This window comes from Polypterus senegalus, chromosome 3 (genome assembly GCF_016835505.1).
Source record: "Polypterus senegalus isolate Bchr_013 chromosome 3, ASM1683550v1, whole genome shotgun sequence".
Lineage (NCBI taxonomy): Eukaryota > Metazoa > Chordata > Cladistia > Polypteriformes > Polypteridae > Polypterus > Polypterus senegalus.
The window spans coordinates 129,334,594-129,461,504 of NC_053156.1; the positions used below are offsets into that span (position 1 = coordinate 129,334,594).

At 39.4% G+C, this 126,911-nt stretch overlaps 1 protein-coding gene across 5 annotated transcripts; it reads left to right on the forward strand.

The window, feature by feature from the left end:
* The first annotated feature begins 35,386 nt into the window (after positions 1-35,386).
* Positions 35,387-98,457, forward strand: ddo (D-aspartate oxidase). 5 transcript variants are annotated; one of them, XM_039747930.1, is made up of 8 exons: positions 35,387-35,512; positions 44,939-45,112; positions 53,006-53,114; positions 59,915-60,091; positions 71,750-72,048; positions 75,276-75,351; positions 76,465-76,597; positions 96,606-98,457. In XM_039747930.1, exons 1-7 carry the CDS (start codon positions 35,479-35,481, stop codon positions 76,469-76,471), a joined length of 876 nt encoding a protein of 291 aa, XP_039603864.1. In that variant the 5' UTR covers positions 35,387-35,478; the 3' UTR covers positions 76,472-76,597; positions 96,606-98,457. The 5 variants fall into 5 exon arrangements, with proteins under 5 accessions (XP_039603864.1, XP_039603861.1, XP_039603865.1 ...); XM_039747927.1 differs by lacking the exons at positions 75,276-75,351; positions 76,465-76,597; positions 96,606-98,457 and having other exon boundaries at positions 71,750-72,661; XM_039747931.1 differs by lacking the exons at positions 35,387-35,512; positions 53,006-53,114; positions 75,276-75,351; positions 76,465-76,597; positions 96,606-98,457 and having other exon boundaries at positions 45,041-45,112; positions 71,750-72,661.
* Positions 98,458-126,911: the final 28,454 nt, after the last annotated feature.

Genomic DNA, 126,911 nt, shown 5'->3' on the forward strand with positions numbered 1-126,911 from the left:
TACAATGCTAAAGAGCAGCTATTTTAGTGTTTATGTTATTAGTAAATATCGACTTAAATTACAGAAACATTGAAAAGAACATAATATTACAAAACAAAAAAGAGTCCTTATCTATCTAACACACAAAAAGCCTTGTGTTCTTCAGTAAAAAATTAGCATAACCAGTTTATGATTTCTGGATTGTAACAAAGTATGCAGAAACTGGAAAATAACAGCTTGATTAATTAAGGTACAAGTCCAAATAAAAGAAGAAGTCAGTTGCAAACAAAACTGCAACCACAAAGGTGTCTCAGTATTGAACTTCAGAACCATGGATTTTGCAGTTTTTGATAGGCTAAAATGTATCAACTGCGAAAGCGGAGACAGTGAAGTCAGCTAGCCCCCACAATGCTGAATTGGATTAGGAGGCTTTGGAAATGTAATATTTAGCAGTGATAAATCAATACCAACATCCAAAACCATCCTTGCAGGACATTTTCTTGCTATAATAAAATCTCGAATTGTCTCACTGCATGATCATCGAAAAAAAAGGATGAAGACAATGGTGGTCAAGCAGTTTGAATGGAAGGTCTGAATGAGTGGAATTAACGTTGACAGTCTGAAAGAGGATGTGTGGTGCAAGAAAGATAAATTAGAGGACACCTAACAAAACCTGATACAAGGAATGAATCATATCAAGTTCAAGTCAGTGTTCAAAGGAAGAAAATAAGCTGGTATCCATTTATCCTACACAGTAATGAAATAAGAATTATAATTGTATTGTTACTCCATATTTTATTGTACAGTGGCAGCAATCTGGCTTTTTGAAATTATAATCATAGACTAGCATGTTTTCCAGGCCAAGCTGTCTTCTTGAACATGAACAGAATAGAGCTCAAAAAGTATAAAAATGTTTTTTAGCAATCCTGAAATAGACTTATTTATGGATATCTGAGTGTAAACTTCAGTTGCCATATAATTAATTATCTGAACCATTTTATAAAACTACAATAGGCCAAAACTATGTAAAAGTAGATAAGTTGGTTACTGCTATGGAACAACGCTTTAACAAAAATTTCTTGGGCCTTAATTAATAAAACTTAACAAAGCACCAATGATACTATTTAGAATAAGGGCTACCTATATTTGCATGTCACCAGTCACTTACTATAAGTAAACAGCAAGACTTTGTGTTACATAGCAATAAGTGTCTAATAGGTGCACTAAAGCAAGACCTTGAAGCTTGTATTTCAAAATGTTAGGCCACTTCCTTGGAAAAGAAGTGCTTAGAAGGTGGATTTTTGCCTCTGAGGCTAAGGATCTGTGCTGGTTATCTGGAAGGTTGTTGGGTTAAGTCCCCATTACTTCCAGAAGGGATCCTACTTCATTAGGCCCTTGGGCAAGACACTTAACCTAAATATTGCTCCAGATAATTGTGCTGACCACGCACTGTGACCCCCAAAGGTCATGCGAAAAAACAATTTCCCCTGGGATGGATTAATACAGTATACCAACATACCAAAGTATACCAATAGCAAAATTAAAAAGCAAAGGACAAAATTGCGTATTACTGATTGTGACCACAAGGGGTCAGCACACACCCGCTCATGAGACCTCTCTTAGTGAACACATTAAGTAACAAACTTTCTTAAACTCTGCGGTGGGCTGGCACCCTGCCCAGGGTTTGTTTCCTGCCTTGCACCCTGTGTTGGCTGGGATTGGCTCCAGCAGACCCCCGTGACCCCGTAGTTTGGATATAGCAGGTTGGATAATGGATGGATGGATGGACTTTCTTCAACTACATGGTCCTCAAGCAGAGCATTTAGCACCTTATTTGTTACTCCTGTAAATTCTGATACACTATTTTTCTGTAGTACATATAATAAATAAAAATTGTTTATTTTTTTTGTATATGCCTAAAAAAATATTTATCTCTTTTGGATGTTATCACATTTGATTATAACACAACATTGAATCACAGTGGATGTAATATGGCTTTTTTGACAATGATTAATAGAAAAAGACTTTTTAATGTCAAAATGAAAACAGATTTCTGAAAAGTGACCTAAATTAATTATAAATATAAAACACAAAATAATTGACCACATACGTATTCACCTCTTCAAGTTAATATTTAGGAGAATCATCTTCGTCAGCCACGACAGCCTTGTGTACAGGTCTCTATCTGCTTTGCACATCTGGACACTGCAAATTTTTCTCCATTCTTCTTTTCGGAAGTTCTCAAGCTCTGTCAGGTTGCATGGGGATTGTGAGTGAACAATCTTTCTCAAGTAGAGCCACAAATTCTCAGATTGAGATCTGGACCCTAAATCAGCCTCTGCAAGACATTAATGTTGCTGTTTTTAAGCTATTCATGTGCAGCTTTGGGCTTTATGCTTAGTGTCACCCTTGACCCTGACTTCATGATTTTATTCTTAATCTATGCTTAACTTTGCTTTGAGCACATTACACTTTTTTGAGCATATTGTTTATGCATTTTTTTATTATTGTTTTACCTAATTCTAATCACAGTTTGTCTCCGACATTATCAGCTACATGGTATTTCAAGGTTCCTTGAAGCAAGTTAGTGATTTCATTTGCTCTTGCTTTGAGGGACTATAATATTTGTATAGCACAAAGGTATTGCACATGACACTTCAGATGAAGTCTCCCTTTGACTGATTAGAATTAGAATTAGAATTAGAACAATCTAGACGAGAACAGGCCATTCAGCCCAACAAAGCTCGCCAGTCCTATCCACTTGCTTCCTCCAAGAAAACATCAAGTCGAGTTTTGAAAGTCCCTAACGTCTTACTGTCTACCACACTACTTGGTAGCTTATTCCAAGTGTCTATCGTTCTTTGTGTAAAGAAAAACTTCCTAATGTTTGTGCGAAATTTACCCTTAACAAGTTTCCAACTGTGTCCCCGTGTTCTTGATGAGCTCATTTTAAAATACAAGTCTCGATCCACTGTACTAATTCCCTTCATAATTTTAAACACTTCAATCATGTCACCTCTTAATCTTCTTTTGCTTAAACTGTAAAGGCTCAGCTCTTTTAATCTTTCCTCATAATTCAACCCCTGTAGACCTGGAATCAGCCTGGTCGCTCTTCTCTGGACCTTTTCTAGTGCTGCTATGTCCTTTTTGTAGCCTGGAGACCAAAACTGCACACAGTGCTCAAGATGAGGCCTCACCAGTGCATTATAAAGGATGAGCATAACCTCCTTGGATTTGTACTCCACAGATCGTGCTATATAACCTAACATTCTGTTAGCCTTCTTAATGGCTTCTGAACACTGTTTGGAAGTTGATAGCTTGGAGTCCACTATGACTCCTAAATCCTTCTCATAAGGTGTACTCTCGATTTTCCGACCACCCATTGTGTATTCAAACCTAATATTTTTACTTCCTATGTGTAATACTTTACATTTACTGACATTAAATTTCATCTGCCACAAATCTGCCCAAGCCTGTATGCTATCCAAGTCCTTCTGTAATGATATAACGGATTCCAAATTATCTGCTAATCCACCTATCTTGGTATCATCTACAAACTTAACAAGCTTGTTACTTATATTCCTAAATATAGTTTGTAAATCGTTTATATATATTAATATATTAAAAATAGCAGTGGCCAGTTCTGATGAGGTTCCTCGCACCATCACCCTCTGCTTCCTGTGTCTAAGCCAATTCTGCACCCATCTAAAAACATCACCCTGAACTCCCACTTCTTTTAACTTGATGCCCAACCTCTCATGTGGCACCTTATCAAATGCTTTCTGAAAGTCCAGATAAATAATATCATAAGCTCCACTTTGATCGTATCCTTTTGTTGCCTCCTCATAGAATTCCAACATGTTAGTAAAACACGACCTCCCTCTTCTGAACCCATGCTGACTGTTCAGAATAACTCCTGTCCTTGTCATGTGTTGCTCAATCTTATCCTTAATAATTCCTTCCATTAATTTTCCTGTGATGCTTCTTAAGCTTACTGGCCTATAGTTGCTTGGATCTGCCCTGTCACCCTTTTTATATAATGGGATGATATTTTCCATTTTCCAGTCCTTTGGAATCTCTCCAGTGCACAGTGACTTCCTAAAATATGTGTCAAGGGTTTATATATGTACTCACTAGCCTCCTTAAGAACACAAGGATAAATATTATCTGGGCCTGGTGATTTGTTTGATTTCATCTTATTTAATCTGAGCAGCACTTCTCCCTCTACAATTTCCAAATCCCTCAGTACCTCCTTAGTAGTTGTGTTTACCTCTGGCAGGTTATCCACTTGCTCACTTGTAAACACCTCAGAAAAATGTAAGTTTAGGGCATCTGCTGTTTCATTGTCTGTATCTTTTAATTCCCCTTTACTATTCCTGATGAATTTGACCTCCTCCTTAACTGTTCTTTTACTACTAAAATACTGAAAGAATCTCTTGGGGTCTTCTTTCGCCTTATCTGCTATATTCCTCTCCAACTGTCTTTTAGCCTCTCTGATATCCTTCTTAATGGTTGCCCTCATTTTCTCATACGCCTACGGTTCTCTTTGCAGTCATTAGTCTTATACTTATACAGCAGTTTTTCCTTTGCAACTTCTTTTTAAATCTTTATTAATCCATCGTGGAGATTTTTTAGTTTCCTATTACTTCCAAATTTAGGTATGTATCTGTCCTGCATTACATGTAAAACATTTTTAAACCTGTTCCACTGCTCCTCGACTGTCTCCACATTTAAAAGCTTATCCCAGTCTATCCTACTTAGACTTTGTCGCATCTGCTCAAAATTAGCCCTACTAAAGTTCAACTTAACAATTTTAGTCTTTGCATCTGTACTCTTACAAAATACTGAGAATTGTATTACATTATGGTCACTTGACCCTAGTGGTTCAATCACCTCTACACCCTCAATTCTATCCTGATTATTACAGAATACTAAATCCAGATAGGCTTCACCCCTTGTTGGTGCTTTAACATGCTGTGTTAAAAACAGTCGCTGATTACTTCTAAAAACTCCTGCTCTTGTGCTCCTCCATCTGTAAGGTTATCCCAGTTAATATTTGGATAATTAAAGTCCCCCATGACTATAATATCCCCCTGTAAACTTGCCTTTTGATATTACTAAAAGATGTGTGTTGAAATTACTGTCTGAATTGGGTGGTCTATAACACACTCCTAAAATGAGACCTTTTTCCCTAATATTTTCCAGGCGAAGCCACATGTCCTCACTAAGATGGGGCTCATCATCCAACTGAAGATGACTTACATTTAATTCCTGTTTGGCATAAACAGCAACCCCACCTCCTTTTCTGTTCTGTCTATCCTTCCTAAAAAATGTGTATCCCTCTATGTTACACTCATCCCCATCTTTGTTATTTAACATCTAATCCCCATCTCCACCATAGTTTGAAATTTTGTGTGGAACTGCTGGAGCAGCCTCTCTTTGGTATACAGCTTCTTGACCTTTATCTGATACAAGTACAATTGAACGTGCTGGTGTATGTAAGCTCAAAGATGTCTTGGCCTTGAGATGTTTATCATCTTGATTAAAGAAAAATATAACCATATCAATCTTTGTCAGTCGTGATAGATAAATCCATCCATCCATCCATTATCCAACCCACTATATCCTAACTACAGGGTCACGGGGGTCAATCCCAACCAACACAGGGCACAAGGCAGGAAACAAACCCTGGGCAGGGTGCCAGCCCACTGCAGGGAGCGCACACACACACATCCACACACCAAGCACACACTAGTGATAACTTAGAGTCTCCAATGCACCTAACCTGCATGTCTTTGGACTGTGGGAGGAAACCGGAATACCCAGAGGAAACCCACACAGAACCCAGGTTTCCTAACTGCGAGGTAGCAGCGCTACCCACTGCACCACCCGATAGATAAATCATTTCACAAATTATTAACCAATAAGTTGGGTTTATGAGTAATCAAGTGAAAAAGAAGCCAAGTGTTTACTCCTTCCTTTATTGCCCAATATCAGCACTAGCTAACAGCTTACTGTATCAGCAAAGACCGAGTTCAACTTTTGTTCAATAGCAGAAACTCTGTTAACTAGGGCAGGGATGGCAAACTCCAGTCCTGGGGCCTCATGTATAACGCCGTGTGTAGAACTCGCACTATAACATGGCGTAATAACAAAAGCCGAAATGTGCTAACGCACAGAAAAATCCAGATGCAGGAATCTGTGCGTACTCCAACTTCCACGTTCTTCCGCTACATAAATCCCGATCAGCGTGAAAAGTAACACTCGTGCATGCGCTTTATGTAACGCCCCAAATCCTTCAGAATTACGCCTATTTGAATATGCAAATCAATATAAATCGCCCTTAAGCTCAGCCTTCTGTGAAAAGACAATGGGAAAAGCACGGGGGAAAATATAAGAATTTCAGCAAATACCAAGTGGAGGCAAAGGAAAAACATACTATTTGTTCAAATAAACCGTGGTATAATCAACAAAAGGAAGTTGATCGAGTGACATAGTGTGTTGGAGAAACTTGAAAGCTCACATTCACAAATCACACAGTGCCGGAAATAAAAAAGAAGTCACATATCAAAGTCGCTGTGAAAAGCCGAGTTGTAGCCCACTGTCTGAGTGTCATATGAAAGCGTACAGAGAAAAAAAGGCACACAGTGAGAAAAAGCACGAAATGTCAACTTCAATCTCGACATTTCCACTTTAATCACGTAGTTTATTTTGTCATTTAGTAGAACATCATAAACTTCATCTTAAAATCGTTTAATTAACCAGTTTCTCAAATCACACCATAATTAAAGTAGCACGTTAAATGCTTTGTTTTGTATTTGATCTTCTATGTGCTCTATGTGTGTGAATCACTACTTGCTTCTTAAACCGGCTCTCTTCCTCCAACTGGACACAGAATCCATTACATTCGTGATATTGCAGCTCTCTGAATAACTAAAATACTGAGATGTATACGTGATATCATTTTTATGATGATAGGAGTTAAAGCACAATATTAAACATGGCTTTCACGGCGCAGTGATTGTCTACGACCTTCGATGAAATAATTTATTGCAGAAGTACTCAGGGGTGGCTCTAGGCTTGTGGTGGCACTGGGCAGAGGAAGAATCGGTGGCTCCTTCGCCCACCAATGTCAGTAAGGTAGCTTATGCACGGTGGATGGCCACGTCCGTTGCAGACACTGCATAGCCGCCTCGTGCTCATGACACAAGCATTTAACTTTTGCCGAAATTTGTCGCTGCGTTTTTTAGCTGGGTTGTTATTTTCTCTTTCTTTTTTATTTTCAATATATATTGGCGTAGCCGCCACTGCAGTCCTTGCTTTTCTTTTCCCAAATACCCAATCAGAATTGGGGATGCCGATTCTTCAAAACGTTTAAGGAACATTGAAATATCTTCGTAGTACATGTTTAATTATTCTATCCTTCACGACACTCCCAGTGAAGAATATAGATTATTTAAATGAAGTTAAAGTTTTATCTGTATAATATAATAAACATATTTTTCTGCATTTCACCTTAAAAATGATATCGTCATCATATGTAAATACGCGCTTTATAAAGTGACTCAGGTTGTGTGATATTATAACTGCAGTGCAAGTTTACAGTGGGGTGATTGTACTTATAAGTACAAACCGTTCTACAAGGAGCAATTGATTGAGTGAGTTTATAGTTCTTGGGATGAAACTGTTTCTGAACCGCGAGGTCCGTACAAGAAAGGCTTTGAAACGTTTTGCCGTGGCTGAGACAGCGTGTACTTGAAGCTGTATACCGATAATTCTCTTTCCGATCAGCTGCTGCTGTGATTCACACTCAGATACAGTGATATAAATACTCCGAGTGGTGCAGTGAGAGTAATATGGAAAAAGATGATCCACTGTGGCAACTCCTAACGGGAGGAGCTGAAAGAAGAAGGTGCAGTGAGAGTAACAACACTAAAGCAGTTATGGTATTTGGAATACTATGGCTATTCCCTGGACCATTATATTGTTACAAGTTAATTACAATCAGTTGCGTTACACTAATAAACAATATGCGGTTAGTTTCAGTGTATTTATAATATATTATATGTTAGGAAAATAAAGAGTAACCACACAGGAACAGTAGCACTGCTTTGACGCTGGGTGGCGCCAGTCTGCAAAACCAAGTGGAGAACTTGCGTACGACAAGGTATGAGGTACCGTGGAAAATTGCGTGGCTTTACGCCAAGTGTAGGTTTTATACATCACGATTTGAATGTGGAAAAGTTCTTACGCAACATTTCTGTGCGTACGCACCGTTTATACATGAGGCCCCTGGACTGCTGCAGTGGCTGCAGGTTTTCATTCTAACCATCTTCTTCATTAATTTCTGCTGCTAATTACTCCTTAAAGAAGTATAATTCTTTTGCCTTAATTTTAATTAAATTGATTCAGGCCCCATCCATGATCCAACCCGCTATATCCTAACTACAGGGTCACAGGGGTCTGCTGGCGCCAATCTCAGCCAACACAGGGCACAAGGCAGGAAACAAACTCTGGACAGGGAGCCAGCCCACCGCAGAGCCTTAGTTGTTTCTTTTTCTTTAATTAACTGCCAAAAAATAATGAGACACAAAACAAGGTACCACATGACCAGCTCACCCGTGCCCATCACACAATATCTGAAAATAAAGAAAGGCATAGGTCTCAGTAAGGTTGATCTCTCAGGTCCCCAAAACATTTTGACAGTGTTCTTAGAAAAACAGAAAATCGACAGTTATGGAAATGTCTGCTGTGTCAGAATGAGAGCAGCAACAAGCCATAGAATTAAATAACAAGTTTAATTAACAGCAAGAATTGGCTTCTCATTAAGAAACTGGATGGAGTGAAATCAGTTGGAGTTTGAAGCCGCAATTTAGCTGGTCAACTGTTGACGTGTTTCACATTTGATTTCTGTTTGGCTGTCATTTAATGAAGAAAATAATTAATTCAGAGTACTGAATCCTTAAAAACAGGGCTATTAAAATGAAGGGAAAATCACTGATTAGGAAAAGGGTTAGAATGAAAACCTGTAGCCACTGTGGCACTCCAGGCCTGGAGTTTGACACCCCGGAACTAGGGTGTGGCCCACAACAAAAGGATGGAGTGACGCTTCATTGCCAAAGAGTAATTTGCTGCCAGACTTTAACAGCAGGAGACACCCCTTATTGCACTGAATTTTGCTGCATTGAATAGACTCACTTAAGGACAACAGAAGTGCACAAGTAGGATAGTCCATACCAGAGGCAATGGGTTTTCACAGCGAGGCATTGCGTAAATGTAAAATGCATGAACCCCACTGTATTTTTGTCCCTAAGAGTGCATATGAAACAGAATAGAACAATGAGAACCTCATCTTATAAAATGCAATGCCACAAGCTATGACTGTTACTTAAAAAAGCCCAACCCCAAGCAGAAGGTTTTATGTATCTGTAGCCACAGAAGCATAAGGCGAAGTCAAGCACAGGTAAAACACTTGTCGAAAGAAATCTCTCAGTCCAAAAGATTGACTCTTGCAGGGGAATCTGTAATTCTTGTTTTAACATTTTCTCCATTTTGACTGCCACAACTGCTGCTGTAAATTTTAACCTTCGTATTATAACAGGTTTTAGTGGTGCCACTCTTGATTTCCCCGTTAGAAATGAACAATGTCTCTCATTTTCTTTGTTAGTCAGAAGGAGGTAGGAAACAGTGCCATACCCATTTTCAGAGTCATCTCCAAAATTATCCATTTGTGCGGTCATTATTTGACCAAATCCAGGCGGTTTAATGCACCTGTCTACATTGTAATCTACAAATAGCTGTAAATCGTCCATCCATTTTTTCCATTGCCGGACATACTTAACTTCCACTTCTTGATCCCAAGCATATTTCTCTTTACACAGTTCTCTTAGAATAAGCTTGGCAGGCAGTATAACTGGTGCTAAAAATCCAAGTGGGTCACATAATGAACGGACCACTGACAGAATACCACGAAATCATGACTTAAGTCTAAGTCCTTCGGGAATGGACAACAAGAGTGCTCTACTATTACTTATCTATTTTGTAAGATAAAATCCTCCCTTTAAGCACAGGGCTTGAAGATCTTTGGCCAATTTTATGGCTTGTTCTTCTGTAGCAACTGACTTTAAACAATCATCAACATAGAGGTTATGCAGCACAGTGTTAATTGCTTCCTCTGGAGCTGTGCCTCTTACATCCTCTACTGTTCTTCTTAAGGCATAAGAAGCACAACTCGGTGACGAAGTTGCACCAAAAAGATGCACTGTCATTTTGTATTCCTCGAGTTCATTGTTTAGATTACCTTCAGGCCACCACAGAAAAAATGAAGAAGATCCATATCTTTTCTGGAACTTTCACTTGATGGAACATTGATTTAATGTCTGCCATGGCAGCAACTGGTTCCTCTCTGAATCTTGTAAGAAATCCGATGAGTGTATTAGTTAAATCAGGTCCTTTGAGTAACTGTTCATTTAGGGAAAAGCCTTCATAAGTGGCTGTACAGTCAAAAACCACTCTGATCTTATTTTTCTTTGGATGATGTACTCCATGATGAGGAATGTACCACTCTCTCTCCCTTTCAAGGGTCCGATGTTCAGTGGGTACCTTGATGGCATATCCTTTGTCTAAAATGTCTTTCATGAAAGTTTTGTAATCCTCATGGAATGTTGGATACTTTTTAAGTTTCCTTTTAAGTTCAATAGCATGTTGTTCTGCAACACAGCAATTGTTTGGCACTTTAAGTGTTTCATCTTTAAAAGGCAGATTAATACAATAGAGTCTGTCTACTAGCCTTGCAGTATCAGAGGCTATACACATGAATTTAATGTCCTCCTGTGACATTTCTTCCTTTTCCTCGCAACTGTGCTCTGGAAAGCCTGTATTGTATTGCTCGAGTAACATTTGTTCTACCTCCATTATTGTTACATGATTGACTGAATAACTTTGCAGTTTTTCTTTGTCTGTGCCCTTTATCAATCCATTAACAACCCACCCATGGAATGTTTTCACAGCATAAAGTCCTTCACTTTCATTATGTATGATTTGCCATGGTTCCATGACTTTACAGGCATTTGTACTTAACAACAACAAGATTAATAATAGAATTGTAATAACAATATTATTGCTTTGGTCAGCATTTATCTGGGCTAGATGCACGTCTTTTAGATATGACTGTTTCTTGACATCTTTTTCTTTATGCATGTTCTCCCTTTTCACTGATACAAAGTTCACTGTGTACACTTCTGTTAAATCAAAAAATGTATTTTGCTATATCCAACTGACTTGTAACTTCTTTAAGACTGTACACCTTACTAATTTCTGTCTATTTACTTTGTCCTTTTCTACAGTGCTGATGTACAGTGGTGCTTGAAAGTTTGTGAACCCTTTAGAATTTTCTATATTTCTGGCTAAATATGACCTAAAACATCATCAGATTTTCACGCAAGTCCTAAAAGTAGATAAAGAGAAACCAGTTAAACAAATGAGACAAAAATATTTTACTTGGTCATTTATTTATTGAGGAAAATGATCGAATATTACATATTTGTGAGTGGCAAAAGTATGTGAACCTCTAGGATTAGCAGTTAGTTTGAAGGTGAAATTCGAGTCAGGTGTTTTCAATCAATGGGAAGACAATCAGATGTGAGTGGGCACACATTGTTATTTAAAGAACAGGGAACTATCAAAGTCTGCCCTTCACAACACATGTTTAAGGAAGTGTATCATGGCACGAAGAAAGGAGATATCTGAGGACCTCAGAAAAAGAGTTGTTGATGCTCATCATGCTGGAAAAGGTTACAAAACCATCTCTAAAGAGTTTGGACCCTACCAATCCACAGTCAAACAGATTGTGTACAAATGGAGGAAATTCAAGACCATTGTTACCCTCCCCAGGAGTGGTCGACCAACAAAGATCACTCCAACAGCAAGGCGTGTAATAGTCGGCGAGGTCACAAAGGACCTCAGGGTAACTTCTAAGAAACTGAAGGCCTCTCTGACATTGGCTAATGTTCATGTTCATGAGTCCACCATCAGGAGAACACTGAACAAAAATGGTGTGCTGGCAGGGTTGCAAAGAGAAAGCCACTGCTCTCCAAAAGAAAAATTGCTACTCGTCTGCAGTTTGCTAAAGATCGCGTGGACAAACCAGAAGGCTACTGGAAGAATGTTTTGTGGACGGATGAGACCAAAATAGAACTTTTTGGTTTAAATGAAAAGCGTTATGTATGGAGAAAGGAAAACACTGCATTCCAGCATAAGAACCTCATCCCATCTGTGAAACATAGTGGTGGTAGTATCATGGTTTGGGCCTTTTTTGCTGCATCTGGGCCAGGACGGCTTGCTTTCATTGTTGGAACAATGAATTCTGAATTATATTAGACAATTCTAAAGGAAAATGTCAGGACATCTGATTGTCATCCCATTGATTGAAAACACCTGACTCTAACTTCACCTTTAAACTAACTGCTAATCCTAGAGGTTCACATACTTTTGCCACTCACAAATATGTAATATTTGATCATTTTCCTTAATAAATAAATGACCAAGTATAACATTTTTGTTTCATTTGTTTAACTGGTTTCTCTTTATCTACTTTTAGGACTTGAGTGAAAATCTGATGATGTTTTAGGTCATATTGATGCAGAAATATAGAAATTTCTAAAGGGTTCACAAACTTTCAAGCACCACTGTAGATGTGAGACTTTCTTCCAGAAAGATTTAACTGCTCTTGCAAACTTTCTGTGCAAAACGTAGCTGAGCTGCCAGAGTCGTTTAGAGCATACATTTCTACACATTTTTCACTCGTTTCAGACTTAACTTTAACTGGAGTCACAGCTAAGACACCCTCTTTACCGTCCCCGGTATCAGAACAAGTCTCTATCAGTTCCACAGAAATATGAGTAGAAGAAATATTCTTTTCTTCTGACTTAACGTTCTCCTCTTTAGGAGGTATGGCTTTATTCTTGGTGCCTTTTTCCTCATTCATATGCAGAATTAATGGATGTAACTGAGTGCACATTTGGCATTGAATCTTTTCTTCACAGTCTTTACTAAAATGTCCTTGTTTAAGGCACCTAAAGCATAAGTCTTTAGATTTCAAAAAGTCAATTTTACTTTCATAAGTTGATGTTTGAATTGCACTGCATTTATTAAGGTCGTGATTTTCATTGCAAAAAAGACATTGCTTACCACTTGTAAGCCCAGTCATCTCCGGCTTTTCGACTGAGGTGTCTGTATCCATTGTTTCGCCTGCAGCAGAAAAGTTTGTAGCAAAACTGCTTTCTCTCAGGACGCCCTTCAAAGGATACTTCTGTTGAGCAGTTTTGTCCTTTTTCTTCTTGAAGGTATGGCTTTGTGGGGCTTAACCGTACATGGGATCCAAAGCTGATGTTGTCTGTTTGTCCATAAAGTTCACTGGATCGGCGAGAAGGGCTCGCCTGCTTTCTGTACTTTCAATACTTTGCATTGCCACAATGCTGGTAGGTCTTGAGGAAGTTTGGAGACTTTAGTACGAAGGTTATCATTACTTTCAAATTGTTGTCTGTTTTGTAAGTTGGGCATAATGTTTGTACATCCACCAAGAAAGTTTGCATAACCGCTCTGACCTTCTCCATCGTTTGGCTTTATTTGCGGCTACCCTTTGTCTTTTCTCATATATACATCTGCTTTCTGTAGCTGGTTTCCATAAAGACTTTCGAGCTTCATTCTGGCTTTTTGATAGCCTTCTAACGGTGACAAGTATTTACAGTTTTAAACAAGCTTGTGAGGTGAACCTTTAGTAAACTGTGCCAATAAGTCCAATTTATCTCACGGATTCTCTGTCACCATCGATATCGCAGTCAAATGCTCTAATAAAATCCACATATTTCAAAGGATCAAATATTGGGATTTTACTGTATGGCACATAAGGCACTTGAGTCTTATACTGTTGTTCTTTCTTTTGATCGTAACACTTATCATAAAGCGGTTGTTGAAGCGGTGCAGGTGCTTTATTCTGTTGATCATAAAGTGTTGCTGAGGATTGTTTTTATTTCTGTTGTTACGTCGAGAGTCACGAATACTTGCTTCTCACATCTGGTTTCGGAGGCACATTATAAGGATCCAGTCTATTTGTGCTGCGATTGCGCGTTTTAAGTGCTCTAATTTTGCGATAGCTACTTCCAATGCCAATTGTTCTCTTTTAGCCTTTCACTGTATTTCTTCAAGCTCTCTTTCGGCTTTCAACTATATTTCTTCAAATTCTCTTTTAGCTTTCATTTGTATTTCCTCAGCTTTTTGCTGTGCTTCCCACTGTGCTGCTTCTGTTTCTTGAGCCTGTTGCTTTCTTTTCTTTCTTCCAGGCAAGGTCAGGTATGTAAGCACAAGCACGGTTTAAAACCTTATGCCTCTACACCTTACTCATGGCAAGGCTGTCACTAACTGAAGAATAATGTTTACTCAAAGCTGTTAGAAAATGGCAAGAATATACCAATACAATTCTACTTATTAGGGGTTATAGGAACCTCCCATAGATTAAAATATAAATAGTAAAATATTCATGAATCTTCTAGAACTAGGAAAATGGCTCTTATAGTATCAAACAAGCATAAGGTGTAAGCACACGAACTTATACATACAAAAAAAAACACACAGCACTGAGCATAAAATAAAACAAAATGTAAAATAAAAAATAAACGCAGGCAAAAAATTCAAGATTGGCTCTCCTGTAGATTAGCTTACCACTGCATGTAGCTAATAAAGGTACTAAAATAAAGTTGTGGAATGCACTGTAAAACTGCACCAAGGCTGACAACTGATAATAAAAACTTAAAACACACACATTGGCTTTGGCAGATTTTAAACCACTGAACACACCATTAGAAGAGTCAACAAAAGTTTATAACTGATCACAACTTATCAGATCCCTGGAGGTTTTTAAACCCAAATTCAAGAACATATTCTTTCTACTCACCAGTACATCATTGCTACTCAAGGATTGATTACTTCTTTATAGACAATAACTTCTTGCCTAAGATTAAATCTTGCAAATACGATGCTATTGTTATTTCTGACCATGCACCTATGATCTTGGAGCTGAAATTACTAAGCCCCACACACTCACCACGCAGATGGCGCCTGCTTCTATTAGCTGACGAGAATTGTACGGAATTTATAACCAAACAAATCAAATTCTTTCTAGAGACAAATACATCCCCCGAGATCTCTGCAGGAATTCTCTGGGAAACTCTTAAGGCCTTCTTAAGAGGACAGATTATCTCATATCTTTCCCACAGAAATAAATCCGAAGCCAAGAAAGTAGCAGAGATAAAAAGCGAAATTACTAAAATAGATGAAGAACACGCCAGACTACCAAGCGAGACTCTACATAGGAGGAGGCAGGCTCTGCATTCAGAATTAAACCTCTTGACAACTAAAGAAACTGAACAACTAATTTACAAATCCAGACATCATTATTATGAACATGGAGAGAAAGCTAATAAGCTTTTAGCTCAACAAATTCACAAGCAAGAAGTGCAACGCAATCTCGTAATTACTAACACGAATGGAGATAAAATCATCGAACACAAAAATATAATGCACACTTTCAGAGACTACTATAAATCCCTATATACTACTGAGTTTAAAGAAGACAATACACAATCTAATGCATTTCTGGATACATTACAGATACCACAAATAGACGCTATTAGTGTGGAGGAACTTGATAAACCTCTGCCTTATCAGAATTACTAGATGCTATAAAGTCACTCCAAGGTGGAAAAGCAGCAGGCCCTGATGGCTACCCTGCAGAGTTTTACAAGAAATTCTCCGCTCAGCTAGCTCCCTCCTATTAGCAACATTTACAGAAGCCAGAGATAACCAATCTCTTCCACAAACCTTTCGCCAAGCACTAATCACTGTCTTTCCAAAACAAAATAAGGACTTATTACAATGTGCATCATACAGACCAATTTCACTTCTGAATAACGACGTTAAAATACTCTCTAAAATCATAGCTAGAAGGATGGAGAAAGTGCTCCCTCGTAATATCACAAGACCAAACTGGATTTATTAGGGGCCGACACTTATCTTCAAATCTTCGACGCCTGTTTAATGTAATATACTCACCAACTAAATCAAACACCCCAGAAATATTATTATCATTGGATGCAGAAAAGCATTCGACATGATTGAATGGAAATACCTTTTACTACATTGGAGAAGTTTGGGTTTGGCCCAACATTTGTGCATGGATTAAATTACTGTATACTAACCCAGAAGCTTCAGTTTGCATCAACAACATTTGCTCAGACTACTTTAAACTAGAACGTGGCACTAGACAAGGATGCCCTTGTCACCACTGCTGTTTGCATTGCCATTGAACCACTGGCAATACATTGTCGAAATACTGATCAGATAAAGGGGATTAGCAGAGAAGGACTGGAACAGAAAATCTCATTATATGCAGATGACATGGTACTGTATATATCGGACCCAGAAAATTCTGTGCCTGCAGTCTTAGCAGCACTCACAGAATTTCAAAAGATCTCTGGTCTCAGAATTAATCTGAATAAAAGTGTACTCTTTCCAGTGAATTCTCAAGCATATAATATTAGATTAGACACCCTACCTTTTATCATTGCAGAACAGTTTAAATACCTCGGGGTAAACATCACAAGTAAACATAAAGCTCTTTATCAACAAAATTTCGCGTCTGCATGGAAAAAATTAAACAAGACTTGCATAGATGGTCAACCCTTCATCTCACACTAGCTGGAAGAATTAACACTGTTAAGATGAATATTCTTCCTAAGCTCCTTTTTTTATTTCAAAACATCCCAATATACATTAATAAATCATTCTTTAAGCAATTAGATTCAACAATAACCTCATTTATTTGGAATTCAAAACATCCACGCATCAAAAGAGCGACCCTACAAAGACAAAAGGCAGAAGGTGGCATGGCTCTACCTAACTTCCAGTTTTATTACTGGGCAGCAAATATACAGGCGATAAGAACCTGGACACAAATAGAAGAACATACACAGGCTTGGACCGCAATAGAAGTAAAATCCTGCAGTACTTCTTTGTATTCCTTGCTCTGTGCTCCAATAAACACACGCTATCGGCAATACACTAATAACCCAATTGTGCTCCACTCACTTAGAATCTGGAACCAATGTAGAAAGCATTTTAAGACGGAGAAGCTTCTATCTGTGGCACCTCTGCAAGAGAACCACCTCTTTCAACCTTCACAAACATATGCAGTTTTTAATATCTGGAAAAATTTGGAATTAACTTGCTTAGAGATCTTTATATAGACAACGTCTTTGCATCCTATGAACAATTACATTCCAAATTTAACATTCCAGCTACACATTTCTTTCACTATCTTCAAATCAGGAACTTTGTTAAACAGAACCTTCCAGATTTTCCTCATCTTGCACCCTCATCCATGCTGGAAAAATTATTGCTCAATTTCAAGGAGTTAGACTCCATCTCTACAATATATAAAATCCTTTTACAATCCCTTCCTTTCAAAGATCCAAGAGGACACTGGGAAAAGATCTCTCAATTAATATATCAGAAAAGGAGTGGAAAGTAGCAATGCAGAGAATTCACTCAAGCTCCATATGCAAAGCATACAATTATACAACTCAAAATTATATATCGAGCACATCTGTCTCGACTAAAACTCTCCAAAATGTTTCCAGGGCATGATCCAACCTGCGAACGTTGCAACCAAGTCCCAGCCTCACTAGGTCACATGTTCTGGGCCTGCACCAAATTAACATTATTCTGGACAAAAATTTTAATTACCTCTCAGACAGCCTTGGACTCACAATCCCTCCTAACCCATTAACAGCTGTGTTTGGGGTTCTTCCAGAGGGTCTTAAAGTGGAGAAAGACAAACAAATTGTGATTGCATTCACTACACTGTTGGCACGCAGACTTATTCTGATAAACTGGAAGAATCCAAACTCTCCTCTTTAAGTCAGTGGGAAACTGATGTGTTATATTATTTGAAATTGGAAAAATCAAATACTCAGTTAGAGGATCTGTACAGACCTTTTTCAAAACATGGCAGGATCTAATCAGTAATATTTTAAAATAAGTTCATAAAGCACAGAGAATTTTTAATTTAGGTATGTTTACAAGCCTTAAATTTAACGTTATTTGGCTTGCTCTCTCTCAAGGGTGGGGATCGATCTGTTCTTAACTAATTTTTCTTTTGTAAAATCTTGATTGCTTTGTATGGATTGTAATAAAATTAATAAAAAAAAAAAAAAAAAAAGAAGAGTCAACAAAAGCTACGTAATCAAAATCACAACGGACTGAAAAAATGATGAGCAGAATTTTCCCACAAAGAACTTGTAACGGCCGACCCCTTTACCCAGCCGGCAGCTACACCTCCAAGACCTGTGGCCTGGATAATTTACTGAGAAACCTAACTATCAAGCCGTACTTCTACACAATTAAACTTTTCCCCACAATCGACGGTATAAATGCAAGTACACAAAAGCAGGATGTAAAATTAAACGGATTAAATGTATTAAATGAAACAAGACATGCCACAAAACAGATATAAATATAAATATCCCTCCACCCCAGCAACAACAAGACAGCACCAAATATAAATACAAAAACCCTCCCTTGTCCCTGTAACATATAACACACAACACGAACAACAAAATGACTGATAAACAGAATGATTGTGAACTTGAGTCCGAATATAAAAAATGTCCTGAATACGGATGACTGAACTAGCGGCAATTGTGGTGTTTGATTTTCCCGGCGATTGGAGCAACCTCACCGTGATTCCTCGGCGTATGGTGGATGGTGAATCGACCCCGGGGTCTCAGCAGATGCAGGTTGAAAAACAGTCCGGAAAATGAAAAGCAAACTGGTGAAAAGGCGCGATGTGAAGAAACAGCAAGCAAGTTGAAGTGGTTGAAACAAAACCACCGCACTCAGAACTGACATTTAAACACTAACTATGTGGCCCCGCTACAAACTAAGCACATGGTGAGAAATAATGTGCAATAATGTTTACACATTTAAGGTAGGGTAAAACCTTTGATAATAATTTCTCAATTACATATACAGTACAGTCTAAATATAATTTCAAGTATGATACAAAAGCCTACTGTGAATTGCAATTTTACCACTGAATTATATACTCTTACTTTTATACAAATAATAAAAATGAAAAAAGAAAAATTGGCAAAATAAAACTGGTAAAGCAAAACATACTGTGTGATACAGGGATAAACACCATATGCAAAAGGAGAGAAAATATAAAATTATGTAACTAAAAGGGTCACTGTATACTGTGCAATTTATAGCACCGCATTATGTGTAATCCATCACAAAAAGTCTAATAGCAGAACCCATCAATACGTTACCATTAACTGTTCTAGGCAGTCAACACCAAACTGCCCCACATTCTCATTACTAAGCTTCATGACCTGGGATTCAACACTTTCCTCTTCTGCTGGATCCTGGATTTTCTCATCGGGAGACCACAGGTGGCGAGGGTGGGCAGTATCATTTCAAACAACCTCATTCTCAACATAGAAGCACCAGAGGGGTGTGTCCTTTGTCATTTTCTGTATATACTGCTTTAACTCCATTGTGAAGTTTGTGGACAACACATTGGTGATGGGCTGCATATCAACGGAGGACATCTACTACTACCTGGATGAAGTGGATGAAGTTATTTAAACCTGTCAGCAAAACCAAGGAGATTATTGTGGACTTTGGAAGGGCTTGACAGAGAAATTACACCCCCCTCAACATCACCTGTAGAGAGGATAAGCAGTATTAAGTACCTCAGGGTTCATATTTCTGAGGACTTGACACAGATCACACAAACAAACAGATACTTTACCATCTTAGTTAACTGAGGACGTTTAGATCTCACCTCCTACCAACATTCAAAAGGCTTTTTACCGTGAAGCCATTGAGAACATCCTCAGTAGGCGCATTACTGCCTGGTATGAGATCTACACTCACCAGGTCCAGAAATCTCTATAGAGGATTGTGCGCCTAGCTGAACACACCATTGGGACTTGATCTCCTGCTCTACAGATTATCTTCATCAAGGTGTGTTTGGCCAGGGCTCTCAGGACATCCAGGGATGTCAGTCATCCTTCACATAAACTGTTTAAGCTGTTGAAGACAGAAAGATGACTCTGCAGCCTAAATACTTAGACTGAAACATTTTGTAGGAGCTTCTACCCACATGCCATCAGACTGTTAAACAGAGAAACCATTATTAGATTTTTCTTATTTCTTCTATCGATTTACTCTATTTTTGTATGGGTTAGTATTAGCTTTTTCTTTTAGGCATGGTCTGGGATCGACCAGAAAAATCATTTCATTGCATCTTACACTACTGTATGATTTTGTGTGTGAGTACATTTTGAATTTAACTGAATTGAATTGCATTGAAATTAAGCTGGATATTTCTGGATTTGTAAACTTCTAACTCTGGAGGGGATGTATCCCGAAGCTCTTCAAAATCAGCAAGCACATCATAATAATGCACAAAACATAAAGCTAATAACATTTTAACATGAACTTAAACATTTTCCTATTTTTTGAAATGTAGACCAAAGTAAATTCTTGTTTTTTCCCTCCATAGTAACTGTTTGAGATACAAAAAGCAGCCTCCTAACTGTGCCACTGGGAAGGTGGTTGGTTTTGCATTCTGGAAAGTCTGTATCTATACTAATAAAAGGCAAAGCCCTCACTCACTCACTCACTCACTCACTCACTCATTCACTCACTCACTCACTCACTCACTCACTCACTCACTCACTCACTCACTCACTCATCACTAATTCTCCAACTTCCCGTGTAGGTAGAAGGCTGAAATTTGTCAGGCTCATTCCTTACAGCTTACTTACAAAAGTTGAGCATGTTTCGTTTCGAAATTCTATGAGTAATGGTCATAACTGGAAGGTATTTTTCTCCATTAACTGTAATGGAGTTGAGCTGGAAAGACGTGGGGGGCCGGAGTTTCGTGTGACATCATCATGCCTCCCACGTAATCACGTGAACTGACTGTCAACGCAGTGCGTAGAAAACCAGGAAGACCTCCAAAAAGCGCTTAAGAAAACATGCATTATATAATTGAGAAGGCAGCGAAACAATAAGAAGCGAGCGAGTGACATATACTACCATATTCATGAGTGCTGCTACCTCAGAAAGAAAGCAAGGTGTAAACCTAAACTTTAAATTAAGTTCATAGACAGGCTACCGCTGGTGTTTCACATGCCCACAGGTAATGCGGGATACAAGTTTAATGAGAGGATGCAGGATATAAACGAGAGTTTTGATCACTTTGTAACTAAGTTAAAATTGTAGGTGAAGGGGTGTGCTTATGCAAATTCGAGACTGTGTTTGTGGGGATTGACAGTTAAGGGGTGGGGAGTCACGTCATCATCTCCCCTCCCATTCATCTCATTTCGCTCTGAGCTGAGCTCCGCGGCTAACGCCGTCTTCCGAAGCAACTTCATCACACTGCCACCAAATACTCACAGAAAAATCCACAAGTTAATACACATGCTGTCTCTAGAGTTTCTCCACACTGAATCCTCCAGGCACTACTTACAAAAGGTTACATTGACAATCGTGTTACGTTATTTTTAAAATCTTTCCTTTTCTTAGCACAAGCACAGCTGAGAAGCTTCGATGCATGTGCTCCATAACGCGTTAAAAAATAATGCATTTAATCACACTTTGCATTACAAGCAAGGGAGCTTTGTCAATGCATGATTTCCTGGTACACCGATTACATTGATCAGCGCATCCCGATTCATTTTACCCTCGCACCACCTTAGTTTGAGAAGAAGTATAAAAAAATATGAGGTTAACACAGAAAAACAGATCAGATCACCAATTGAAGCTTTATGAATAATAGATTCGCCATCAATAATTGTTTTGGTAAAGCCATCCTCCTTCCATTTTATAATTTTTCCGCCACTAGCCATGATTAAATGAGCGGTAAAAAGTAAGAGCAAAGCGAGGGTGACTTATTTAGGCAGGCATATATATGACAGCAACACTCATGACAATGTCAATCATGTTACGTTATTATAAAAATGTTTCCTTTTCTTTTTCATTACTTCTTTAACACACTACTTCTCCGCTGCGAGGCGCGGGTATTTTGCTATATATATATATGAATGACCTCCAAAGAGCGCTGAGACTTTTGATCACGTGAACGAGTCTGCAAAAACTGTGATCTCCTGCCCTGCAAAAGTCGAGCAGCCAGCGCACGTGCATAGCTGTGCCGGCCTTTGAGACGCTGACTGCGCTTCTGCCTTAAGTCAAAGTGAGCACTTTTAATTTTTTTCATCCTCCCCCTGCGCTATAGCCCAGACAAGTGCAAACACAGGACCCCTTTTCTACACCACGGCAAAATAATATTAAGGCGATTCACACTTTCTTTTGCACATATACGATTATGAGGTCCTCAGCTCGGATTATGAAGATACGCACAGGAGTGGAGGACTGACAGTGCCATCACAGCCGATTAATGGCAGGGACGTCTCACCAGTCTACACAAGACCCACCGCGACTGTCCCCAAAAGGCGATCATAACGTCAGCGAACACATCTCTCTATACTATATAAAAGAAAAAGGCAACTTTCCTTTCTTTACACCTTTTTTCCTTTTATCCCAAACCAAAGCCTTTCTCTCTTAACACTGCAGAGGACACAAAACTAATTTTCTTTAAATGCACATTACCAGAGGCACAAATTTGAACGTTCACATAGAAAATGTAATTTCTATACCACAGCCGTCGTGTAGCGCCTTTCAAAAGGGATCTACTACCGAGAGATGATCCATATACATTTTAGCTGCTGTTAGTTACTTACCTGTTGTGTTGTCTTTAAAATGTAGTTTACCCGCAACCACTCCAGTAGTGCTCAATGTACCTGCACTTCTTAAAACGTTAATGTTTTACTGTTTAATAACTTATAGACTATATTTTATTATTTTTCCCTTGCACTCAGTGACCAAAGCTATACACACACATATAGACACATACAAACATACACACAAGTATATGTATGTGTATATATATGTATGTATGTGTATATATATATATATACACACACACACCCCTATCTACATTATATATATATATACACACACACACACACACACACACACACATACATACATACATACATACACACATATATATAATTTGTGTGTGTGTATGTATGTATGTGTGTGTATATATGATGTAGATAGGTATGTATATATATATATATATATGTGTATATGTAGATATGTATATAGATATGTAGATATGAAGATATGTATGTGTACGGTATATATATGTATATATATATGTATGTATGTGTGTATGTGTATGTGTGTGTGTGTGTGTGTGTGTGTGTGTGTGTGTGTGTGTATATATATATGACAGCAGCAATCCAAGCTGTGAGAAAACAGTAAAAAGGAGGCGTGTCAGGCGTCGTGGTACATTTTCTGATGCAGCTGCCGAAAACAACTTCGTGACGCTGCCGCCAAATACACAATTACTTTGACAATCATGTTACATTATTTTTAAAATGTTTCCTTTTCTTTTTCATAACTTCTTTAACACATGACATCGCTGCGAAGCGCGGGTATTTTGCTATATATATATATATATCACAGCGACACTCATAACAGTGACAAAACAATTACATTGACAATCATGTTACGTTATTTTCAAAATGTTTCCTTTTCTTTCTCTTTCCTTCTTTAACACACCACTTCTCCTCTGCCAAGCGCGGGTATATATATAGATAGATAGATAGATATATATATATAGATAGATATGAGAACAACATAAATATATATATATATAGATAGATAGATAGAGATATATATATATGTAGATATATATGTATATATATATATGTAGATATGTATATGCATATATATGTATATATATGTGTGTGTGTCTGTGTGTATATATATATATATATATATATATGTATCTATATACAGTATATGTGTGTGTGTGTATATATATATATTATATATATATATTATGACAACAGCAATCCAGGCTGTGAGATTTGAAACAGGATTACTGTTCACATGGCCAACTGTACGTTGCATGCTCAAGAGTAAGCTCAGTGCACAGCTTGGTCAGATTATAACCAGAGGGCCGAACTCACAATGTGGTATACAAAGAGATCCTTAACAAATAATTATTGGTGTATTTTCCCTCAGTTTAAAAAGGTTTAATTTTCTTCTTAATAAAACTTTTAAGGCAGTACTTTGCCGCTGCGAAGCGTGGGCATTTTTCTGTATAGATATAGATATAGATATAGATATAATGTGTTTGTATGTATGTGTATATATATATATATAGAGAGAGAGATAGATATATATAGATATATATATATATAGATATATATACTGTATATATAATGTGTGTGTGTATGTATGTATGTATATATATATATATATATATATATATATATATATGATAGCAACACTCATAACAGTGACAAAACAATTACATTGACGATCATGTTACGTTATTTTCAAGATGTTTTGTTTTCTTTTTCATTACTTCTTTAACACACTTCTTCTCCGCTGCGAAGCGCGGGTATTTTGCTAGTTGTTAATAAATGGCATTAAAGTCAAGGTGGCACGTTGAATGTCAATGAATTTGTTGTAGCTTCTTTTCCCTGTGTGCAATTGTTACTTTGTGCTTCCTTAGCATCCTTAGTTACATCACCCAAAATCTCAGTCCACTGCTGTGCAGGAAAGCCAACACATTTTACCTTTTTCACCTAACCATAATTTGTGCTCATTTAATTTGTAATACATAAAACTTGTGCATAAATGATGCATATATATAAAATAAAGGTGTTTTATAGAGGGACAGCCATGTCAGGATTGAGAGGCCTAGGTGTCAATTGTGGACCGTAAGTAAAAGCATATTTGTTTTACTCAAGACAAGAATTGACTTTTTAAAAAACGCTTAGCAGACATATTTTATTCTAGCAAAATAGCACCACCATGAGAAACTGCAAAGATTGTAACTGCAGGAGACAATACTCCACCACACAGTGCGACTGAAGACAAGACACAGATTAAATCATCTTGATCAAGAAACAGGAAATGCACTCATCTTTTTTTCCATGTGTGCCAGTGAAATCTCCATGGGACCTGAAGAGTGAAAACTTCAGAACAAGACAGCATCACAGCCTGGGATTTGACAGGAATTGGAGAAATCTGTGTATCATTGCTGTTTATATTTTTGATTTTGAGATTAATATTGCTTGCCTCATAGCTAGGGTAAATGCAGTTAATGACTATACTTTCTGTTTGTTTGTATTACCTGAACTGAAACTAGTAACCTTTGTGAGGGGTAAGCCTTTGGCTTGTATAAGTTTCTCCTCCTAAATATAATAGTAAAAACTAAAGTTGTTAAAGAGCCTTCCATTAATTGACAGCAGGGGAGCTTTGTGCAAATAAGCTGCAAAGACAACCATGACACTCTGCCAAAGTACACAGACGCTGAGAAAGTCTTTTCCATGTAACTGACTAAAAAACTAGAACTCATATAAAAGCATTTAAAATTTGATCAGTTGGACAATTATATAGATAACAATTAAGAAGAGAAAACATGTTAATTCCCCCCTTTTACAGGGAGTGGAGAAAGAAAGCTAACTTAGAGTTATGTTTTGTGTTGTATGTTTATTGTCCTGCTTCTGGATATACATTCATACATCCCATCTTCTATTATCCTTATGTTATGAATAAACTATAGCATTCATTTATGTGCTGCCAATACAAGGAACTAATTTCTGATTGTGTGGGATTTCAAATGAATTGGTTCTCATATTCTGCCTGTACACATGATTTACATAGGGACAGACCAAGGTAACAGGGATCTGTTTTTTTCCATATCTCCCATTTAATTTCTATCAGAATCCCAAAATATGCTTCATGTCTGGTCTTTAGAGCCTCCATGATTAAGTGTCTAGATCCCCTCACACATTCATACCGATATACGCCTGAACAGCTTACTTGATAAATCTAGTAGGCAAAGACATTGCTTTTGACTCTCAGAAATACCACAGAACATATGGTTTTCATGTATAAAAGCTCAATTTGACACAGAGAACAATGTATGTTATGTATCATAAGATCTGCATCTGTTCCAGATAACACAAACGTACCGCACACTGGGCATATCCAGCTCATGTTTGTACTCTTCATTCATCAGTTAGCATTTGTTCTGTTTGGGAGAGACACTGAAATGTATACAACAGGGTGGATAAATACATAAGAGAGAAAAGCAAATGGAAAAAACTCAACATCAGAAGTTCTGCTATCTAATTTGCCTTACTTGGCAGTGACTAGTTCTGTTAATTATTACTTATTAATGTTTTGTTAAATATTACTAACGTGTATTCTTTTATTCTTTTAATGACATCATTGCAGTGCATTTTCTTTGCTGTTTTTCAAGTTGAGCTGCTCTTTAGCAGATTCTTTTTCCATTGTTGCTACCATATTCTAGATTTTTTTACAGGTTTGACAACGGTCTCAGTTTAATGTTTTGGTAAAAAGACTCTAAAGGCAAAAGAAATAAAGGTTTTGATTGTCTTAGAATGTTGCCTAAGAATTTTGGACTACATGTCCATTTTGGTGACCACAAATTGATCGACTGCATGATGTGCATGACGTGTACTTATATCACTGACTACTATTTTGATCAGTCCATGAAAAGAAATCACATATATCTCCATCTCCTAAAGCCACCTTATACATTTTTATTGAATGTGCCATCTCCAAATGTTTTGCAACAGCCTAACTGATTGGCTGAGATGGTTCTACATTTTTACACCTTGCAAGTACCCTGAAAAACACATCTTCTCTTGCCTCCCATTTCTGTTCCTTTCTTTATCTCTGTCAATAAGCCTTTTGATCCACTAAATTATAAATCAAGCTCTTAGGGCATTTAGCCTACAGTGCCTTATGGTGGCCCTTTTATACGAATGCACCCTAAGTTATGCCCTGCCCTGCTCAAAAATGTCTAATTCCCAAAGACATCCTCCAGCAGAGTCCTAGGTGCTCCATGAGACATGGATCTGCAACCACCTGCATTGTCTAAAGGAGTTTCTATTGCTTTTGACTAGTTCATGTATCCATATGTTTCTGGAACACCCTATACACAAAGAGTACTTATTGCTACTCACAAAATTGACACTTCTTATAATTAATTTTTTCCCAAAGCAATATGAAAAAAATCAGACCATCACGCAAGGCACAGTATCAATTCTTCATGAATGCAAATTACCTAAGTAAAGTATGTCACTAAGAATGGAAGAGTAAAAAAGAAAATAAATAATAATTTAGATCTACAAAGTCTACCTAATGCAGATATTGCAAGAAATTATTAACTACAGTTTAAGGTAGTACTCATAGACTGCACTTACAATTTGCAAAAAAGCAGTCGTATCCAGCACAGAGCAACATGTTGAACAATGGCTGAAGAAGATCAACAAATCCAGCCTGCCTGGAAAGTGAAAGCGTTGGATTTAAAAATATAGTTTGCTTTCAAGGCTGTCTGATGTTGCTGAGTTCACCAGTGTGTTCCTTTTTTTAAGAATGTACTAAATGGTTGATTTGACCACTCCTCATGTTTCTGCTATCTCTCTAAAGGGTTTGTTTTGTTTTCTCATTCTAATGATGGACTGTTTTTACTTGCATGGGCAGCTCTTTGGATCTCATATTGAGAGTTCACAGTGACAAATTCCCAATACAAATTCCACACTTGGAATCAATTCCAGAAATTGTATCTGCTTAATAGTTAATGAAATAATGAGGGAAATGCTCCCACCTGGCTATGGAATAGCTTATAAGTCAAATGTCCAATTGAGCCACTGAAAATAGGGGGACCATGTATAAAAATGTCTGTCATTCCTAAACGGCTCATATAATATTTTTGATAAACCCTTTAAATTAAAGCTAAAAGTCTACACTTGATTGCTTAATTTCAGATCCTTTGTGGTGGCATACAGAGCCAAAAGTATGAAAATTGTGTCACTGTCCAAATACTTAAGGACTTGACTGAACAGTAGGTGGCATCCTGACAAGGTGACCGGAAAGAAGCGCACAGGAAAAAAGAGCACAGTTATATAAGTGCACGGGAAATAACCGTACACGGAAAAATGCACACACGGGAAAAACCGCACGTGGATAAATGCGCACATGGAAAAATGTGGAAACGGCAAAGGTGTATATGCAAAGAAGAAACAAATTTTATATTATACATCGCAATAAATGAAATTGTATAATTGTTCACTAAATGTATTTATAAGCTTGTATGTTTTAATTTGTGCTAATTGGGGTGGAGTATATAGGTGGAGTATATTTTATATTTGTAATAGTTATATGTCGCTGCTGTGTGCTTTTTTCCGCGTGCGCACTTTACCGTATGCGTATTCTTCCACGTGCGGATTTTCCTGTGTGCGGTTTTTTCTGTGTTCACATTTTTCCGTGTGCGGTTACTTCCCGTGCGCTTATATAACTGTGTGCTTTTTTCTGTGCGGATATTTCCTGTGTGCTTCTTTCCAGGATTCTCCTGACAAGGTGCTGGCAATGCTTGCAGACACCTTGAAACAGGAAAGGAGAAAGAAATATCCAGCCAAAATAAAGCCACTTCTGAGCACCATCACTTGTATAAAAGAGGGTCAATGGCCGGTCGCTGAGGCTTAAGCAAAGCAGAACCTGTGGCAGTTGACCCACGGATGGAAAATGAAGACTGAACTGGAGAAAAAAACACAATGTTACCAGAAAAGTTACTGTCAATAACACTGAAACCAGTGGTCTACTGAGGGAAAGAAAAACATCCTGGTGGAATGGGGGGCCAATATATACTTCACTTTCAAAACATGTACAGGCACGCTTCATGGCTGCCATGTGTTCCCAGAATTCATTTAATGTGTCCTCTGAGCATGTCCTCAAAAATTAATGTGAGTAAGTTGCAGTACCAGGAAAAAACCAGGGGGTGGATTGTGTTCAAGTTTGAAAATGATGTTCAGAGTCTCTGTTTACTGTCAATATGTGACAGAAAGCCACTTTGCAGATCCTACAGGATCAATGTACCTGCTTCGATGTTTGATGAATGGTTTGATGTGATGACGCAAATCATCAAAATTAAATGCTGACATACCAATGTATTTGTGGTGCTTTTCTTCATCTCTTTCTCGCATAGGCAATACAAGCGTTACATATTCCCCATCGTAATGAGGTAATACATTTTAAAGGTCTCACATACCATCCAATTGTATTGTCTGTTGCACCTTTGCAACAGTAACAAAATGTATTTGAGCCACAGTAAAAAAAAAAAATAGGGACACATTGAATTAAAAAAAGGCCTATTTCATGATTAATATGGAAAATTCGACTTTAATCTTGCAGCTTATTTTGTAATTAGAGTAGAACATCATAAACATCATCTTAAAACTGACCCAGGTGTTAATTGCTATATGCCTCTCGGGTTTCCTCTTGTGCTGGCAGCAGCAGCAGGCAGTGGTTGCCATACAGAACACATTAAATATATGATATTCCAGCTCACTAAACATTTAGAATCCTTAGATTTATACTTGATATCACTATCATGATGAAATGTGTTAAAGCACGTATGTTACATTTTACAGATAAATTGTTAACTTCATTTAAATAATTGACACTGTTAATAATTACATATGTAGGGGTGGCAAGGTGACAGAGCAGCAGCACTGCTGCCTCGCAGTAGGGAGTCATGTCCTTGATGTTCCCCGACTGGAGTTTGCATCTCATCATCAAGCCCTTCCGTGAGGACCCTAAATCCAAAGAGGACTGTTTCATTCATGTTAGGTAGAATGCCCAGAGGAGACTGGGCAGTCTAATGGTCTGGAATCCATACTGATTTTATTTTTTCCTCCAGCCATTTTTTTTGACAACCCTGGCCATTGGACCTTACTCTTATTCTATGTTAATTAATATTGACTTATTTTATTTTTCTTACTGTGTGTTTTATTTTTCTATTATTCATTATGTAAAGCACTTTGAGCTACTTTTTGTATGAAAATGTGCTATATAAATGAATGTTGTTGTTGTTATTGTTTTCATTGTGGGTTTCCACAGTGTGCTCCGGGATCCTTCCAAGGACATGCAGGTTTGGGGATTTCTTGATGCTAGTGTATGTGAGTGCTTATGTTCACTTTGCGAAGAGCTGATGCCCCATCCAGGGATTGTTTCTGCCTCATGCCCAATGCTAGCTAGAATGGGCACATCCCTGGATTGATGGATGTAATCATTAAACATCTATCCTTTTCAGAGATATTGTGGCAAGGTGTTCAACCCAAAAATGTTGCGTACGGCCGTTTCCTTGCGTACGCAAGTTCTACATTTGGTTTTGCAAACTGCCGGCACCCAGCGTCAAAGCACTGCTATTGCTCCTGTGTGGTTTCCCTTTATTTTTTTTAGATTCACATCCCTGATTCGGCTTTATCAAATACCTTTAAGTTAACTGCATATTGTTTTTGAGTTCAAGGCATCTGATTTTAATCAACCCGTAACCATATAATTGTGCACTGAATGGCCAAACTATTCCAAATGCCATAGCCACTTTAGCATTGTTACTATCAGTGCACCACTCAGAGTATTTTTAACCCAGTGTATATGTGTGGAATCACAGCTCTATAGCAGGTAGCCTAATCGTAAAGCTCTACAGCAGATTGTTCAAGAGCGGGAGAAATATCGGGATACAGCTTCTAGCACAGACATGTGCACAATCTATTTGAACTTCTCCCCTTTGGCAAATGCTTCAGAGCCTTTCCTGTATGGACCTCGTGGTACAAGAACAATTTCATCCCAAGAGCTCTAAACGCACTCAACCAGTCCATCAAGTGCTCCTGGTAGAACTGTTTGTACTTATAAGTATAATTATCTCACTCTAAATTTGCATTACAGATGTAATATTGCACAACCTGAGCAACTTATGCTTTCATATTGGATATTTTTCACTGTTTTTTAACCTATTATTAATTTTGTTGTTGTTATTTTACCATTTTATAGGAAAATAAGTTTATGGAAGATTTGCATATTGAATCTTATTGTATCACACAATAACAGTAAAGGAATTCAATTCAACTGAGAGTGTGTATTTACAAATGATGATGGCTGGCTTCTAAGTCGATTAAATTTCCAGGCACTATCTTCTTGCATCTCTTGTTATCATTTTTAAGATAAAATGAAGTAAAGTATATATAATACATTATCCATCCATCTCAGGGCGCGCACACACACACACACACACACACACACAAACACACCAGGGACAATTTAGAATCGCCAATGCACCTAACCTGCATGTCTATGGACTGTGGGTGGAAACCGGAGCACCCGGAGGAAGCCCACGCAGACACAGAGAGACCATGCAAACTCCAAGCGAACCCGGGTCTCCTAACTGCGAGGCAGCAGCGCTACCTACTGCGCCACCGCGCTGCCCCTATATTACATTATACAGATACATTTTTTTTCAGGATTCTGAAAGTACGTGTTCAATGCGCTTGAGCTTCTGAAAGTTACGCTTGCTTCTGGAAATTACGAGCACAATGCTCAGGCGTGAACAAACTGTCAAAAATAAGTCATTGGACGCACAAGACATTCGCTATCGAGTAAGAAGAAACAGTCTATTTTTGCTACTACGCATTAACCACAAAGGTAGAATGCTGGAGTTATTTTTGATATTGATTATCTTACTTCATACTTAGCCCACTTACAGTGACTCCAAAGGGCAAAACGCAAACAACAAAATAAAACCGACACAAGGAAAATAATCAAAAAATGACAAGAAGCAATTAATAATAGAAAGTGAGAACATGAAATGAACAAATTAACGCGGTGCGTTTTAAACTTTAAATAACGTCTTAGCTGAGTGTCCAGATGTTTGTTATACGTGTATACGAAAGTGAGATGTTGCGGAAGGCTCCCAAACCTTCGGATTTCGGCACCCTTGGTCATAAATTTAGGGTAGGGGTGGAAGGCAAGGAATAATTATACCACCACCACAAGCCCCCCTGGAGGCTATGAATGTATACAAAACAGACGTAAAGATCGGGGGCTTTGCACAATATAAACATCTGAGGCAGGCTGCTTGTGAAGGCACTGTTTTTAAGTGAGTTTTTTTTTTTTATTAACACTCACGGTTTTGAGTCAGATTAACGACTGAGTGCGGAGAATGTTACGCCCTTATACAGTAATGGACCATGTTCAGGACTAAGTGGGTTTAAAAATGACTGACTGACATAAAGGAATAAGGAACAAAAATCATATTTCGTGACCCATTTAATTATTTATACTTGCATTTCATGTTGTTATTTATTTTTGCCACATTTCACAAAACTTTTATTATTATTTTTTTGCGCATTTATCCATGCATCAGTCCAATTTATAAACCCACTTTATCCTGAGCAGATGCAGAGTAACAGGGAAGCTGGAGACTGTCCCAGAAGCATAAATATCTTTTCTTTTGTCTGTGCCAATTAAATATCACATAAATCTCATTCATCAGATTACAGTGTGCCAACTTTACCAGTCATGTATGACCCATGTAACCATGTTCGGACAAGAAAAACTCAACTGAAACGGCATCCATCGTGTCACAAAGTTATTAACATTTGAGTGGTTCAATGCCATTTAACCCTTTACAAAAGCAGATGAGCATCATAGTAAAACATATTCATTGGATATGGCATGTTTGCCAGCCAATGTGAACCATGAACTCACTTTGGGCCAGGCAAATCTGAACTGCAACATAAAAAAGGAATCTTGTCACAAAGCCTTGAAAATAAGTGTGAAAAAATACTGCATAACCCTCTATAGCGCCTGCTAAACATCAAAGTTAATCCTAATCATTGAAAACGTGAATGTGACAAATTTGCCAGTCAATTTGATACAGGTAGTCACATTGGTCTGTGCAAAGCTCAAATTCAACTTAACAAAAGCCATCTGTATTTTCTCAAAACTAATGTAGCCCAATGCCATCTAACCCTCTGTAGTGCCCATTAAACATCTAATTCCATTCACTAGATATGGGAATGTGCCAACTTCATCCATCCAGCCATTTTCTAACCCGCTGAATCCAAATACAGGGTCACGGGGGTCTGCTGGAGCCAATCCCAGCCAACACAGGGCACAAGGCAGGAACCAATCCTGGGCAGGGTGCCAACCCACCGAAGGACACACACAAACACACCCACACACCAAGCACACACTAGGGCCAATTTAGAATCGCCAATCCACCTAACCTGCATGTCTTTGGATTGTGGGAGGAAACCCACGCAGACACGGGGAGAACATGCAAACTCCACGCAGGGAGGAGCCGGGAAGCGAACCCGGGTCTCCTTTACCTGTCAATTTGACCCATGTACCCAACTCAGACAAAGGCATGACAATGACAACAGACTTGTCATCTGTCTTGTAACAAAGCCGTGAAAATGAGGTCTGCCCAATATCACCAAACGCTTTACTGTAAACATCAGAGTACATCTAAGTCATTAGATATGACAGTGTGCCAAGTTTGTCATTGAGCTGGGCAAAACTGAACTGCCATTTACCAAAGGCACCTGTCTTGCCGCAAAACTTTAAAAATCCAATCCATAGTCCAATATGAATCAACTCCTTTGTATCCGATCAGGTATAAAATGTGGAAAACTGATTTCTTTTTTTCAAATTAAAGGGTCCATTTTAGTGACGCACGTTAGTATCTTTTTATGCTGCAGAATATTTTCTGTTAACGTTGAACAAGTAACTGCTTTGCAGAAGTTGTGTAAATAACAAAGTGGCTGGAAGCGAATAACTTAAGGCTCATGTGAAACGGTCACGTTCTCACCAGTCACCATATCTCCGTGGGCTTTACGGCAGACCTCCTGGAGACTCGCAGGTGAAATAAATAGAGGGTTCGATGGTGCACCCCCGTGATGGAATAAACGTCACAGCCAGAGCTGATTGGCCATGGCTGTCCACTAAATGCTGCTAGACGGCAATTGAACCGACAACCAAAGCCTTAGCTCGTATATATGGAGTAGAATCACTGTCAAAAATAACTCTATCGTTCCACCCTTATGGCATATGCGTACCGTAACTAAAATCGTTTATTTCTTCTTCATTTTTGACAGTTTGTTCACGCCTCAGAATTGTACTCTTAATTTTCAAGAGCAAGCGTACTTTTCAGAAGCGCAAGCGCAATTGACCGTGTGAAATGTAAATTTGACTTAAATTCCTACGAGTTATTTTTCATCGAAAAATACGGAATTCTCTTAAATTTCACGACCTTGTCCTGAAGAGTTTCGCTGTTTTCTACGGTGGCCCATCACCGTTCACTTTAAACATCTACAAGTGCAGTTATACAAAAGACTGTTTCATCGCGAAAAAGGTTCGTACTGCAAGAAAGCACGCACATCCCATTTGCGCTATGTTCAGCATGCAATCTTAATAGTACAGTATCTATGTTGAAAGGACGGATAAAAACACCGATTTAGCGTGCAAGGTAAATAATTATAAGCGAGGTGGCTAACATAATAAGCATTTGCGTGGACCTTTGCCTGCCAATAGCCCAGTTTTTGGCGGGTATGGATCGCGTGCCAAATTCTTTTGAAATCAAATTAAAATCGAATATGAACTAAACATTTGAGTCTCATTCGACTGTAGCAGGTGCCATGTATGCAAATGCAGATAATACAGATGATCGTGGTGCCTATAATATGTAGTTATAAGGGAGCGTTTGAGGTATTGTATTTTCCTTACATACTGGTGCACGGAAGACAATGGCCCCCTACGACGACTTTTGATAGTACAAAGGTAACATGATGCTCTCTGTGTGTGTGGCTGTGCTATACAAATTGGATTAATTTAGGTTTGGCACTGCACCTTGCTATCAGGCCTGCTGTTTTGGGGCAAGCGAAGTTGTAAACGTTGCAATAATGAGTAGCGGAGCTGTATATTTTCATCTTGCTTAGCAGAGATACTTCGGTTTTTGTCTATATTGTTTTGTTGTATTACTTCACGTGGAAAGTAGGTCACTTTATTTTTCACACTTGGGATTACCACGGGGCTGCTGAAATTGTTATCTTGCACTGTTTGCGCACTTCATGACGCACAGACCAATCAGATGCCTTTACGCACAGACTTTTTAGCGTGCCTAGCCTTTGTCCGTTGTGCCCCCAGAATCCATACATCATGGTCAATGTCTGGTAAAACAGTAAAAAAGACTAGACTGCCACGAAGCTACCTGTGTTCTGACAGTTCATGTAAGTTGCCGGTCGGCCGGCATTGATGACGTGCCAAGCTGCGCGCGCAGACGTGACGGTTATAATTACAAATAAGGGGGGGTTACAACAATTCTCTTATTTAGACCCAGAAACAAAATTTGAGTTGCTGAAGTAGGCTTTTCTCCGATTGAAGCTTCTGCCTACTCAGTCAAAGGTCCTGCCTTTAATGATCTCAATGAGGTACCCAGCTGCAGCAGAAGGTATGTACAGTAAGAAAGCCCAAGATGCAAGTTATATGACCGGTTTTTTTTTTAAATGAGGTTTAGTAATTTGCGAATTAATTTTAAAACGATTTGGGATTCCATAGTGTCATAAAGGTTAGTTACACATGTGTAAGAAGATATAATGTAGACGCAGCTAGGTCGTGTACAGCAGCGTTCCCCCTACATCCCGAAACCCAGGGTCTCATAAATTTGTAAGCATTTAGAGCGTATAGATACAGGTACCGATGTACTGTACCTTTGCAAATTAATACGTTATAGAAATAATTGACTGTATTATAGTAATAATTGAAGACTTCATACTAATGATTAAAAACTAATTTAACTTATATTTTCAAGTTCATCCTTCAGCCTCATTGTCATTTTGCATTCTATAGGGTGATCCAGATCTAATTATGCAATTTTTATTACGCTATAACTTATTATGTTTATTACATAGAAAATCACCTGCAAAATCCGGACCATCGAGAAGTGTGCGAACTGACGACATGAAAAATCATCTTCACGCCGAACTGGAATCGTCACCGCATAAATCAAAGTCGATCTGGATCTGCATAATTAGATCTGGACCACCCTGTACGTACGTGTCGGGCAGGAAGGCAGGTGGATGTCTTCAGTTGTTCGGATGTCAAATCGAGTTTTTAACTAGCTCGTTTTTAAGCATCGAATGTATTTGGTTGCTGCTCGGTTCTGTAAGTCGTTCGTTATGTCTGGTTATCATAACGCTTATTTTTAGTCTGTTTAACAGATTTAACTCAGATGTTGTTCCCAGTGGCACGTACTGTGTAACATGAAACTTGAAGGCGAGCGCACGATTCGGGCGAGGCATGTCCTTCACGTCGGCACGTAACCGCCCGAAATTAGGCCTTACCGAACAAAACAGAAAACAAAATTATGTAAATGTGTCGCTAGCGCACCAGAAATCAGGGCTCATTTATCAGGGAATTGTTATATTCTTACCATCTTCGTGTATGCTTAATCCGGGATTTCAATATATATCAAAGTAACGAGCATATTAGGTGAAATACCGACCAGGTATAATAGAGACCTGGTGATGGACTGATGACTCCTCAGTTATTACGGTTCAGAAATTAAATTTAATACGCAGGGATTTTGCATCTGTTAAATAATATCTTTCAAAATCCACTTTATCCAGTTTAGGGCCACTTTGGGGTAGAGCAGAGGCAATAACACTGCAGGCACAAGGCAAGAATCAGCACTGGACAGAGCGCTAGTCATAATATTGGCCATCCACACACAGACCTATCTCGAATCACCAGTTACCTTAACCGGTATGTCTTTGGAAAGTGTGGGAGAAATCCCCCCCCAGATACGGGGGGCGATACAAACTCCGTACTGACAGCCCGAGATGCTGGAATCCTGAGGCAGCAGCATTACTAATTGTGCTGACACTGTATACTGCATTGCTAGTTGAAAACCTTACCTAACAAGTTTATGAGAAATAAACAATTTGGAGGGCTCAAATTGTGTTTTATTTCAGGAACATATGTACAGTATATGTATGTATTTGCACTGCAAATTATACAACATGCTATTTGTAGGAAATACAGTACGTGTGTTTTGGGTTTGTGGTAGCTTTAAAGCATTATACTCGTTTTTCGGTGATTTAAAAATACTATATGTGCAAGTATTTGTAACAGTAGGGAATTGTTTTGGTTAAATGATTGAAATTTTAAGAAGTTTAGAGAAATTTACTTTATCAGTAAATCTTCTTTAAAATGTCAATTTAAGGCAACATGGGGATACAGTGGTTCACTCTGCTGCCACAGTACTGGGTTCAAGGTGCCAGTCTGGGCTTTATCTGTGTAAATGCTGCAGGCTTTCCTCCTGCATTACAAAGGAGTGCACATTAGTTTAATTGGTGAATTTTTGATGCCAAAATGGGCACCGGCTTCCCATAACCTTGAATGGGATATGTGGGTTAGAAACTACATGGTTGTTCTGTAAACAAAACAGGAAGAAGTTGGATGTGGCAGAAATGAGAATATTGATATGGATGTGTGGAGTTACAAAGAAGGACAAAATAGGAAGTGAGGTACAACAAAAGCAGAAGAGACATCTATGAATGTACAGGAAAGCAGATTGAAGTGGTATGGACATGTAATGAAGGGAAAGTACGAGTGATGGTAATGGAAGTACAGGGGAGGTGAATGGTAGAGTAAAGGAAGACATGAAGGAAAAGGGATGACTGGGGAGGAGGTGCAGGACTGAGGTGTGTGGAGAAGGTCAAAGAAACACATTGAGCCCACACAGAAGTGGAAAAAGATGACGATCAAAAAAAGAAGACGACCGGAGATGCCCACATATTTGATTTGTCTGTTTGGCAGATTGTCTCCCTTTGCAGTTTTTTTGTATCCTATTTTTATTTAACTTGACACATTTTATCCTTTATAGATTTGGCTGCCCTATTTTCGATTTGATTATTATAATTCATATTTTATTATGCAGTGCTGATGCACATTTTCTATGTTATATAACTTGACACATTTAAGTAATTGCTTTAAGCCAGTTCTAAAATAGATGAATGGGCTAAAATAAATTACTTCCACTAGCTGACATGGAGTCCAGTGGTGACCCTATCTTTATCTTAGGACTTTCTATGTAGACCTGAGTATCTCAAACCTTTGTTTGTTGCAAGTCACACTTTTCCAGCCTGTTGTAGAGATACAGCCATATTCTGCAATCTGTGGTTATCGTCAGGATGGACCTGAGATGACTGTGTCTAAGGTTAATATACTTCTTCCCTTTTCTTATCTCTAGAGACCAGGAGGTTTAGTAGAATAAGTTCAAGCCTAGTAGAGGAGCAGGTTCAAACATTTATTCACTCAGTACAGTATAGTGTAACACTTTCTAGCCTAAGCAGTGAGAAAAATGAGGTTTCGAGTTTGCTTAGCTGAAAGTAAGATTTTTAATAAATAATATGGTGACGTAATTTATTATTTATATGGATGGGCTTTGTTCTACATTGTAAATGTGAAGAAGCCCCTAGTAGTGCATAATCATTTTAAACCATGTAGCCACAAATTTCCTTGTAAAAACGTAACCTTTTATGTTTGTTTAATCAAGTGGTATTTAAAACTCAAACTCTTGTTTCAATAGCATTTTGGTTGTTGTTATTGACCCTTGTCAAAACTGGCATAGCTGTTTGTTTGGTATTTGTTTCGGGTGCATTACAAAGATTAAAGCTGATCACTCTCTAAAATATTTACCTAAATGTGAGGGATCTTACCTGGTTACATTCTAAAAACATAGGAACATTTGTAGTTCACCTCTACATATTAACTGTGGTTTCAGAATTGTCTAACAACCTGAATGCAGCCGACATTAAAACCACAGAAATAAAGACACATTTAACCTAAAAATTATCAAACTTTATTTATTTTAATTTACGAAACTGTTGTGATTGGTGTAGTGTTTTCCTTCGGTTTTGGTAGACGTGAGCCTAGTTGTTACCCAGTTCATTTATGACTTAATTTTCTGTATTTTGAAGGTATAGCCCAGTAGCATAGTGGTTACCACCCTACCTCATGAATGCAGTGCCCTAAGTTTGAATCCCACGTTGGATTGAAGTCCACATGGAGTTTGCATTGTGCTTCCCATGTCAGCAGGGGACACTTTCCTCCAGGTACTCCAGTTTTCATCTCATATCCTCAGAGACGTGCAGGCTAGGTTAACTGACAGTTTCAAAGCAGGCACAGTGTGCGTAAGTGGCTTCAATTTTACACTCACAAAACAACCTCTGTACCTTTTTATATGATTTGCAGGAGTTCTGTCATAGGCACACACGTCTGCCCAATGTTGCTCATGATCTGTTAGGCATGATGTGGAGTGTCATGTTGGGAGATGCCTACAAGGCAGCAGAGCTCACTGCACCCTTTTCAATTGCTGTATCAAGGAAAAAAAATTGCAATGTTCAAGTTCAGTAGGCTTTAAGGCACCACATCATTTTTGACCCTCTGGTCAGCAGCTGTATTTTATTGGTATCTGCTGTGTATTTTTGTCATAACTGGGTCGAAAAGCCCTTCTGAAGCTGATTCTCTGTTTTGCATATTATAGGACAAGTGAAATTTGGGAACATGCCAGCCACTTACATTTTTACAACAGATGCCTGAAGCATCCAGTCTTAAAGGAGAAGTTTGGTATTTTGTAGTCAAAGTTGTTTCCTTACAATCACAGAAGGAGGAACATCTTGGTATACACTACTGTATACTGTACAATGTGCACTTCGGTGATATTTAATTTCTGATATTAATTGTAGTTTTAGTTTTTATTATATTTTGTTCTGGCTTTTTTACATAATATTAGTACAATTTTATTTTATTTTTTTTTTCTGTTGCAAGGCTACAAATCAGTGGTAGTACTGCTGCCTCGCAGTTAGGAGACCCGGGTTTGCTTCCCAAGACCTCCCTGCATGGAGTTTGCATGTTCTCCCCGTGTCTGCGTGGGTTTCCTCCGGGCGCTCCGGTTTCCTCCCACAGTCCAAAGACATGCCGGTTGGGTGGATTGGTGATTCTAAATTGTCCCTAGTGTGTGCTTGGTGTGTGTGCTTGGTGTGTGGGTGTGTTTGTGTGTGTCCTGTGGTGGGTTGGCACCCTGCCCGGGATTGGTTCCTGCCTTGTGTCCTGTGTTGGCTGGGATTGGCTCCAGCAGACCCCCGTGACCCTGTATTTGGATTCAGCGGGTTAGAAAATGGATGGATGGATGAAGTTGGCACATTCCCATATCTAGTGAATGGAATTAGATGTTTAATGGGCACGACAGAGGGTTAGATGGCATGGAGCTACATTAGTTTTGAGAAAATACAGATGCCTTTTGTTAAGTTGAATTTGAGCGGGTTAGAAAATGGATGGATGGATGGAAGACTACAAATGCTGGCCTACACATATTTCAATGCAAGTTATGTTTCTGTCAACAAAATACACTCACAGTTCAAAATGTCTTTAAAAACAGCTTGACTATCAGTGATCAAACAGATTAAGTGACCTAATGAGTGTCCTCAGCAAGATCAAATGTTTAAACCCACAAACCAGTCTATGCAATCACGTTGCTGTTAAGCTTTAAACAAGCACGCATTTCCAGAGATTTTTTTCATGTCACAACGACATCCATTGCGCAGATAACCACACAGTGAAAATATTCGTTGGACGAGCGCCTGGAATGCAGGTGTACAGACGAGATCCTCGGTCACTGGTGCCAGCTGACTGTATGTTGACAATTTCTGCTGCCAGTACTGAAGCAGTGATGTGCGGTGAGGTTCATGGCTGCTGATGCACTGACTCCTTCAGGGTCAGAGTTACAAATATATGAACCCCAAAGAGTATCTTATTCACTATTCAACTGGCAGCGTGCACATTGACTACTGGTTATGTTTCATATCTCATCAGCATTTCTTTACAAACACACATACGTAAGGTACATATTTGGCTAAGAAAGAACGTTACATTTATAGCGGAGAGAGCGCATTTGTTCCGCACCCTCCATGTGTTCTAAATTTGCCATTGCAATTTCACAATTTGAACTCATTCAATTCAAATGAAAGCATAGAGAGGTGTACAAAAACGGATTTCAATTTTGGCCTTAATTGAAATATTTAGTTGATTTTAAAAGCTTTTAATTCTGATGAATTAATAGTAAGTTTAATACAGACTGTTCAACAAAAGAATAACAAGAAAAACAAAAGAATATTTTATTTAAGGTCAAAATTTAGTTTTTAAATATTGGGGTTTTTTTTTCTTAGTCTGATCCCATTTTTTTATAAAATTGAAAACTGTTTATGGTCTTATCTTTATTTGTAAGTGAAGTACATGCGCCTGTCCACCTCCACGAAAATATCTTGTCACTTTCTTCTAAAAGTCCTCCTTATTTTCCATTAGTTTTAAAAGTCTTAATCTTCCATTTTGGCAGTCAGTCAAAATAAAAATAAATGGACCCCTGCAGTGCACTTGACCTTCTGATATCGCTAACTTATTGGCGCCTACAGCCTCTGCGTCGAACAGCAGAAACAAGCACCTGTCCGATCAGCAACACTAAATATGGCACACACATTCATTAAAGATATTAGCCAGACTCTTTAAAGTCATGGTGTATAATAAATGCGTGTCTAAACATTATATTGGCGACATACAGAGAGACAGCAACAGGCACGTGCCAATTGCATGCATCAACTCGTTGTGTGAGAGAGAGCGCAGTCCAAGGTGAGGTAAGGCTTGTTGGTGCCACATCTCGCGTTTCTCCCCTGTATTTGAGCAGGAAATACTCAAATTAAGCAATTATGACTATACAAATGATCAAAATTATTAGAATCATACAGAAAACAAATTTATAGTACAGACCAGTGGATAAGTTTATTTTATGTTATCATTATTAATCTTTTTATTTTTCATGATGACAGTTGAGACCCCTTATCCCTGTATGAAGTGCAGTCCTGGTACTAGAGAAGTGCTGGACTAAGCACTAATCCAGCTGGCTCTGCGCTGAAACTCCAAGACTTTTTTCTTCTTTTCGCACGCTACATTTGCTTTTATTATCATCCAGAGGCTATGTACAATAACAACACAGAATATAATAGGTGAAAAGTAGGCACTGTTAAGGAAAATATAACCATACAATTTAGACACACCTTTGTCTGTGGTTACAAGCCATGGTAGAACATAACCCTGAAACAAACAGAATTCCAGAAGCAAACTAGCTTGATATGCAGCTTAAAGCTTCTGAATATGAGGGAAAGGGGTCAAACTTCCACCCGTGATGCCTGTTTAAAGCAAACAAGTGAGAAAGTAATGTATCCTTACTACAAGAAAAAAGTACCAAGAATCTGTGATAAAATGCATTATTTCCTGTTTACTTTTGTTGTTATAAGTATGCCTCAGAAATGTGGTAAACACGTTGTCTTAAATCTGAACCTTTGCTGCTTCAAAGTGGATATATTCACCATTTATAATGGTGAGTTCTTGCTGTGTTGATGAAGTTACTTGCAGCTGGGTTGCTTATTCTGCTTCCAGACACATCAGTAGGTTGGTGGTGAACAGAGTGGTATATTGTTAAACTTCATAAAAGAAAAGCGTGTGAGTGTTTAAAACTTCATCTTCTTCTTTCGGCTGCACCCATTAGGGGTTGCCACAGCGGATCATCTTCTGTTCTGTTACTCCCATCACCTGCATGTCCTCTCTCACCACATCCATAAACCTTCTCTTACGCCTTCCTCTTTTCCTCTTACCTAGCTGCTCTATCCTTAACATCCTTCTCCCAATATACTCAGCATCTCTCCTCTGCACATGTCCAAACCAATGCAATCTCGCCTCTCTGACTTTGTCTCCCAACCGTCCAACTTGAGCTGACCCTCTAATGTACTCATTTCTAATCCTATCCATCCTCGTCACACCCCGTGAAAATCTTAGCATCTTTAACTCTGCCACCTCCAGCTCTGTCTCCTGCTTTCTGGTCAGTGCCACCGTCTCCAACCCATATAACATAGCTGGTCTCACTACCATCCTGTAGACCTTCCCTTTCACTCTTACTGATACCCGTCTGTGACAAATTACTCCTGACACTCTTCTCCACCCATTCCACCCTGCCTGCACTCTCTTCCACAATCCCCATTACTCTGTACTGTTGATACGTCCATTTCAGAGAATGTAGAATCCCTCAGCAAAAAAAATGATCAAAATTTCTAAGATGGTCGGTTACTTCTTGGCATTGACTTTAAGGCAAGTATGCGCCACACATTTAAACTCAGAACTGTTTTGCTCTGTGTTCTGTTAATAGGTCATATCTAGCTGAATAAACTTTACCTTGTCCAACATACAAATTCCTTTTTACTTTTGTCTGATTTTTACACATTGAAAAGAAAGAGCTAAAAGCAAACAGAAGCAGTCAGATTTGATTCCTTTATTAGCCACTTTGTACCTACCCAGCACGGAGAGAGCAAGCAAGCAAGAAAGAGTGCATACCCAGAATGAGTGGGCAAACCAGAAAAAAGAGAATGGAATACTTAAAAGGAGAAAGGAAGCTGCATGTCTTAAACCCCTAGCTCCCTATGTTTAAGCTTGAGCCACCTACCGTACATAAGTATAAAACTTGGAATAAATTGTGGAGCCTCTGTGTCATGCAAGCAGATATTCTAGAAGCACACATAACCTTTCAGTGTTTAAAAGAATTTGCCAAAAATAAGATGGACCTTAAATCAGCCTATTTGTAATTGTTGTAATTTGACATTTGCATGTTCAGATTTACATAAAATGTGTACTAAATTTATTGGATTCTAAATACGTAAACAGCATTTTTATAGTTCATGCTTTATCACTACAAGAATGTCAGTAAAACAGCCTATTATAATATACAGTCATATGAAAAAGTTTGGGAACCCCTCTCAGCCTGCATAATAATTTACTGAATAACGGATCTTATTTAATTTCATAGCTTGTTAATGTTTTAACTCTACTATGTAAGTTTAGTCTTAAATCATAGTATTTCCTTTCCTTTCCAATGATACGTGTATCATGCAAGCAATTTGAAACCTAAAACAGAGGAGTAATTTTCAGTTCACTTCACTTTCTCTTCTGTTTCCTTCTGAATACTTAATTAAACCAAACAGTGAATGATGAACACACTCGGATGGAAATGGAGACAAGGTAGATATAGAAGTACTCGTTCCTTTGTCATTTGCATCTTATTGCTAATAAGGATCAATTAAAACAATGAATACAGCTGTTTAAGACTAAAATAAACAGTTAAGGGTTCAAAATCTTAACAAGCCAGACAATTAAAATGAAGCTGAAAAATGTCACTTGAGCAATAAGTGCTTCATCAGCAATGAATGATTTCTAATGAAGCAACTGGGCTGCAACAAAAACCTGAAGCCACTGCAGCCCTCCAGGACCGACATTGCTGTCCTCATTTTAAAGGTCTGAGTCTTAAACAGCAAATACATTAATTGAAGTTAATTAGTATCAAAACTAGTAACTAATTAGGAAAATAGAATGAAAACCTGTAGCCAGTGTGGCTCTCCAGGATCAGAGTTGGCCACCCCTGTTTTAGATGCCTTTATATTCTTTGTAAAGCTTTTGCTTTCTTCACTATACCCTCTTTTATTTTGTAAGGTAGCTAAGCTATAAATGGTGAAATATTGATGTTTAATATTACAGAAAATCCTAATAAACAAGATCAATTGAATGAGCAATGCTCATCCGTTCTTCAGACCTGCAATTTCTGACCACTGGGTTTAGATTGAGGTGGTGGTGGTGACATGACTCTTTAACAGTGCTGCTCTCTTCTGAGATATATCAGATGGCAAATAAAGTGCAGCTAGGCTGGATTTTACAGGTGCCTTTTTCACATTAGAATAAGAAAATAAATATTAACCAGAATTTGTAATTTTTTTTACAGGTGGCAGGCTCTGCAGAGTGGCTGTGGTGGGTGCTGGTGTCATTGGACTGTCTACTGCAGTCTGCATTGCAGAATCCATTCCTAGTTGTGCTGTGACTGTGCTGGCTGAGCACTTCACTCCTGATACCACCAGTGATGTTGCAGCTGGGATTTTACTTCCACATCCATTTCCGGGTTAGAATGTTTGCATCTATTTAAAGGTCAAGACATTTACTAATATGTAGAAAGAAGCAATCTTTCCATCCCATCATTACCACTTTCCAACCAAGTTTGGGGTAAAATGGTTGGATATTACTAGTGATGAGCGAGCATGCTCGGCCGAACATGTGTTTGGCTTGAGCATCGCTATGCTCGGAGCATGGCGCTACTCAAACGAGCACCACATGTGCTCATGCGCCATGCTTGAGTCTCTGCCCCGCACGTTTCGCGGGTTGACAGCCAATCAAGAAACAGGTAAGTAATGCCCTCACTGGCATTACAGTGATTGGCTGGCCGGAACACATCATGTTTTAGAGCGTCCGCTCACCTACAGGCACTGGCATATAATGTTTTAGAATGTCATTTTTCCTGTAAAATTGATTTTTTGGGGGGGATTTGGGTGTGTTTTTGTCAATCTGTAAAAGTGGCGTACAACTCGGACAAACTGGTTCCCAGCAGCGACTTGGGAGTCCAAGATGCATCCAGACATCGTCCCCATACTGTTCCCGGTCCATTTGGGTGGTGTTTCTGTCACTTTCTGACCTTTTCCAATGGACCAGGCACCCTCCCCTCTTCAGAGCAGGGGGTGCCTGGTTGACTCCCATTGACTTACATTATACTAGGGGGCTCAGTACAGCACACGAACATCACGATGTGTTCGGACCGAACACCCGAACACTTTGGTGCTCGCTCATCACTAGATATTACACCATGTGATCAAGAAGGGGTGTGCAGTAGTTAGCTGGCTATTTGTTTCGTTAGGTGAAATCCATTACAATGAGGTTTCAACATAATGTGGAAAAGAAATACAAAATGTGGTATAAGATGATGAGGATTGCTCTGTTTTTGGCTAGCAATTGTTTAAATGGAGCATCACGAGGCAGTGAAATCCATAGACACGGAAATCCGAATCATTAATTGCTTTACATTTATTTTGTAAATACAAAGTTTTTAAAATGTTTTTTAATGACTGTATTTTTCTTAAAGTTGCATTAAAAGTAAACTGAGTATTTAAATATTGGTGATTTTTATACTTCATATCATTCAGCATTTCAGTTATTTCAGTGTCTTTAGCTCCAATTAGCAAAGACCAGCAGCATAACTCTGACAGGTTTGTATAGTCATTAGCATCTGTATATTTTATGTACCATTAAACATACTTGATTACAGAAAACTAATTAAACTAATAAATGCACAATACTAAAAGCACATCCATTCTGTAGCTACTATTTAGTGATAAGAAAAGTCATGAACTGAAAATCTGCCAGCAAAATATATGCTGTAATTTTCTATGGTGTATTATGAATTTTGAAGTGGTTTAAACTCTAAAGTAGCCTGTGTCTATTAACCTTCAAAGGAATTGATGATACTCTTGATGGTGAAATAAATCTTAAATAACCTTCAGCCAAGTCATACTTAGAGATAGACATAAAACAAATACATTGCTAAATAAATAAATGACATTTTTGGAGCCATCAAAAATGTACCAGTTCAGTACCAAAGGACTGATGCACTGCTCCTCAAAGGGGGGCTCTCCAGTAGACATCTGCCTGGTATTGATGTTGACTCACACACACCTGAGCCCAGCTGAAGGATGTTGTGACTTCATGCTTAGAAGTATTCTATTTTCCTGGCCTTTATCCTGCACAGCACTAACATGTAATTAGAAGGTTTGGGGGAATGCTCAAATAGCCACATTTTTATATTTTCATTTTTTATCTGCTGTTAATTATTATGATTGGAACGACTTCCCACATTGGGGCCAGATGTTGCTTTGTCAGCTGGTGGAGCCAGTCCACCCTACCTGTTCTATAGAACTTGGATGAGATTGTTAATCAGCAAGTCAGGTAGCTGTTTTAAACCAATAGGAACAGTAGAGATGGAACTGGGAAGGGAAGCAGACATCACACACATCAGAAAAAGTATGAAGTTATGTTTTCTGGTATACAATACATGGGAGTAGGCTTATTTTGTTAATCACAGTTTCTGTTGCATTGTGCTTTTTTTACTTTGAGAAAGCATCGGAAGTTGGAATCCACTCCTGTCTGCAATCCATAAAACCTTCACAGATCATACCATCACACGGCTTTTTTAACGCTGTCACAAAAATATCCCCAGATTTTTCAGAACAAAAATAAACACAACTGTGATGTTTATGAGGTATCCTCTCAAAATTTCAGAATCTTTTGCAGAAAGTAAATAATTCCCATACTTGGCAGTTTTGTGTTCTTCCAATGGACATGCTCCATGTTTCATTAAATAGTGAGCATTTTCTGTTTTTTTTCTTCTGTATAACACACCAGCATTAGATTTCAGATATCGGTATCCATCATTGGTAATGTATTACATTTTGGTTAACTTATTTGTGGGTATTAAATGACTCAGCTGTTAAATAAGTATAGTTTACATTGTACATACTGTATTTAAACTGCTAAAGCACATGCAATACCACATTTCTTAAAATAGATTCTAATATGAGTAATAATGTTTGAGTTTTTATTGCACATCTTCAGAAATTAATATTTCTCATAGGGCACCAGTGCCTTTCACGGTACAGTTTCTCATGTTGGGCCAGTTTAGAGCTGTTATGAACTTGAGAGTCCCAAAGCATGTAAATCCCAAAAATACTCCAAATGCCCTCTAGATGGAGAATCACTGTCAATCTGCCACTGTTATTGAAAAGGGCCACATCGAATCTTTATATATAAAATACTCTGTAACAGAAAAATATGCTGCAAGCAAGACAAGGCAAACGGCACAGAAGGCAGTGACTTCAAAGTAGACATTCCCATAAACAAAGAAAGTTCCAATCCGAAATCCAAGAGGTGAAGTCACAAAAACAGAGCACGGGTTCAAAAAATCCAGAAAATCACAAATAGTCAAAGAGTACATCTCAGTAGAAAACTCACCACACCATGACACATTCAATATGAGCCACAGGCGACTTTGGGTTGCCAGGCCTACATAGGCATGAAGGCAGTCATTTGACAGTGATGGGCAGGTGGCCCCTCCTCTTTGGTAACTACCCACAAAACACGTGGTACATAGAACAGAGTACACAGGTACAAAGAGAATAAATGAACAACAAATATTACATAAACAAAGGAATCAAACATGAACCCCGGCCTTGGAGGAATCTAAGAAGAGTCACCATTTACTCTAATCTGATCAGGCTCATGGTGGTGAGACTAACCAGAGAAAATTGCACAACCCTGCAAAGATAATGACTGGTTAGGGATTTTCAACTAACAGGTTGATTAAAGACAAATTGAATTACATGAAAGATTATAAATATTCATATATTAATCGTGATTACGGCTGCAGCGATACACTCAATATTTCATTTAGCACTTAATGTTCTCTCATAGATCAAGCTTTCCCCATTACAGACTGATCTAAGAAGCAAATGAGTGCCATAATCGAGCACAAACACATTCTCAAAGCATGAGTACACTGTCAGATTGGAGGCACTCACAAGTGAACATGAGAAAAAAAAAAGACATTTTCTAGGAGTCTTAGCCCTAACATCATCTTTGAAAACTCTGCATTTCATTCTAATATTTGCAGCAGCCTCCAAAAAAATTGAAAGTAATACTGAACTTAAACCACCTAACGTTTTATATGATTTAGTAACAAAATGAAGAGGATTGTTCGTAATTTGGAATAATTTTGTTTTCGCTAGCAATGATGTGCAGTGGCGTAACTCTAGATTTTGTTACCTGGGATGGTCTTTTGAGTTTGCCACCCCCATACCCGCCCACTAAGTAACAAAATAAAACAATACATATCATGTAAAAAATGAAAACGACAAAAATTTTAAGTACATTTTAAATTAATATTTACAATTACAATTACAATCTAAAATCTACAACCTACAACTATTCAAACAATAAATCTACAATACTACTTGCTTTCTTGTGTGAAAAATCGTGGGTGACATTGTCAAAGTCAATTTTGTTTGTCAGTTACTACTCTTTGGAAAGTACGGCAAGGTTTCTTAAACGCAAAGTACTCATTAAAGATCTTAAATAATTTATTCTAAGTTTCAGTTTGGAGAAATTTTCTCACAGCTAGCTACACTGATAGCAACTGTAAGGAAATTTCACAGATGTATTCCGATATCAGGAACTGAATGATGACCCACAGACGCACCTGAATGTACCAGTAAGATCTGTGTGTCATTGTTAATTATGCTTGGCTAAAGACTAATATCTTTTAAATGAATACCCACAATTTTTTGTTCATTATACATTTCAACGCTTGAAGATGAAGAACTGAGGTTGAAGGTGGCTTTAATTCGGATACTTCTTCACGTGGGGTGGCATGGCGGCGCAGTGGTAGTGCTGCTGCCTCACAGTAAGGAGACCTGGGTTCGCTTCCCGGGTCCTCCCTGCATGGAGTTTGCATGTTCTCCCCGTGTCTGTGTGGGTTTCCTCCCACAGTCGAAAGACATGCAGGTTAGGTGCATTGGCGATCCTTAATTGTCCCTACTGTGCGTTTGGTGTGTGTTCCCTGTGGTGGACTGGCGCCCTGTCTAGGGTTTGTTCCTGTGTTGGCTGGGATTGGCTCCAGCAGACCCCCGTGACCCTGTGTTAGGATGTAGCAGGTTGGATAATGACTGGCTGACTTCTTCACGTGAGGTAACAGTATAGTTTCTTCACGATTGAGGTGTTTCAGTAATTCCCCTTGATTCTTTTTTGATACTTCTCCCCTCACCTTTTTCTTTTTTCTAAAAGAAGCACTGCTATATTTTGTTCACTTCATCTTGAGACTGAGAGAATATTTAAATATTAATAATGAGATTTAAGGGCTCATCTCTTTCGTTCAGAGTAAGTTGGCGAACTGGTCAAGAAAGGCATTTGTAAAATATAACTTTGGAACAAATGTATTTGCAACAGTTTTCAAACAATAAAATGGTGTAATTTTGACACAGATAACACATGTTAGTTTGCCTTATCAAACAAAATTGTCAAAAAAGACTAAAAAGTATAGTACTAAAGTTTTTAAAAAATGACTGCCCCTTCTGCCAACCCCAGCTATGCCAGTGGATCAAGAAAAGCGTGGTGTGAAACCTGGGTTGCCAGAGTGTCTGGCCAAACTTAGGCCAAAAAGTAGCCCAAAAGTACCAAAACTAGCCCAGTAAAACTTAACAAATTGAACAATATAATAGAAATATAATCAAAACTCATCATTTTTCCACTACTGCAGTGTTTTGTATTTGAAGATCATTGCGAAAACGTTCTATATTCTATATGCAAACTGCATAAATTCGTTTCCTTAACTATAATATCAGTCACAGCCAATGACGCAACATGCAGGAACAGTGTGGAAGCTAATGCAAATGGCAGAAAATCCCGCTAAACGGAAAACATAAACAAATAAACGTACTGTATGCAGAACGAACAAAAGACAATAAAATGAATTGTTCATGGTATTCAAGGTTCAAGACACCTTTTTGTGTCTGGCTGTATGACAATGTTAGCTGCTAACAAGAAATCCTTTAACAGTATAGTAGAAAAGGAATATTTTTAACTAGGAGAAAAATATTGTCATTGTCTTCTGTAGATGAAGTGTAGATGTGTACAACTAACCGCAGTTCAACAACCTTGACTGAGCTGTCAACAATGACCAGCTTTGCGGGCTGACGCCTGACATCAAAAAGGCTTTGAGCATTAAAATGAGGAGCTGTTTTGTGACGGTGCTTTTCAGTTGCACAATGCAACTTCAAATCACCCTGATGAGTGCAAATTTCACATCAGCAATACTTGCAGAAAGCTTTTGTAGTGTATGCTGGAGTTCTCTGGATCCACCTCTTAAATTCTGCTTCTTTTTCCCACTCTGCACAATACTGCCGCTCATATTTTGACCACTTACACATCATGATGATATAATTAAACGAGATGCTCGAAATTTTTATCAGTGTTCGATGTAACCAATAACTAGCATATAATCAATCAAATATATCTATGAAAGACTACAGGTCTGTACATTTATTTTCTGACAACATCATATAATAACCATTCGATATGATGTCATTGATGAGGTTGAAATATCGCCCAAAAACTCGGCCATGTTTATTAAAACTAGCCCAAAAACTGCAACCCGCCACTGCCTAAATTTTCCCGCAATTTTATTTGAAAAGAAGCCCAATTTGCCGTGAAAACCGCCTAACTGGCAACACTTATGAAAACTGTTACAGCAAAGCAATAGCAAACAACCGACTAAAATCCAGCCACGTGGTTTATTATGACCAGAGTGCAGCAAAGACAGGCTAGCAGCACCAAGTACCAATAACGTTAGGTGTGCATCGCAAACAACTACAGATATCGCAGGTCCATATCCAGCAGGCTGGCAAAAGCAAATTCACATAAAGAAGCCATACACTTTTATTTATCCAAAGACAAAGCTCAAGTTAAAGCTGTGCTCAATGTAAAAAAAGATCACCTAGGGTAACGGATACGTCAGCCTTACGTATTCCAATTTTATCGACCTGAAAGAAGTGTCACTTAATTCAACACTTGTGGTTAAATAAAACAATTGAAGCATACAAGATCTTAACGGTTTATTACATCGATGAGGTATTTACCCTGAAAAGCAAACACTATGCTGCCTCTTCAAATGAGTCGTGTTCAGTGTATACAGTCAGTTACCATCTTAATACTTTTCAAGCTCACTGTATATTTTAATTCTGTTTAATGGCATTCATAGAAGAACTTTCAGATTGTGTTTACATTATTATCTTAATCTTATGTTACTGCTAGTTATGATTTTATTATGTACATTGATTTTTACATACACCTAAAATAAAAACACTATAATGCATAAATTCAGAATGGATTCCAAGGCTTCTTTTTCTTTTCACTTGGAAAACATTTTAATGTTACTCCTTGATATTTTTTTTAAAGATATGATTAATATTGTCATATTAAACCTATAATAAGCGAATTATAAGATATTTACTCATAAATCATCCATGACTGGGTCAGGTAAAGTAAAAAATATTTGAAAGGGAAGCAGAATTGTTCAACATTTTAGCAAGTTACATCTGAAGAAGTGACAGAGCCATAGGCCAAAAGATGGAACGATGTGTAGATGAGTTAGGACAAGATACACTTTAACCCTTAAATAATATATAGAAAGCTTTTTTAATTTTTTTATTTTTTATTTATTTATTTTTTGTAAAATAAGTAATTATAACAAAAATGCATTCAATGGAAGGTCATTTTAACAAATTGTAGTGGTTTGGCTAGATAGTTACCATGATATTTTCCATGTTTGTTTCTAGGATTTACGCTTGTCGGTTGAAAATGTAGAATCTGGTTTACATTTTTTAAGGTACTACTGAGTTTGACTTTATTGCCATCAGGAGGCAGAACACAAAACAAAAGAAAAAATATAGGCATCAAACTGTTGTATTCAATGGTTTCCCAAATGGCAGAGGCCTTGTCTTCAATGCATTGATGGTCCTGAAGTACAGCAGCCAATTGGCCCACACACATCGCAGTCATTCAAGAATTCAATTTTGATTTCAAGATTGAAAATTTGAAAACTAAAAAAGCATTAAGCATGGCAAATAAAGAAAAGTCATCATGCAATCCTTGGTTAAAGTGTGCTATGTAAAGTAAGGCTTTGCTAAAGTATCAGCAAATGAACAAAACAAATCATAAGTGTAAGAAACTACCGTTCACCCAACAAAACAACAGAGACACTGGATTTCCTTTTAAACTTTTCTCTTTGCTATTCTAGATATTAGAATCAGCTCTTTTAATCCTTGAACCGTAGATGTATTATTAATGAATAACAGCAATCTTTCTACATTCAGATCCAAGGTGAGAAAGTAAGACAAATGTCCTTTTTTCTCATAAACAGAGATGCCATTACATAAACAAAGATGCTGGTTTAAGGATACATTTGATCATCTTTTATCAATCTGTAATTCTACTGATGCTGCTGAAGCTGGAGTCTTTTTACTTTCAGGGTAAGACAAAATATAGCTTTTGCTTTTCTGTTTGGAATCTGCATTCTGACATTTAATCATACTATTATTCTTTAATTGTGAATTGATTTACACAGCAAGTCAAAATGTACTTGTCACTGTTCTGAAAGTGGTACAGGTGTTGTTTAAATTCTAAACACCCCAAAATATACCATTGAGAATTCCATACCTTGTCTTTTTGTGTAAACTATATTACTGTCACTAGTGTGTGAGGTGACGTGCAATTTAAAGTCTCATTGCACGCTGGTCAGTAAACCTGAACTTAATATTTATAGCATTGCTTGAATGTGCAAAGAAAACTACTTATTGGGATACATTATAATAGAATAAACATGTTTACAGTAATTTAAAAGAAAAATATTCCCAGTAGGCTATAGTTACCATGGTTTGAAATTATTCACAGAAATACAAGAAAACAGAAGAATTTTAGCATAAAGTTGTAGCTTTTAACTCTTTGAGGGCTGAATATTTTTTCCAAAAAAACACAGTTTTCTGAAAAGCACACAATGCACTGGTTTCACACATAAATCAACATAAAACATCTGTTGCAATGTGCTGTAGCAGCTGTGGGGCCTGTTTGGCATCTCTGGCAGCAGTGGCTGCACAGGGGCAGCTCAATGGCCAGCAGGAATGCACGGCGGGCTGGCAACCTCTCTGTCTTCGCACAGCAGTTGCGGTGTGACGCAATATGGTTTGTACCTCTTGTCATCATAAGTGGTGGTCCTCCTAGGCAAACACCACAATCAGCTAGGGGCCGATGCTGGTACCTCACTTTCTTTTTCGATATTCATCTCCAGATCACTTGCATCAAAGTCAGAGTCCGATTCAGCTCTAATACGTAAAACGTCCATGGAGTCTTTTGCTTTGCACATTTGCTTTAGTCTTGCCAGACGTCGATGCTATTTTAGAGGCTGTTTGCTCTACACTACTGATACACGCACAGGGCTTCGAGGTCAAATCTACAAAGCTATGCAACGTTCCTTCAAGAAAAGAGAGTTGATCTAAAACGTAAGGGTGACTTTTGTTTTCTGCCCTGAAAGAGTCACTTTAAATTGTGCACTGAGACTTATCATTAGGTAGTGGAGTGGCAATAAATAGCCAGTGAGTCCACGATATGATAGAATTTGATACACAAGTCATTATATGATAAGGTGGTGTTTGTAGGTTTTAAAATATTGAGCAGTGAGATTTAGTTCTGTAGTATGCTGCAATTAATTGTTCTCCTTTTTATTTGACTGAAGTTACAGTTTCAAGAATTATAACTACTAAAAAAGAAAAACTTTACTCAGTGAATCATATTTAATGTTTCTGTAGGAATTGATTTTAAATAACTCAGCAGTGATAGACCACAAATACTCCGTTATGGTACATAATACACGCTGCAGTACATTATTACTGCAGGTTTAGGGCTGGTTGTGTCCTTATTAGCTGACCCGTTATGCTTATTGTTGGACTGCTACATAACAGGATTATCCATCCATCCATCCATCCATTTTCTAACCCGCTGAATCCGAACACAGGGTCACGGGGGTCTGCTGGAGTCAATCCCAGCCAACACAGGGCACAAGGCAGGAGCCAATCCTGGGCAGGGTGATAACAGGATTAGTGTTTCACATTTTAAATGTGAACGTGTGATTACATAAATGTATTGTGGCAGAGGCACATACAGTAAAGTATATGTCATTAACACTGTGTTTTCTTGATAAGTTAATATGCCAATGAAACATGTTGCTGAAAAACAGTTTTATTTAATAAACATTGGGTGTCAGTTAATCATGGAGAGGGGTACAGCCTTTGCGTTCACTTAGATTTTTTATTTTAAGGACTTCACCCTTTTTGTTCCTTTTGCACCTCACAACAAGAGCAATTCTGGCCAGTTAGGATGAAAGCCAGCACAGCATCCCGAGGAGCTTGCAAACACTGCATCCTCATGTAATGTGCGATATTGCCGTATGTTCTTGCTTCTCCACTTTGTTTGAGTATTCCAGATTCAGTATAAATGAATCTTCAAGTGCACCTGACAGGTGGAAGTAGTGGGATAGTCCTAGTTTAAGCACGGAGGAGTAAATTACTGTTATTTTTGAATAGCAGCTTCTTCTTTTAGTAACACTGTGAACGTCAAAATGAATTCAAGCACTTGATATAAATATTGACAGAACATTTGAAATGGGAACCTCTACAGCAATAATAACATTTGTGCCGTGACATCTGTTGGAATGTATTGTTGTTGTATTTTGCCCATAAAACGCATTGCTTTTATATTCCCACGGATGGAATGTCAGCATTTCTGTATATTTTCAGATCTATACAAGCCACAGTAATATACAGGAAAATAAATCCTGATACTTATCCTCAGTATATTAATCATATATTATTTTCCCCATTACATTTTTAGGTAGGCATTGCACACTGTTATATACTAGACATCTCCAACATTGAAATAATAATAATATACCTAGTCAACAGTTAACATGTTTTTCTGTTCATATGTTGCTCTTTGCCATGGTAAACATGTAATTCATGCATATTAATTATCAACTTTCACTCTGACTGGCACATTTGTTTTATCTAAAACACAATGTTACAGCTTTGGTTGAATGCAGAAGGTTGCATACATATGGCTTAGAGAACAGCAAGAACATTTTTCCATTTTTTCAAGTTTAAAACAAGAGAAAAACAACAGTATTGTGCTTAGTATTTTCCAGAAAGCAATGCTTGAGAACAATTTGCCGACCAGTCAATCTATCACGTAGAATGCACAGCAAATAAAATGCACAGTGCGTGTTACAGAGACAATCCATTTGGCAGTGCACTTTATGGCTTGCAGTTGCCTGCTTCAGTGTTTTCTTTTTAATATTCTTTCATTGAAAATACACATTTTTAAAGGTCTATTTCACCCAAAAATTATATATTTATTAAATCTCATGTTCTCATGCAAGAGTGGAGAAGTGCTGGCCCAGACTGAGGATGCTGTCTGGCAATGCAAGGAACACTTTGAGGAGCTCCTGAACCCAATGGACACGTCCTCTGTGGAGGAGGCAGAGCCAGAAAGTGATGGAGAATCAATGCCTATTTCCCTGAGGGAGGTCACTGAGTTAGTTAAGAAATTCCACAGTGGCAAGGCCCCTGGAGTGGATGAGATCTGCCCAGAAATCCTGAAGGCTTGGGACATTGTTGGGCTGTCATGGTTGGCACGTCTTTTCAGTGTTGCGCAGTCATTGGGAGCTGTGCCTGTGGAGTGGCAGACCCGGGTGGTGGTCTCCATTTTTAAAAAGAGGAACAGGAAGATGTGCTCCAACTATCAGGAGATTACACTCCTCAGCCTCCTTGGACAAGTTTATGCCAGTGTACTAGAAAGGAGACTCTGCCATGTCATGGAACCTTAGATCCAGGAGGAGCAATGTGGAATCCATCCAGGCCGTTTAACAGTGGACCAGCTCCTTACCCACATGAGGATTTTGGAGGGGGCATGGGAATACAGTGGTGTGAAAAACTATTTGCCCCCTTCCTGATTTCTTATTCTTTTGCATGTTTGTCACACAAAATGTTTCTGATCATCAAACACATTTAACCATTAGTCAAATATAACACAAGTAAACACAAAATGCAGTTTTTAAATGATGGTTTTATTATTTAGGGAGAAAAAATCCAAACCTACATGGCCCTGTGTGAAAAAGTAATTGCCCCCTTTGTTAAAAAATAACCTAACTGTAGTGTACCACACCTGAGTTCAATTTCCGTAGCCACCCCCAGGCCTGATTACTGCCACACCTGTTTCAATCAAGAAATCACTTAAATAGGAGCTGCCTGACACAGAGAAGTAGACCAAAAGCACCTCAAAAGCTAGACATCATGCCAAGATCCAAAGAAATTCAGGAACAAATGAGAACAGAAGTAATTGCGATCTATCAGTCTGGTAAAGGTTATAAAGCCATTTCTAAAGCTTTGGGACTCCAGTGAACCACAATGAGAGCCATTATCCACAAATGGCAAAAACATGGAACAGTGGTGAACCTTCCCAGGAGTGGCCGGCCGACCAAAATTACCCCAAGAGCGCAGAGACGACTCATCCGAGAGGTCACAAAAGACCCCGGGACAACGTCTAAAGAACTGCAGGCCTCACTTGCCTCAATTAAGGTCAGTGTTCACGACTCCACCATAAGAAAGAGACTGGGCAAAAACGGCCTGCATGGCAGATTTCCAAACGCAAACCACTGTTAAGCAAAAGAACATTAGGGCTCGTCTCAATTTTGCTAAGAAACATCTCAATGATTGCCAAGACTTTTGGGAAAATACCTTGTGGACTGATGAGACAGAAGTTGAACTTTTTGGAAGGCAAATGTCCCGTTACATCTGGCGTAAAAGGAACACAGCATTTCAGAAAAAGAACATCATACCAACAGTAAAATATGGTGGTGGTAGTGTGATGGTCTGGGGTTGTTTTGCTGCTTCAGGACCTGGAAGGCTTGCTGTGATAGATGGAACCATGAATTCTACTGTCTACCAAAAAATCCTGAAGGAGAATGTCCGGCTATCTGTTCGTCAACTCAAGCTGAAGCGATCTTGGGTGCTGCAACAGGACAATGACCCAAAACACACCAGCAAATCCACCTCTGAATGGCTGAAGAAAAACAAAATGAAGACTTTGGAGTGGCCTAGTCAAAGTTCTGACCTGAATCCAATTGAGATGCTATGGCATGACCTTAAAAAGGTGGTTCATGCTAGAAAACCCTCAAATAAAGCTGAATTACAACAATTCTGCAAAGATGAGTGGGCCACAATTCCTCCAGAGCGCTGTAAAAGACTCATTGCAAGTTATCGCAAACGCTTGATTGCAGTTATTGCTGCTAAGGGTGGCCCAACCAGTTATTAGGTTCAGGGGGCAATTACTTTTTCACACAGGGCCATGTAGGTTTGGACTTTTTTTCTCCCTAAATAATACAAACCATAATTTAAAAACTGCATTTTGTGTTTACTTGTGTTATATTTGACTAATGGTTAAATGTGTTTGATGATCAGAAACATTTTGTGTGACAAACATGCAAAAGAATAAGGAATCAGGAAGGGGGCAAATAGTTTTTCACACCACTGTATGACCATTTGGTCTTCATGTGTTTTGTGGACTTAGAGATGGCATATGACTGTGTTCCTCAAGGGATTCTGTGGGGGATTCTGAGAGAGTATGGGGTTCCGGGGCACTTAATAAGGGCTATTCGGTCCCTGTATAATCACAGTGAGTGCTGTGTCATACTCAGAAAAACATCAGCACCATTTGCAGTGGGTGTGGGACTCCACCAGGGCTGTACTTTGTCTTCTGTCCTGTTTGTGATTTTCATGGACAGGATATCATCACACAGCTGGGGAGGGAGTCCAGTTTGGTGGCTGCTTTTTGCAGATGATGTGGTCCTGTTGGCTTCATAGGGTGGGAACTGCAGCACACACTGAGACGGTTTACAACTAATGTGAAGCGGAAGAGACAAAATCAACAAATCCAAATCTGAGACCATTTTCCTTGGTAGGAAAAAGGCAGACTCTCCTCTCTTGAGTGGAAGGTGAGTTACTGCCTTAAGTGTAGGAATTAAAACACCTCAGGGTCATGATCATGAGTGAGGGGAAAAGGAATGGTAAGATTGACAGATGGATTGGGGTGGCGTGCGTAGTTATGCGGTTGCTATACTTACCTGTAGTGGTGAAGAAGGAACTTCTATCTCTTACTAAATAAAGTTTCACTGACTCTCATCTTCAACCTTGGATCTCCTCACTGCTGAATGAGGAGCAACCCTTAGGTTTTGGGTATGAAATTATGTCCTACATTTAGTTAAGTTATACATTTAGTTAGTTATACTAGCCACCCCCCGTGGCTCCACCCACGTAGTAGTGAAACAGGCCAGTGAGGAGGGGGCCCTTCAGCTGGTACTGAGTTGAACAAACAATCATCATGTCTCACTTGTAAATTTGTGCTATACATTAGCAAACCACTTAGTCACTGGCAGTGATTAAGAATATTTATGAAATAGCATTACATAAAGCCATGCACAATACAGTTCACATTTCAGAGAACATTATAGAACTGTCATAAATGTCAGCCCAGGAATTCACTGTGTGGTGTCACAGCTATACTGTCCCCCAACAGTCACAAAGTAGTGGCCTTCTGGTTACATAGAAGCTCTGTCATCACCCAGGACAATAAAAAAGAGCCCCCACATCCCACCCCATCCCCATTCAAGACATGAGACAGCTTCTCAGATGAAAGTGAAGTGCTTCCTTGTGTTTGACTTCATACTGTCTCTCTCCCAGCCTCCTGTTCCTTGACTATTCCCCAGGCATGTTTTTGGTATAATTGGACAGTATTGATAGAGCTGATGATGTTATCCTTGTTATATACAAAAGCAATGCTTCAGGAAACTGATAGATGAAGAAATAAAAGAAATCCTCTTGGAAAAGACCACCCAGTGACATTCTTCCTCTAAAGAATGTCCACCCACTGTCCAATGACATGTTGTTAGGTCATTTATTGAGTATACATTGCCCTCCTCTGAGAGGTTACCTGCCTGTGTAAGGATAAAACCACATAGGTTCCAAAAACAAATGGAAATATGTTTAATGAAAATAATTTTGTGTAATGTTAACATTATAAATGCACTAAATACTGCATGGGATTAAAAAGCCATTCATTCCCTTATTAAACCTATTGATGCTTACTTCTATTTGTTTGCATTACTTTCTCGTATTACACTTTTTCTTACAAAGCAAAACAGTAACAAGTTGTTTCTTTCTGTAAGGTGGCAAGTTTTTCAAGAAACTCCTTCCACCAAGGATCCTTACTGGTCAACAGTTGTTCTTGGGTTTCGCATAATGACAGATGCTGAACTTCAAATGTTCCCAAAGTACAAGTTTGGTCAGTCATTCACAACGATTAAGTGTGAATGTACTCAATATCTGCCATGGCTTGAGAAAAGGTAAGTGATATCCACTTTGACAGAACTCTCCTATAGGTTATTAGTGCAGATTTAATTCATTATAGACATCTTCAAACCTACTGGAATTAGACAAATGTTTACTGCACAACACAAATTGGGCAATCAATCTGAGCTACAGTATAAGAAAGCCATATGCAATATACTGTGGATAAAATATAATGCTTTGCATTTAAGATTTGCTTTGTGTAGTTGTTTTAGTACTCTTTGTGAATATTGGGTAAGACTTAGAGCCAAGCAAATCATTACACATGAACAAGGACAGAACTAAGACTTGGGTAGACTCTTGGCAGATGAAGGTAAAAGTAAATAAATGTAAATAAATAAATATAGAAATAGAAAATGTTTGATTTGAACACTCACAGAAGAGTCTGAAACTTAAAAGTATGCCTTATGAGGATGACCTTGAAACCATAATGGATTCATCACTGCTCACATCCAGACAGTGCACAGAATCAGTTAAGCAGGCAAACTGAATGTTAGGTTGTATAGCATGATGGTGTGGGGTACAATTCAAAAGAGGATACACTTAAGATATATATATATATATATATATATATAAATATATATACTGGCAAGCGGCTGGGGTTGGTACACAGCCGGAACGCCCAGAAGGACCGGAGGAGGGATTACACCACCTTCAGACAATGAGGGGGTGACCGCCCTGGTGGCTTTGGGGACTGGAGCACATCCTGGTGGATATAAAAGGGGCCGTCTCCCTCCATTCGATGGCTGGAGTCGAATGGAAGAAGGACAGAGCTCGGAGGAGTGGAGTGGAGGCCGACCTGAAGAGACAGGCATTGGAAAGAGGCCTGGACTAAGGGTGTTTGATATGGGAGTATTGGGTTGTGTGCACCACAAATAATAGTTGAACATGATAAAACGTGTGTTGGTTGGTGAACCATTGGTGTCTGCCTGTCTGTGTCCAGGACATGCTCCACTATATATATATATATATATATATATATATATATATATATATATATATATATATATATATATATATATACAGTAATCCCTCCCTATATCGCACTTCGACTTTCGCGGCTTCACTCTATCGCGGATTTTAAATGTAAGCATATCTAAATATATATCACAGATTTTTCGCTGGTTCACAGATTTCTGCGGACAATGGGTCTTTTAATTTAGGTTACATGCTTCCTCATTTTGTTTACCCAGTTGATTTCATACAAGGGACGCTATTGGTGGATGGCTTAGAAGCTACCCAATCAGAGCATGTATTACATATTAACTAAAACTCCTCAATGATCTATGATGTGCTTCTGCATGGTGCTTGATTGTTTGCTTGTCTCTGCCTCTCTCTGACATTCTCTGCGCCTGACGGAGGGAGTGTGAGCAGAGGGGCTGTTTGCACAGAGGCTGTTTGCTTAAAAGATACTGACGCTTCTCTAAAAAAATGCTGCTTTATTCCGGTGCTTCTGCAAACTTAAAAGGACACGTATTGATTTTTTGATTGTTTGTTTTTCTTTGAGCGCTCGCTCTCTCTCTTAAATTCTCTGCTCCTGATGCAGACTCTCCTTTGAAGAGAAGATATATTTGCATTCTTTTAATTGTGAGAAAGAACTGTCATCTCTGTCTTGTCATGGAGCACAGTTTAAACTTTTGACAAAAGGGTGTTATTTCATGTCTAGAGGGCTCTAATAATGTTAACAGTGTGGGAGAGTTTATAAGGGCTTAAAATATATAAAAATAACCATACAAACATATGGTTTCTACTTCGCGGATTACTGTGTATATATATATATATATATATATACTGTATATTATATATATATTTTTTTATATATTATATATATATATAATGCACTGTTGAAACCTCATCTGAAGTACTGTGTAAAGCTTTGATCTCCATATTATGAAAAAGACACAGTAGCACTAGAGGAGACCCAGAGAAGCGTATCTAGGAAAATTTAAAGAATGTGAGGCATAAGCTGTAAGGAACGATTGAATGAGTTGATCCTTTTCAGTTTGTACAGTACAGCTCCCCCAGCTCCGCCCATGTAATAGCGAAACAGGACAGTGAGAAGAGCCCTGCCCGGCTCCCTACTACTGACATCACACTTCCTCTTCACCTCTCCCCTCGGCCCGCAGCCTGTGTCTCGGATTAGCACGAATATATTGCTCCTGCAAGCAAACTATGATTCTTAGCACAATGAAGAAGTCACAAAATCAACTGGAATATTCAAGCAAATTATAGAAAAAAAACAGATCTAAATCCGTTAAGTTGTTCTCTTGTTTGCTAGCTAAGCGGAGGTAAGGTATGCCCCAAGGCACTGCCCCCCTCCCTGAGGCCCACTGCATGTATTTCGAATTTGCACAATTAAATCAGTACCGCAAGCGAACTATGATTCTTAGCACAATGAGAGAAGTCACAAAATCAAACATAACGTTCAAGCAAATTATAGAAAAAAACCCCAATCTAAATCCGTTAAGAAGTTCTCGTGTGAAAAGCAGACAGACACACAGACAGATGTTGGATTTTATATATATATATATTAAAATAAGCAAAGGTTAGAAGGGGATATGATAGAAGTAAAATTATGAAGTGAATTTGTATGATAGACTCCAGCTGTTACTTTGAAAAGTGTTTTTTTAACAAGAACAAATACAGTATTTGCATGTTTTTCATCATACTGGGAGTCATAGCCGCATGTAATAAGTTAACTAAGTACCATGATAGATATTAGGACTGTGGGGGTCATTAAAACTCAATATAATGTTACTTTAGAAGAGTTAGAAGATTTGAGATGGATGAGCCTCAGTGGCCTGTCCTTGTCAGCACTGTTCTAATCTTAGATTCTGTGTGTCCTTGCATATTCTTTGAAGTTCTTTCTTAATCAAAGACTTTTAAGCATTTTAGCCCCCAGAATTGATACAGTCGACAATTTTTTTTAAAAGACCACGGATTCAAAACCATACATTTTAACAGCTTGATTAGCAAGCATGTTTAAATCTCAAATATTCTTAGATTGTGCTTGTTTATCAGGAAGTGGAATAACTTTAAGAACTTTAATGTCTATCGCCCTTTTGGGATGCAGTTCATGAACGGTACGCAAGCACACTAACTCTTCATAAAAGACCAATTAATCCCCTGTAATATACTTTTGTTTAGTCCTTAGGATAAGTGCAAACAAGGCAAATCGTAAAATCTAATCAAGCAAGCCGAGGCAAACATTTAGCTATATAGGACTGAATTTCATGGTTCATGTTCTAAATCGAGTTTATTGTCTTCACTTCTTGTTAAATGTTAACATCAGATCTGCAAGTTATCTGTTGTTTACTTTGCTTATAAGCATCTGTTTTTTTTTTCTCTGGCATAAATGCTAGTCATGCTTATTTTATATACTATCTGTTCTTAGTTGATAGAAAAAATGAACTGCTCCTTTATATGACCATAAATCTAATACCTTTTAAAATGTGGATTGCCTCCATTAAGTAAACATGCAGTTTAATTCCATTCTGCTGAACAGAACAAAGTTTTGCAAACAGTTCTTATTCATAAAAGGCCTCTTTTCCTTTGAATTCTGTAAAGGAATCATACAGTTCTTTGGGCAACAGTCAAATGTTTTTATAAGAAATGGTGCCCTTTATTCATCTTAATATCTACATCACATTAGTACAACTGAAATGGATGTGCTTTCTGTCAAAATGATGTCAGTTAGTCTTTATTTTACATATTTCATCGCAAGGCACAGTACCATACAGTATATAAAAATAAAAAAGAAACAGCAGTCCAATTCAAAACAATACAGTAACAAATACAATTATAGAATGATTACCACTTTCTCTTTAGTACTTCAAACTCTACATTAAAAAAGACTTTTTCGGACAAATAAGAGAACGGAATGCAGCCATTTTTCTTTTAGTCACTGTGTATAGATTTGTTTTCCTTGAAATGTTCTGTTGATGACCTCAAACAGTTGTAATGTACTTTTTTATGTAACTGAGGCTTGCATTTCAGTGCACAGCATTGTTCTTGCTGAATGATGCTTGAGTATTAAGGTTTACATAAACTAAACACTTTTATTTTTTTAACAACTTTCTAGAACACACTGCCTTCCCAGACTACTGAAGTAGTAATTTCTGAAATAGATATGTATGAGGGAAGTGTGACAGTGGTGAGAACTACAGTAGGAGGGACGGATACATTCAAGTTGGAGGTTGGATTACATCAGGGATCGGCTCTGAGCCCTTTCTTATTTGCAAAGGTGATGGACAGGTTGAAAGACGAGATTAGACAGGAGTCCCCAAAGACTATGATGTTTGCTGATGACATTGTGATCCGTAGCGATTTTAGGGAGCAGGTTGAGGAGACCCTGGAGAGGTGGAGATATGCTCTTGAGAGGAGAGGAATGAAGGTCAGTAGGAACAAGACAGAATACATGTATGTAAATGAGAGTGAGGTCAGTGCAATGGTGAGGATGCAGGGAGTAGAGTTGGCGAAGGTGAATGACTTTAAATACTTGGGATCAGAAGTACAAAGTAATGGGGATTGTGGAAGAGAGGTGAAAAAGGGAGTGCAGGCAGGGTGGAATGGGTGGAGAAGAGTGTAAGGAGTGATTTGTGACAGATGAGTATCAGCAAGAGTGAAAGGGAACGTCTACAGTAGGGGTACTCAAACGGCGGACCACGGCCCACAATCCGGACCACCAAGACGTTTTTGGCGGACCACGACTGTCTTCTGCGTAATTCAAAAGTCAGAATATAAAAGCACCAAAATTATTGTTGCTTTATTATTTGCCAGGAAACAGTGAGCGTGATTAAAAGCGGCAATGTAAAATGACATTTTGAGATGAAACACGCCAAGTACTACAATGTGAATTATCCACCAAAGTCAGAGCTCGGTTCGCATAAGATCGACGCCCATAAGTCGTCGTTGGTAGCGAGTTCATTGCTGATGACGAAGCGACCACCAGACAATCAAATGTTACAGAAGCTTCGCTACGCATTGTTTGGGTTCTTGGCAGACATAAGAAAGCATCTACTGATACAGAGGTTTTTAAAGAATGCATGATATCTGCTTCTTCGGTTCTGTTTAGCGACAAAATGTGTGTTGAACTGATTCAGCAGGTACCATTATCAGACAGTACTGCTAGTCGTCGTGCAGATGACCTTTCTGACAATGTTGGTGGTCAGTTAATATCAGATCTTAAACAGGCTGAATTGTTTGCTCTCGCGTGCGATGAATCCACTGATAAAACTTGACATGTCTCAACTCTGTGTGTTCACAAGATTTTTTGATGGCCATAATTTTGTTGAAGCGTTTCTGACATTACTACCGCTAGTAAAACAGACCCGCGGTGAGGAAGTGTTTTCAGCATTATCGCAGTTTATGCACGCAGCTGGATTGGATGTAACAAAAATGGTTTCCCTTACAACAGACGGGGCACCAGCATTGACTGGTAAAGATAGATGACTTGTCACTCGTATGAAGGCACTTCAGCCCATCCTTGCTGCTTATCACTGCATCATTCATCAGTCGGCCCTCTGTTCAAAACTTTGTAACGAACTGGCGGAAGTGATGTCTACTCATGTGAAATTAGTGCATTTTTTACGATGTAATTCGTTTTTGCAGCATCATCTGTTTCGTTCTTTTCTTGAAGAGATGTCTGCAGAATTTGGAGATTTGCTGCTTCACAATGACGTCAGATGGTTAAGCAAGGGCCGTGTGTTGGAAAGGTTCTGGAATCTCCGTGAAGATGTGGCTGACGTCCTGCAGTCCTTGAATACAAAGAAAGCTGCAGAATTTTTAACATTTATTCAAGACAGTGACAAGGTCGCACTGCTGGCATTTCTTGTTGATATTATGGGACATATAAATACACTGAATTTGTCACTTCAGGGTGCAGACAAAACCGTTGTCGAATTGCAAGAAAAACTGAGCATTTTCATTAATGACTTGGAAGGTGGCAAGATGCTGCATTTCCTAAACCTGAAGAGCTGCATGACAGCTGATCAACAGGCATGTTTTCAGTTGTTTTCCACATTTCTACATCATTTGAAGGTCGAGTTTGATGAACGTTTTAAAGAATTTCAGAAAACTGAAGCCTGTGTTTTTGTTTGTTGCTGATCCTTTTATTGTCCAGCCTGACGGTGAATGGACATCTGTGGCTGCCTCAATCTTTCCGAACTCAAACCCGTCACTGATGCAAATGGAAGCAGCTGATTTGCAAGCTTCTCATGTTTTGAAAGCAAAATTGAACGAAGTTGGCATAACAATTTTTTGGTCAAAGTTTGTTCCAGATTCTCAGTATCCTGCTGCAAAGGAACTGGCGATTTCCGTGCTCACTATGTTTGGTTCAACATATTCTTGTGAGTGTGCGTTCTCCACTATGAACACTATCAAGACGAAACATCGAAGTGTAATTACCGACCAGAACCTCAGGAATGCAATGAGAATTGCACTGACTGGTTACTCACTGAACTATGCTGCCATTATGAAATCGAAACAACAGTTTCACACTTCACACTGAGTGACAATCATTTACGTACCAACTGTTGTAATTGGTGTGTTAATCGCAAGTAGTCATGTGACTTTTTTTAATTGTTTGCCATGGTTTGTGCATGTCTTGGTCTTCTGTAAAAATTTTATAATTTGCGTTGAATCTATTACTAGCCTCCTACAGACCTACACCAACAGTCCTATAGACCTACACGGTAAACCTGGCTATAGCGGACCCTGATGATTGGTGGCGAACTGAATGTGGACCGGCATTCAAAAACTTTGAGTACCCCTGGTCTACAGGACAGTAGTGAGACCAGCTATGTTATATGGGTTGGAGACGGTGGCACTGACCAGAAAGCACGAGACAGAGCTGGAGGTGGCAGAGTTAAAGATGCTAAGATTTGCACTGGGTGTGACGAGGATGTACATTAGAGTGTCAGCTCGGGTTGGTCGTTGCGTTGGTTTGGACATGTGCAGAGGAGAGATGCTGAGTATATTGAGAGAAGGATGCTAAGGATAGAGCTGCCAGGCAAGAGGAAAAGAGGAAGGCCTAAGGTTTATGGATGTGTTGAGAGAGGACATGCAAGTGATATGTGTGACAGAGCAAGATGCAGAAGACAGGACAATATGGAAGAAGATGACCCGCTATGGCAGCCCCTAACGGGAGTAGCCAAAAGAAGTTGAAGAAGAAGAAGATTGAGTTTTGTATTCAGATCTCCTGATATACAGTGCATAGATTGCTATCAACAAAGTTAATTCAGGAACTAAATCTTCATAACAGCACCAGACCTGTGTGCGCTCACCAGCCGTAGGCACTTTAGTGGTTGTTGTAACATTAGTATTTATAGTACTATATGTATTAGTACAGTACATTCAGATCAGTACTCAACGGAAGCAAGGCTGCACTTGTGGATTGGCAAAGGAACAAAATTCCGCTCTTGGCAAATGTTCTTTGTAATCCTTTAATACTTTGCATGAAAATACAGTCTAGCAGAACCCATACTTCATATGCGATCTAGTAGACTTGCCTGTGCAATTCAACACTGTATATGTCTGAAATTGCTAAATCTTAAGTGAAATCAACTGAATATCCTTTATTTGTCAAATGTGTTTTCTGTGGAGAAAATAGTTTGATTAGTTTATTATTGAAACGAGACATCTTATGGATTAGTGTTTATTCTATGTACATTGCCTTTTTGTAGATACAGTATACTTGATTTCAATGTGAATAACACACATGCTGTAGTTCTTTGTTGCTTTATTCCTAACTTGGAATTATCCAAATCAATGCACTGTTTTTCCCCACTCTCATGCTGTTTTGGAACATTTAGTATTAACAGATTACTGAAGATAATCTTCCCTTAGTAATGTTTATTACAGATATCAAGCTTCAGAAATTTCAGAACAAAGATATTCACGAGAAAGAGTGCTTTAATGTGTAAGGTCCAAGTGTATATACTGCTGTAGCTGAGAACAAGCTGCCAAATAGCACAGAAACGTTTAAAGTTAACATCACGGATTGCCTTACTTGAAAGCGGAGGTATTATTGAATTAGAGTTATTTGAGTTAGTGAGAAGAAATATCAGTGCAAATGTAAGTTATATTACATGCCCATAGAACAGAGCCTTACAATATTAAAGTAATAGAAGAATTATTGGAAAGGATAAACTGCCTTTAGCTTCACTCATTTCATGATAACTACTTATTTGGAACTTTCTAGACACGAAGTGGTCAATTTACTGAAGCTTTTCTTTAAAAAAATGTACTTTTTTCTTTTCATTTTGTTTATTTCTGCATCAAAAATGAATGCCATTTCAGCAAGGAACTTCATACAATCCTATAACAGAAAATAGAGACGTGCACTCAAAAAACGCATGTGAGAAAAACCAGCTCTTGATATATACAAAGATGCATAATAACTGTAGAGATGGAGATTGGAAAAGACATCAGTTAGTAAAAAAAAACGACTTGGTGCTGTTAAGACAGGAATAACAGGTGTGTCTACCTGTGTTCTGCTAAATAAGAACAAAAACACGCAATGTCGAAATCTTGTCAGAGGTGTTATTAGAGCTTTACTTAAAAACCGAAACTTAATCTCCTGAATATTAGTAGGTAGGCATTGAGGCTTTGTGCCCTGCTCTTGTAACATGCCATTTCACATGCTCTCTGTCTTACCATTGGCATAGCAAACAATATCACGTGCCATTTTACAAAAGCCATGGCCATATTTTACTACGGGAAAGGGGAACAAAATACAAAGGAATACCTTGGATGGGAACATAATTCTTCTTTTAATAATCTAAAGATAATTCAAGATGTATGTTACTTAGCTAATATATTTGTATTATATTTACATTTACATTTATTTCCTTAGCAGACGCTTTTATCCAAAGCGACTTACAACAGAGGTAAACATAATCAAGTAGGGTTAGAGTTAGGGCCTTTTTGTCCAGCAAGTGTAGTAGGACAGGCAACAAAAGTGGATTGCCACAAGTGAAATTTACAATCATAGATTATAATCGATGAGGCAATTAAATCAGTGTAATAGCAAATCAATCAACAATGTGAAAGATCACAGAGCAATTTTTTTTTCAATCATATAGATATTCACAGAGCAGATGGGTCTTTAGTTGCTTCTTAAATACATTGAGGGAGTCAGCAGTATGGATGGAGGTGGGTAGCCCGTTCCACCAACTGGGAACTACACAGGAAAAGAGTCTGGATTGAGAATTTTATACCATGCAGAGGTGGCATCACCAGACGCTGTTCACTGGCAGACCTGAGTGAGTGAGAAGGAGCATAGCACCTCACCAGTGTCTCCATATACTCAGGAGCTGACCCAGTGGCTACTCTGTAGGCAAGCATCAGGGATTTGAACTTGATGTGTGCTGCTACAGGGAGCCAGTGTAGTGATCTGAATAGAGCAGTGACTTGTGCCCATCTCAGCTGTTTAAATAAAAGATGAGTGGCTGCATTCTGGACAATTCCCAGTGGCTTGATAGAACATGCAGGTACTCCAACCAGAAGTGAGCTGCAGTAGTCCAGATGCGACAAGACTAGAGCCTGGACCAGAACTTGTGCTGCATGCTCTGTCAGATACAGTCTGATCTTGCAGATATTGTACAACGTGAACCTATGTGAACAAGAAACAGTAGAAATATGGTCAGAAAAAGATAGCTGCTCATTATTCACCACCCCAAGGTTGCATACAGACTTGGCAGGTGTTAGCGACAGTGAGTCAAACTGTACAGAGATGGGGAGTTGAACAGACTGGCTGGCCAGGATCACAAGAAGCTCAGTTTTTGCCAGGTTGAGCTGTAGATGGTGATTCTTCATCTGGTATTACTAATTCATAAACCTTCAAAGAGCCATTCTTAGGTCATTGCTGTTGTGTTGACATACCATAATGTAACTCAGAGCACTCAGACCTCTTTTTTCATTCTCCCGTGGGCACAGCTGGCTACACTCAGACACAAGACTGATGACTGCCTTAGTAGGTTGGCTTTTTGCAAGCGTGTTAGCACTCATATTGCTAGATTGGCTTCTTTGTAGGGGAAACACTAGAGGGCTCTAGTCATTCACTTTTTGAATCAGCACGGCAATCATTCAGTCCTCATTTGATATGGCACCTCTCTCAGGGAGAACCTCCTCAAGAACACAAAACAAACTTCCATCAGCTGCCCTACCAAGATAGTATTAAATGTCATGGAGGTTTCAGAAATCCCCTTTGAGCTACCTATTGCAGGCAAATGATCAAACTATGAAATGCACTGCACTTTTTGGAATTCCACCATGTTTCCATTTAAATTAAGAAACCACTGTTTTCTATTGCTTAAATCCCACCATTAAATGCTTAAAAAAGTATTAAGATTCTTTCTGAATTGTATAAAATATACCTTAAAACACAGGTGTCAAACTCCAGGCCTGGAGGGCCGCAGTGGCTTCAGGTTTTCATTCTAACCCTTTTCCTAATCAGTGACCAGTTTTCACTGCTAATTAACTACTTTTGTATTTGTTTTAATGACTCTGACCCCTTAGTTGTCTCTTTTTCCTTAATTACCAGCCAAACAATAATGAGGCACAAAAACGAGCCGCCACATGACCAGCTTACCTGAAAATAAAGAAAGGTGAAGGTCTCAGTCATGTTGGTCTGCTCAGGTCACCCAAACATTTTGACGATGGTCTTAGAAAAAAACAGAAAATCAACCATCTGCTGTGCTAGAATGAGAGCAGGAACAAGCCATAAAATTAAATAACGGGTTTAATTAACAGCAAGAATCAGCTTCTCATTAAGAGATTGGTTGGAGTTTGAAGCCCCAATTTAGCTGGTCATCTGTTGGCTCGTTTCATGTCTCATTTCTGTTTGGCTGTCATGTAATAAAGAAACAAATCAATTCAGAGGACTGAATCCTTGAAAACAGGGCTATTAAAATGAAGGGAAAACAAGTTCATTAGTAGTGAAAACTGGTCACTGATTAGGAAAAGGGTTAGAATGAAAACCTGAAGCCACTGCGGCCCTCCAGGCCTGGAGTTTGACACCCGTGCCTTAAAAGGACATGAATACATAACATTCTGAAACCTGCTTCATCTTACTCAGGGTTGTGCAATCACTGTGCCCAAGGTAGGGCACCAGTCCATCGCTGGGTCTGCTCACACACACGCCATCACACTGGTGCCAGTTTAACGAAACGTTCATGTCTTTGGGGATGTAGGAGTGATGTTGGAGTATCTGCAGGAGAAGCAACGTTGACATGTGGCCAACATGCAAACTGCTAATTTGATAATCTTCATGTGATATCTCTATTTTTTCCTTCAGGGACTTTATTCATATTTGTATTCCTTTGCAAATTTAAACAAAAGAAATATTTGCATGGCAGTAGTTGTCCTGTGTTCAAATTCTGTTTTCTATCACAGCTTAAGCCTGTTATTGTATCATTTTTCAATTTAGCATAAAATAATAGTCATAAATCCTAAGTTTGTGACGCCTGAAGTTAAATGTATATAAAATGCAGGCATGTCCAGGTATCACAGTAATATTTATGAGAAGAATGCAAAAGTGAAAAAAAGAAATTGATGTTCTGGGCTTGCTATGATCTTTTAATAGAATTGTTATAGCTCTCATGTTTTCATACCCGTGCATTTTATTTTGTTTATTTATTTTATGCTGTTTCCAGGTTGAAAAATGCTGGAGGACAGCTGCATACTGAAAAGATCACTGGGTTTGAGCAGCTTACTTCCAGCTATGACATAATTGTCAATTGTTCTGGCCTGGGGTCAAGGGATCTAGCAGGTGATCAGAGCCTGTACCCAGTGAGAGGCCAAATCCTTCGAGTCCACGCTCCATGGCTGAAACATTTCATCAGAGATGGAAATGGCCACACTTACATCTTTCCTGGAATCCACAGTGTCACCCTTGGAGGAACAAGACAGAAAGATAACTGGGAAATGTCTGTTAACGAAGCAGACAGTAGTGGTATATTTGAACGTTGTTGTGAATTGGAGCCATCCCTTAAAAAATCTCAGGTCTGTTCAGAACTGGTGGGTCTGCGGCCCACCAGAAATAGTTTAAGGCTGGAGAGAGAAACTTTTGTACATGAGAATAGACAAGTGCCTATCATTCACAATTACGGCCACGGAGGGGGCGGCATCAGCATACACTGGGGGACAGCATTAGAAGCAACTCAGCTAGTGAAGGAGAGCATTAACTGGCGAAACCCAACATCGAAACTTTAACACTCTGGGGAAAAAAGTAGTCAGCCATTTTACCTCTTGATACTTCTCGCCAACTGGCCCTTTAGCACTGTTTGGAATATCAGTCTGAAGTTTCTTTGGGTTTTTTAAATAATTTTTTCAGTTTTAGGGGATTAATTCAACAGGTTCTGGTTATTGGTTGGATGTGCTTAGCTGCCTTGACTTGGTTTCTAAGTCTGGGCTGTTATGGAAGCTCTGATGGAGCGGGAGGAAGATCATAGGAAATGAAAAAGAAAGTGTCAAAGGATTCGACAAAATGAAACAGTCACGATTTAAACTACTCTGCTGTATTAATTGATAACATTTACAGTTAGGTCCATAAATATTTGGACAGAGACAACTTTTTTCTAATTTTGGTTCTGTACATTACCACAATGAATTGTAAATGATACAACTCAGATGCAGTTGAAGTGCAGACTTTCAGCTTTAATTCAGTGGGTTGAACAAAAAGATTACATAAAAATGTGAGGCAACTAAAGTATTTTTTAACACAATCCCTTTATTTCAGGGGCTCAAAAGTAATTGGACAATTGACTCAAAGGCTACTTCATGGGCAGGTGTGGGCAAGTCCGTCGTTATGTCATTATCAATTAAGCAGATAAAAGGCCTGGAGTTGATTTGAGGTGTGGTGCTTGCATGTGGAAGACTTGACATGCGGTCAAAGGAGCTCTCCATGCAGGTGAAAGAAGCCATCCTTAAGCTGAGGAAACAGAAAAAACCTATCTGAGAAATTGCTACAATATTACGGGTGGCAAAACCTACAGTTTGGAACATCCTGAGAAAGAAAGCAAGCGTTGGTGAACTCAGCAACGCAAAAAGACCTGGACATCCACGGAAGACAACAGTGGTGGATGATCGCAGAATCATTTCCATGGTGAAGAGAAATCCCTTCACACAGCCAACTAAGTGAACAACACTCTCCAGGGGGCAGGCGTATCGATATCCAAGTCTACCATAAAGAGAAGACTGCATGAAAGTAAATACAGAGGGTGCACTGCAAGGTGCAAGCCACTCATAAGCCTCAAGAATAGAAAGGCTAGATTGGACTTTGCTAAAGAACATCTAAAAAAGCCAGCACAGTTCTGGAAAAACATTCTTTGGACAGATGAAACCAAGATCAACCTCTACCAGAATGATGGCAAGAAAAAAGTATGGAGAAGGCGTGGAACAGCTCATTATCCAAAGCATACCACATCATCTGTAAAACACGGTGGAGGCAGTGTGATGGCTTGGGCGTGCATGGCCGCCAGTGGCACTGGGACATTAGTGTTTATTGATGATGTGACACAGGACAGAAGCAGCCAAATGAATTCTGAGGTGTTCAGAGACATACTGTCTGCTCACATCCAGCTAAATGCAGTCAAATTGATTGGGCGGTGTTTCATGATACAGATGGACAATGACCCAAAACATACAGCCAAAGCAACCCAGTAGTTTATTAAAGCAAATAAGTGGAAAATTCTTGAATGGCCAAGTCAGTCATCTGATCTTAACCCAGTTGAGCACGCATTTCACTTGTTGAAGACTAAAATACGGACAGAAAGGCCCACAAACAAACAGCAACTGAAAGACGCTGCAGTAAAGGCCTGGCAGAGCATTAAAAAGGAGGAAACCCAGCATCTGGTGATGTCCATGAGTTCAAGACTTCAGGCTGTCATTGCCAGCAAAGGGTTTTCAACCAAGTATTAGAAATGAACATTTTATTTCCAGTTATTTAATTTGTCCAATTACTTTTGAGCCCCTGAAATGAAGGGATTGTGTTAAAAAAATACTTTAGTTGCCTCACATTTTTATGCACTTTTTGTTCAACCCACTGAATTAAAGCTGAAAGTCTGCACTCATTTAAAATTCATTGTGGTAATGTACAGAACCAAACTTAGAAAAAAGTTGTCTCTATCCAAATATTTATGGACCTAACTGTATTTAGCTTCTTTTAAACCTACTCATTTTGCTTTACTTAGACAGTGTTGAACCACTTCAACCACCAGCAGTGTGTAGCATCCATCTGCATTTTGTGACAGTAGCCATTTTAGCATCGTTATGCTCATTATTTTTTAAACATAAGATGCAATGTTTATATTTATATTTGTATAAACATTTATATAAAGTACCAGTTGTATGAAGGGGTGGCTGGCTAGGAAGAAGTGATGGTTTTGCCTCTGCTAACCAAGGTGACAATTGACAGTGGGAAGTCATCACACTACGCCTTAAAGTAAGGAAGTCTCACACTGACAAAGGAGTGGGACACCTGCAGGTGTCAGTGTGGGAAATAAGAAGTCACTTATAAGGTGGTCATTTCTGCCATGCATGGTGTGTTGAATGTTAAGTGGGCTTAGGCACCAGAACAAAAGTAAGAGAAAGAGTGACGGTCATGGAGGGCTGTCAAGAGACTTCTGGCCAACAGAAGCAACCCATGGTCTTTAACAGGGGCCAGACTGCCCAGTTAAGGACCAAGCCAAACAGGACTAACTGTACACCAGCATTTTACCAGCCAAGTTTTATGGGGCAGCACACCGTCTCTGACTGAAGAGCTGGAACATGGTGCTCCTTTAAAAGGCTCAGTGTGGAGCATAGAGAGCTCTAGGCCAGAGTCCATGTAACCAGAGAAAATGCCAAGCTGTAGTTTTATGGGTTTGTTAATGTGGTTTGTCTTTGGGAGACACAGGGATAAGATAGAATGGACTGAGCTTTGTAATGGGGAAAAACAGAAATTTGGTAAATTTTTTAGAGTTGTACGTTTAAAAAAAAAACTTTTAATGTGTAATGAGGTAGAAAAGAAAAATTGTACTACCATTCTCATAACCATAATGTAGTAAAACACTTTGTAAAAATGCACTCTGTGACTGAGATTCAAAAATAAACAACATATATCTTTCAATTTTTTGAGTCAACTGTTGAAAGTGAAATAAATTATTTTTTCTGTAACTTAATACCTTTTCATTTACGTAGTTGATGGTCTTAGAAGTATTCTGCTGCAGCAGGACACAGTGCAGTGCCACCAACGAAGACATGAACTTGTGACCCTGTGAGTACCACTCCATTTCTTTAAATACTAGTTCTCCTTTCATCCATTTCCTGAATGCATTAATCTGTTTCAAGTTTTCAGGGAGCTGGAGGGACACAAGTCCAGAATTTAATCAGGAGGACATCATCATCCTTGAGTCAGATATTTGACTTCCCTGCAAGCTCCATGATGTTTATTTTACAAAGACTGCAACATGCATCAGCTGACTAGGAAAGCCATAAATTACAATCTTATTATTAATGAAGTGGCATGGGGCTTAGTGCTGCTGTCCCACAGATCCAGGAAAATGAGTTCCATTCTGGGTGTGGTGACAGTGTGTGTGGAGTTTACTCGTTCTTCAATGTCGGTGTCCTTCCTTCTGTATCCTCAAAACATGTGTCATAGATTGTATTGCCTAATATGAGTGAGTGATTGTGTGGCTGAGTGGGCCCTGCAATGAGTGGGCACCCCATCCAGAGATAATGCAGTCCTCTCAGATGATACTTCATGAACAGACTCTATGTAGCACTGTAGTGTTATCAGTGAGCTGAGTAAAATGGTGGGTGGATGATACTAATGCAAGGACAAAGGAAATATTCATATTGCACAAAGTATTAAGTGCTATCAATTGCAACAGTATTACTACCCTAGTAAAACAAATCATTTAAATTTAAAGTAATATCTAAAGTGGTATGGTTATCACAACCTATTTTCCTATGTCCCTGCGGATATTAATATTTCACTGATTTTTTTTTTTTCTTTTTCAAAGGAACAGCATTATTTCTTAGGAGACTTTTCTGCATCCTGGGTATCAAAATATTTATCATCATAGTTAAATTCTAAAAACTCACTTTGAAACACAAAGCTTCCAGACTCATTGTTCTGCCAAAGAACAATGGAGAAAGTGATACCATGTTATCATGAATGAAATTACAGGTCATAGTTTACAGTTTGAGATACTCTCTTGCGGTAGGTTTGTACATCCGCTCCCTGCAGCAGCTCTGCTTACCATAGCCAGTATATGCAAACATTGGCCACAGTAAAGGATATTATGTTCAGGAGAGAAAAGTGGACCTGACTGAGGGAGTGGTCCTTTGGCTCTGTTATTTATGATGCTCGTATCTCTTTTTACAGCTTGTAGTATTTACATGCCGCCTAGTAGATATGCAATATTTTCTGCAGAAAAAGTAAGAGTTATCATTTGTGGAGAGCAGCAGAGAACAAGCTCTTGGATGAACAAGATCACGCCACGTGTCTCCTGACTGAGGTGGGTACAATTACAGCTTACAGTTTAATTGTGTGTGTGTATGTATATATAATATATATATATTATATATATATATATATATAATATATATATATAATAATTATAAGTGTATGTGTGTAATTAAAAATATGAATGTATATTGAAATCTGACTACATTTTTATACACCCATACATTTTATACATTTTACATTATAACACTATACTTAAAGAGTGAAAGAGAAAGTTAGAGATAAATATATAAAGATTTATTTCCCCAACTAAAATGTGTGTAAGGGTGATTGAGTCACATCTGACAGAGTAATCCCAGTAGACTCTAATCTCCCACTGAAACATTAAGAATCAGAGAAGTAGAAATGCTCCTTTTCTATGGCAGAGCAGCAGGGCAGCTTTATAAAGCACTGCGCTTTCAGGTAATAATATTTATTCAGCATCTTTATACTTTTATGATTATTTCATTGGGTGTCATGCCATACCATGGCAGCATAGCACTTAGGAATTCCAGCCTCTCATTGCTTGAACTCAGATTCCGATTGCCAGCTTTCTTGCCGTCTTCAGTGATGTTTCGTTAAGTTGATTTAGTGATTCCAAGTTAGCCCTGTGTGAGCACCTTAGGATGGACTGGCACCCAGTCAGACTTGGATTATTCTGCTGCTTGTTTAGGGTTCAGCTCCTGCATTTGATAAAGAAGGTTTAAACAAAAAAAAAAAATGGCTGAATTCAAATGCTGTTCTTTTTTTAACTGGTTTCATCAGAGGTTTTGTCCTTTTTGGTTGCACAGCTGACAAGGTGCTTTTATGGGTTTATGAACCAGGCAGTACTAAGTGATACACAGGACACTCCACTTTCTGTCGTTTTAAAGCCCAATCTTACTCCCATTTTCATGTAGAAATGTTCCAGTGTATTTCATCTGATGGGGAACCCACCACCCCACTGTGGGTCAGATACATGCAATGTAATCACCTTGTAACTGAGCCACCAACTATGAGGTGAAACACACAGTCGGGGATGGACTTACTGTGAAGAATCAATGAAAGATGGAGGGAGCTAACGTTTTAGCAGAATGCAACTATGGCAGAGGGAAGTAATGGGGTCCAAGTGCCTGGCTGTCAAGAAGAAGAGGAAAGCCACCATAGGTTTGGGAAGTGGGCTGGCTGTCATGGGCTCCTCCTGAAATTATACAGCTATTCTGTTTTGGCACGGTCTGTAATGGTGGTGACCGTTAATTAACAGTTAATCACAATGATAATAATATTAATAATAATTATTTATATTTACATAGCACTTTTCTCACTACTCAAAGCACTTTTACATAGTGAGTGAGAAGCCACTGCAACCACCACTAATGTGCAGCATCCATCTGGATGATGCAACAGCAGCCATTTTGCGTAGTTACACTTACCACACATTAGCTGTTAGGTGGTGAAGAGGTGAGACAGGGGATGGTTAAGTTGCCAGAATGACTAGGCCATGGAGGGCAATTAGAAGTCATCAGGCTCCCCAAACTAAATGTCTAAATAGGTCTACAGAAGTCAATTCTGGCAAATTTCATGTTGTGGCTGCTTTAATAGTTTTCCGCTTTCTTTAACAATTTGCCATTTTATTTTATTTTAATCTTAATCATAGGCCAGTTGTTGACTGTAATTGGACTTGGTCATTATTGAAATGTGCTGTTAATGTCAGACAGTCTAAATTGGACTAAACCTTTTAAATGTGGAGAGATGTTCACTACTGCTTATTTTTGACCTGTATGGGGCATTTCAGAGTCCCTCACTCCAGATTCAAGTAGACCAAGCACAGTCCTGGGCTCAACTATACTTATCTCTCTATTATATAAAAAAAATCCTGCGACGAGACCATTTTTTTTTAAAGAGATTTTTTCAAGTCCCACAAGATGAGACTTTTGACATGAGATTGTTTCAAGTCACGCCCTCCTCTCAACCATATTCAACCACGCACATGGTCCTCTCACCTCTCATTCGTGTGAATGCTTTTGACAGACACATTTCCTGCTCTCTCAGCTCTTATACATTTTTACATTTTCCTCACTTTAAGTTCCAAATTAAAGAGACGTATTTTGTCCAAATCTTACTGATGAATTTCATCCCGAAGGGATATCAACAAAAGAAATGAGTACACGGGCAATCCTAGCACTGAGAAACGATGAAGTCTAATGAATTAACGCAAAAATTGTCGATTGGTTACACGGCAAATTGGTTAAATGCATATCAATAGACTATTCTGAAACAGTTGGTGATGATCGTGCGGAAGATGAAAATAATCAACTTACAATATCCCGAAGAATAACTACAACCGTCAACACCATCTGGTCTTCCTTGTTGAAAGAAGGATGTATCCAAGAAAGGTAATGGAGTACATCTTCTCCGGATAACATTAGACAACAAAGGAGATCTTGATATGCCATTCGTTTTAAAACGTTAACCGCTTCCCGTTAAAATAGATTTTACAAAGACAACTAAGAAATCACAGAGACAAACGTTCGAAAAAGTCATTTTATTTAATAGAGAGACAGAAATGAAATTCTCTCATGGGCAGTTATACGTTGCGTTGTCATGATGTAAGTTCAGAAACAAAATCAAATATCAAATGCGATATTTTTACAGTAAAAGTGTAAATTTAAAAAATATTTGCATGTTAATTTCAAAGCCAAACAGAACAAAATCAAATAATACAACGAAAAACTCAAACTAAACATGAAACATAAATTACTTTTAAATTATTAGATTTTACTATTTTTGAATATGGTTAATTACTCGCTGTAATATAAAATAGTTAGTTCTATTATGCATATGTAACAATTCCCATGAAAATAACAATCTGTTTAAATTTTACATCGGCATCCCAATTCGTGAGCGGCAGAACTGCAAAGTGGCTTGCGCCTAGCGCTGGTCTGGGGTTGGCGAGTGAAGCGAGCAGGGGGCAAAGCCCCCTAGTCTATTGTAAACAAAATACCTTCACAAAGGCTTTTCAGATGCAAACAGTTCTTCCTTATTCACCTCCACTCCAGGAAGGCTTTAATGCAGTGGTGGAGCTTCTGTTCACGCTACACCCAGGGGTACTTCTGCTGCCGAAAACATTGCCCTGAGAAAGCAATAGAAAAATAACACAAAGTGTCACACAGCATGTGAGAGAGACTAATACGTAATATCATTTTTAAAACATCTAGAGATTTTACATATTAGAAATTATGTAATTGATTTGTATTGATTATTTCCCTATGTTGTGATGCACTTGTTTGTTTGTTTTTTAATCTCATAATACTTGTTTACAATGTAAGAACGCATACTTGAAGAGATGTGCAGCCTGACTTTGTTTAAAGGAACTTTGAAGCTGAAGTGGGTGTTGCACTCGGTTAAAGACTTGGCCATTTCTGAGGACTAGGATGTCACCAGAGACTGGGAACTGGGATAGGGGTGGGGTTGGGAGTGGTCAAGTTCCTGCCATTTGTAAATGAATGAGTGCGGGTGCAACCTGGGAAGCCACATGGGACTGGTGAATGTCCGGTGGATAAGCAGTGACAAGGACAGCTAGTGACAGGATGTTAGTGGTGAAGTGATCTTGGATTGAGATGAAAGTTTTCTTTTTGTGGTTTACGACTCAGGGCACAGGAATAAATAAAACCTCATCACAACTTAAAAACACTAATTTAACAATTTGTAACATGAAAAGTAAAACTATAGTGAATAAGAAAAAAAATAATACAAAGTGTAATTTCAAAATTGGTATCAGTCAAATAGAACACCCTATTCAATGAAACCCCTTTTTACACCCTGTGACTTAAACACGGCCCAATCTGGTTAATAGTCCTGGGACTTTTTGAAGTCTACACTGGTCTGAACAACTGAAGGCGTATATTAAGCAGAGTCAGTCCTTACTTGTTTTGGAATCAAGGGGGCTCGTAGTTGCAATCACTTCTCCATCATAATCAAGAGAGTCTTACAGTTCAAGTTCTTAAACATGATGTACTTCAGGTTACTGTCTGTTTTCTTGATATATTACTTCATAAAGCAGTGCAAGAAAAATGTCATATTTCATAATTATTTGAAATGTTATTTTACAATAACAAATTCTCTTTGTCACACACCATTTCTGTGGATTGTGTATGAGCTTTTTCTTCTGTGGACTTTCTCCTTTCACTATCCCCTCACCAATAAAAGCATGACTCTATAATAAGGATATGAGCAGACAGAAAAAAAATCCTAAATAACTGAGTGGGCCAGCGGCATCTGTTACTCCACTCCTGGCTTGTGTATTCATGGTATATGTAGCTTAAAATAGAAATAAAATGATCAATACCTAGAATATACATGTCAGGGGACCCCCAAGCTCAGTCTGGAGGGCCACCCTAGCTGCAGGTTTTTGTTCCTTTCCTAAAGGCTTAATTACAAGTCAAAGCCAGCACTGGCAATGGAACTTGTTATCTAATTTTATGGGTTGTTAGTACTTTCACTATCCCACAGCTGTGGATATTTCCTTTCCGAGGATCTAGTTCAAATGATTTATGGTCCACATCAGATTAGTAATTCTTTGTCCCTTTTCTCTTCCATTTATTTCCAAATAATTTATTCAAACATAATGAGATGAACGCACACAGGAGTAAAAGGGTCCATGTTGCACGGTGAGTTGCTGGTTTCTTTATCATTTGCAGCTCATTGTTAATTGGCAGCTGGGTAAGAAAACAAGAAGTAATTAAGGTTTGGGAATCATAACAAGCACGTTCAAAAACACAGGCATGATAAATTTATGATGAAATTAAAAGTTGGGGGGAAAAAGGAAGAAGGAAAGTTTCCTTATATGTGAAGAAAGGGAACTGTGATTACATGAAACACAAGATTATCTTCCTTTTGGCTCATAAATCATTGAGAGAGTGCGTAACATATTTATTCAGAGCAGCACGCGATTCGTTAATAAATATTACTTGATTGGTGAGGTGGTCTCAGAATGATATTAAGTCTGAGAACAAAGAAGACATCACTGCTGCCCGTGCCTAGAAAGTTATGTATCCTGGTCTCCTGAAGAAAACAAAAATGAGTATCAGTGACCCAGTACAACATTGTAATGTTCCATGGTCTTCCTCCAACTGTTTTAATATTGAAGTTCATATCTTTTCTATAGTGCTTTATTTTCATCATTTCAGTGTCTACCTCTTGGACATTTGGCTCCACTTTCAAAAAGCACATTCTCTGGGCAGGGCTGTCTTAACAGCATTATAGGCACTGAGGCCCCTACCCACACAACCACTCAGCAGGTCACAACATACATAGATTAGCGTAGGGCCCTCAGGCAACTGCCCAGCATGCCCATGCATTAAGACTGCTCTGCCCCTGGGAGGACAGCACAGAGTGTGGAGTTTGCGTATTGTCTCTGTGTCTGCATGAGTTTCTTCCGAGTGCTGGTTTTTCGTCTCTCCTCCAAAAGACATGCGTGTTAAGGTCAAATAGCAGCTCTAAATTGATCTCCTTTGTGTTGGAGTGGGGCCCAACAATGGATGCGCCCCATGACCTGGAATTTGGTTAAGCAGGTTTGAGAATATCATGTTATATTCCCTGACAGTGTTTGCCCCTTACTGAATAATCTGGGTAAGTTAGTGAGTCTATTTGAGTCTAGTTGAGTTCGTCTTTTTTCAGGTCCTTGTGCTTTGGGGGCATGCAGGCTCATGATATCTTGTTACTACCGGTCTGAGGGTAAATGGATGTGTGGCAATGGATTGGCATCCTGTTTGGAGATGGTTGGTGCCTTGTGCCCACTGTTTGTAAGACAGACGGTGGCCTCGTGTGGCCCTAAACCATATTAACAAATGTCAAATGATGGGATGATAATATACAAATGCAAATATGTTAGTGTTAAACAGATAGCGTCTCCTTAAAAAGTATGATATCCATACATTCTTGGACCTGCTCATTTCATTCAGGGTCTCAGGTAACTGGCAGCACTGGGTGTAAGGCAGAGTCTGCCACACTCACACAAGACCAGTTTGAGTGACCAGTCAGTGGTGATTGAGCTCCCAAGAGATGTAGGAGAAATACTGAAGTACCCAGAGAAAAGCCCACACAGACATGGGGAGAACATGCAAGCTCCACAAAGATAACAACTGGGCTCGACATTTGAACTATTTGAACATTCCCACTATGCTGCCCTGTTTTGTATGCCATGAAATGTAAGTTAGCTGTTTAGTTCATGCTGTGGTGATCTACCAGACTTTATATGATTACGGTGCTGACTATCCCAGCCTTCTGGATGGGACTATTTGATCGTTTTTTTTAAAAGATGTCCTCAGCAGAAGACTGCAAGAGAAATTTTAGGAACAGACACCTTTCTGTAGCTTGGAGCCATAAAAGTTCACACTATCTCAGCCCTGAAAAAACAAAGTGACTGAGCTGTCCAGGGATGAAATAACAGTAAGAGCATAATAACTGTCAGGCATGAAATTTATTCAAGGTTTTTATTATCTCGTTTGCTGTCGCCAGTATTTACAAGTACAAACTGACGTTTATGGTTTTATAACTGATGAATACGCACGTACAGACATGTACAACATTTTGATGAGTCACCTAAAAACGCCATCCCAGAAGGTCCCCAGAAGAAATGCACCATCATTGAGAGGACTCCACTGCATTCAACAGTATGCATCCATCAGTGTAATGTGGGATCCACAGAGTTAGAGACTATTATGACAGCACTGGTTCTGTGCAGGGGTCTGCAAAAGGGCAGCCGCTCTGCTAACCAAAGATCAATTTACTGTAGGAACAGCAAAGAAGACTCGGACCAAGACCAATATGGAGGACATGGGCAATGCCTTCATTTCATCTCAGAGTCAAGTTGGGGAGCATACACTGGTACAGTGCGTTGCCGCACCCACTACACAATGAAACAGCTTGGGATCCCAATTGGCAACCCCCAGGCAGACACACGGTCCAGTCCCACCCTCCGGAAATAACCCTCTATCTTCCGCAGCCAGGTATTACGTGGGCGACCCTTTGGCCTGGTCCAGCCACTCAGGTCCCCAACAATGAGGATCTTACAAGCCGGATCACCCTCGGGGAAACACGTCACATGGCCATAGTGCCGTAACTGACGCTCCCTCACAATGCAGGTAATGTGCCTCATTCGAGACTCCATCAGCAACCATTCATTCAACACAAAGTCAAACCAACGGTACCCAAGGATTTTCCGGCGAGACACAGTACCAAAGGAGTCCAGTCTTCGTCTCAGGTCACTGGATAGTGTCCATGTCTCGCAACCATATAGCAGGACAGGAAACACATTGCATAGATATTGGGAGCACCACACACCCCTTTCCAGCCACCTCATGACCCCCCATGATCTCCCAATCTGTCTACTGACTTCATAGGAAGAGTCACCAGAGACATGAATGTCACTGCCAAGGTAAGTAAACATCTCGACAAGGTCAACACTCTCTCCGCAAACAGACGCACTGCTGATGGCTGTGCCCAAGAGGTCATTAAAGGCCTGGATCTTGGTTTTTATCAGGACACTCGCAAGCCCAGACACTCAGACTCCTCACTCAGTCTCTCGAGCGCTCCGATCAGAGCCTCCATTGACTCCACAAAAATCAAAGTTTCGTCAGCAAAGTCAAGATCCGTGAATCTTTCTTCACCAACGGATGGCCCCACAGTCGCTGGACCCCACGACCCTGTCCAACACCCAGTCCATACAAGCATTGAACAGAATTGGAGCAAGAACACACCCCTGATGAACCCCAGAATCAACTAGGAAAAACGCAGAGGTCCTGCCTCCACTCTACACAGCACTCACAGTACCAATGTACAGGCCGGCCATGATATCCAGCAACCTTAAGGGGATCCCGCGAACCCAGGGCAGCTCGATCAACTGAGTTGAACACTTTGCGAAAATCGACAAAGGCTGCAAAGAAACTCTGGAGATATTCGTGTTTGCGCTCCATGAAAACCCTCAGTGCCAGGATGCGGTCGATGGTAGATTTCTTAGGCGTAAACCCAGACTGTTCCAGGTCACTGGTAGGTGAGCAAGTGATCACAGGTCCTATTGAGTACGACCCTAGCAAGGACCTTACCCAGCACCGAGAGCAGTGTTATCCCACTGTAGCTGCTGCAATCCAGGCAATCACCCTTCCCTTTCCAGATAGGGACGACAAGTCCTGTTTTCCAGTCAGTTGGGATGATGCCAATCTCCCAAATGGAAGCAAAGATTGCTTGCAATGCCAGGAAGACATCCTTATCACCAGCCTGGAGAAGTTCACCCCGGATACCACAGATCCCTGCAGCCTTTCTCCCCATCAGCTGGTTCACCACCTGTGCAATCTCAGTGAGACTGGGTGGTTCTCAGCTAATTGGAGGATCAGCCTCAAGAACTGTGGACCCAGAGATGTTCAGTGTCCTAGTCTGAGGATCAGCTTTGAACAACTGCTCAAAGTTGCCAGCCCAATGGGTCACAACTACAGTGCCATCTCAGAGTGTCTGTAAAAGTGAGTTTTTAGTTATTGAGCGTGCTGGTAGGTGGGTCTTTTCTTCCCAGTTTCCCCCTTTTCTTTACTGGTTCTTAAGCAAATCTTGCTGCACAAAACTTTTAGTCAAAGTCAAGTTTTCTTTTTTTATTCTCTGTATTCAAGGAACTTTTAACTTGTGAATTGTGACCCAAGATATGGTCTTAGGAAGGGTTTTAATAGGATGTTGGCCAGATGTGTTGAAAGAATAACAATGAGACCACTAAATTGTACCCACTTACCCCAGAAATGGTGACACTTTAATCACATTGGAATGAACCAAAGTGATAAAACAGAGCAGCTCAGGCAGAGAATGTGAAACTGACGTGCACACTTTTGACACATGGCATCCTAACATTCACAGCATACGTAGCTCTTGTGCTACACCCCTGAAGCTGTGTCTCCAGCAAAGATGATAAGATATTCAAGGGTCTTCTCTGTGTAATATCTGTCTGTATGTGTCAACTGAGTTCCCTTTCAGATTGCTAATTTACACTCTGTAGTCGAAAGTATGCGGACGTCCTTCCAAATTATTGAGTTGAGGTGTTTCAGATGCACTTATTATTTACAGGTACATAAATTCAGACATATCAAGATGCAGTCTCCATTGACAGTACATTGGGTCATACTTTGAGCTCAGTGATTCTAAACGAGGCACCGTCATAAGATGCCACCTTTGCCACAAGTCAGTATGTGAAGTTTCTTCTCTGCTAGATCTGCCCCAGTCAACTGTAAGTGGGAACATCTAAGAACAACAAGAGCTTTGCCACAAAGTGGTAGGCCACACAAACTCATAGTGTGGGGGGCCACCAAGGTCTGAAGCGCATAGTGCATAAAAATCACTGATCATCTGTCGCATCACTCGCAGGGGAGTTCCAAAGTGCCTCTGGAAATAACATCAGCTCAAGAACTGTGTGTTAGGAGCGCCATGAAATGGTTTCCATTGCCAAGCAGCTTCACACCAGTCTAAAATCACAAGTGTAAATCACACCACCATTGGCCTTTGGAAAAGTGGAAACATGTTCTCTAGTGTGATGGGTCATATTTCACTATCTGGCAGATGAATGGATGAATCTGGGCTTGGCGAGGGCCAGGTGAATGCTACATTCTGAACTACATAGTGCCTGCTTTAACGTTTGGTCATGGAGATATAATAGCCCGTGGCTGTTTTTCAGGGTTTCGGCTACACTCCAGTGAAGGGTACTGTTATTGTCACACGTTGGTACAAATTGCGTGCCTCCAACTTTCTATTCCATCTTGACTGTGCCTCGATGCACAAAGCCAGGCCCATAAAGACATGGTTTGATGAGTTTGGTGTGGAAGTACTTGAGTGTGGCCTACATGGAGCCCTTGCACTGCAAGAAAGTAAAGCATCTTAGAACTGTGAGTGTGTGTCTCCAAGGGACTGAGTTTGTGTTTCAGATTTGGGAGTACAATTCGAGCTCAGTTGGGTCAGGCTGGCTACTTGATTCTTGCAGTCACTTACTATTTCCTTTTCATACAACATGCTAAGCATGTCTGCCAAATAAAAAAATGTAATGTTGTGTTTTCATCAAATTCCACCATAAGCCTGAGATACTTTAACCATTCCCAGTCAAGAAGAGAAACTTGAATTCCCCAAATGATGACCCTTAGAAAATCAGTTCAGTCCAAATGCTTTCTGTGCCATCATTTTTTGGAAGCAGCCAAGTGTGTCCCAGTCTCAGAGGCAGATTTCTGCTGTGTAGTAATATTAGAATATTCTCTGAAGGGCTGGATTTTTTTTGTCCTTATTGCTTTTTTTCTCTTCAGATAACTTAGTGTTAGTTCAAGTTTGATGAAGGACAACAGAAAGGCTCTTCTTTATAGTCAGCTTTAGAAAGAGGATAACATCTTAAAGAAACATAAAAGAGTTGTTCCTAATAGGTCACATGCACCCGCTCCTCCGGATTGACACTTGCACTTCCGGTGCTGATATCAGAACGCACTAGCTATGGGGTTTTCACACGATTGCTTCATGACCTGACCAGACTTACGGCAAACAAGTTGCATTATTCAGATATTGTGCCAAACGTCAGGAGCTACAAAGGAGAAGGGCTTCAAACTATATGTTTAAAGCTGCATCCACAATTACAAAGGTAAGATCTGGATGTTTTAAAAACTTGTGACTACTATGACCTTATGTGGGACAAATATGTGATTACTTTAGGCTTCTTTAAAAAAAACAGAATTTCAATAATTAGCCATTAAACTTTAATTCTTGGACAGGTTAATATGTATGTAAATGTAATACTGCAACAGCTCTGGACAAGTTATATCAGCCAGGGATGAGCTGCCATTACATCAACTATAGCAGGAGCACCTATAAAAATGGCAACTCTGCACAGTCACATGTGCTTTTTACAACTAGTGTGGCAAAAAGCAAGTAGTCCTTTTAAGGATACCTCAAATAAGCCATGTAAAGAGCAGAGAACCAATCCTTTACGGTGCTCAGCACTGATGCTACAATACATAATAACATGAGTCTGCTGGACATCTTACCTTGTAAAAAAGTGAATGTCTCTGTCTGAGCCAGCAAAATGGTGAATGGCAAACTGCTGCTTCATTGTAAGGGTCTCAAATTGTTTCTTCAGCTGGAGGATCTTTCTCTGAGAGACATGCTTTCATCAAGTGTTAGGTCGACAACTGCTGGATCTGGAGCAGAAGCACAGTCATGGTCCTTGAGGATTTTATCATCCTCCTCCTCACCGTGTGCCAACGTCCATCAGTTGCTTTCTCCTCTCCCAAACCCCCGGTCTTGGAAGTGAAATGAAGTAATTGTTCCACTCAGACAATGCGGGATTCACTCCTTTCTTCAATGATCACTGCCCTGCCAGACAAATCTCCTCTTTTTTAAAATGTAGGCTACAAACTCAGTTATGGGGACAAACCATAAACCTCTCTCTCTGGATAGTGATGATCCATTTAGATTGGGTTTCCACATCGGAGCGAAACAAATGAAAAGTAAGTGCCTTGTTGTACTTACTGGAAGCTGAATATAAAGGTACATAACAATGTCCAGCTGTAGAGCTGTCTGTACTCTGAAACTTTAACTTCTTTTTCTCGGACAACTGCAGTATGGACAACGGAAGTGACTGAGCTGGTTAAGATTACACCAGAAGTACGTCAGCACTACCATGTGCATATAACAAATTCTGATCCAGAAATTACGGAGCCTCTAAAGCAGGGGTGTCGAACTCCATGCCTGGTGGGCCGCAGTGGCTGCAGGTCTTCATTCTTGCCCTTTTCCTAATCAGAGACCAGTTTTAACTGCTAATTATCTTCTTTGCCCTTCATTTTAATAGCCCTGTTTTTAAGGATTCAGTCCTCTAAATCGATTCGTTTCTTCATTAAATGACAGCCAAACAGAAATGAGATGTGAAACGAGCTAACAGATTACCAGCTAAACCGGGGCTTCAAACTCCAACCAATTTCACTCCAATCAGTCTCTTAATGAGAAGTCAATTCTTGCTGTTAATTAAACTCATTATTTAATTCAAAGGCTTGGTGCTGCTCTCATTCTTTCACAGTAGACATTTCCAAAACTGTTGAGAACTGTCAAAATGTGTTGGTGACCGGAGTATATCAACGTTACCGAGACCATCACCTTTCTTTATTTTCAGATATTGTGTGACGGGCATAGGTAAGCTGGTCATGTGGCAGCTCATTTTGTGTCTCATTATTGTTAGGCTACTAATTAAGAAAAAAGAACTAAGGGGCCAGAGTCACGTTAATTAAAACAAAGGCAAAAGAAGTTACTGTAATTAGCAGCAAAACCTGGTCACTAATGAAGAAGATGGTTAGAATGAAAACCTGCAGCCACTGCAGCACTCCAGGACCAGAGTTCGACACTCACGCTCTAAAGCAGGGGTCCTCAATCACAGTCCTGAAGGGGCCGCAGTGGCTGCAGGTTTTCGTTTCAACCCAGTTGCTTAATTAGAAAGCAATTCTTGCCAATAATTTAATTTCATGGCTTGTTAGTGCTTTAACTCTGCTATGTCAGGTAATTCTCCATCCATCCTAGAGATTTTTTCCCTTTCTAAGGATATCAACCAAATGATTTGAAGGCTAAAATGGATGAGTAATTCTCAGTCCTTCACTTTCCTTCCAAGTATTTAATTAAACCCAATAGTGCATGATAAATACACACAGGTGTAAATGGTAACAAGCTAAATGGAGACATGCTGGTCTATTTTGTCATTTGCATGTTATGGCTAATTGGGAGCAAGTAAAAACCAAGAATATAGCCGTTTAAGACTAAAATAAGCAATAAGGGTTCAAAATCTTAATGAGCGAGAAAACTAAACTGAAGCAGAAGTGTTACTTGAGCAATAAGTGCTTCATATTAAGCAACTGGGTTGGAGCAAAAACCTGCAGCCACTGCGGCCCTCCAGGACCGTGATTGAGGACCCCCGCTCTAAAGGGACATGAGCAAAACAAAAAATCTTATTTCTCATGTGCAGAAGAAAGTTTCATGTACTCACAAGACCTTTTTTACATATATGTGTGATAGAAGCCGTGTAGGGGCTCCATACATTTCCAGTAGATCTGTTCTGCTTCTGCAGCTATAACTGTCTATTGAAAAGCTGACATGGAAATCATTCCCCATATTTTAAGCTGTTTTTTTCCCCCATGAAGCCATCAAGATGCTCGGTGTTTTCCTCTGGAATATTTCCTGACCTCAACAGATCTATAAAATCATCCTTCTCCATAGTTCATGTAATAGGAATCTGTATCACAACTCACAGCTTCTGTGTTTGACAGGATGTGGCCATAAATCATACTCATATCTCACAAGCACACCGTGAGCACAGGATGTTTTCTTAAGAGCATGCAAAACTTTCACATGAGAAATAAGATTTTTTTTTCTTTGTTCATGTCCCTTTAGTACAAGTCCAGAGTTCTTTTTTTCAGTAATGGGTATAATTGGGTGCTGTCTTTGTTATTTTGATTTACAAAGGCAAATTTTTGTTATATTTACTTGAGTCTAAGCTTATGCAACCCAGTAGGGGGGGGTTATACAAAGAAATGTTATACTGGAATGAAAATGGATACACACTCAAGCTAATAGTGACTTAACGTACAGAATTAAAATAGCGTCAGTCAAGTCGATGTCCATTTGGTGACCACTTAATTTGGCGTACCAAACTAGTTCAGTGTAGGACCAATAACAAATCTCAAGGCATAGAATTATCAAGGTGCTGGAAAATTTTGTTAAAGATTGATTTGATAGCATCACTCAGTTCATCTGTTGCAGTGCCCCAAACACCGGACACAACCTTGCAGACACAAGTATCAAATCAAGGTTTATTAACACTAGAATTACCAAAGCCAACGAAAAAACTTGTAAATTCATCTCACCTTAAATCCCTTCGCACCTCTCCATCAGCGTCTTTTGTCTTGTAAATGTGTCGATAAGCAGCATGCCAGACTGCTATCACATCCCCCCCACCGCTGCACAGTTTCACAAGTCTCTTTACCTGCGTGTCAGTTGCTTAGAGTTGTATAGAGTGAGAAGTCAAGCAAAATGACACCTTTTATAAATACTATATTGTTATTTGGAACACTTGCATTTCATGTGTGTTCCGTGTCTACAACGACCTATGTAAAAAAGAAACGTTTTTCACGTTTTAGTAATAATTGACAAAATGTAGACATGAAGTGTATAATGTGTGAAGCCTGAAGTCTAAATATCAAGTAAACACTTTCACAAAAAGTACAAATATAACAGAACAAGTGCGCTTCTATTCAAGAATATAACTGCAGAAAAAGAACCCGCGTTAGGGTGCAACCTTCACAAGTCTTTAACATGACTGCTTTGGTGGCACAACAGTAAGAACTGCTGACTGGTAATCAAATGGTCATGAGTTTGACCCCGGACAACTCTTTTTTGAGAAGTGAGCTGCTCTTATTCTTACTATTTTAGAATAAAAACATATATTTGATTTGAGTCTGTAACAGCCGGTGTAAATTTATGGTACTTGTAAAGGTTAGCTTTGTTTTTTTTTTTATTCAGTTTTATTCTCTCAGTCGCATTCATGCTTCCCCCAATCTGAAACTGCTGTTTTCACATAAAGACTTCCTATAACAGAGATTAACTCAGATGATGACGAGGGTTCTACATTGGAGAAAGAATGCACATCGCACACTTAGGGGGGGCGGTTATTGTGTTCTATGCCTTTTATTTCCTGAGCTTTGTTCCAAATGTAATATATTTCATTTTTCCCAATTATCTTGGTGTTTAGTTCTCACTTTTTATTTGTTTTAACTGCAAGCTTGTCTTTTTCCATTTTTTTTGGTTGCTGATTTTTGTAGTCCTTTGTGTTTTAACACCTGCTCTGTGTTGACTATTCTTCTTGAGTCACCCATACAAGACATCTGTGTCATTCTAGTTAATATATATATTCACCACTTCGGTCACCATGTATGAAATATCGAATTAATCACGATAAACGTTCAGAGCATTCACTATGAATGACCCAAAGTTGCAGGGGTTAAAATTGAATGTGACGGTCCAAACAACAAAAGTAAGCACTGCCTAGTCACAGGTTTCTGAACTAACAGCTGCCATTTTGAGTCCCATTGTGAGGTCCACATGGTCTCTAAGGTCTTCACCTTTGATTATCAACATGACAAGATAAAAGGACAGTTTAGAGTTAATTTCTTTATCCGATCTGCGGATAACAAAACCCATTAAGAAAAATGATTAAAAATACCTTGTTAACTCTTGTCTTCTGTGTTATTATCGGCTTTGATCCTTTTTGTTCTTTCAACTTTGATTGCTGGTTCTCGTTTTATGCTTTCTGTTTCATTTTATCTTCTGGTTGGGCTTTAAAGTGCAATAATGAGCAGTTGAGTTAGGAACACTACTGCTAAATATTAGTGCTGCTGCCTCTGGAGCACACGTTGCTTACTCAGAATGCTATGCAAGAGACCCTAATAGTTTCGGGGAGTTTCTTATCAGTGCATTCTTATTTTTGATTTACAGCCATGTCCCTTAAATTTAGGTAATTCTGAAATTAGCCTTTATTATTTCACTTATAACTCTGTAAAGCACTGGTGCCCTGATGGGATGAGCTCCAGCCCCATGTTACTCTGAACTGGATTAAGAATTATATGATCTGTCCCTTCTTGTAGGTGAACCTTTAGAATGGGCCACTGCTGTTATGGAAAGTGAGAAATTAATTTGGCGGTGATTTAGGTACTGTAAGAGAATGTTCCTGTGTTTGATGTCTCTAAATGCAAAGTCATAGCAACATAATATCTTTTCATCTTAAATAGGGTTGCCAGATTAGAAAATTAGAAATACGGGACACTTTTACAATCTCTCTCTATATTACTATACATATAAATTTACATATGCCCCCTACACACCCAGACCAATATATTATGTAAAAGTAGAGACATAAGTTAAAAGCATAAAGCAAGGAATTTAATAGGTTATGAGGAAAACAAAAGTAAAATCATTTGAAAATTATTTAATACAAGCTAAAAATAATTCTGTAAAAGTGAAATCATTTGAAAATATTTATTTAATACAGACAACAGAGAAATATTATTATTATTTAATCCAGGCAGTTAGAAAACAAATGGGCCGTGTCAAGTAGTAACAACACACTTTGTTGACAGTCACTGTATGTTGCAACGCTGATACAGAACTACACAGCAGTGCGGCTGGAGAGTAAAACAGTAACAGTGTCGCTGTCTTCAGCCAACCATAGCAATTGAGCAAGTTGCAGACAGGCAGCAAACACTAGTTTCCTCATTACATTTGGGCTATTTTCATCAAGAGAATCTAAGAAAAGAAAGTACTGTATAATTACTTGCAAAGTTACAACTAAGTACCTAAGAAGGTAGTAAAAAAATATTTTTATTATGAAATTTGAAAATGAACTAAACATGGGACATTTGGGTGTCCCTGAAAGGTCAGTACGGGACAGGGGACAAAATGATCAAATATGGGACATGCCCCGTATATAAGGGACGTCTGGCAGCCCTAAGCTTAAAGCAAAGTAACATGTCCAAAGGTGAATAAATAATACATTTTAGGCAATCTTCAGTGACTCAGACTGGCATGAGTGTTTAAGAATGTTGTTATAGAAAATCTAGAGGATGAACTAGTAGCCGCATTACTAACAATTCATTTGATGAGATTTCTGAGAATTTCTATATGCTAGTTTTCAATTCTTGCATTTTTGCCTTCTGAGTTTGGGAGGTTTGTCTCGTTTTCTTAGAGAGTCGAGGCTGGGAAGATCTCAAAAAACAGGGCCTGTTAAAGCCCAGTGAGGCATTCCTTGTGTGATTTTGAGCTATACAAGAAATTAATTGTTCAGAGATTAAGGAAATGTAGAACAGGAAAGATGTTGGTACCAAAACCCTTAATATCAGCAGATCTATAAACACCAATAATGTTTGGGAAACCTGTTGTGAATCTTAACTGTTGGTGAAATACTCAAAAAGGTTTTTGTTATAATCGTGGTGTTGGTGTCCCAAAGAAACTAACAAGCTATCCTAGAGATGGATTTTTTTAGGGTGCCTATAAGAAAGATTTAGGACTTGCCTGATCCAGGAGGAGGTGATAATTTTATCATCTAACCACCTCACTAACTGATCATCCATCCATCCATCCATTATCCAACCCTCTATATCCTAACCACAGGGTCATGGGGGTCTGCTGGAGCCAATCCCAGCCAACACAGGGCGCAAGGCAGGAAACAAACCCCGGGCAGGGTGCCAGTCCACCTCAGACTAACTGATCATATAATTAAAATACAAAAAATCCCTAACCCTAACCCTAATTGGTTCATAACAATGTGTTGCGTGTCTTGGCTAAGGTTTTGCCATGTGTGTAAAATCTAATTTTTCATTTTGTTTTGTATTTTGCCATTGCATTTTTTTCTCTTTATATTTAAGATGTTGCTGTGCAGCCATTTTATTTGTCATTTTTGATTTTGGGGAGCTGCCACTTTGTGTGCTCAATGGGTCAACATATGCTTTATAGACTTAGAAAACATATGACATTGTTCTTCAAGTGATTCTGTGGGGTTGCTGGGAGAGTATGGGGTCCCATGGCCGTTAATGGGGGTTATTTTCATTCCCTGTATAAATATAGTTTTTCCATATCAGCATTGTTCACAGTGAGTATGTGGGACTCCAGGGTTGTGCAGGGGTTGTGCTTTGTCTCCTGTACAGTTTTTGATTCTCATGAACAGGAAATCAAGGTGTAGTCTGGGAGGAGTGTCCAGTTTGGTTACCTCAGAATTGCATCCCTGCTTTTTGCAGCAACTGTGGTCATATTGACTTCACCGAGCAGTAAACTCCAGCGCAGGGATGAAGATCAGTGTCTTCATATCTGAGGCCATGGTTGCCAATAGGAAAAGGTGGACTATCCTCTTTGAGTAGGAGATGAGTTACTGCCTCAAGTGGAGTAGTTTAAATATCTCAGGGCCTTGTTCACAAATGATTGGAAAAGGGATGGTGAGATCAACAGACAGATTGGGAAGGTGATAACAGTTATTTGGTCACAATACAAATCTGTAGTGGTGAAGAAGGAAATGAACCAGAAGACAAAGCTCTTGATAAACCAGTCGATCTACCTCCCTACCCTCACCAATGGTCATGAGCATTGGGTGATCGAAGGTACAGAAGGCTGAAATGAGCTTACCTCGCAAGTGGCTGTTCTCTTCCTTAGAGCTAGGGTGAAAAGGGCAGATGTATGCAAGAAGCTTAGAGTAGATGCCTCTGACCCCCTACTTCCAGAGGTGGTTTGAGCATTTCATACGGATTCCTCTCGGATGTCCACCTGTGGAGGATTTATGGGCACGACCAGCTGGGAGGAAACCCTGGAGAAGAACCAGAGCTCGTTTTCAGGATTATATCTCCCAGATAGCCTGGGAACACCTTGAGATCCCACAGTACGAGCTAGCAAGTGTGGCTGGGGAATGGGATGTGTGGACCTCACTGTTACCTCAACAACCTGGTCTCTAATAAGCAGTGGCAAATGAATGAATGAATGTTATTTCAGGAATATCATTGCATCATTATTTGGTGTGTTTGTTTTTTCCATGGGTGATGCCATTTTATGTTCCTAAATTTTATGGGTACCAATATTTTGCGTGTCTTGTCACTGCGAGTGGGGAGAGGGGGATTGATACATGTATTATGATTCTGAATTGACTCACAAAACTCCGTTATCAGACTTTCATATGGGCCTCTCAATGACTAGGAAGGCATACACATTAGAAATCATTTAAAATAAAAATGTTAAAAGTTTACCAAAATTATAAACCAAATAAATAATACAGCGGATCTTCCAGAGGAACCGACTGTAGAACAATAGAATTTGAAAAATAAATTGTAAAAAATGTTTAAAAGTTTTGTCTTAATAACAACTAAACACACAAAATTGGCTTTAAAACAATAAAAATGATGTTTGCCTCCAGGGCTCATCTGAGGTAAGCACTACCACTCTGGGACATGAGGGGGCGCTATCACTGATGGTACGTTCATTGTATTTCCTTTCCTTACTTGCTTATAATTAGGGCTACTTTGCTGTTATTGTTTGACTCAACTTTGGATTCTTGAATCTGTAGGCACTCATTTTTGCCCTTTGATTCTTAGTTGGCAGACTTGGTTTTATTGTCTTTTTGGGTTGCCTCTTGTAAGAAAACCTTTTTTGATTTTGGTTTCTTCTATGCTGCTTTATGAAGATTTTGAAAATGTTAAAAACTATTCACTTACTAAAGAACTTTGCTTTTACATTTTAGGCCTGGGGTTTTTATGGTTCCCCTCTCCCATTTCTGGAATTTGGCCCTTTTTGGGTGTGCAAAGCTCTTTTTCTTTAGACCCCAGACTTCTTTATGTCTTTGGACCTCATGAGAGTGTTGAGTCCTAGTATTGACTTTGAAGTCTTTTTTGAGATTGGAGTACTACATTTTGGAACAGTATATAAACCAAAATGCACTGAGAATTGATTTGTAACTGCATTAAATTGTGATGCCGGGCAGGGCGCATACCATGTGATCCATGAAATCATGAAATCGGCCATGATATATATACAGTATGATAGAAGATGGCTGTTCAAACTTTAGCCTAAGAATGGAAAGACATTGGCAAACAATAAAAAGAAAAAAATCATATGTAGAAAATGATTTCTGCTGTGTCGTGGATTGTTTTGTGTTTGGCTTTGATTTCAGCCCTGAACGTTTTGTTGGACAGTCTAATGGCCTGTGTTTTAGACAGCTACTACTGTAACTTTTTTCCTTAAACACAGACCTTATTGTTTCCCACCACCTGCTAAGCCCAGTAGAACATTCATTACATCTCTATCTGACTATCATATGAACCGTTTAATATTTTATAGAAGATTTCTAACTGTCTTTGTGTTAATGGACTACAAGAGACACGTTTTGGTATCAAGCTTTGGCTTAACTTGGTTTCACATTCAACTTTGTCAGAGCATTTTGTTAACGGAATCTCTTTCTTTTGCAGTCTGCGAAAGCGCCAACTGTGAATGCGTCAACACGATGAACAACACTACTTGCTACATGAACAGCTATAACCACATCCTCCTCCCATCTTTGTACAGCAGTTTGCTCTGTTTTGGTTTGCCCTCCAACTCCCTGGCCTTGTACGGCCTGTACCGCCTGGTGAAAGCGGAGAATCTCCTCCCAATTTACATTATGAACCTTCTCCTGTCAGACCTCCTCCAGATGTGCACAATGCCCTTCTGGATTGACTACTACTGGAAAGAGCGCAAGTGGCAATTTGGAAAAATGCCGTGCCTGATCGTCGGCTTCATTTTCTATGTCAGCTTGTTTGTTAGCATTGGCTTCCTTTGTTGCATCACTTTGGAAAGGTACTTGGCGACTGTCCATCCTATATGGTTTCACAACCACCACCGTCTGAGGTATGCCTGTGCGCTGTGTGCAAGCATTTGGGTGGCATTTATCCTTCTCTTTTTCGGAGTGAATAACACCTGGGAAAAACAATCTGACTTGTGCTTTGAACACTACCCTATAAGCGAGAAACATGCCATCTTTAGACTGGCCAGCATGACAGTAGGTTTCCCACTGCCATTTCTTCTTCAGCTGTTCCTCTACATAGGCATCAGGAGAAGCCTGCACTTTGCCACCTCAGTTCCACCAAACGACAAGAAACGCATCAACTGCTTGCTGTCACTGGTCTTGGCCTTGTTCGTCCTCTTCTTTGGCCCTTATCACATAATAAGCTACGTCAGATATGTGTATGTAGTTCTTCACAGAGACTTGTGTGACTTTGAGGCCAAACTGGACATTTACTTGCAAGTAGCAAAGGGGCTTCTTAGCCTAAATTGTCTACTGGATCCCATTATGTACATTTTTGTATGCAGAAATGCACAAAAGGAAATTCTGGCTGCTTTTCCTTTTTTAAAGAAGCCATTAACGCTGTTAGGTTTTCAGAAGCAATTTCAGGAAAGCCACACACACAATGACGTTGCCATTAATTCAGTGGCCGACAACGTAACAAGAATGTAGGGTTTCATTGTGGATTGTTACTCAACGGTCAAGTAATCTTTCTGGTTCGCCAATCATAAATTTGGGGATGCTGGATGGCCACACACTTCATATGCAAACACACACGGTTTGATGTTATCAAGGAGTGTTTTAAGAGTGCAGACTTCGGTCACCAGCAGTAGCATTTGGGGACGATGGAGATGTGACTACCTAGCAGCAACTGGCAGAACAACTGCTCTGAACTCGGGGACGATGAGCTGGTTCTGCTTCAAGACAGTCATGGGTGAAGACGTGACTGACTCGACGTTCACATCATTAAAGTGTTGCATCATGAGAGAAAAAAAGAACTTCGAAACACCAAGCGTTGCGCCATTTACCCTTCCGGAGGCTCAAAACAAAAATTGTCCTCAAGTTACTTGGACTTCTGAACTGAAATCAAATGATGAAAGGGCCAGTCTGGGGACACTCGCAACGCTTCCTCTCATTTTTCTTTAAGATGAAGTAGTTTAATTGTGCAAAGTTCATAGTTCAGCAGCCATCTTTGTTTTGTGTGGAGGGGTTACGCTTCTCACCTGCCTCCTATGGTGTACTGGAACATTATGTGTGTATATTTTTCTTTTTTTTAGGTCATAATAATGTATAACAAATAGTAATCAGCTCAGTTTGAATGGGTTAAAGTTAGCCAGTCGTGCCTGCCATTGGGCACACTCGCGTACAGGAGTCACCTTTAAATGAATTAGCTTTACAGTTCATTTCATGGTCGATTACATGTTAAAATCCATCCTTCCATCCATTATCCAACCCGCTATATCCTAACTACAGGGTCACTCGGGTCTGCTGGAGCCAATCCCAGCCAACACAGGGTGCAAGGCAGGAAACAAACCCCGGGCAGAGCGCCAGTCCGCTACAGACATGTTAAAATACAGTATTTTGGAAATCTGTCTTTCTAATTTTTATTTACACGGATCTGCCTTTCAGATGTTTTAACATATTCATTTAGCTTCACTACCAGGAGGAGAAAGGGAAATTAAAGGAGAAATAAATGAAAGTCAACACTGAAGCCTTTCATTTCTGATTTCATCCAGTGAACCCGATGCCACGGATTACCTGATATTGTAACGGCAGGGTGGGAGCTGCGGCTTTCAAACATTTTGTGTAAGTGCATGGTGGGATGCAAATGCTAAACCAACACCAGTCCATTATGGAGCAAACTGGGCCAAGTTAGGCTCACCAGTGAGCTCTACACACACACACACACACAATGGTGAAAGAACATCCATATGGACTGAGGGATGGAGCCAGTGACAGGAACGGCAATCTGACTTCATTTCAGTTTAGATGATGAGGTTAGACGTGCAGTGGCACTTTACCCACTATGGGACGCCGCAGAGCATACACTTACTTGGAAACGAATTCTTACTTTGTATCAGTTTATTACATTTTGGATGTTATTACATTATGTTTAATGATGTGTTTGTTAAAAAAGAAGTTTATTTTTTAAAAAAACTAGGGGGCTTTGCCCCCAAACTCTACGTGCCAACCAATTCAGGTCTCTGCCACTCGCGTTGTGAAGAGGGGGGCTGAACGCACCCCAAGGAGACACGGCTGTTCCTCCAACACCCCCTCTTAAACGGCGATACGATGGGAAACCTCCTCTTTGCTCGATCAACTGCTAGCTTGCTGCTGCTGCCATTGTTGTGTCTGCTGTGGAAAAAACACACGAGACCAGTTGCTTCTCCAAACTCCAAAAAACTCTTTACTCACTCACCTTTTGTTCCTGTGCCCATCCTCCAATTGTCACAGGAGCAAATCAACAACCAAACCCCTCTGCGTACTTTAATGGCCCTCCCAACATCACAGCCATGTCACGTGATCTGCATTTCGAGCGGTGCACTTTTGTCACATCACCTATGTCCATATGTTCGATCTCTTTTCGCTTTTACCTTTTTATCAATATCGCATTGAGTTTTGATTCCATGTTTGGAATTACATCGTGACAACACAACGTATAACTGCCCGTGAGTGAATATCGTTTCTTTCTCGCTACAAGAGATGTGTCTGATATAATCACGCAGGACTTTTCTAAATCTCTTTGCATAAGCTTTTGTCTTGCAGGGCTTCCGTGGTTACATCGCTTGGCACAAAGACTCATCTCGCCGGACGTGAAAGTGTCTCTGAAACAATCACGTCTCGTCTCCTTCCAAGATTTTTTTATAATAGAGAGAAACAATCATTGGGTTTATACATAACCCAATGAGCTTCTGATGGCTTCGGTCATCTCTCTGTGCAGCAAAGATGTCTGATAACAAACAACAGTGGATATCACTTGGAATTATAATAACTTAGTAAAAATCATCCAACAGCAGGCCGATTGAAAAGGACAGAACTGTCATGCCATTTGAATGAGTACACAATGTTTAACGGCAGAGATGTTCGACGCCAGAGCACACCTCTGCCCTTGTCAATGCTTTACAATACACTCCCATGCACAGAGAGGTGATGTGCTGCATGTTGTTTAGAATAAGACAATAATCTATTATAATAAAATGCTAAGTGTGTGTGTGTGTGTGTGATCACATGTACCTATCCATATGCAGACTCTGCTGTGCTTACACATCCACCAAGTGTAGACTTTGTATAAAGTGGGGGTGAAGTCCAGCAAAAAGCCAAACCTTTACATCATATCAAAACCATTTGTTAAAACCACGTGGATACTTTTTTTGAAAGAAAAAAAAGTGTCAAAACAATGTATTTTATTTTTTTAAAACTACACGTACAGAGCCGCTCAAGAGTAATTTTAATAAGCCTTTAAATTTTACCAAGTGGTGAGCTAAGACAGGGCCGTTTCGGGGCATAGGCGCCATCTTGTGGTCAGGGCGCATTAATGCAGCCCCATGTAACATTCTTATCTTTAATTTTGTTTACAAAAAAACGGATGAAATGTTTATGTTGTGCGCCTCAGCAGCACCGGCACTGTCTGCACTCCGCACAAACGGCCCTGGGCGACGCGACATCTTTTTAAAGAATACAGATCTACGAACACTCGGACTCAAAGCGAATGTCTGATCATATTCTTTTATATTCTTTTCGCATACTAGCGATGTTCGGTCTTAACGTCTGACGACCTACACAGTCCAAAAATAACACGAACAACAACGATGATGACGATGATACCAATAATAATAATAATAATACTCGTCAATCTGTAGCATAGAAGAAACAGACATGGCGAAATTAAATTAAGCGATCAAAACAGCAACAGGACGGTAGCACTTTAGTGCATTGCTAAAAGCTGATTTAACCCAAACTGTGATCGTATCCCAAATGGACATGCGTTAAAACTCGGGTTAAAACTTAGCCAACATTCTCACCATTTGTGAGATTCACTCTGGGCACGCACGCTAAAGCAGCTGGGTAAATTGCATTATTTGCATACACGAGTATATGGTAAATAGGAATTGTGGGTAAAGATCCCTATTTAAAGATAATCATTATATTCTCACTTTCACTGAATGTTGTCATTATGCTAAGTTTTCAATTTATTGTAGAAATGTAAACGTCACTGTTTATGTTACGGTAATGTCTTAGAATAGAATATCACCATCATCAAAAGACATACGTTTAGCTGGTGGTAACCATAGGGAATTATTTATTTACCAAATAGAGGCAATAATTAAAAAAAGGAATATGTCAAATGCCTCCGTACAGTAATACGGAATGATGTTCACATGATTATTTAATTTATGATAATTAATCAATAAACCTGAATAGCCCCGGGAAGTGCTAACATCGAGTACCACCATATAATCACTGACGGATACACTTCATATTTAGTTAATATTTAATTAATACGCTTCATATTTAATTCTGCAGCACCAGTCTCTCTTACAAGTGCTGCCCACGTAGCTCATATATTTCACATACTTTAAGACAAGGCTGATTATTAGACGCAGTATCTGCTTAACGAGATGCGAGTAAAGTGTTAAATATATTTTATCTGGTTGTAGTTTTTCATTATAATAATTTGCCAATAAAACATCACATTCATGTCACTATGAAAGTAAAGAGTATAACAAGATAATCCACGCTAAAACTACATACAGTGACAATCACACGCTGCTGTTGCTATAAAATAAAATCACTCTGGTCTATATTCTTCACAAAGAAAAGAACAATGGTCTCGTCTTCAGGGAGTTCTAACCTTTGCGGCACATCAAGATGCCTCTGTGTTTTATTAAATGAAGTCGGCATTGAGATGGCCACAGACGTCTGAATAGAATTCATTGAATGTACAGTATACAGTGCGTTTCCTATGCTCAAAGTGCATAGAATATTATAATACAAGGTGCTTAAAAATGCAAAATATCGGAGGAGTTATACAATACTAAGCACAATGTTGTTTTGCGTGCTGCTTTCTCTCGATCGAGGTTGTGAGCCTGCGCTGAAATCCGAGTGAAGCCGTGCAACAGTGGCTGGAGTGCCAATCCTGGCACCAACCCCCGGGTTCTCCCTGCTTGTTGAAGGAAGTGGCTGCAGATTAACGTCATACCCAGGACGGAGCAATTGTAGGTTAAGGGCCTTGCTCAGGGGGCCTGGATTCGAACCTGCAAGCTTCCGATCGCCGGCACAGACCCGTCTGGGAGATGAAACAGCAGCGCCTGTCAGTGCATCAGCTGACTAGAGTGTATGGAGTAAGGTGCGAGCGGTTATGGACGGAGACGGGAGGCACACTCTGCACATTGCGCTCTGCTTGCTGACAGTCTGTGCTGCAGACTCGCCATATTTCTTGTCCTGCACCTGACGGTAGCGCCCGGCAAACTTAAAATGGAAGATGTGCTTCTGCCATTGGAGCCTCTCTCGCTTTCCGAATAGTGAGTTGATTTCATTTTTGTGTTACTGTGACAGGTGTCTGGTCACACTTACAGGTAATCTAACTTAGACACCATTTAAATATCCGACTACGCCACCCAGTTTTATTAAGAGACTGGGAATTCCTGAAATTTACCAATAATAGCACACAGTGTTCTTTAAATTGGGCGGTGAGTAAACACACAATGAAAGACACAACAGTAATTTCAGGAAAAGCAACAGTAACTTCTATTACACCAGACAATAATAAGTACATTAAAAAGATAAATGAACATAAACAAAATCTAACAGTATTAAGAACGAATTTCCTTTTTTTTTTAAAGGAAAGCACACAGTCCACACTCTAAAGTCCGTCAAAAACAGAATTGGAGGATACAACGTTTAGTGTTTACTGTGCTATCCCAACACTTAATCGTTCAACTGTCCACGGATGCACTCTGTTCACCAGACACTCGTTACCCAACAGAAGTTGTGTCAAATCATTGAATGCCTATCAGCGTCTCTTCATCATTACTTTTTTTTCCACTCTGGGCTCCTAGTGTTGCTGTCACCTAGGCACGCCTCATTTCTCGTCTGCCAGCTTTGCTTGGTCCTTTCATGCGGCTTCCTTCTCTCACTGGACCCAAAACTGGCATCTCCTTGATGAGCTGTCGCTTCCTCCCTGGAAGTAAGTGTTGCCGTCCTTGTGCCTCACGTCGTGCCAGCCATTACCCTCGTCAGCCTGCGAGCCCCTGTGCTCTGTCCGAGTGTCTTGGTAGCGTTCTCAGTGGACTGTCCCTCCTCTTTGCATTCTCTTGGCCAGACCTTAAATCTCCTTCAGTCCCTGCAATTATCAGTGCTGGACTATCGGATTAAACAATGCATCCATCCATCCTCTTCCACTTATCCGAGGTCGGGTCGCGGGGGCAGCAGCTTAAGCAGAGAGGCCCAGACTTCTCTCTCCCGGGCCACTTCTTCCAGCTCTTCCGGGAGAATCCCAAAGCTTCCCAGGCCAGCCGGGAGACATAGTCCCTCCAGCGTGTCCTGGGTCTTCCCCGGGGCCTCCTCCCGGTTGGACATGCCTGGAACACCTCACCAGGGAGGCGTCCAGGAGGCATCCTGATCAGATGCCCGAGCCACCTCATCTGACTCCTCTCGATGCGGAGGAGCAGCGGCTCTACTCTGAGCCCCTCCCGGATGACTGAGCTTCTCACCCTATCTTTAAGGGAAAGCCCAGACACCCTGCGGAGGAAACTCATTTCAGCCGCTTGTATTCGCGATCTCGTTCTTTCGGTCACTACCCATAGCTCATGACCATAGGTGAGGGTAGGAACGTAGATCGACTGGTAAATTGAGAGCTTTGCCTTACAGCTCAGCTCCTTTTTCACCACGACAGACCGATGCAGAGCCGCATCACTGCGGATGCCGCACCGATCCGCCTGTCGATCTCACGCCCATTCTTCCCTCACTCGTGAACAAGACCCCAGATACTTGAACTCCTCCACTTGGGGCAGGATCTCTCCCCCAACCCTGAGAGGGCACTCCACCCTTTTCCGGCTGAGGACCATGCTCGGATTTGGAGGTGCTGATTCTCACCCCAGCCGCTTCACACTCAGCTGCGAACCGATCCAGAGAGAGCTGAAGATCACGGCCTGATGAAGCAAACAGGACAACATCATCTGCAAAAAGTAGTGACCCAATCCTGAGTCCACCAAACCGACCCCTTCAACACCCTGGCTGCGCTTAGAAATTCTGTCCATAAAAGTTATGAACAGAATCGGTGACAAAGGGCAGCCCTGGCGGAGTCCAACTCTCACTGGAAACGGGCTCGACTTACTGCCGCAATGCGGACCAAGCTCTGACACGGTTGTACAGAGACCGAACAGCTCTTATCAGGGGTCCGTACCCCATACTCCCGAGCACCCCCACAGGATTCCCGAGGGACACGGTCGAATGCCTTTTCCAAGTCCACAAAACACATGTAGACCGGTCGGGCAAACTCCCATGCACCCTCCAGGACTCTGCTAAGGGTGAAGAGCTGGTCCACTGTTCCGACCAGGACTAAAACCACACTGTTCCTCCTGAATCCGAGGTTCACTATCCGACGGACCCTCCTCTCCAGAACCCCGAATAGACTTTTCCAGGGAGGCTGAGGAGTGTGATCCCTCTATAGTTGGAACACACCCTCCGTCCCCTTTTAAAGAGGGGACCACCACCCCGGTCTGCCAATCCAGAGGCACTGTCCCGATGTCCATGCGATGTTGCAGAGACGTGTCAACCAAGACAGTCCTACAACATCCAGAGCCTTAAGGAACTCCGGCGATCTCATCCACCCCGGGCCCTGCCACCAAGGAGTTTTTGACCACCTCGGTGACTTCAGTCCCAGAGATGGGAGAGCCCACCTCAGAGTCCCCAGGCTCTGTTTCCTCATTGGAAGGCATGTTAGTGGGATTGAGGAGGTCTTCAAGTACTCCTCCCACCGACCCACAACCCGAGTCAGGTCAGCAGCGCACCATCCCCACCATATACGGTGTTGACACTGCACTGCTTCCCTCCTGAGACGCCGGACGGTGGACCAGAATCTCCTCGGCCGTCCAAAGTCGCTCTCCATGGCCTCTCAAACTCCTCCCATGCCCGAAGTTTTGCCTCAGCAACAACCGAAGCCGCTTCGCTTGGCCTGCCGGTACCTATCAGCTGCCTCCAGAGACCCACAGGACAAAAAGTCCTATAGGACTCCTTCTTCAGCTTGACGGCATCCCTCACCGCCGTGTCCACCAACGGGTTCGGGATTGCCGCCACGACAGGCACCGACCACCTTGCGGCCACAGCTCCGGTCAGCCGCCTCAACAATAGAGGCACGGAACATGGCCCATTCGACTCAATGTCCCCACCTCCCTCGGGGCGGGTTGAAGTTCTGCCGAGGTGGGAGTTGAAGCTACTTCTGACAGGGGACTCTGCCAGCCGTTCCCAGCAGACCCTCACAACACGCTTGGGCCTACCAGGTCTGACCGCATCTTCCCCCCCATCGAAGCCAACTCACCACCAGGTGGTGATCAGTTGACAGCTCCGCCCCTCTCTTCCCCCGAGTGTCCAAGACATATGGCCGCAAGTCCGGCGACCACGACCACAAAGTCGATCATCGACCTGAGGCCTAGGGTGTCCTGGTGCCAAGTGCACATATGAACACCCTTATGCTTGAACATGGTGTTCGTTATGGACAATCCGTGGCGAGCACAGAAGTCCAATAACAAAACACCGCCGGGTTCAGATCGGGGCCATTCCTCCCAATCACGCCCTTCCAGGTCTCACTGTCATTGCCCACGGAGCATTGAAGTCTCCCAGCAAAACGAGGGAATCCCCAGAAGGTATGCCCTCTAGCAACCCTCCAGAGACTCCAAAAGGGTGGATACTCCAAACTGCTGTTCGCGATACGCACAAACAACAGTCAGGACCCTTCCCCACCCGGCGGAGGGAGGCCACCCTCTCGTCCACTGGGGTAAACCCCAATGCACAGGCTCCAAGTCGGGGGGCAATAAGTATGCCCACACCTGCTCGCCCTCTCACCGGGGGCAACTCCAGAGTGGTAGAGAGTCCAGCCCCTCTCAAGGAGATTGGTTCCAGAGTCCAAGCTGTGCGTTGAGGTCAGTCCGACAATATCTAGCCGGAACCTCTCACCTCGCACACTAGCTCAGGCTCCTTCCCCTTCAGAGAGGTGACATTCCACGTCCCAAGAGCCAGTTTCTGTAGCCGAGGATCAGACCGCCAAGGTCCCCGCCTCCGGCCACCACCCAACTCACACTGCACCCAACCTCCTTGGCCCCTTCTATAGGTGGTGAGCCCATGGGAAGGAGGACCCACGTTACCTCTTCGGCTGTGCCCGCCGAGCCCCATGGGTGCAGGCCCGCCACCAGGCGCCGCCATCGAGCCCCACCTCCAGGCCTGGCTCCAGAGGGGGCCCGTGACCCGGTCCGGCAAGGGAAAACGTCGTCCAAGTTTTTATTCTTCATTGGAGGTTTGTTGAACCGCTCTTTGTCTCATCCCTCACCTAGGACCAGTTTGCCTTGGGTGGTTCTACCAGGCATAAAGCCCCAGACAACATAGCTCCTAGGATCATTGGGACACGCAAACCCCTTCACCACGATAAGGTGATGGTTCAGGGAGGAGGGATTAAACAATGGCACATCTAAATTTCCTGGGTTTAACAATTAATGAAAACACGAGTTAACAAAATGTATTGTTACCAACCGTTAATGAGTACAGATCAGCTAATTAGAAGCCAATATTGTCAAACATGCTAATTTAAAAGTCAGGTAAATACAGACATCCTCCAAGGAAGGAGCAGTTCTGTTATCACAACTTGGTATTCTTTGTAATATCAACCAGCCAAACACTTCAAAGTGGTGACTCTTTTGCAAGACAGTAAATACCGATATCCTGTAGACAACCGTCACAATAATCAGTTACAGGACAACCCGAGAAATTTGCCTTTTAACTTCTCGTCTCAGTCCAATTAATGGGTGCCTATTGCCTGTTCATCTGCTGGGCTTTAAATGTAATATTTGCATGTTTCTTTTCCTAAGAGAGAAATGGAATGACCCAGTGTACAAAAATGTCCCCCTCTGACATTACTATTATTATTTCATGATCAACTGCCACTATCTATTAAACGTGTTCTCCTACTTTACGACAATTAAAGAAAGCTGTAAACATTTCCAAGCTGTGCTGTAATACAACAACATTTAAAGTCGCAAGTACTCATTCCGCACATATTTGTGCATTTTGAGCTGTGATAGATGTTATTAATGATCGATTCTGCAGGCTGCTCACTGTAAATATTGAGTGTCTGCATAATTGTAGATTCCCCAAGCCCGTGTTGAGTTAATAAGAAACACTTTGCGGATCTAATTGAACCTTGACCAGAAAATGAGGCTTAATCAAGAGAGACTTATGCAGGTAAGTGCATCATGGAACACTACGCGGAGTGGCATGACGTAATGACAAATATGTAGTAGGATAACTCTTTTTAAAGAGAATGTTGAAGGTCACATATGGGAGTTGATCTCAGGCTTGCTAGTTGATAGACTTGTATGCAATCCACTGCCCTTAGAAATGGCCTTGTTCTCTGTCTCAGTTGATACAGTACATCATTATGTAGTATTTGAACAATAATCAAGAGGTTGAGGTGACAACTAATTACGTTACTTTACCTCATATTTGGAGGAAATTCTTCAGGTCACTTTTAGTCTGTCTTGTCTGATTGACAAGAATAAATAACTGGCACCTTTAGCTGGACGGCAGACTTGAGAGAAACACCCGAGGCGGTGAATGGCAGGCAGCAGCAGATAAATCTCGTAGAGCAGCATCCTGTCTGGCCAGCAGTCTGTCCACTGCACCCATGAAGAAAGTGAATCAAAGTGACCATTAGGCCTGAAGTCAGTGACAGAGCAGGAAATGCACAGCAGTTTCTGTGTGGGGCTGACTAGCAGGACAGGGACATTTGCCGTATTCTTGAAGAGCAACAAAACAGGGAGAGGAGACTCTAAAGGGACCTGCTGCATTGATTTAAGATGCCTGCCACTCGACGTGAGACAGCTGGCTTCACAGAAGCAGAGCAGATGAGCATAGAAACGTTCTTAGAAGAGGAGATGAACAGCTGCCATTGACTATGACAGGGACAGTGGAGCTGCCATTTGCCTGAAGATGGCTGGAAGGTCAAGAACAAGCACAGAAAAGGCATTTTAAAAAAGTCTTTATGGCTAAAATAAAAAGATGAATTTATCCCAAATCAGAAATCCTTTTTTTTCTGCCCTACTTAGGAAGAACTTCTTCTTCGGCTGCCTTCATCAAAGTAAAAGACAAAACAGCAGTTTTGTGACATCGATGTAAATGGGCCTGTGATGTCACACGTGTCCACATCGCGTGCTGCCGTTAACCGATGAGGAGAGCTGGTGCTTTTAATTTGAATTCTATTTGTAGTTTTCTTTTCTGAGTCTTTGTTTTGGTCACCATTAATTGTAAAGCTATTTCCCTTTAGAAGGATTTGTAATGTTTATGGCATGACGAGAGACTGAAGGGATTTTGACTTTATTGGAGCCAGTGGAGCACAAACACAGCAGGACAATAAGTTAAGTAATTCAATCATTCAGCTCTTAATTTAAAAAAAAAAAAAAAAAAAAGATAAAGCATTAATCCATAAACCAAAGAAAACAATCTGAGATAGAGTAGTTACAAGCAAGCACGTGCACTAAGAAGTGAGCACATTTAATCAAAGGCCAAGCACATGGCGGCGTTTGTGCTAAACAGCCCAAGAGAGAGCAAAGTGAAAGATTAAGGTTAGCAAGTCAAGTGGCTTTTATGGTCATTTCAGTTAACACAGCATCTAAAGAGACGAAACGACGCTCCTCCAGACACAACCTCAACGCGAAGAGAAGAAAAAAAAATGACAACAGCAGGGAAGTGGAAGAACGCCTAGAAACGTCGGAAAGTTTCTTCACTGTAGTTAAGTCGCAGATGAGTCCGCATCAGTGTTTGATCACAAGCAGGGCCAGCACCACCATTAAGGCAGATTCGCCAATCCCCCGGGCGCAGATCGTAATGGGGGGAAAAGCGGGCCGCACGGGTTGGCTACCAAACAGTCGGCTGGCGCACTAATAAGCCCGGCCTATGGCATAAAATAACCTAGCACTGGCACAGCGCACAAGGCATGTGATTTATTATTAACATTGACAGTGATTATTAATGCAGGTTAACAGGTTTAAAAGAGCTACTGTAAATGTATTTTTACGTTCATACGTACATTTTTGAACGTTTAAACAGTATTCATCCAACTAATTAAAAATGAGATGTCTTAAATAAGGTAACATTTCTGAAAGCTTTCTTTCATTTGGGAGAGCTACTGGGGGCAGCGACTTCAAGGAGGGGCGAGTCAGCGTACATCGTCACAGAGAATTGGTGTCCTCTATAAAGATAGCGAGCATTCGAGAGTAGCGTCAGAGGAGGACTCCAGTCAGGACAGGTGGGTCATAACGGGACATCCAGTCTGCTGCAGGGATGGATGTACAGTTTTAATGAGAGAGTTAGCACTTCAATTTAACCTTTTAGTTTCAATTGTTTGTATTTGCATTTGTTTTTGGCAAGTCGAGGTTCTGTCTAATTATAGAAAGTGTACTTGTTTTAGATGTTGTTTAATGACCTGTTAGTGTAGCTGCAACCTTTTATCCAGAGGGTGGACTTTTTTCAATTCAGTTCAATTTCATTTTGTTTAGTGGCCTTCAGTGAGTGCAGGTGATCAGAGCAGTGTAATCAGTCAAAAAGTAATTAAACACAAAGACAAACTCTGCTAACTACATAAAATAAACACAATCAAATACAGATCAGTTTCAGCAGTCAGCATGGAGGTCGTGTTTTACCAGCAAGCTGGAATTCTATGAGGAAACAATGAAAGGATGTGATGAAAGCAGAGCATAAGATATTATTTATCTTGACTTTCAGAAAGCATTTGATAAGGCTGGGCATCAAGCTAAAAGAAGTGGGAGTTCAGGGTAATGTTTGTAGATGGGTGCAGAATTGGCAGGAAGCAGAGTGTCATGGTGTGAGGAACCTCATCAGAATTGGCTAACATTAAGAGTGGTGTCCCACAATGGTCATTGCTAGGGATGCTGCTGTTTTTAATATATATTAATGATTTGGATAGAAATGTACAGTGGGTACGGAAAGTATTCAGACCCCCTTCAATTTTTTACTCTTTGTTATATTGCAGCCATTTGCTAAAATCATTTAAATTAATTTTTTTCCTCATTAATGTACACACAGCACCCCATATTGACAGACAAAAAAAAAATTTTTGAAATTGTTGCAGATTTATTAAAAAAGAAAAACTGAAATATCACATGGTCCTAAGTATTCAGACCCTTTGCTCAGTATTTAGTAGAAGCACCCTTTTGAGCTAATACAGCCATGAGTCTTCTTGGGAAAGATGCAACAAGTTTTTCACACCTGGATTTGGGAATCCTCTGCCATTCCTCCTTGCAGATCCTCTCCAGTTCTGCCAGGTTGGATGGTAAATGTTGGTAGACAGCCATTTTTAGGTCTCTCCAGAGATGCTCAATTGGGTTTAAGTCAGGGCTCTGGCTGGGCCATTCAAGAACAGTCACAGAGTTGTTGTGAAGCCACTCCTTAGTTATTTTAGCTGTGTGTTTAGGGTCATTGTCTTGCTGGAAGGTAAACCTTCGGCCCAGTCGGAGGTCCTTAGCACTCTGGAGAAGGTTTTTGTCCAGGATATCCCTGTACTTGGCCGCATTCATCTTTCCCTCGATTGCAACCAGTCGTCCTGTCCCTGCAGCTGAAAAACACCCCCACAGCATGATGCTGCCACCACCATGCTTCACTGTGGGGACTGTATTGGACAAGTGGTTAGCAGTGCCTGGTTAAGATTGCACATGATACCAAGATAGGTGGATTGGCAGATAATTTGGAATCCATTATATCATTACAGAAGGACTTGGATAGCATACAGGCTCGGGCAGATTTGTGGCAGATGAAATTTAGTATCCGTAAATGTAAGTAGTTACACCAAGGAAGCAAAAATGTTAGGTTTGAATACACAGTGGGAGGTCTGAAAATCGAGAGTACACCTTATGACCACGATTTAGGAGTCGTAGTGGACTCTACGATATCGACTTCCCAACAGTGTTTAGAAGCCATTAAGAAGGCAAACAGAATGTTAGGTTATACAGTGGAAACTCGGATCACGACCGTAGTTTGTTCTAAAACTCTGGTAGCAACCAGATTTGGTCGTGACCCAAACTAATTTCCCCCATAGGATTGTATCTTCAAATCTTCGACGCCTGTTTAATGTAATATACTCACCAACTAAATCAAACACCCTAGAAATATTATTATCATTGGATGCAGAAAAAACATTCGACATGATTGAATGGAAATACCTTTTTACTACATTGGAGAAGTTTGGGTTTGGCCCGAACATTTGTGCATGGATTAAATTACTGTATACTAACCCAGAAGCTTCAGTTTGCATCAATAACATTTGCTCAGACTACTTTAAACTAGAACGTGGCACCAGACAAGGATGCCCCTCGTCACTGCTGCTGTTTGCGATTGCCATTGAACCACTGGCAATACATTGTCGAAATACTGATCAGATAAAGGGGATTAGCAGAGAAGGACTGGAACAGAAAATCTCATTAAATGCAGATGACATGGTACTGTATATATCGGACCCAGAAAATTCTGTGCCTGCAGTCTTAGCAGCACTCACAGAATTTCAAAAGATCTCTGGTCTCAGAATTAATCTGAATAAAAGTGTACTCTTTCCAGTGAATTCTCAAGCATATAATATTAGATTAGATATCCTACCTTTTATCATTGCAGAACAGTTTAAATACCTCGGGGTAAACATCACAAGTAAACATAAAGCTCTTTATCAACAAAATTTCACCGTCTGCATGGAAAAAATTAAACAAGACTTGCATAGATGGTCAACCCTTCATCTCACACTAGCAGGAAGAATTAACACTGTTAAGATGAATATTCTTCCTAGGCTCCTTTTTTATTTTAAAACATTCCAATATACATTAATAAATCATTCTTTAAGCAATTAGATTCAACAATAACCTCATTTATTTGGAAATCAAAACATCCACGCATCAAAAGAGCGACCCGATAAAGACAAAAAAGCAGAAGGCGGCATGGCTCTACCTAACTTACAGTTTTATTACTGGGCGGCAAATATACAGTCGATAAGAACCTGGACACAAATAGAAGAACATACACAGGCATGGACCGCAATAGAAGTAAAATCCTGCAGTACTTCTTTGTATTCCTTGCTCTGTGCTCCAATAAACACACGCTATCGGCAATACACTAATAACCCAATTGTGCTCCACTCACTTAGAATCTGGAACCAATGTAGAAAGCATTTTAAGACGGAGAAGCTTCTTTCTGTGGCACCCCTGCAAAAGAACCACCTCTTTCAACCCTCACAAACATATGCAGTTTTTAATATCTGGAAAAAATTTGGACTTAACTTGTTGAGAGATCTTTATATAGACAACGTCTTTGCATCCTATGAACAATTACATTCCAAATTTAACATTCCAGCTACACATTTCTTTCACTATCTTCAAATCAGGAACTTTGTTAAACAGAACCTTCCAGATTTTCCTCATCTTGCACCCTCATCCATGCTGGAAAAAATATTGCTCAATCTCAAGGACTTAGACTCCATCTCTACAAAATATAAAATCATTTTACAATCCCTTCCTTTCAAAGATCCAAGAGGACACTGGGAAAAAGATCTCTCAATTAATATATCAGAAAAGGAGTGGAAAGTAGCAATGCAGAGAATTGACTCGAGCTCCATATGAACAAAGCATACAATTATACAACTCAAAATTATATATCGAGCACATCTGTCTCGACTAAAACTCTCCAAAATGTTTCCAGCGCACGATCCAACCTGCGAACGTTGCAACCAAGTCCCAGCCTCACTGGGTCACATGTTCTGGGCCTGCTCCAAATTAACATCATTCTGGACCAAAATTTTTAATTACCTTTCAGACAGCCTTGGACTCACAATCCCTCCTAACCCATTAACAGCTGTGTTTGGGGTTCTTCCAGAGGGGCTTAAAGTGGAGAAAGACAAACAAATTGTGATTGCATTCAATACACTCTTGGCACGCAGACTCATTCTGATAAACTGGAAGAACCCAAACTCTCCTCTTTTAAGTCAGTGGGAAACCGATGTGTTATATTATTTGAAATTGGAAAAAATCAAATACTCAGTTAGAGGATCCATACAGACTTTTTTCAAAACATGGCAGGATCTAATCAGGAACATTTTAAAATAAGTTTATAAAGCACAGAGAATTTATTAATTTAGGTATGTTTACAAGCCTTAAATTTTACGCCGTTTGGCTTGCTCTCTCTCTCAGGGGTGGGGATCGATCTGTTCTTAACTCTTTTTGTAAAAACTTGGTTGCTTTGTATGGATTGCAATAAAATTAATAATAAAAAAAAGGATTGTATGTACAATTAATCTGTTCCATACAAACTGTATGTAAATATATATTTTTTAAAGATTTTTAAGCACAAAATAGTTAATTATACCATAGAATGCACAGTGTAATAGTAAACTAAATGTAAAAACCTTGAACAACAGAGAAAACTAACATTGCACAAGTTTACACTACAGCCTTACAAATCACTCGCTGTAAACCCTTTTTTTAAGCACAGAGAAAAAAATGAATATTTGAAAAATCCTTAATTTATACAAAAACTAACCATAAACAACCAAAAAACCTAAACTTGCAGCAAATCGGCATGAATCTTCCTGGATTTCTCGTATAACATCGCCTCGCTTACGCTATCCCCTGCAAGTTGCTTCTCGTTCATCCACACTAGCAACAGTTTTTCCACCTCTTCCAGCACTTGACGCCTCTGCCTGGTTAACACTGTAACTCCTTTTGCAACATCAGCTGCTTTACTGGCCTCTTTCTGCTTTAGAATAGTCAAAATCATAGATTTTGACTTCTTGTACTTGGCGGCAATATCAGTAACACGAACGCCACGCTCATACTTTTCAATTATTTCTTTCTTTAATTCAATTTCAGTTTTCTTCGAACTTTTCTTCTCACCAACACTACCAGTCTTCACTTGCTTAGAGGCCATGGTTAATTGCAAAATGAATGCAAAAGCACACGAAATAGAGCACAAAGAGTTCACAGCGAATACATGCAAGTCTGACCGAGAACAATGTACAGGGAGAGACTGAACACGTGCAGAAATCATCAGCACATACGAACCGGAAGGGAAACTGGCTTGTTCGTCACCCAAGTGTGTGGTCGTGAACAGATGCAAAAGTTTGTCAAACTTTTTGATCATAACCCGATTTGTACGTGTTCCGAGACGTTCGTGACCCGAGGTTCCACTGTATAGCTCAATGTTGGAGGACAAGTCCACGGAGGTTATGCTCAAGCTTTATAATGCACTGGGAAGGCCTCATCTGGAGCACTTTACAGCTTTATTTACTGTTGCTCTAATTTCTTATTGCATATTGAATTCCTCACTACTTCAAAAGGCACTTGTTTTCTGGCTGTTAAAGCTGCCACAGGTGACTTTACCATTCATCATAGCACAACTGTGACAACAAATCATTCCCAAACATCTTGAGAGGGAACTTTTTTGCTTCTATTTTACACATCAAAAGGAAAATCAGGCTCAATCTCAATAGATTTATTTGATATTAACGGTACTCATAATTATTTCTTGAATTTTCCAACCATTTCACCTTGTTTTAATCCCTTACAAGAAGACCTGGACTTCTGAGGATTATTGTGGAAGAAACCTTCTTGTTAGACCTTCTCATCTCAATGATTAAAGCTAAGGAGTCTTTAGAATACAAGCAGGTCTCCAGGCTCTGATGGCTCCTCTCATAAATTTCCCTAAGCTACGTTTTAGATGATAAATTGTACGTGAATCCATTAATCTATGATTACACCTATTGTAAACGTGGTCTTCTTAAATGCAAAAAGACTCTTCATTAAGTAATCTGGCACAGTCAGTGACAGATCTGGTGCATTGGGTACATATCTGATTTACAATTTCATTGTTTGGTGCACACCCTTCATCTGACTATCCCACTGATGTGCCATAGTGGCTTAATTTAATATACCCATCTTCCCCTCAGCTCCCTGAAATGGAAGTCACATGTCCCCAACTTTAGACATTTTATTCTGTATGCCCTTTGGATGCTGCATTAAGTTCAGCAACACTTGTTCTCTTATTCTGGGATGGCCCTCCTAAACTCCAAACTTTAAAAATGGGGCTCTTTGAATTGATGGTCTCTTCACCTAATTTCTATCCTAGTCTTTTTTTATAGCATGATCATGCTCGTTCTGATGACTCGGGGCTCGGACTGTCCCAATCACGGAGACGTTGGTTCTCTATTATTTCTTCGTTTACCTCTAGGTAACAGCAGTCCTTAAGATGTGAAGTTCTCCTATTCTTTCCTCTTATTCTTTTACTCATCACCTTTCTTTTTGTACTGGAATTCTATTTTTAAAATAGAGACATCAGACTTCAGAGACAGATCTGCCGTAAAGCTGGTGAAGTTTTAGTTTCATGACCCCTCACAATGTGGTCAAACTTCAAAAGACATTGTTTTAACTGTCATCAGGTAGGCCGCTGCCTCTTTAGACTGTGACTTCTCCTCTGTTACACTTCACACTTGTGCCTGGTTACATGGAGTACCTCTGCCACCTGAGGGTACTTGTGTTTCCCTCTCACCTTGGAGGAAATAAATCAATGGTCCCAATAAAGCAGGTATCCAATACTGCGAATGCTACACTGTGTGTGCATTAGGCTAAAAGGAGGTTGGGTTCTGAAATGTGGCAGCAATCATGGTAAAGGATGGCTTTCCTGAAAATTCCTGTTAACCAAACCCCAGCGCCGACCTGCCCATGGCAAGGAAGCAAAAACAGTGCTGAGTGCAAAGTGAATTTCTTGCAGTTTATGGATATACACAATATGTTGCAGTTGCAGGTAAGAAGAGCATTGCTCAATGATGGTGTTACATTGTTGAAACAAAACTCTAGCACAAATTCATCAAAAATATGTGTAGTATAAAATTTATTTGATTAAATAATTATGTTGTCATGATTCCTTCCCAACATCAAGTTTTTCTCATTGTGTTTATATTTTACTAGCAAAATACCCGCGCTTCGCAGCGGAGAAGTAGTGTGTTAAAGAAGCAATGAAAAGAAAAGGAAACATTTTAAAAATAACGTAACATGATTGTCAATGTAATTGTTTTGTCACTGTTGTGAGTGATGAGTGTTGCTGTCATATATATATATATACACACATACACACACATATATATAAACATATATATATACATACATATCTACATATATACACACACACATACATTATATATATATATATATATATATATATATATATATATATATATATATATATATATATATAGTAATAAGTAGAGACTTGAGGCGTGGAAAGGTTTGGGGCAGCCACCCGTTTAATGCGGTATCCTGGCTGCAAAAGTCTTTAAGGCATTGTATAACAGTTTACACAACAGAGTCCAAAACAGAACTGCCTGCCAGAGTAAAGGCAGTGGGCTTTATAGTACAGAGGGCAAAAGTGATGTCGTCCTCTGGGCCGGAACTGGAAGTGACCTCATCCTTGGGGCCGGAACCGGAAGTGATGTGTCCTTCCTGGAAATGGCGGCTCCTGGTGGGATTTCCGGGTAAGACCTGCAGAGAACTCAGAAAGAGCATCAGCGCATTCCCGCCCCCTGGGCAGATGTATAAACAGTATTTTCTAAGCCCTTCAGCTGCCCCCATGCACACGTGTGTGACAAGATATATATATATATATATATATATATATATATATATATATATATATATATATATATATATATATATATATATATATATATATACACACACACATATATACAGTCTTTGGGGTGCGAGCAACTGTTGCTGGGGGTGCCAGAATCCATGAAGGAAGAAAATGAAAACATTATTTGTACAAAATCTTAATTTATTTATCCATTCCTAAATAATTAAATGGGCAGGCTATTTCAGATCAGTGCAATACGCTGCTTGTTAAAACGGATGACTCCCGCTCTTACGCAAGTGTGCGTGGATATTATGAACTATCAGATTTGTTCAAGTTCTATTTAAATTTTAAATAGAAGGAATTTTTATTTAGTCGACAGAATATTATTCCGGAATAAATCAACTCAAACCTTAAATAACTTATAATATTTTGCTCTCCATAAAAATATATCCTGTCTAAATTATACAAGATAGAAATAAAGCAAACGTTAAAAGAACAAACATTCAAATTTCTTTACTCTTATGTAATTTTATATAAAAAATAAACTTAAATTTTAAATATCCCAAAAGATTGTGCTCTCCATAAAAATGTATCCTGTCAAAATTATACAAATTCAAATATGAACGTGCTGCATAACAAAACCTGGAAATATAAATAAAATGTGTTCCTTTCAGCAATAACAAATCAAATCATTCAGTTGTCTTTGCTCATATGTCATTTTAGAGCTGGACGCCTGGCATCTTTTTTTGGCCACAGGTTCGTTTATGTTTGGTGTGAGGTTCTGTGTTGTGGAGATTCTCAGGATGGATTGCAGGTGCTCATCAGTGAGGCGACTCCTGTGTGCTGTTTTGTTAGTCTTTATCACTGAGAAGAGCTTCTCACACAGATATGTGCTACCAAACATGCACAAGGTTCGAGCCGCATGTAGACGGACTTTTTTTGTTCTTCGAAGTCACCAAAGCGCCGTGCAAACTCAGTGCTCAGTGTGCTCAGTTTATCAGCAAAGTGCGTATTTGGGAACACCGTAGTGACGACTTGGTTTAACATTACATGGCAACAGGGAAAGTGGGGCAAGGTGCACTTGGTGCATTTGTGTCTCCCATAAAAGCAGCTTCACTTGAAATCACTTTGTGATTGTGCACGGGTAAAAACGTCCGCTGAAGTGTCAGATTCTTATTTAATTCTTCTACTTTCTGTATCTTCTGCATTGCATTCAGGTTACCCTGATGTTTTGTGTCATAGTGCCATCTTAGATTAAATTCTGTAATTACAGCCACATTAGCTCCACAAATGAGACACACGGGTTCAGTAAACATATACTCAGCCTCCCATCGGTTTTTAAAGGCTCTATTTTCAGAATCAACTTTTCTCTTCAGCATCGTGTGGGCTAGCTTCGCAATAACTTGCAGCATCATAAGGTAGACTTGATTAACGCGGTAAGTGTTCGGCAAGGCAGCTGAAGCGCTGCATTATGGGATCTGTAGTTTATTGTGTTACCAGCGCTTCATATCATTATTAATAACAATAATACAGTATATAAAATGATCTCGCGGGCTGGATATAATTACACGCAGGGCCGGATGTGGCCCGTGGGCCTTGAGTTTGACAAATATGGACTAAATAGAACTTGAAAAGATATATTTTTTCGAATGTGATCGCACAATTCAGATCGAGTTGACGCCAAGACTACAGGCGCACGAGCCCGTGTGCTATTGTGGTTTCGCCTGCGTGCCTCAATAAGTCACCCTCCCCTCGCTGTTACTTTTTTACCGTTCATCTAATGAATACACTGAGTATGGCTTTACCAAAACAATCATTGATCGCGTATAAAGTATCCATTATTCATAAAGCTTCAATAGGTGATCTGTCTTTCTGCGTTAACCGCATATTTTTTCATACCTCTCAAACCAAGGGGATGTGAGGCTAAAATGAATCGAGAAGCGCGCGTACATACTCAGTGCATCCCCTCTTGGGAATCGAACCTCGGAGCTAGAGGCGAAGGCTCTACTATTGCGCCACGGCGTTTGGTTTGTCTATTTGAGCATAGCAGTGTAATTCAGTTTTTGTTCAGCACTCTTTGGAACTGTTGCTTTTGTCTGCGACGCGCCAGTTCACGTGAGCCACTGAATATGGTTTTATATGTCACTCGCCCGCTTCTAATTGTTTCGCTGCCTTCTTAATTATATAATGCATGTTTTCTTAAGCGCTTTTTGGAGCTCTTCCTGGTTTTCTATGTACTGCGTGATTACGTGAGAGGCGTGATGATGTCACACGAAACTCCGCCCCCCACGGCTTTCGAGCTCAACTCCATTACAGTAAATGGAGAAAAATAGCTTCTAGTTATGACCATTATGCGTAGAATTTCGAAATGAAACCTGCCCAACTTTTGTAAGTAAGCTGTAAGGAATGAGCCTGCCAAATTTCAGCCTTCTACCTACACGGGAAGTTGGAGAATTAGTGATGAGTGAGTGAGTGAGTGAGGGCTTTGCCTTTTATTAGTATAGATTACTTTGAAAACATATTTAGTTTGTAAATAGTTCTTTATTCTTGTTTATGTGTGGTCATCACCATTGTGGGAGCCGTTTTGCATTTGTGGTTCCCACAGACAGCAGTGGCAGAGGTTTCACTAACTACATCATCATCGCTACAGTTTAAAGATTGACACGATGCAACTGTACATCTTCAAGTTCTATGGATTCCAATTATAACTTGTAGTGATTGTTTGACACTAAGATTCCAACTTTCCAAAAACTGTGATGTTTATTTTATTGCAGGAACTCCAGGAAGATACCCAGCTTTGACCCAACTCGCATCACACTCACAAACAGAGACATGCAAAAAGCGTTTCAAAATGAGTAAATAATAAAGAATATATTAAGCAAAACAATTATTAAAGAACAATTGCATACGTAAAAGCCCTTCCCAATAGAACCAACGACAATAATTAATTAATTAACACAGAACAAGTCAGTCAGTACAAAAAAAATTACTGAGAAATATCACAATACAAGTCCAAACACAGTCAAGATGCAGATGCATATGCAGGAAAATGTGAGGAAGGAACAATAGTCCCAAGTGAATAGCTTTCAGTATATTATGTAAAAGTTTGTCCTACCATGATGGGATGATGGTGAAGAATTACAGACATTGGGAGCGCTCACCAGATAAAGAGGTCTACCAATTCTAAACAGACCAAATGAACATACACAGATACATGGACAGATAGGCAGAACTTTATTTGCCCCCAGGGGGAGCTTGGTTTTTCACAGAGGCTTTTAGATAGATAGATAGATAGATAGATAGATCAGAATGACTATAAACAAGAACATTAAAATGAAAGAACACTTCTGACTTGGCTGTCACAGTCCTAGTGAGGCATTATGCAGGCATATTGCTGCTGGTATAAAGGAGCCTCCGTAGCATTTCCTGACACACTTCTGTTGAATAATTTGTTGACCGAAAGTAAGTGTTTGTGTGTTAGAGAGAGGATGTGCAGCATTGTTCATAATGGGACTCAGTTTTGTTTTAACTCCCTCCTTTGATACAACCTCCAGGGGGTCCAGAGTGTGTCCCATAACTGAGCCTGCCCCTTTAATTAGCTTGTTGATTCAGTGGGCCTCTCTTGAAGTGATGTTACCAGCCCAGCACACCACAGAATAGACACACTGTTCATCACAGAGTTACAGAAGATGTGAAGGATGTCAAATCCCATATTATAGAAATACAGTCTCCTAAGGAAAAAGAGCATGCTCTACCCTTTCTTATATAATTCTTCTGTGTTTACTGAGACCATTCCAACCTGTCATTGATGTGGACCCCCAAGTACTTGTAGGAGTGGACCACCACTACATCCACTTCCTGAATAGTGACTGAAAATTGGGGCTCTTTGGTGTGGCGAAAGTCAATAACCAGCTCCTTGGTTTGCTGATGTTAAGGTGCAGACAATTCTCTTCTCACCAAGAAACAAACTTCTCCATATAACTCCTACTCTGACTCACCCACTTTATTAATACACCCCATAAGTGCAAAGTCATCTGAGAATTTCTGCAAGTTGCATGACCTGGTGTTACACAGTGGTGAACAAAAGTATTCAATCCCCTTGAAAGCCATCCTAATTTTCTGCATGAGAAAAGATTTGTAAACATTGATCCATTCAGCAATTTTCATGTGAACTGTTATGCTGTAACAATACATTTCCAAAGTCAAACCATTTTCTTCAGATATTTAACTGAAGAAGAAAAACTCAAAAGTTAGTGGGCCTTGGAAGCTGCAGGCTTGTACAAATGACCAATTAAGCACAAATGACACAAAGGTGACAGTCATTTGACCACACTCAATTCCTGGTCATCCTGTTAATTTCAGATGCATTTCAGTGTCAACCAAAAATATGTATAATATATATATATACTGTATATATATATATATATATATATACTGTATATATATATATATATATATATATATATATATATATAGGCTGTGTCAAGCAGCTGGGGGCGGACAGCATGGAAGCGCAATCCTATAGGGACCCGTGGTCACCGGCAGGGGGCACCCAGATGCCTGAGAAGCCCTGGACGTCAGCACTCCTGCCACATCCAGAGGTGCTGGGAGAAGGAATACCAGGGACACCCAGAGCATGTCCATTCGTTAGCTGGAGTCGGGTGGAAGAGAATGAAGCCTGGAGGAGAGGAGTGGAGGCGGTGAATAGAGAGGCACTGGGAAAGGCCTGGACTAAAGGGTGATTGGTGCTGGGGCACTGGGTTGTGTGCTGTTGAACATTGTTTATAAGAAATGTTTAATAAAGGCGTGTGTGGTTTGAAACCATCGGTGTCTGCCTGTCTGTGTCTGGGCTGTTCCCCACAAGGCATAGTACCATTTTTAAAATACATTTGAATTTCTCTTGTATGCTTTTTTTATTTTTTTAACCTACATCAAACAACCTAATCTTGTCAGTGATGGCACACCATGGTCTAAGACCTTTTGGTAATGGAACTCAGTTATCTACAAAGGTTTGTGTAACACTCTTATGGCAGACAGTACATTCTAGGAATATAACACCCTGATAGGTTGTATTGCAAGGTAACCATTTATATTATTGTGGGTTTCTGTGGGACTTACCAAGTCTGATGCTAGGTTGATCTACTCTTGCACCTTAAGATTAACACACATACAGATACACATATAGACACAGGGATCCTATAGACAAAGTATCAGGTGAAAGTCTAACTGTCAGTCATCCCACAATATCTATGTAGAATTCCCTTCGCATTCATACATAGATATCCTAAAACAGACAATGGAGCCTGAATACATCTTGCAATATTCTATAGGAGTCGCTACTTAAGAACTTACAGTCACCAGTATTGACAAACATGCGGGTGTTTCTGAGAGACAATTAAAAGTGCAACTCATTTAGTTATACACCATTTACCAACCAAACAATGTGCCCTTGCTTTTACTGCAGTTGTCTATCTTTTGAGAAGTGAACTCTAGCCTTGATAACCCTGTAAGCAAGAAAAGCAGCGAACTTAAGTGTCTTAATTTTCAAAAAGTGATTTTCATAAAGTGATTTCAATCACTTTAGATACAAGAACAAAGTATAGAAAATGTAAAAGCAAAGTGGTATGCATTAATGAATACTAATAACAAATAGAACAAGATATGATAGAAAATAAAATAGAGTCTGGATAAAGTCTGAAAAAAAAGCTTATGGAAAATGAACAATGTCAAGGATTCGATGTATTGGGTGGCCTTTGATTTAGTTTCTGGGTCTCTAACATTGATTCCTCGGTTGTCCTTTTTTTAGGTCCATTAGACAAGGCTTATTTATGTTAAAATTCCATAATAGGCTTCGGGACATGTGATACATTTGTTTGGCCGGCTGCCTGTATGATTGATGACACTGGGAAAGGACCAACGAATGTCCATCCTGAGGCATCATATATGTTTCCTGGTCTTGAGTTAAAAAAAAAAAAACCTCTTCTGCTTTGTTTCCACTTCAATTATGTTGTAAACTGTTGAAAGAGATGGTTTAAGGTGATAGATTACTGGTACAATGCAAGAAGAGAAAATGCTTTGATGTTACTTGCCCCTGTAAGTGTTCTGTAAATTAATTCTTGTTTGAGCAAAATATTTTTAAATATAAGCATCTACAATTTAAAAATTGGAGATCTACGACTCCAGGACACCCTACTACGATCTAGATAGCCACAACGGTTTTAGTATCAAACAAATGGCTTATTTTAACTTAACCTGTGCAGGAACCACTAATTATTGTGAAATTTCTTTTCTCATTCTAAATAAATGCTCACTTTAATACTTTATATTTGTAACAACCTCTTTCTTTTCTTAAAGAGGCCCCCAAAAAATTGTGTAACCATAAGAACCTACCTCGATCTCCTCCAAATAACTAAATCACTGGTATATTCAATTTAAGTTTGCGTATTGCTTATACCAACCTCTACTGCAACCTCTGTTCTCTAAATAGGCCACGGTACCTTCCTCCATGTTTTTTCGGCAATCCCCTCTATTATTATCCCTCTCTAACCTTCTAACTTTTTCTCATTAGACCTCACACTTCTGTTCAGTGGAGGCTTTCCTACTTAGGCATCATTGTTGCCCAGTTATCATTGGCCTAGCTCTGTAAATCCTGATTTTTCTCTTTACAAAACTCCAGAAATTCTTTGAGTAATGAATTAATGAATCATGGATGTGTACTGTGGGATTGGTGATCAGCGACACAGAGTTCTCCTAACTTTTTGGCCTTTCTCTTTAGTTTCTGGCTTGTTCACCTCTCTTTGCTCTTTTCTTGACCACACCTCACATAATTTAAAATCACCAATAATTGTTCCTGTACTTTGGTAATTCAGTAAAAATCTGAAAAATGTGTGAAAATGTCAGTTGTTGGCAGGCTGTCAGTCCATCACAAGACATACATTTGCAATTGTAAAAGTTGACATGTCACAATATATTGCACTACATATTTGTTACCTGTGGAACAGTACATTCGTATTTAAGTAAAGCTTTCTAAATCAACATTTCAACTTTTCAGGAGCCTTGAGGAGTAATGGTGATCCAATGTTACCCACAAGTATTTTCTCCTTATAGTCTCAACAAATATTGTACCTGCACTAAAAACACATTCTTTACTTTTCTCAGAAAAAAAACTATATGCAATACATAAGGTAATTATTTTTGTCTACCGTATTCAACGCAATGATTTATTCCTATTTTGTAATTCACTTCTCTATTGCTTGGTGACACTATTGGCAATAAAGGGTATTTTTAAAAGCACCTTTTTTGGTCACACCATTAAAATAATAAAAGAAAAACAGAACACAGAAGAAGCAAAAGAGATTTTAATTGTAATTGAATATAAAATAAATTTACATGACTTTTTTATTAACAGTCATTTGTAAAGTGAATTCTAAAGTTTGCTTGAAGCAATAACATACATCAACTGTACAAATAGAAATGTATTTTTCTGCATCACATCATTATTTTATTACATTTTCTTTATACAAAAATGAAGAAGACAGACAATAAAAAATAAGCCATGAAATCACAGCAGCACTTTTAGGCAAATTAAATAAATATGTTGCTAGCACAGACAATGAAATAAGTGCTACTTTCTTGGGCTGAAGTAGACAAGCTCATGCAATGCAATGCAATGCCTATTTACAAGGGCAAATGCAAACAAACGCAGTATAAGAAGTGCACTAAGCTTCATACATAATATATATATATGTATATATAAAAATCTCTTGTATATAATTGTTAAAAAGGACGTTTTCTGCCCCTATTTTCTTAAACTGTAATACTTTTTAGTGTCTAAACAAGACTGTTAAAAAACATATTAAATAGCATTAATTTACCATTATATACCTAGTCAATAACAGTGCATTTAGGACATATATCACTGAAACACATTTTTCAATTTTAAAATGAGGTGAATGAATAATATGTGGTTGTATTTATGTACACCATTTTTATTTAATGCTGTTAATATGTATAAATCCAGGAGTAGTATTTTAATTAAAGAGAAGTTTACAGAAGTGTATATAATCTAATAATAATCATGTGCTAAATAAACCAATTGTCAAAAACACACAACTCTGTTTGCCTGAGACATAATTAAACAGATGTGTTTTTCAAAAGTGTTAGCAAAATGCAATTTGATATGTTGCTGTACACTAATTATGATACAAAAATGGGATTGTTCCTGATCCGAAATGTATTTTGGACAGTAATATTCTATGAAATAAAATTGATAATTTCCTAAACAGACTTTGGTAGTGGCAACAAGTCACTTACTTGCTTTCTAAACATGCGGAACATATGTAAATTTCAGTTGAATGTTGCATCTGGTATTGTGTGGAAAAAGCATTTTTTTCCATCTTTATACATATTTTACTAAGATGTGTAAACAAAGGGACTGTTGACAGTGAAAACAGAGAAGCAGATGTAAGAAAAGCTTATAACTCCTAGATTATCCTACCATTTGAAATCAGTAACAGTTTAAGAAGTGGAGATAGGATGAAAAAAAGAAAAATTCCAGAAATTACTTTCTGCATCAGCACAATCGCTAAAGCTTTTTTTAAACATCTAATAATGACTTTGCTTGCGACTTCAAAAAACTCTGACAAAATAAAAAGCCACATTAGCATGTGGACCTTTATCAAAAGTTCTATCTCCCTAAACTTTCATTTAGAGATCTCTTGCAGTACTGTATTAATAGTTTATTATTAAAATCATTATTTTAATATACTTTTAATTCTAAGAACACCTTTTTCACAAATAATATGAGGTAGAGACCCAATGGTTAAAGTATCCATTTTTGTTTGTATGCACAATAACAAACATTATTTACAAAATGCACATTACTAATAGCTGAAAAAATGGGCTAGCAAATCTATAATAATAGAAAAAAATATTTTTAAATAAAAATATCTATAATGAATCTGACTTTTTTATCTTTTACTCACCCCATGTTGCTTGTGGTTTTGGCTGAGAAGAAATGTGTTAATCTCATGTCTATATGGGCACAATAGGTACAATAAGTGTACTTTTGAAATGAAGACTTGCATTTCCTTCATTATTTAATGGTCAAGAGTCCTGTCTAGTAATAGCATATTCATTGGCCACCATCACATGATACCAACATTATGGAGAGACTTGTATAACTATGTCCAAGGAGAGATCAAACGTTAAAGAAAGGTTTGTGAAAACATTATCAGGTTGAAAGTATGTGTCATATTTGTGCATATTCAAGATGTTTTGACAGAAGATCAATTTAATAATGAACTTTCACAAACGGTTGACGAAAAATCCAAAAATAATGAACATGTGGCTTAGCGAACAATGAATGAGAACTGAGGTAGGTTCCTCAGTTCAAAAGATTGATTCTGTTTTAATACACTCCTGTTGTGCAGAACCACATTTTCCAATAGTGATTTTATTTAACAATATTTTAACCAAAAATACACATTTGGAGTATATGATTGGATACCTAACAGGTGGATTATGTGACACGAGTAAACAGATTGTTTTTAATGGTCTTTCGATATTGTTTGTTTTGTTTCCCATTGTTAGCTATTGTATCAGACATTTAGATATCCCCATTCTCCCTAAAATATGTGATTAACAGCCCCTTGTTCATGACTATAAACAACACAGGGTAAGTAACAGATAAACAAAAAAGACATTTTGGGTTGGAAGATTTTGAAATAAAAATTTGTCATTTGTTCACAACAGAAACACTTCGTATACTGTAGCAGTTTAGGACAAAATTAAATTTTCACATCAACATTTTCCATGAATAACATAAATAATGCGGATATCACATTCACTTGAACTGGACAATTAGTAATATAGTGTTTTTCATTTAAACTATGAAAATATATGGTAAAAGGAAAAAAAATCAATAATCTTTCAATATGTAACAGGAAATAGAGAGTGGTGCACATAAAAGTAGTACATACACACACAGTGCCTTACTCTGATCTTTCTGCTGCAACTCTGTAAAAAAATCGTGTTAATTCATTAAGTAAAATACTAGCTTTATCGC

Coding starts and splice junctions, on each gene's coding strand:
- ddo (XM_039747927.1), top strand. CDS start 35,479: ATGATCTCAATGAGGTACCCAGCTGCAGCAGAAG. Junction 53,115..59,914: donor GGAGTCTTTTTACTTTCAGG/GTAAGACAAAAT, acceptor TCTTTCTGTAAG/GTGGCAAGTTTTTCAAGAAA. Junction 60,092..71,749: donor CTGCCATGGCTTGAGAAAAG/GTAAGTGATATC, acceptor TGCTGTTTCCAG/GTTGAAAAATGCTGGAGGAC.